This window comes from Alnus glutinosa, chromosome 1 (assembly GCF_958979055.1).
Source record: "Alnus glutinosa chromosome 1, dhAlnGlut1.1, whole genome shotgun sequence".
NCBI classification, from domain to species: Eukaryota; Viridiplantae; Streptophyta; class Magnoliopsida; order Fagales; family Betulaceae; genus Alnus; species Alnus glutinosa.
In genome coordinates, this window is record NC_084886.1 from 584,340 (window position 1) to 710,019 (window position 125,680).

Consider the following 125,680-nt stretch of genomic DNA (forward strand, 5'->3'; position numbering starts at 1 on the left):
AAATTCTTGCAAGAACTGTGTATGCCGGCTGAGATTGAGCCGGGAAGTAGTTTGCAAAATCAGAATCAGTTGGGGAGAGGAATAATGCCGACCGTTTTCTTGTTATACCATAACAAACAAACAAACAAAACATCATTGTTCCATTAAAGGAATCTAATCTAATCTAATCTAATCTAATCTAATATATTTAAGCACAAACCAAGAGAAAGGAAATCCTAGAGTGCCTACAATTGTGGCAAGTGGCGTGAATTTGGATATACAAATATAAGCAAAACGATCAAGCTTAGCAAAACAATTATGTCGCTTACTACACAAAGTAAAGCAAAACAATTAGGATATGCTCCCACTTGTCTAGTCACCTATTCAGGCAATTGGGTATAGCAATTTAGGTAGCTAATTAATGTAGATCTCTATTCTAAACAAATTAGGCAAAGCAGCAATAATTTCTACCATTCAAATAAAGTATTTACGTTTGACTGGTGTGTTTGGTTGGTATATTTTTCAATATTCGAACCAGGTTTTTATTCAAAAACCCGGAACCCGGATCCATGAGGAATAAAACCCGAAAGTCTTTGAATATTGTTTAAATGCAGTTTGGATTTCAAGGTGAAATAATAGAGGAAAAGCGTGGCTTTTGAGGTTTATAGTATTAAATGCTGCTGGCTGTTCATTTTGAGTTTTGTAACATATTTTTTTAAAAAATAAAAATAAAAAATATACTAAACAAAATTAATTTGTTTTTTTTTTTTTAAAGAAAAATAGAAAAATGGGGTGGCCAAAAGCCACCCCTAGAGTGGCCGGCGCCACCTCTGGGGGTGGCTCGCGTCCACCCCAGGGGTCGGGGGGTGGTCGCGCACCACCCCCTCAGCCCTAAGGGTGGCTTTCGGGCCACCCCCGTGGTCGGGGGTGGCCGTGCGGCTACCTCCAGTGGCCGGGGGTGGCTTTCGGGCCACCCCAAGTGGATTTCGGGGTGGCCCGAAAGCCATCCCTGGGGGTTGGGGGTGGTGCGTGGCCACCCCCCCTCCCCAAGGGGTGGCAGCCACCCCAAAAAAACACTGTATTTTTTTTTTCTCAAAAATAAAAATAAAAATAAAAGTTTAGTTTTTTTTAGTTTTTAATTTTAATTTTTTTTACAGTTTTTTTTATTATTAGTTTTGTTGTTTTTTATTTATTTATTGTTAGTTTTAATTATTTTTTGTAGTTTTTTTATTATTAGTTTTAATTAATTTTCAAAAATTTAACACTTATTTTCATAGCACCAATCATTATACACAACTTTTCATACAATCTAATTATTTCCAATCACTTTCTATCATTAAAAAACATTTTTTTTCCAATCTCAAAATTCAACATCCAAACACATTTTTACTACCTCGAAATTCACAAACAAATTCAGAATATTATTCATATTCGAAATATTCAATACCACTGATAGAAAAATAAAAGATCAAAATCTCAAATCTCCTGTTAGAGGATTGTGAGAGCCTCCAATATTTGAGCAAGGAGCCCATTTGTCTGAATAGGTGTTCGGGCAGCCCGGGTACCCTACTCGGACAGAGGCTCACAATTGCACGAATCCCCAACAATCCGGATCCCAATCCAAGAAAGAAATTGAAGAGGTCCACATCTCAAATGTACCTCAAGGAGTGGCTTCGACTACACTTCCCTAGTTCCCCCCTTCCAAAATCGTTGTTTCGGTGTTGCTTTAACTCCTTTGTTGATGATGTCAAGAATGTGCTGAGAGAGAATTGACAGACGCTCTCTCTGATCGATTGGCCAAAAAGTCCTCATTCAATTTGTGAAAATAAAAGAGATAAGTAATAAGAAATGGCTTCTTCTGAGGGTATGACACCAATAACCAAGAGTTATCTGGCTTCTTATTTCCACAAATACCCATTGGCACCAATTTCTCACATCTCTGTTTGGTTTGCGATAACTTTTATGAACAGAACACAAGGTTTCTATCCTTTGTGGTTCTACTGTTACGATTATGAGAAACTCATCAACAATATGACCTAACCTCTCTGAATATTTCTTTCCTATGTGGTTTATTTTGGAGAAAAGTACTTCATTAATAGGAGCAAATGTTGGTTGAATTCTTTTTCGCTTCTGTAAAGACAGAAAGTTGTGGATTTCAAACGGTGGATGTCCATGTCCATTAGTTCAAGGGTACCAGGCATTTGCTGATCAAACAGGTGGGTGTCCAATTGTCCATGCTCTTGAGAGAGAAGCATGACCAAAAGAAGTCGGCAAGGAAGAATAGTTTCTTTTTTTTCTTTTTGGCTTTAGGGCATATAATAATTTAGGGTTATTATATAATAATTGTAATTATGCAACTTCAGAATTTCAATTCTTATCATACAGTTTTGTTACATACATTAATGAGCTTTAGCCTGCATGACTGCCTGTTTCGATAGGATGCATGAATTTCAACTTTTAGGTTTTTTAGATATTTGAAACTGCCAATGAAGTCTTGGCCTTATGATGCAATTTCACCTCCGAAGGCACCACAAAAATTAAGCTTTCGATACCCAGAATTAGATGCATGTTGAAATTTTGAATATTCCACTTGAGAAGCTGTTCACAACGTTACAATGGTAAATGTGTCGAAGGGAAAAAAAGCTTAAAAGAAAAAAAGAATTGTAGAATAAGATACAAATATCACAAACTTAATGATGACAGTAACAAGGTAGAACTCACACACTTCAGTTCATTCAGCAGAGACTAATTTAAAAACTACATCGATCTCCATGACTAAAGCAAGACTTGTCATTACGGTTCAATGTCTTGGGTGATCCCCTCCAAAAACAGATACTGCAGAGCTATGGAATACTTTGCAGTTCTCGTCCTGGCTGAGCTGCCGCCACTCCCCGAGCTGCTGTTGCTTTTCGTCAGAACAAACGATCCTGAGCCATCACCTGCAGCACAAAATCCCAATACAACCATGTAAAAGCATACAATATGGATCCATAAACAACAACAAGAGTGCATATTATCAGAGACAATCAGCTTTCACGACCAAAAATGGTTGTGACATATAAAAGCCAACCTTTAACTGTAAAAATGGCTGGTACCCATCTCTTATAGATGAAGAGCAGCCTCGGGGAGTCTCCGTGGTGTGTGTCTGACAAGAGAAGCTTGCAAGGCCTCGTCTTACTACCATACACAAATCTTGTTAATTCTTGTCACAGAGGAAAATTAAGCAACACAACATAACAATAACGGTCAAATTGGTCACTCACTTCGCATGATTAACTGCGTTGTGACACAAAGCTAGAGTCCGAACCATTGCCAAGTCTCTTCCGCGAGGATTATTATATTTCTCTTGGCAGCTCCTTCGGATTATTATATCAGCGAATCAAAAAAATGATAGTAAAAATTGCTACCAATAGCAAATTTTTAAATTAAACTAAAAAAAAAACTTCTTTTGAGAATTACAAACTAAAATATTTCTATGCACTTCTTGCATGATAGGCAAAATACGTACCTTTCCTCAAACAAGTCTCCAAAATCATCGACAACAACCGCTGCAGGAAATGTATCATGCAGGTGGAATGCAGCAAAGTAATTTTTAATTCCTTCTTCATCCTCCACATATCTTTGAGAACATTAGAATTCTAACCGGTATTAATATTAAGGTTTTGATAATATGATCACTACAGTTCTACCCTTTTTTTCCTTCAATAGGTTTGGTTGCTTACTTCATTTGTATACGCTGAAAAGTATCCGAGGACGGATCGATGCCCTGAAAAATTGAAAATGAAACATGAACAGAGAATTGAAAGCGGGCGTGGGTGTTACATTAGAGAGAAGAATACACAGTAATTAGTTGTTTGTGCGAGAGAAGAAGCACCTGAGACAGATAGGGGGGTTTGCTTTCTAACTTGCGCCGGTTGCATATGAACACCACTTGACGGTTGCTATGCGATGCGGAGTTGAATGCGAACTGGAATAGCAACGAGGTCTTTCCGCTGCAAGTCCACACATAGTTATAGAGAATTCAAAGACATATCATTCAGAGAGATGGATAGCACTTACCAGGAAGGAGGCCCGGATAGAAGCATAATTGGGTCGGATTCGTTGTGGTTGAGGAGGTCCGTCTGCCTCATTGAGAAGAACCTCTCTACCATATTCGTCGAAATTTTGCGCAACTCTGTCGATGATAGTTCATAGTTGTGGTTTGTGGTAGTGTATCTGTGCGTGTGTGTGTACGCGCGCGCTTGGCCCAAATTTTTTAAAGCTCGTGTCTCGACGCCTAAGTCGGAGCCCACCTTGAGCCTAACAAATAATGAGCCACTGAGCCACGCTTTTGGTCAAACGAAGTGGGAAATCCAGGTGGATTCAGTTCAAATCTGGCCCCTTTTGTTTTCATGGAGGCCCATGATAAAATGTTTGTGAGCTTAGAGGGTCGCACTCGCTGCCAAGCATAAGTAAACAACTCATTTTACTATGATGATGAATTAGTGTTTGTCAGTTTTCGTTAAAAAAAAAAAATATATATATATATATATATATATATATATAAATAAATTTAAGAAACATCAAAATATTAGTTAAGTGGGATAGGAATGTAGTATTCAACATTAGAGAAAATTGTATTATTGGTTTATGTAGTTAGCCTAAATTACAAATTACTCTCTCTGATATCAAAATTAATTCAAAATTTGTTAAATCACAAGGACAAAAATGTATTTAACCTTTAAATTTAGGGTTAAATACAAAATTGCCTCATGTGGTTTACAAACTTTATTTTTTTCTCCATGAGCTTTAATCATATATATATATATAGGAATCACTCAGAACATTGCATAATATTGTGACAAGTGGCCTTTTAAAATGCAGCCAAATGTCCTATTTTTGTGTAAAAACAGTTTTATTTTCCTAGAAAATAACTGTATCATATTTTTGTGTAAAAGCAGTTTTTTTTTTCCCCCCCTAAAAAATAACTGTATAGGTAACTATCATTTGTAAACACTTAAATGTAAACATTGCATACATAAAAAAACTGTTACAGATTTTTACCATTTGTTCAATATCCACAGCCTTCTTATTTCTTTCTTCTTATCCACTACTTCTCAAATTTTTCGTGTTCTTTTCATTGAAACTTAGAAAATAACACGGAAAAGACATTTATTTTTATATTATATTACTATTTTTTATCTTTTCCTTTTTTGTTTTTATTTTACGAGTGATGTTCTTTTGTTTTTTTATTAGTGTCCTTCTTTTTTGTTCTAATTTAAACATTATTTTCTTGGTAAATTTTACACTGAATTCTGAAAATGATGGTGAGAAAGAGATTTTCATATCTTCTTTTGTTTTGGTTCTTATTTTTTGTTATAATTTATGTATTATTATTTCTAAAGTATTTCTTTTACGTTATATATGCGAAAGATGGTCGAAAGAAAACATATTTATGTGACAAAACTTATTTTTATACCTATGAATTTAATTGGAACGTAAAAGAGAATGGTAAATAATCCGTTTGTTTGTCTTTATTTTTTGTGACAGATTTTGTCCTTATATTTTGTTTTAATTTTTACATTAATTATTACTTCTGTACTATAAGTATTTTCTCTTATGTTATATATGAGAATGATGATCGAAAGAAAAAATATCTATTTAACATGAATTCTTTCTATACTTATGAATTTCATTGAAAAAAAAAAAGTGTATGGAAAAGACAGTTATTTTTTTGTTAGATTAGTATTAATTTTGATTGGGTTTTGGAAAATGTGTTTGCAGGGTCGTGTTCTAAGAGAATGGTAAATAATTCATTTGTTTATCTTTATTTTTGGTGGTTATGTTATTCAAATTCCTTTTTTTTTCTTTTTTCCTTTTTCTTCTAATTTTTAAATTATTTTAATTTCTTTTCTAAAAGTAGTTTATTTTACGCCGAAAAAATCTCTATTTGATAAGACTTTTTCCTATACTTATGAATTTTATTGGAACCAGAAAAAGTATACGGAAAATGAACTTCTTTTTCTATATATATGTTAGTATTTTTCACTTTCTTTTTTTTTATTTTTTTATTTTTTTTTTATTTTTATAGCTTTTAATTGTTTGTGGTTCTGTTCTTTTGTAAATTTGACAATAAACTCAAGGAAATAATCTTGAGCGAGGCTTACATTGTTTTTGGTACAGAGTATTAACTATATTAATATTATTATTAATTTTCTATAGAACAAAGTATTTTGTAGTAGAGAGGAAGTAGTATTATATATGGTTGGGATATGATGGATTGTTTTGTTGATTGAGTTTTGTTTATGCTGTTGAGTAAAAATATAGGGACATATACGTTAAGCATTTATCCTCTAACTATCTCTTACCCATTTGCATACAATTTTTGTTTTTTATTTTTATTTTCTCTTCTAACTTAAATATTATTTTGTATTCAAATTGATTGTTTTTTCTTTTGAAAATTTTATACTCAATTCATGGAAATGATGGTAACATAGGAGAGATTCCTATCATTATTTTTGATACCAGGTATGACAATCTTTTAGTCTATGCAGTTATTTATTGAGTAGTTTTTTTTTTTTTTTTTGTGTGTAATGTTCGTTGTTTGTTACATACTTAATTGATGGACAACATTTTTTTTTTAAAGGTTTTTTAAATGGATTATAATTTTTTTCCTTATATTTTTTATTTAGATTTTGGTAGCCAATTACTTAATTGAGTGAAGAAAAGAAAATTTGTTACTTATAATCTCTTTAAGACCTTTCAAGTAAATTACAATGAATAAAAATACCGCGTATCGTGCGGGTTATCAGCTAATTTTTATTATAGATGGTACCTCTGATATGGAAAAAGATGAAAATGGTACCTCTGTTCATTTTTCCATCCAAAACTGACGGAAATCCACATCAGCGCCATGTGACACCATTCAAAATGCAACATATGGCCACACTATTTTATTTTTTAATTTTAAGGCTTTTTTCAAATTAAAAAAAGAAAAAATTGTAGGCCACCCCTTTTGGGCCCCAATGGCCAAACCACCTCCATAGGCTACGGTCGAACCACCCCCAAGATTTTTTTTTTTTTTTTTTTGGGGGGGGGGCTATGAGGGTAGTTTGGCCACCCCCAAGGACCAAACCCTCAAAATAAAAATAAAAATTGAGGGTTTGGCCATAGGGGGAAGCCGGCCACCCCCATATGGCCCAAAAAAGTCACCGCTACAAATTTTTATTATTATTTTTTTAAAAAAAAAAAAAAAAAAACCTTAAATTTTTTTTAAAAAATTAGTGTGGCCACGTGTCGCATTTTGAATGGTGCCACGTGGCACGGACGTGGATTTCCGTCAGTTTTGGATGAAAAAATGGACAGAAGTACCATTTATATCTTTTTCCATACCAGATGCACCATCTATGATAAAAATTAAAACTCAAGAGGCAAAAAATAAAGTTTGCAAACTATAGGGATGTGTAGGGTATTTAACCCTTTTTTTTTTTTTTTTTTTTAATACATATAAACTTCATTTAAAATGAAAGGACTAAATTAAAGTAATTGCAGGCCTTCTAAGACCTCAATCGAGTCGATCCTATTCCTATCAACCACAGAGATTTTTGTTTAAATGAATTGGTGCTAGCAGGCCGCAGCATAACCTAGTTCCTTCGTTTCCGCAAAACTAGTTCTTCCGTTCTTGTAATAATAATAGCAAATTAGTAATCATAAAGAAGGTAGACAAGGAGAAGAGATGATGATAAAATAAGATTTGCATATTTAACCTTATCTTTCTATGTGGAAGAAGCTGATGCCCATGTCGCCGGCCATATCCATGGGGCGCCCCCCCCTTCTAGCCGAATCTCAAAAGACTTCTGCCAAAGAACTTTACTGTTTGAACTCCAAGATTTGTGGGTTAAAAAATAAAAAAAGAAGTAAAAAGTAAAAAGAAAGGCAAAAAGGAAAAGAACGAGTAAACAATTTCGGCTCAATTGGTAACGGATCCATTTGCAATACAGTATGCTGAACAATGAGTCGACTGTCCACCCTAGGGAGGCTAGGCAGTGGAACATTTCTTTTTGCTCCCTTTGATTAAAAAGAGAGCAAAAAGAAATACGTTCTAATGATCTCCCTTAATTATCAAGTAAACCTTCGTTCCATATTCTTACCTTATCGCGCAAATTAGCTCTTATTAAAAAAAATAAAAAAATAAAAAAAATAAAAACTGTATTTTTCACTTTTTATCTTTCATAACTTTTATAAATATACACTTAAATTTTAAAAAAGTGTCAATTTATTTATTTATTTTTTTTTGCCAATTTTAACCCTCCGTTAGGAATTTCCGTTAAATTCTGTCAAAATTTTTAAAATACCCTTGTATTTTTTTTTTAAAAAAAAAAAAATTATAAATTTTTCAAAAATTCGACATGAATATTTTTTACAAATTCCGTTAAATCCTAACTAATGCCTGCCTAAATCCTTGAAATTTTGGGTATTTTAGAAATTTTGACACCTCTACGTCAAATCCAAGAAAATTCTAAATGAGAGTTGAAATTAAAAAAAATAAAATAAAATGAAAGAACACTAAATTGACACTTTCTAAAGTTGAATGATATGATTGTAAAAGTGACGAAGGATCAAGAGTGATAAGTGAAACTTTCTTTAAAAAAAGAAAAGAAAATCAAGAGCTGATAAACAATGTCACATCGGCCCAATAAAATGAATGAGTAACAAGGGTATAATATGTAATCTTACTCAATTATCAGGGTTTAAATCATTTGGACAAAACTTTTGGCTTGGATGAGGATTTTTATAGTAATTCTACTTGTACATTAAATGTTTATAAAAAATTAATGTGACTTTTAAAATTATCATCGGGCATGTGATTGATCAAATTGTGATTTTAAAAGTTACTTTATTTTTTTTATAGACACTTAATACACACGTAGAATTACTCGAATTTTCATGATGCCCGAATTTGATTGAAATTTGACTAGCCTAAAAGAGAGGCTGCAAAGCCCGTATGTTCTCAACAGGTGACTATCGCTTAAGCAAAATAGGCTGTAATTTTATTTTATTCTATTTTTCATGTGATTTACTTGCTTTTGGGAATCGAATCCCCTCCCAAAAAAAAAAAAGAGTCAAAAAAAGAAATGGCATACCCGTACGGTGCTTTTATATTTCTTATAATGGACAAACAGAGATGAAAACTAATTGAAAAGTGGGATTATCCTCGTAATCATGGTCGAGAATAAAGCAATGAAGGGATAAAAAAAAGATGTGCAACTGAAACCGATTTTTCTGTTGTGCGCCCAACCCAAGCAGTGGGTAAAGTAGGATGTTCCCAAATCTAGATTCCTCGTTTGGATCATCATGACGGATCACTTGTGCTAGAAGACGAACCCAGTGGACCCATTTAACTTATTCAATGAACCATCTAGCGTGAATACATGGCTCACTGACGCTTGCTTATCGTCTAGTCAGCACCAGCTTTTGGTCATATTAGCTTCAACAACTCCATTATGCTTCGCTACACAATTAATGGTAACCATTAAAAAAAGCTTCATTTTCATATAAAGCGTGAGCTGAGTTCAGTGTTTACATATGCTGAGTATCATTTTTAACAATGCCTAGAAAACAAAAGTATCATTTTCACAAATATTCTTGGGAAATTTAACTTCAAATAGCAGGTTTTCTTGAAAAAAAGGTGTTATGCTCGAGGGCGAAATAATGCTATCTTCATATAGGCAAAAACTATCCTAATCTGAGCAAAGTTTTTTTTTTTTTTTTTTTTTTTTTTTTTTTTATTCCAATCTGGAACTCAATTTATTATGTTGAAATGTATTTTTAGAATATGTAATGTTCACATGCATTTTTTTAATAATAATAAAAAAATACATATATTTTAATAGAGCATGTAAAACTATATCTAAGAATTAGACATTGCATATCAGTTTAATAAAACGAGTTCTTCGACTCGGTTTAGAATAAAATTTTGTCCATACGACTTTATCAACAAGTTTTAATATTTCGTTTGGTAGAATGAGCATTCCATTAGAAAAATAAATAGTTATTACCTTAAATGAAATAAGGTGTAATGAAATAGTTATTCGTACTCATTTTAATTTGGTAACAACACATATGCTATGATTGAAATTGACTCAAAATTACTAAAAAAATTCATATTATTTCTCTCTCTCTCTCTCTCTCTCTCTCTCTCTTTTTGGTTAAATACCTTTAACCCCATGTGGTTTAAAGACTTTATTTTTTGCCCCTATGCTTCATTTCTATCACATATGGTACATTATTTATGATTTATGGCTAAAGATGAAGATGGTACTTTCGTCAATCTTTCATTCAAAAACTTAACAGATTCCCCGTCACTAGTCTTAAAAAATTGATACGTGTCCCAATGCATAGTTAAAAATTAAAAAACTTGGGTGGGGTGGCTACCGGTGGCTTTCAAGACACCCCCGACCCATTGGGGTGGCAGCAAGCCGCCACAAATGGGCTTGTGGCCTGTGGGTGGTGTGCGACCACCTCTGGGGTGGCTTGTAGGCCACCCCCCCTCCCCAAATGTGGCAGCCATACCTCCTAAACCTTTTTTTTTTCTTTTAAATAATATTTTTTAAGTTTTAAATCTTTAATATATTAATTATTTTTTTATTAAGAGTGACATCCGTCCCGTTTTTATTGAGACTGGCGTGACAACCTAATGCACTAGGTAAGTTTATGGACAGAAAACGACTTCAATAAGTAATTTGTAATTTTTACCTACCACAAGGACTTTAAAACTATTTTTTATACCACATGGAGTTATTTGTAAATTAAGCTAACCATATGGACCAATTTTGCATTTTTCTCTTATTTTTATTAGAGGAGTGCTCTAATAAAATAACAAATGAAAGTAAGAGAATAGTATAAAAAAAAAAAAAAAAAAAAAAGATAATTGCACTGTTGGTCCCTGTGGCATGCCATAATTATTTTTCACTCCCTATGGTTTAAAAAGTGCATGGGAGGTCCTTGTGGTATGCAATAATTACAAATCGATCCCTGACGTCAAATTCTGTTAAATTTTGTAACAGATTCCTTCAAATACCACGTCAGCGCCACGTGTCGCCATCTTATTGGCGACACGTGGCGCTGACATGCACATCTTAATAAAATAATATAAATTTATTAAATTATAAATAAATATACTTATTTTTTTTAAAAAAAAAAAAAACAAAAACAAAAAAAGAAAAAAGAAAAAAATGAGGCAAGGGGGTGACAGCCACCCCCAGGCAATGGGGGTGGCCGCGTGCCACCCCCAGTGGCCGCCGGGGGTGGGCCGCCTGGGGTGGCGCGCGGCTACCCTAGTGGCCGGGGGTGGCCATCGGGCCACCCCTAGATCTACTGGCCACCCCCAATGGCCTGGGGGTGGCCGCGCGCCACCCCCGGCGGCCTCTGGGGGTGGCGCGCGGCCACCCCCTTGCCCCGTTTTTTCTTTTTTCTTTTTTTTTTAAAAAAAGTATATTTATTTATATTTTAATAAATTTATATTATTTTATTAAGATGTGCATGTCAGCGACATGTGTCGCTGACATGCACAAGGACCTCCCATGCACTTTTTAAACCATAGGGAGTGAAAAATAATTATGGCATACCACAGGGATCAACGGTGCAATTATCCCTAAAAAAAAACCCATTCAACTAACGGCCAATTTTAAAATAACCCCATAAATTTTTAAGTGTGCTAAAGTGATCCATCAAACTACCAAAATATGCAAAAAAAATGCTATATTTTTTTTATTATATTCCTATAATTCCGTTATTTTCCTTAAAAATAAAATAAAAAATCAATAATTTTTTTTTAACCGAAAAAAAAAAGAAAGAAAGAAGATAAATGCAAAATCAGTTCCCTTAGTTAACCTAAATTATAAATAGCTCCCTAAGGTATAAAAATAATTCAGACGTTAACAAAGTAGGCCAAAATAACAATTTAGTCCGTAGAGTCAAATTCCAACAAAACACTTGACGGATTCCATTAATGTCCATGTTAGCACCAATAAAATGACGACATGTGTCACTCTTAATAGAAGAAGAAGAATAAAAAAATAATAATAAAAAAAAAATGCAAAATTAGTCCATGTGACTTACATAATTTACAATTAATTCTCTGTGATATAAAAATGAACTTAAATGTCCTTATGGTATGCCAAAAATACAAATCACTCAATGCAATCAAATTTCGTTAAAACATTTGATAGATTCCGTTAGTGTGTCACATATAGGGTGGGCAATTTGGGTAAAAACGAGTCGGGGTTGGGTCAACCCAACTGACCAAATTACATAAACATATATAAGGGTCCGTTTGGGTTTGCGATTTCAAAAAGTGCGATTTAAAATAACGATTTTAAAATGTGCGATTTGAAAAAAATGATTTTTAAAAACGCAGTTAAGCGTTTGGCAAAATTGCAGTTTGACTTTTAAAATTGCGAATTTACCTTTAAAATTCTGCGTTTTCAAATCGCAATTTTTAAAAACGCAGTTCCCAAACGATCTATGTTCTGCGGTTTGGTTTAAAATCTCACTTATTGTCTACGAAATTGCAATCCCAAACACACCCTAACACGAACCTGGCCTGATTATTAATTGGGTCAAAACATGTAACTTGAACACGACCCGCTTATTACTCAGGTTGCCCGACACAACCCGATGAACCTGTGCCCACCCCAAAACCCCAATCTGCGTACCCACCCCAGAACAGCAAAACCCCAATTTGCACTGCAGTCATAGGAGAAAACCAAACAACACAATCCGACGAGAGAAGCAATCCAATCTAGCAATCCTTGTGGTTTCCAAACCCATCTCGCACAGGAAACCATGTTCACAGCCAACAAGCGCCAAATCTAGGGCTCCCAAGTTCGCGAACCGAAAACTTGAAAAGACAACACTGAACCTCAGACGGCGTGAACGGTGAACGAGCCGTTGGGGACAATGTCGTTTTGGAGGGCTGGGTGGTGGAGCTCAGCTTCGACTTCAAGAGCTGAACTTCGATGGTCATGGCTGCGTGAACGGTGAACAAGTGAAAATGAAAAGGAAACGAGTGAAAGCTAGGTTTCTTGAAGTTTTTATTTTATTATTATTACTATTATTTTATATATGTAGCCGTGTTATAATCGTGTTGACTCGATTATGACCTGAACCCGATAATCACAAGCCCAAACCCTATATTTTCGTGTCGTGTTCGCGGGTCGGGTAAAAAATTGCCAACCCTAATCACGTCAGTACTAATAAAATGACGACACCTGTTATTGTTAATGACTTGGCTGGGGGTGGTGGTGGGCCACCCTCAGCCAAGTGGTGCCTGTCGAACCATCCCTTGTTTTTTTTTTTTTTGAGGCTTGCTACACAGGGGACGGTCATCCGTACCCTGTGAGCCTTTTTTAATATAAAAATAATTTTTTATTATATATGGGTGATGGGGGACCGATGAGTGTCCCCCATCCAGCATTTTCTTTTTTTTTTTTTCCTTTATTCTTTTAATTAAATTTTTTATTATTTTTAAGGATTTATTTATTTTATTTCCTTAACTCTTTTAGTTTTATATATTTTATTTATTATAGTTGTGAAATAATTCGTTTAGAACTTTTGTACAACTTTAATAACTTATTATTTTTCTCTCATTTTTTTAAAAAAAAAAAAAAAAAAACTAACAATTTAATTTATTTGCTACATGTAGGTTCTAAATATTTAATGGAATCTAGAAACATGTTACATGTACATCTCTTTTCTAAATTAATTATTGGATATGTAGATCCCACATGTAGGACCTACAATGGAACCTACAGTCGACTACAAACCTAATGATTGATTTAAAAAAGAATTGCGTGAGAGAAATATAAGAGATGTAAAAAAATCATTTCTCCATCCAATGGTTATTTTTTTAAAAAAATTATTAGAGTTATACAAAAATTGTACATAAATCGTAATAGTATCATATCATATATTTATATAGTTTAATTTTTTTTTTTTTTTTTTAGCTTTTAATAGAATAAAAATATATTATTTTTGAAATCGACGGTCAGTTGAAAGAGCCTTTTTGTATTTTTCTCTTAAAATAACTTAAAGTAACCGTGTTATCTTCGGGGCATCTACTTCTAATCTAGGCTTTAACCAAGATAAGCGCTGATCTGATCACCTCACAGAAGAACAACGAAAAATTAAAAGTGACAACTATTACTTCTTTTCCACGCAAAGGGGATATTTTATTGGCGGGTGATCTACCAACCAGGTGAATTTATAATCTCCCTCTTCAATTAAATCCCTGTTCCTCTCTCTAATCCTGCCTGTTAATAACAGGACAACTCCTATTCCCGAAATCGGAACTACTTTCCGTTTAGTTGGAGACAAACGTCGTTTCATGCTAGCCAACCGGACCTCGACACCCCATTACCAACACTAACGGGCGTCAAGGCCGGCCGTGAACCATTTGCCGCTTAACTAGAGGACAAAGCGTTCAGAGAAGGTACAGTACCGGTTGCCCACGGCTCGACAATAATTCTGTTTCAGGCTTGAAATAAAAAAAAAAAATTAAAAAATAAAGAAAGAGAGAGAGAGAGAGAGAGAGAGAGAGTCAGTGACACTCGCTCAAGAAAACGAAAAGGGCGTGAATAAAGGTGTGGTGCTCGGACACTGTACGAATAGTAATGGCAGGGAGTAGTAATACCGCAGAGACCGTCGCAGAGGAGTCAGAGAAAAAGGATGGAGATGATGAGAGCCCAAGGAGACCCCCAAAAAGCGGTTCTTCAATCGAGGAGCTGATATTTTGGCAGAGCGACATCTAAGCCTTAGTTTGCCCCTAACCTAGAGTTGGTACACTTCATTATTATTGTTATTTATTAAGGTTTTTTAGAGCGTTGAATGGTGATGATTATCGATCAGTTGCGGAGGAGGAGAATTCCTTGAGAAATGGCGTCTTCGAGTTTTCCAGTGGCCGGTATAGTTTAATCTTTCTAATTCCGAGGGATTTGAATTCAGCGTTTCGTTGAATTCCGGTGTTTATGATTGTAAAGCAAGAGCGTTGAATCAGTGTTTTTTGTGGTGATGGATGGTCTAGATTCTGAGGAGGATGCGCTGTACAAGGAGCTGTGGTATGCATGTGCGGGACCTCTGGTCACGGCCCCTCGCCGAGGGGACCTCGTTTTCTATTTTCCTCAGGGTCACATCGAGCAGGTACTCCACAAATCTCTTCGGATTTTGTGCAATTTCTTTTGCTCATCTCCGATTCACAATTTGGAGCTGCAATGGGTTTCTTTTAATCCTTGTATATATATATATATAGGTTGAGGCGTCGACGAATCAAGTGGTTGAGCAGCAGGTGCCGGCGTATGATCTTCCTGAGAAAATCCTGTGTCGCGTGCTCAATGTTCAGTTAAAGGTAAGAGCTTGCGGTCACATAATCTCATTGCAAGTTCTTCAGAGGCATATTTGATTTTTGTTTGCTGCTTCCAGTCACATAATCTCATTTACTATTTTTTTTTTTTTTTTTTCGATTGGAATTAAAAAATTCAATTGAGGAAGGCTGAACCGGACACCGATGAAGTGTATGCTCAAGTGACTTTGGTTCCTGAACTCAGTGTATGTAATTCTGAAAGTGAATGTTTAAACTTTGAAAGTGAACTAAAAATCGTAAGCAATGGTAATAATAATTTGAATGTGTTTTGAACAGCAAGGAGATAATTCGGTGGAAAAGGGGGCTCAGTCTCCTTCCCCTCCTCGGCCTCGTGTGCATTCCTTTTGTAAGACCCTTACAGCCTCGGATACGAGCACTCATGGTGGTTTCTCAGTATTGAGACGCCACGCTGATGATTGCCTACCTCCACTGGTTAGTTCGACTTTCGTCCTGTGTCTTTATAGCCTATTGCTTGCTTTATTTCTTTTTCATTCGAGTTCTGAGAAATGTTGGCAATTGCTGGTTGGTTCTCTTGCAGGACATGTCCAAGCAACCTCCGACTCAGGAATTGGTTGCCAGGGATTTGCATGGAAATGAGTGGCATTTTCGCCATATTTTTCGAGGTATTATTAAGTTTTATTGGCCACATTTATCGAATTCCCTGGTCAATTTCCATTTTAATGACATTGCTGCTAAAGTTTCCATTGTTGTAAGCTTCGATAATTGTTTAATTTTGTCTATGCACTGTACTTATGAAAGGGTGAAACATGAATATTAAATGCCAGGTCAACCAAGGAGGCATCTCCTTCAAAGTGGTTGGAGTCTTTTCGTCAGCTCGAAAAAGCTTGTTGCTGGGGATGCTTTTATTTTCCTCAGGTTTACTATCATCTTCATTTCAACCCAGTTTCATGATTGTAAATCCCTGTTAAACAAGTTCTTTGGTTCACTAATGACTACTGGTTGCACCATGTTGTAACCATTGGGTATGTGACCTTGTCAATTAGTTAATTTAATCATAAGTCCTTCATGTCTGATCAGTTTTTAGATCATTTTGCTCTCAGAGGTGAAACTGGAGAGCTTCGTGTAGGGGTAAGAAGAGCTATGAGGCATCCCAATAATGTTCCATCTTCTGTCATATCTAGTCACAGTATGCATATTGGTGTTCTGGCAACAGCATGGCATGCTGTTAAAACGGGTACAATGTTCACTGTCTACTACAAACCAAGGTATGTAATTTTTCTTTATTCATTTTTGTGGGGTGGATTCATTTCTTTTACCACTCAAAGAAATGTATTGAAATTGAACTAATGACATGGTAATAAGTTGTTAATGTCTTTGTTTATCCAGATTTTTTAGGATAGATTACATATCCATGAACTATTTCATTTGGTTGTTAAGTATATAAATTACGTCTCAAGAGTTTTACAGAATGGTATTGCATTATTATTTTTTTCTTTTTTCCCCCTTATGATTAACATGCATTTTACCATTAAAACTGACCAATGTTTTCTAAAAATTAGGAATAGGAAAAAAAAAGAAAGAATGGAAAAATCATATTCTACCCCGATAACCAGAGTTCATGTGTCTAGAGCATTACTGCCAACTTCAAAGCGGCCGAAGCAGACAATGAAAATATTGTTGATTGCAGAAATCTTGTCAAAATTAGACATTACAAGTAAACTAATTGTCTGTCTGTATTATGTAACAGTATATGTTTTTCTGGGAATTCTGATATTTTGATATCATCATACATTTTCAGAATATCATGCCCGTGTAAAATATTAATCTTTATACATATTCCTGATCGCAAAAATGTCATGCAAATTGAATCTGTGTATAGTGTAATAGTATTGCAATTTTATTTCGTTCTTGCCATTACTAATTTTTCAATCCATGGCATTCTTGTAAATAATATGTTATAGGACAAGTCCTGCTGAGTTTATTGTTCCCTTTGATAAATATATGGACTCCGTCAAGAACAACTGCCCTATAGGGATGAGGTTCAAAATGAGATTTGAAGGTGAAGAAGCTCCTGAACAAAGGTATGGTTTTTCTTGAACCATGCTTATCATATATATTTTTTTTTTTGAACTTCAAGAATGAAGAAGGGGAAAAACGTGAAATGACAAATTTGCTGACATCCCTGTCTTTGTGGTCTAGGTTCTCAGGCACTGTGATTGGAACCGAGGATACTGATCCTGTAAGGTGGCCTGGATCAAAATGGAGATGCCTGAAGGTACTATACTATGGTGCATAAGCTGTTAAATTACGTAATCTCTTACATGCAAAACCTTGTGTTCTTTTGCAGGTTCGATGGGATGATACTTCTCCTGTTCATCGTCCAGACACAGTTTCCCCTTGGAATATAGAACTCGCTTTGACTCCTACTCTAGATCCCCATCCAGTGTGTCGACCAAAGAGGCCTCGTGTGAGCATGGTACCATCATCTACTGATTCCTTTGTTCCTGCAAGGGAAGGTATAGAACAACTTGCTGACATGCTTCAAACCCCTTCTGTCATCTTATAGTTTGCTTGTAGTTTGTTTAGGCACTAATATAAAGCCCCATCATTTAAATGATTAGGTTTGTCCAAAGCTACTATAAACCCTTTGCCAGAAAAAGCTTTATTAAGGGCTGCACAAGGTCAAACAATCTTGGCCATGAGAGGTTTCTTTGCTGAGAATAATGACTCAGACACCGCACAAAACCCTGCTTCTTTGATTCAATCACAAGGTAAGAATCAAACTGAAACTATTTTTGGTGAAAGAGTGGGACCAGATGACTGGTCCTTACGTGATGTATGAAATTGAAGTATATGAATCCAATTCCAGGTTCTCTGACCCTGCATGAATCCTACGGGTTCAGTTGGCCCTTTATTGATCAAAATCCTGACAGTGCTGATCGATTGAAGAAGCATGTTTTAGATCAGGATCAAAGATCCAATTCCCTTGCGAGTTCGCAGTTGATGATGTATTCCTCGCATAACATGTTGGAGCGCAGCATGAAACTTCCTGCAGCAGCAGTTGAGCAGCATCCAGGAAACAGGTTGTTACCTCTGCTGCCACAAACAAATATTGAAGAAGTAGTGAAATCTAAAAGAGATGGCAGTTGCAAACTCTTTGGAATATCCCTCATTGGTAATCATGTGGCAACAGAAACAACCTCGGTACATGCGAATATTATGCATAGGCCACAAGGGCAAATTGTTCTTTCACCAGGCCAGCTGCAGACTTTGGTGTCTGACCTACCGTTTCAGCAAGTGGAGAGTCCAAAGTGTGCAGAGATAGCAATTAGAGATGATGAATGGGGGAAGCCTTTTCAAGCTTTAGAGCAGCTTTCTAGAAATGTTCAGGGCAGGCTTCAGAGCAGTTCAACCAGAACTTGCATTAAGGTTTTCTCTTATCCATTTAAGTGCCATTAATTTGCAAGCTTAATTTGTCCCTTGAAGCAACAGTGAGTGTGTTGTTTGATATTCAAATATCTCCCTTGCATTTTCCTCTTGCCTTGGAAGAACACTAGAACAACTATAAAAAATCATTTTATTTATCAAAAAAAAAAAAAAATGCAAGCTTAATTTAGATAGTGTTCTCTTTTTGGACAAGTGAATGCAAAATTTCACTTGTGTTTCCATCTAGAATTTGATCATTTTATATCTCTAATGAAACAGGTCCATAAGCAGGGGTTTGCTGTTGGGCGGTCTGTGGACCTTACCAAGTTTGAGGGCTACAATGAATTGATAGCAGAGTTGGATCATATTTTTGAATTTAACGGGGAGTTAACTGCTCCCAACAAGAAGTGGCTGGTGACTTTTACTGATAATGAGGGTGATATGATGCTTGTTGGAGATGATCCTTGGCAGTAAGAACTTGGACTTCTGCCTTTTCTTGGCTTTTCTATTCCCTCCTTTCTTTCTGTCCCTCGATTGTGAAGTTGTTTATCTACTTACCGTATCATCATAAATGTGGAAAAATTGAGCTTTTATAACTTTGTTTTAGTTCCAATCATGTTTCTGTTTCTGGATGAATCAGAGAATTCTGTAGCATGGTCCGTGAGATCTTTGTCTACACTCGCGAGGAGGTACAGAAGATGCGCCCACGACCCTTGAATCCAAAAGGAAATGAAAGCTCACCCGTTCCAGACAAAGAGATGGGTTCAAAATTAGTTGAATGATTGACACACCCTCAGGAGTAGGTCCCAAATACAGGTTTGTTATATTGCCTTTTACATGGTTGTGAATAAGCTTAGATTTTTCAGTCAGACCTTATAGATGGCTGTTCTTCAAAAGCAACTCAAACATTGGAAGTTTGGTTCAGCTCTAAACTCCAAAACTATTTTAATAATCCCATAATATTTCTGATGTTTATTTTTGGGTGGGGAGGGGGTCTCCTTTTTCTGTACATTCTCAATTCAGATACCTGATTATGGGGAATTCAGATGTCAGGTTGCGTTTGTTCAGGTTATGAAGCTGGAAAGTGGGATGTGCTGGCACTATCAGGCAACTTCAAAGCCCTTATCTTTGGCAGTGGCTTTTTCACCTGTTTACTGCTTGGATTTTTGGTTTAATTCCAAATGGTACATAGTCTTTGGTCTTTCATTTTCTGATTATTGGGGGTGAGATAAGGAAAAGTGAAAGTATCTATTTTAAGAAGCTTCAGGAAGCTTTCCACATTCTGAATCCGCTATGTACAGATAATTTGCATGTATACCTCTTCACGTTCAAGTGTAGGCAAGAGCTAAAACGTAGTTTAGATCCTTGTAGTGATCTCTTTGCTGGCATCATCCCTTAATTCTCTTCTGTCTGCTTTAATTTTAAGAATTGTCTTCCTTAGTTCTGTTCCATCTGCTTTGATCTTGACTTTGCTTCCCTCACATTACATTAGTTTTATGACACCTTTATATTATTAACTTCACTGGGGTAAATAATACTTGTGCTGGTAGCATTTTGTCTTGAGAGAATTGATACGATTGGAAAATGGTTTCTGGAGTAGTCTTCTCAATGCAGTTTCTTATTATTCAGTAGTGGTGAGGGAAGAAAAAAAAAATTGAGGAATTGGTCATGGGATAAATGGGGACAAGTGCCATCAATTTTGGAGGCTTATGAAGTTTTTCTTTTTTAACCCTCCACAATTGACTAGATTTAGTGATTGGAGTGTTGCTTTGTGCACTATCAAATTTACTACAATGTCTTACAAACCCGTAGAAGTATCACGTAACGGCCCGTTTAATAACTCCACTCCCCTCCTCTTATGGGTGAAATTTTTTTTTTGAGTGAAAGTAAAATGTAATTGACATGATATAAAGTAGAAAGAATTTCTATGGAAAAGTGAAAAAAAATTTGTGCTGTTGTGGATTTTTTTATTTAAATAATAATAAAAAAATAATAAAAAATTATTGATGTGATATAAAAAGTAAAAAAGGTTAAGAATGTTTTAAAGTTGATGTTTTTTGGGGAGGTGAAAATAAGAGGAAGAAGAAGGGGAGGGGAGGGGAGGGGAGGGGAGGGGAGTTATTAAATAGGGCAACAACGTAAGAGTGTCACAATACTTACCACGTCAAGAAGTGCCTTTAGAGAGGTGAAGGGGTGGTCAATCATCCCACCAAGCTTTAGAGAGAAGTTTGGTATGGTTAAAAAGTATGGAGATTTTAGTAGGGTGGAAGAAAGCTTTTTAAAGCAAAATCCCGAGTTCAATGGTTTAACTTTGGAGATAAAAATTTAAAGTTTTTCTTCAAAGCCGTGAAGCACCACCATAATTGAAGTAGGATTTTCTCAATGTGCAAATAGTACAAACAATATGGGTAACTAAGGCCGAGCCACCCCAAAAGTTCTTGGAGGTGGCACAACTACCGTGGAAGAAAGAGTTAGGGTTGCGTGGTTGATGTGATAGGGTCACCACGTCCACGTCAGTAGTAAATCTATATTACCTAAAAAAACGTGACCAAACATTTCCCTTGAAATTCAAACACGGTTGGATAGATGGCAACGACCAATAGAAATTGTTTGTTGAGAAAACAATGAATCAATGGAAACGAGAATTTACTAGGAAAAATAGTCAATGACTTTCTATTTGGCGAGGCATAGCTGAGCCATTTCCAAATTCACCATCTAGTATTAGTTCAGAGTCTTCAGACAGATCACCACTCTCGAAAAAGGAGTTGTGAAGGGCCTTTACGCATTGTTCAGCTTCACTGTCATTTACTATTAATGAAATATTCACCTGGTTGATAAACCAAAAAAAAAAAAAAGAACTAAAAAAAGTTAGAAAACTGAACAAAATTATATCAGTATTCATGAGAATTATGATAAAGAGACCTTGGATGCCCCTTGTGAGATCATCTGGACATTAACTCCATTGGTTCGAAGAACATGAAATACCTGCCAAAAATGAAGCCACTTATGTGATGTAGAAGGTAAAAAGAGAAAATCTGTTATGCAAATGACCCAATCTAAAAGCCCCAAACTCTCAAAAAATAGAAAAGGATTATGGCTTGGGATAATCTCTATTATACAACACCTTCTCCAGTATCAACGAGGAACGCTGAACATTGCCAATAAGAGAGATGATTGATCTGCGCTGCAGTAGATTCACGACTGCAATTTTCTCAAGCTCCTCCACTACATGGTCAAGTTCCTGATCAGGTAAGACATCAGTGTAACTTGATTTAATACTAAATCAGGCAATCCAACAGGACTCAATTTAGACCAAGGGAGAGAGAGACACAAAGAAAGTTTCAATAGGGCAGGTAATTGCATTGATTGCGTAAGCCGAGAATTGGATTGACCACAGTTCTATGTTGCAATTCAAGAATGAGCTTAGCATGACGATGAACATAAGAAGAGGGATATTTAAAAGATATATTGCTGAAACAAAAATGTTGCCATTTGAACAAGAATGTAGATGTGTTGAATGATGTAAAAAGCCTAAGCTTGATAAAGCTGGTGGCGACATTCATGCTAAACCAGTGGCACCTAATTATCAACATTGACAATTAATTTAGAGTCCACTAATGAATTTGAGTACCCAAAAAAAAACACCAATAACTATAAAATATCATCATAAGAACTGGTCCAAATAAGATATATTAATTAGATACTCAACCAAGTGGCTTTTTTCTGACCTCTATCGTACTAAGCACTGCAACACATCTCATAATTACATATTCAAATAGCCACAAATTCACCGAGAGGTGTGCTTGCTTGGGATAGAAATTCCCAACAATTTTGCTGCTCGAATTGCTAATAATTTGGACAGCAAATGTGAGAGAACTTTCATCGGACCCACCTACCCAAATAGGTCTCGAGCAGCCCACTCACCTATTTACGAGCAGCACACTCACCTATTTACATTTGTTGCCTGGATTGTTGCCCAGATTGCTAAAAATCCGAGCAGCAAATTGATAAAAATCCAGATTCACTTGGATGCACCTCCAATAGGATTGACAGGCAAATTAGTGCGGGACGTCATGTAAACCGCAAAGTAAGATGCAAACTGAGAAAATAAATAATAGAAGGATATACTATCATGCACTTGCCTGCTGAATCAGTTCTCTGCTCCAAAGTTTAGATGGATCTAATGTCAAAGATATACTAACTTCACTCGTAGCAACAACATCCACGGATATGCCCAAATCTTCGAAGATTGAGAACACCTACTTGGAGGAAAACATCAAGCAAATAGCATTTACAACTAGCATCAGCCGTGAAAGCAGCAAGTGACAGAACAAAATCAAATTGAGGAACAATTTCTCACCTTTGCGAGGAAGCCAAATTGACCAAGCATGCAGGTACTAACTATATCCAACATGGTAACATTCTGCTTCAAAACTATGCTGGTCAGCACAGCCTGTAATTCATTTAGGTGAAGAAAATGGTCAGTACTGTTGGATTCCTCCAAAGGTTGGACGACAAAGTTTCAACTGCTACAAACCTTGCTCATATCTCTTGTCTTAGTGATGAGGGTACCAGGAGCTTTAGGGTTGTATGAATTCTTGACCCTAACAGGGATATTTCCCTCTCGGGCTGGTCCCATTGATTGTGGGTGTAGGACCTGCATACAGGGTGTGAATATGAATATTTCCCGTATGCCCTTGCTTTCACCCAAAAAAATAGAGAAAAGAAAAGAAAAGGATAGAGCCTAAGTCTTCTTTTCAGATATCAACATTTTGGTTGTTGAAAAAAGCTAGCTGAGTCCCAATAATATAGTTTCATCAGAAATCCATAAAAGTATAACACGGATATTACTAACTACCAAGTTTGTCCAATGAACAAACCCAAAACAAAAACTGCCTGTAGAGCACTTAGTCACACCTGGTATTTTAGGAACCAAACCAGGAGTTGGAAAAAAAGATGATCATGAATAATGCTATATGTTCACGGATATTACTAACTACCAAGTTTGTCCAATGAACAAACCCAAAACAAAAACTGCCTGCAGAGCACTTAGTCGCACCTGGAATTTTAGGAACCAAACCAGGAGTTGGAAAAAAAGATGATCATGAATAATGCTATATGTACATGTAAAAACTAAATATATATATAGTCCATAACAAATTAATACCCTAGAAGAACCCTTACACATGCACACATGTGTAAAGGATTGATATGTCCTATACATGGACATCAAAGTGAATAACTGAATAAGCAAGGGGGCCTTTCTCTCTCTCTCTCTCTCACATACCCAACTTCTGCACGATATACATACTGGATATTCTCTACAAGATGTGACACTTTAACCCACTGGTCCAGTCCAGCTTTAATCACAGACTATATCTAAACAGCAAGAAGCAATAGAAATCTAACCTGAGCACCAAAGTATGCGAGCTCTGCTGCCTCGTCAAATGTCAAATAAGGTACAGGTTCTGCAAATGGATAGATACTAGGGTCGCAGGTCAAGACACCATCAACATCTTTCCAGACCTGTTAAAATGTTAATTAAGCTGGTATATAAGATTGTTAATATCTGTCAAAACAAGATGTTCATGAAGTTCCCAACTAAAAATGCTATAAAGTTAGATCCAGACAGAAAGTATAGTATGAATACATGCATGAATCATGATTCCACACGTGTGCATATGAGTTCTTGCAGTACATACACTCAGGTTCTTATTCTGACCTGAATTTCCCGCAAGCCTAAGGCTTTGCCAATGGTTGTAGCGGTCAGATCACTACCGCCCCGACCCAAGGTGGTAATTGCACAAGATTTCCAGCCCTACAATAAGAGAAGACATAAAACATGCTCACAAAACCCACTTATACACTGATTTAAGTAAAACTAAAACAATGTTAACTCCTAAGCAGGAAATTTAATGGAGCAGCAGTTCACAAGGACCTTTCCAAGGAAGCCAGTAACAACGGGAATTGCAGGATCATTGATCCAATCACCATGTAATCTCTTGGCAACAGCTGGGTAAGTTGCTTCCAAGATATCCGCATTTGTGAAATCATCCGTGGTTATGAAGCCAATATCAAACGCATCATACTGCAAAAAGAAACATAGTTCGCTACTGCTGAAATTGACGGGTTGGCAAACTAATAATACACAATTGACGAAGAATATTACGTACTTGGTGTGCTTTAATACCAATTTTATTCAGATAAGCCGCAAAGATTCTCGTGGACAGGCACTCTCCAAATGAAACTAAATAGTCTTTCGTGCGGAGAGTTAACTCTTTCATCACAGCTATTCCTTTCAGAAGTTGCTCCAGTTCTTCCAAGTGAGCTATCAAATGTCTCACACACGCCCCCCCCAAAAAAATCCAATTTCCACATTAGGATCAAAATTTTGGGTAGGACACTGACAACAAGTAATTGAATTTCATAAACAAGAAGAAAGACAATTCAAGCACTTAAATTACAGAGTCCTAACCAGAGATAACAGAGCGATCAACTCCAAGTTCATCTACCGTCCTGAACAATCAAACACCACACTTGCTTATCACGCAGAAATAGCTATAGAGCGCCATTTCAATCTTTTATAACATCTAGGAGTAATTTATATTAAGTTCAATAAGAAAAAAAAAAAAAAAAAAAAAAACGAAAGAAACCTAAGATGCAGCTCTTTTACAAAGCTCAACTCTTCTATTTCCGATGCCTTAGAGGCGCCACAACTGACAGCCTTCTCTCCAGCCTTCATCACAAGCATTCAATTCCATAATTATCCCTCTCAATATAACAAAATAAAATCTTCTCTGTGTATGTGAAATACCAGTAAAAGTTTGTTAGTGGTTTTTCCCATAGCAGAGAGAACAACTGCTGGCCGTTCCTCAGGGAAACCGAGAATAAGATCGGCGATCTCTCTCATCCTCTCCGCCGATGCCACCGACGATCCTCCGAACTTCATTACGCACGTGAAAGCCTCCGCAGTTCCATCAGAGAATCGCTCCTCTATCTCATCCTCTCTGAGCACAGCCTCGACCCCTCTTTTTATCATCGCTCTCCTCCTACTATTCTTACAAGAATCTTCAATTGCCGCACATAGCAATCTAGAATGCGAAGCCACTGAATCTGAGAATTTGAGATGCTTCAATGTGATAAGCATATGTTGTGGCCACAATTTTGAGCTCCGTCTCACTCCGTGACATGGAATTTTGACACCGTGTGCGTGCAACGAAGCCGCCATTGTTGTAGAGTGAGGATTTTTACTGATTGTATCGAAGAATTTCGCAGTCTAGGGTTTCCCCGATTCAGAGAGTACAAACGAACACAAATTCAATAGCGAACATGTTGTTGTAGAGGTTTTTGTCTCGATTGTGATCATTGATCAAATGAATGAGAGAGAGAGAGAGAGAGAGAGAGGAAAATAGTAGTAAATTAGTAATAAAGATAGATAACCTGCGATGAGGCGGAGAGCCATTTATTTTTTCGGTAATTTAGTTGTCCGTGGTCCGTGATCGTCTCTGAGACCTCTTCCATTTATTTTCAATCAGTTACCGCCAGAACTGGAGTTGACCGGCCCAAGTTATTGAGTGGGCCCTTTTTTTTTTTTTTTTTTTTTTTTTTTTTTCTTTAATTTTTTTTTTAAAAAAAAAGTAGACATATGTAATTGTCAACGTGCCTTTTAAACTATCATAAACTATCAATCGGTGTCAATGTGCCCCAAAATGACAAAAATATCATTCATAAATGTATAAAAATTCTTAAACTTATATAAAAACAAAACAAAAAACAAAAAATTATTTTAAAAAAAGGAAGAAAAAAAACCATGTATTTGATTTTTTTATTTTTTTTTAGAATTTGTTTTATATAATTTTCAGTTTGGACCACCCCTTGAATTTTCAGTTTTCTCGTTTTTTTTTTATTGTTATTATTATTTTTTTTGTTTAAAAAAAAAATTCTTTCAAAAAATAATCGTTTTTTTCCCCTAATTTATAAGGATATATTTGTTTTATTAAATTTTTTTTAAGTTATTTTTGCCTTTTTGTTAGCTTTAGGCATAGGGAGACATTGATATTTTTTGTTTTTAAAATGAAACAGTACAACTGATTTCATATATATCTGAGTAACTAAGAACAAGAGCGAAAAAGGATCGAACAACTCTTTTGCTCTGTAGCAGTTATTTCCCCTTGAGAGAGCGAAAAGTAAAAATCTTGGTTGTTGAGGAGGAAAGCACTATGCTTCCCTCCTCCCATGGTGTTTTGTCTTTGTATTTTTAGCAATTGGTAAGGTGTTTTATTTCTTAGGGTGACGTTGTTCTCTTGGAGAATAAAGCAGCGTTGTCTCGTCCTTTTCTGGGATGGAGATGTAGTTTTTATGTTTCGTTGTGGTTTTTCTTCAGAGAAGGACACCCAATCTGGGATGAATTGGTTTCACAGTCTTGAGTGAAACGTGTTTGTTCCAATGTGGTCAAGTAGGTAGACGAGAAGTTTGCTGGTAATTGCCAAGCATGGCAGATAGTAGATCAGGTTCTAGGAGATGATGCTGGTGGAATAAACAGTGGCCCCTTACATTGGTTGCACACAGTGGCTTGCAGCGACAGCGGTAGGAGGATCAACCGCTACTAACAGTTGTTGGAGGGCCGGGCTTTGCGCTGGAAAAAAGGGTATCCGTTTTGTTCCATAACTGGCACAGTTATAATTTCCTCGATCCGCACCTGCCGCATGGATACCGCAGGTTTTTATGGAACTGTTTTTTGTGGAGCATGATCATCGATCTTTGTGGCATGCAGTCCCAAGCTTGGACGTACAAGTGGTCTTTTCTAAGGCTATTGATGCGGTTGGTAGCTTACAGGTGGCTTCAACCGTCTGTTTTTAACATAGTTTTGTACGTGTCCATGATTTGGGAAATTCCATTGTAGAGACAACTTGCAATGAGACATTTCAAAGGTGGAGACTTTTCAGGAGATCACCATAGCGACTTTTTCTTATTCTGGTTTTGTTGTTTTGTTTTTCCTATATTTTATTTCAAGCAGCCTGCTCCGTGATTTAAGATCAATCCTGGTATGTAAAAATTATTTTTTAGCTCAGAATATGTGTTCTCTCTTAGATCAAGTAAAGATTTATGTCATGCAGAGACATCATTCTATACTTGTCTACGTAGAATTTGTAGCAGTTGTGGTTTGTAATGGTCTGAGTTTGACTTTACCTGAGTGGAATAAACTCCACTTCTGTGCCTCTGACTTGGTTTATCAGGAAATTTTTGTAATCTGGACATTTGACCGTTTGGTCTCCTTTATATACATTGGAAGGAACTTTGAATCAAAAAAAAAAGAAAAAAAGAAAGAAAGAAAGAACAAGAGCGAAAGAAAACGCTCTACAGAACCACATAATAAATTTCTAAAATTACAATAGTTCGGACACAATCGGAATGCAATCTAACCAAATGCGATCTGAATCATGTTGAACACCTAGTTTAGCTAACACATGTGCTGCCCCATTTCCCCCTGCCTCGTATGAATAACTTTCCAAAAATGAAAGCACCAGAGGACCTCTTTTCTGTCAGCAACAAGTTGCCCATGTAGTTTCCACGTTAAACCAGGTTTATTGATTGCCTGTACCACGATCAACGAGTCCCCTTCCAAGATAATTCTTTGCAGACCCCGATTACGACTAAATTCAGCGGCACGCAAGGCTGCAAAAGATTCCGCCACTACCGGATCCATCAAAGTGTCAACCGATCGAAAAACTTGCAGCTGCCAAAACATGCCCAGTTGATTCTCGCACAATAATACCTATACCTGTTTTTCTTTGTGCCGAATCCAAGGCAACATTTTAGTGTTAACCCAGACTGGTATGTTAGTTAAATACCAGTTGGCAAGTCAGTTAAGATAGTTGGTTAATTGTTAGTTGATTTAGTTGATAATGTTAACAGATTACAGTTTAGTAGTTCATTCTTTTTGTATAAAGATAGAGTCTTGTACAAATTGTTATTCATTCAATACAAGAGAGTTTCTCCTCTGCTTTCTTCTCTGTTTTCTCTGTTCTTCTTCCATATTTGATATGGTATCAGAGCACAATCAACTTCCAGACATGGAAATCCCTAGTTCATCTCTCAATTCTGTTGAATTCTCTGATTCTTTATTTCTACATCATGGAGATAGTCCGAATTCCATCCTCGTTTCTCAACCTCTAATGGGTGAGAATTTCAATTCTTGGAGTCGATCGATATTGATGGCTCTAAGTGCCAAGAACAAACTTTGTTTGATCGATGGTTCACTACCGAAACCTTCGGATTCTTCAACAATTTTCAAGGCTTGGACAAGATGCAACGATATGGTCTTGAGTTGGATCATCAACTCAGTTTCTAAGGAGATTGCAGCAAGTATAATCTACATTTATAACGCTGAAGCTATGTGGAAAGACCTAAAGGAGCGATTTTCTCAAGGCAATGGTCCTCGAATTTTTCAGTTTCAGAAATCAATCGCTGCTATTACTCAAGGATCCAACTCGGTAAGCTCCTACTATACCCAGCTTAAAAGTGTTTGGGATGAGCTTTCAAATTACCGTCCAATTCCTCAGTGTTCTTGCGGACGCTGTATTTGTGGTTGTACCAAAACAATCATGAATTTTCATCATCAAGAATACACTTACCATTTTCTTATGGGTTTAAATGATTCTTTTTCTAATATTCGTGGCCAAATTCTGCTGCTTGAGCCACTTCCCCCAATCAATAAGGTCTTCTCTTGGTCTTGCAAGAAGAGAGACAAAAGGAGTTATCTGCAGGGTTTTTCAATCATCTTAGTTTGGAGAGAGTTCTGCTTTGATGACAAGCAAGGCTCCTTCTCCTTCTCCTTCTGCCAATATTAAGAATGCTAAACAGGCTTTCCGCAAGCCAAAACCAATTTGTAGTCACTGTGGTGTGACCGGGCATACCATTGAGAAATGCTATCGGATTCATGGTTTTCCTCCCGGGTTCAAATTCACTAAAGACAAGTCTGTTGGGACTTCATTTGCAAATCAAGTTCAGACTGTAGATACTTCAAGTTCACCAATGCCATTTTCTCAAGCTCAAGTTCAGCAAATGATGGCATTCATGCATAATATGCAAGCTTCTTCTTCCTCATCTGCCCTTCAAGCAGGTAGTCTTTCAAATACTACCTCTGATCGTTTGATCCCTTCACCTGAAGGTAATTCTTTTTCTTTTGCTCACTGTACCTCATTATACTTAGACCCTAAGCATTCAGTTTTTTCTTCATGCCATACTTCTATTGCTTTTACACCTCATACATGGATAATCGACACTGGAGCCACTGATCATATGATCAATTCCATTTCTTTATTCACTTCCATCACAGCTACTATTTCCACCAAAGTTAAACTGCCCAACGGCCATTTTGCTCTTGCTACTCATATTGGTACTGTCAAAATCTCAGCACATTTAACACTCACTAATGTTTTGTGTGTTCTTTCCTTTTCATTCAATCTTCTCTCAGTTAGCAAGTTAGTCCGTTCCTTTAACTGTTGTTTTCTTTTCTTTGCTAACTACTGCTTCATACAGAATCTAACAACATGAATGACGATTGGAGTGGGTAGAGAAGCAAATGGACTGTTCTACTTGCTGGACAACCCTGATATGTTTTCAAAAGCTGATTCTTCTTGTAAATTTCCTGTTCCCTTTCAATTTTCTGCTACTGTTAAATCTGTATCCACAGACATTTGGAACTATAGGTTGGGACATTTGTCTCCTTCTAGACTTCAATTTTTACATTCTAATAATCAACACATTTCGTGTGATTTGACATCAACTCCTTGTACTATTTGCCCTTTGGCTAAACAGAAACGTTTACCTTTTCCTCATAGTGTTATTGTCTCTACTTCTATTTTTGATCTTATACATTGTGATATATGGGGTCCCTTCTTGGTTGGTTCAAGGAATGGTCATCATTATTTTTTAACTATAGTTGATGACTATAGTCGATTTACATGGATTCGTTTGTTACAATCCAAAGACCAGACCCAAAATCACCTTCAATCTTTCATTAATTTTGTTGAAACTCAGTTCACTTCAAGAATCAAAGTCCTACATTCGGACAATGGTTCAGAATTCAACATGTGTGATTTCTATTCTGCTAAGGGTATTCTACATCAACTTAGTTGTGTAGAATCTCCTCAGCAAAATTCTGTGGTCGAAAGAAAACATCAACATCTTCTTAATGTAGCTCGTTCACTTCGATTTCAAGCTAGTCTTCCTCTTAAATTTTGGGGAGATTGTCTTTTGACAGCTGCTTATCTTATTAATCGTATTCCTACCCCAAATTTGTCCAACATCTCTCCTTTTGAATTACTTCATGGTCTGTCCCCTACATATGATCATCTTCGAGTTTTTGGATGCCTTTGTTATGCATCTACTCTTTCTAGACACCAAACCAAATTTAATCCTAGAGCTAAACCTTGTGTTTTTCTTGGATACCCTTTTCAGCAAAAAGGTTACAAATTATTTGATATTCATAATCATTCTGTTTTTGTTTCACGAGATGTGATTTTTCATGAATCAATCTTTCCTTTTGCTGTTGGTCTTCTTAAAACTTCTTCTGATGGTGTTTTTCTTTTTCCACAATCTGTGTCTTCTGATCATTCTTCTTTTGTTTTACCAAATGTTGTTCCAGATACTTCTTTTCTTAATTTTCCAGATATTTCCTCACAGCCTGCATCTTCATCACAGCCTACAACTCAATCCCAGTCCACAACTCAATCCCAGCCTGTCCAATCTACATCTCAATCCTAGTCAGCACCTCAATCATTGTCTGAAACTCAAATTCAACATGTTCCTAGAAGATCATCTCGCATAAAACAAAAACCAGGTTATCTACAGCAGTACCATTGTCAACTTGCTTCTCAATCTTCTCCATTTTCTGATTTTGTGCAGTTAAATTTAGGTAACTTGTACTCCCTTTCTTCATCTTTTTGTTATGATCATTTGTCTTCTTCTTATAAACCTACTGTTTGCAAGTTTCCTCAACCTATGAACCTCAATTTTTTCACCAAGCCAATAAATTCCAGCATTGTTGTGATGCCATGAATGCTGAAATTGCTGCACTTGAGGATAATCAGACTTGGATTATAACTCCTTTGCCTCCTAATAAAGTTCCAATTGGATGCAAATGGGTTTATAAAGTGAAACTTAAAGCAGATGGGTCTATTGAACGTTATAAAGCCCAGCTCGTTGCCAAAGGTTATACACAATGTGAGGGCTTAGATTATTATGAGACTTTTAGCCCGGTTGCCAAACTCACCACCGTGAGAGTCCTTCTTGCTCTTGCTGCTTCACACGGTTGGATCTTACATCAGCTTGATGTTAATAACGCATTTCTTCATGGTGAACTTAATGAGGAGGTTTACATGAAGTTGCCACCGGGTTATGCTATCAAGGGGGAGAACAAAGTGTGTAAGCTTACTAAATCATTGTATGGTCTTAAACAAGCTTCACGGCAATGGTTTGCCAAATTCTCTACAACTCTACTTAATCATGGTTTTGTTCAGTCAAAATCTGATTACTCGTTGTTTACTTGTTCTCAAGGCAGTACATTTATTGCACTTCTTGTGTATGTGGACGACATTGTAATTGCTAATAATAATGGTGATTCAATTACTCAGCTTATTCAGTTTTTGAATAAACAGTTTAAACTCAAAGATCTTGGTGCTTTGAAATTCTTTCTTGGTTTGGAAATTGCTCGATCATCAAAGGGAATTTCCCTTTGTCAACGAAAGTACACCCTAGAAATTTTGGAGGACAGTGGTTTACTTGCAGCAAAGCCTTCCAAGTTTCCCATGGAAACCAATTTGAAATTGTTTCGGCATAGTGGTGATCTTCTTGCAGATCCTGCTAGCTATCGCAAGCTTGTTGGAAGACTTCTTTACCTTACTATCACTCGCTCGGACATTTCAAATTCAGTCCAGATTCTAAGTCAATTCATGGATACCCCTCGGCAGCCCCACATGGATGCAGCTACTCGAATTCTTCGATATTTGAAATCCTCTCCTGGCCAAGGTTTATTTTATCCATCTACTTCAGTTTCACACTTAAAAGCTTTTTGTGATTCTGATTGGGCTAGATGCCTTGATACTAGAAGATCTATTACTGGATTTTGTGTATTTTTGGGAGATTCTTTGGTTTCATGGAAGCCAAAGAAACAACATACGGTATCTCGATCTTCTGCAGAAGCCGAATACTGTTCTATGGCTGCCATCACTTGTGAGATCACTTGGTTGTTGCACTTGCTTACTGATTTCCAGATTGCTCATTCCCAACCGGCTTTATTGTTTTGTGATAGCCAAGCAGCACTCCATATTGCTGCAAATCTAGTTTTCCACGAGAGAACCAAGCATATAGAACTTGATTGCCACTTGGTCCGAGATAAGATTCAAGAAAATGTCATTCGGATACTTCATGTGAAATCTCTACATCAACTTGCTGATTTGTTTACTAAACCTCTCGGTTCTCATCTATTTCATCATTTATTGTCCAAGGTGAACATTATTAACATTTTTAATGATGTTTCATCTTGAGGGGGAGTTTTAGTGTTAACCTAGACTGGTATGTTAGTTAAATACCAGTTGGCAAGTCAGTTAAGATAGTTGGTTAATTGTTAGTTGATTTAGTTGATAATGTTAACAGGTTACAGTTTAGTAGTTCATTCTTTTTGTATAAAGATAGAGTCTTGTACAGATTGTTATTCATTCAATACAAGAGAGTTTCTCCTCTGCTTTCTTCTCTGTTTTCTCTGTTCTTCTTCCATATTTGATACAACATCCCAGTTTATTTTCAGAAAACCTGAGGAAGGTGCATGGGTGCCACCGAACAACTGCCCTTTGTCCCAAATTTTCTCCGCACACCCCCACACCCCCATTCCTCTCCATTGATGATTTATATTCTGCCAGAAAGAAATAAGCTGCTATAATTAAATCATTAGGATGCTGAAACTCACCCCCATGTACAACAGTACTGTTGAGGCGGAACCATATTCTACGATCCACCTCTACAAGCAATTCCACTTCCTCCGATCCGTTTGGCACCTCTCAACCATGTGTTCTCTACTACCTCTGCAAACGTTGTGCCCCCTACCTAGCTTTTCTGAATTTGTTTTCCACAAGTCCCTCCAAACATCCACAACCGATGGACAGTCCCATAGAACATGTTGAGGCAACTCCTTCTCTGAATTGCAGAAAATACATAAGGGATCAAGAACCATACCTATCTATTGTAAATTATCCTTTGTGGGAAGAATGTTGTGACAAGCCCGCCACAAGAACATCTTTACCGGATTAGGAACCTTCAATCCCCAAATTAGTCTCCACAAATTATGCAAATCCGAGTTATGAGAACTCTCTCCCTTCGATACCTCCTGGCCATATTTACTAAGAGGAATAACAATAATTATTTCAACTTCCTCCTTGTTGAAAATTGAATGGATGAGAGACACATGCAACCATTAAGAACCAGGATCTATAAGAGCACTAACCATTGCATCTCCATAAAGTAACTTCCATGGAGATTGGACTCAGTAAGTCGTTGGTGAGGGCAACCATATATTTGTCCCCCCAAGTATGAACAGAATTACTATTTTCAATCCTCCAAATCAAACCCTCCTTAATGAGATCTTTAGAGGATAAAATACTGCGCCAAGCGAAGGAAGGCCGTCGACCCAGGTTTGCCTCTAAAAATGTATCCCGCCAAAAATATTTTGCCTTTAGAATCCGCCTTGCCAAACTGTCAGGATTATACAGAAGTCGCCAACCCTGCTTAGCTAGCAAAGCAATATTAAAACACTGCAAATCTTTGAAACCCAACCCTCATTAGATTTGGAGAACCCCAACTTTTTCCAACTCATTCAATAGATCTTAGATTGATTCTCGTTTTTTTTTTAATTGTTATTTATTTATTTTTTTTCCGAATTTATAAGGATATATTTGTCTTATTGAAACTTTTTTAAGGTTATCTTAGTCTTTTTGTTGGCTTTAAGTAAACATTATCATTTTTTAGTAGTTTAGGAGAAGATATTGACACAATTGGTAGTTTGAAGAGCACATTGACAATAAAATTGTAGTTTAAAGAGTGTACGTATAATTTTTTTTTTTTTTAAAAAAAAAAAGGTAATTGAGTGCTAATTTTGCGATGCGGAAAGGGAATGGAAGAATCTACAGACCTTAAATCACAATTTTATATATTGTATAATTGATTGTTTTAATATTCTCTTATCAAAACAAGGATCATCTCCATTTAAAGTAAGATAAAAATTATACTTCATATTAGATTTTGTAGCATTTAACGGTTTATATATTTTTTACGTTGTTATGTTATTTAAAAATTTTAAATTGTAATACCATGATCCATATGCACAGATAAATACTATAAAATTTAATTTAAACCATAAAATAATTTCTCTAAATTGAGAGATCTCCTCTCTGATCAATATGGTCATCTGAAAACCGAAGGAAGGAGGATCAGTTTAATAACTTCCATACTTGGTCATTTGTGGGTCGACAAACATCGTGGAAACAACAAAATGTGAAAGCACTAAATTCAAGCCTAGCAACTAGGTTTATTCAGAATAAATTTGATCAGGAAAACTAACTCAAGTTTCCCGTAAATCCTCAAAAGTAAAAAGCCAATCAAATCCTCTTACCTACTACACATTAGCGTGCCAAAGTAAGTTTAATTAGAAGAAAAAAAAAAGAAAAAAAGAAGGTGTTTTGCTTTAAGAGAGATGCTCCTCCTTCCATCTAAACTCTCTTTCTCTGAAAACTCATTCCGCTCAAACACAATGGGAACTTCCTCCTCCTCTTCTCCCTTTTCTCCTCTCTCATCCTCATTTTCTCACTCTGCTAGCGCATCCTTAGAGGCACTTATCTTGTTGGAGTTTTCTCCAGCCCCATTTGTATTTTCTTTGGAGGCACTTTATTAGCTTTTATACATATCAACGTTGTTTTCATGGGTCTCCGCCTTCCTTCACCGTGTCTTTTACCGTGTTTGGTTTGGATCTTGGATCTACGGTTTCAAATCTAGATCTAGGAGTGTACAAACGGAGTGATTATAACCGCTTTAAAACCGCTAAGCGGAGCCACTAAGGAGCATGGGGGCTAGGGGGCCCGGCCCCCCCCAAACCCTAAGGTTCTCCAAAAAAAAAAAAAAAAATCTAAAAAAAAAAATTAAATTTTACCCCTACTTTTTTTATTTTTTATTTTCTAATTTTGGCCCCCCAAGTTGGGGAGGCTAGCTCCGCCCTTGCGCTAAACGCTAACCGCTTTTAAAAGCAATTATAGGACTTGAGAAAAACGGTTAATAACCGCTAACTACTTATATATAAATATTAAAGAGACTTATAGTATTACTCCAACATCAATGAAAGTGATTTCATATGGAGTTCGTTGGGTATCAACCCTGGACATCTTCAACTATTTCAAATCACCCTTATTATCCAAACAAAAAATAAAAAAGAAGAAAATGATATGAGATTATGAGCCATCTCTTTCGTGTTTTTGGGCTTGGTCTTGGTTTCGGACTTGTGGGCTTCACTCAAGTTATTCCGTGTAATTGAATCAACTCACGTGCTCTCTCTTTTCATTACAAGTCCCACACCGAAAGAAGTAATAGAAACCCCACAATACAACCTGTATAAAAAGGAAGCTAGTTGCTCTTGCAGATCACGCAGCCGCGCGGTGAGCACAAAGCGAACTATTCTTTCGCCTTTTACTAAAGAATACCGTGTGCGCGCCGCGAATAGCGGCATACGCCTATTTTTGTTGGGTTTCTTCCTTTGAGAAGAGCCCCCACAAATCAGTCTAAATTTATCTTTGTTGATTGTGGGAGCTGTTTGTTTATTAAGCACAAAAGATCTTAATATTGGAAGGATTAGCCTATAATGATATTGGAAAGTGGTTGTATAACTGTTGGTTATTTATTTAAAAGTTGATAGTTGGTGATTGTAATTGGTAAAATGTAATTTAAGTGGTTAGTGGTTTTAGAAAATGTTGGCTATAATTGTTTGTACACTTTTATCTAAAACGTCCATTTTCATTGGAATTCTCGTCGTTTACTGCATCTGTTGTCACCGGTCGTGACCCCTCAGAAAGCCGATGTACCAGAGCATGACTTGCACGCTCCAGCATGTGTTTCTCATTCGACGACGCCTAGTGGCCACGGTCTTCCTCCCCGCCTTCCCTTGCCTTTGCTATTGGTGGTTTGTGGTAGCCCATGGCTTCCTCTTGTGGAGAGAGGTCTTCCATCGCTGGCACGTGATCTACACGCGTCAGCGTCGACGACTCCTAGCCCTTGTTCCGCCCCTTGTCGTTGTTGCATTGTTTTACCTTTTCTGTATTTCTAGGTGTTTTGCTTTTTGTTAATTCTCTTTATTTCTCTTCTCCATGTTTTTCTTTGTAATTGTATTTGGATTATCTGGACTCTTTATGCACTATTAACCACATTTACCGGTAGCTCAGATTCTTGGCATCCGTACCGAAAATCAACAGGCACGCGTCATCACTCATTGCCTCCGTGTATTTGTTTTCTTAGGTATTTCTTGTTGGGTTGCCTAGTTCTAGTTTGTTGTAATTATTATTATTATTATTTTTTTCTGTTATCTGTAGTTCTTTTTCATGTATCTAGAAAAAAAGAACAAAAAAAAGAAGAGAAGGTGTCCCTTCTAGATTTATTAACCCCTTTTAACTTTCCCACTCCCTTGTTGGACAATAATTATATTGGGTATTGATAGACTAGGTATACACCTGACCAATCCGAATTGTGAAAATAGACTTAAAAGCTTAAAATTAGAGTAAAGATGATAAAGTTTGGGTTGCGTGCCTTAACTAAACCGTGAAAGCCAACGCAGGAGAACATAATAAAGAACATACGACAGGACTCGATCAAAGGAAAAAAATTCAGATAGCCTACCAGTTATGTTAGCCTAACGATTATTTTAAGGATGTTGAAATTGCGGCACTGCGAATAACTATTCTACTTCTACAATTTCAATCCGACTTTACACATTGATTTCAGGCACAATATCTAGCTAAGGCCATGACCCATCAGTAAATACAAAGTCCGATTTGAAATTTGGCTATGATCTAACCTACTTGTGAATGCTATACATAAAGAAAGGTCATATCACCGCTCTATGTACATCCATTCTCATACACTTGTGAGAAAACTAACTCTCCATTTTAGTACCATATCATTTCTTTTGCTAACTTTTAAGTATCACAAACTCCAACAAATTTCTTTATTATCTCAACTCATTTTGCAAGCGCCCATTGATTGAGCTTATCATCCACTATCAAATTGCGCCTATTGCTCCTTTCATCCCTTACCAAATCTTAAGACATGTTTTAAAATTTTGTCATAAAATAACGCAAAGATACGATATATTTACAATCCTTATATAATATTTGTACAATTTCAATAATTTTTTTAAAAAAGAATAAAAAATTTACTGTTGGATATGTAGGATTCGGGGTGCATTTGAGATTGCAATTTCATAGATAAAAAATGCGATTTTAAATCAAATTCCAGAAAATGAACAGTTTGGAAATTGTGTTTTTAAAAAATTGCGATTTGAAAACGCAAAAAATTATTTTTTGAAATCGCAGGCAATTAGGTACTTTTTTGAAAACGTAGTATTTTAAAGGTTAACCCACAATTTTAAAGGTCAAACTACGATTTTAAAAATTATTTTTTCAAATCTCACATTTTGAAATTGCAAATTCAAATGGACCATCACATGTAGGAAAATATATCCAATAATTAATTTCGAAAAAAGTTATACAAAAATTATAAACATATCATATCCTAATAACGTACGGCCAAATTCGAAATGTTCGCCTTCAAAAGTACAATATTATTAAAGATTTATAAAATATTCGACCTAGAACGTGCATGTTATTTTCAGTCTCAACTTCTAGGAAGTGTGGGAACACAATGATCACATTGACATATTGAATTCCTCTCTCCCTACCTCCTGTGTGGACATCATAAAAAATAACTAAATCAAAAAAAAAAAAAAAAACACATTGACATATTGAGGCGACATACGCGCCGTTTGGAAAAGATCGCCTCAACCGAGCACTTCTGTTACGAAATCTCTGAAGAAATGCTACGAAAAGCAATTATTGGGTTATAATCGCAACAGTTGTCGCCTCAACACCAGGCTGGGACTAGGGAGCAAAAACCATTGGGTGCTTGAAGAACTTGGGAAATATCGGAAACAAAGTATTGAGATTTCGTATTTGTTCTGTTCCTCCTCTTGATCTTGTGAAAAATTGGCTTTTGTTAACTTGTGACCTTAGAGCATTTGAAAGCTTCAAAATGTCTTCAATCAATGCCCAAAACCTTTTGCTACCTCCCCGTCATTCTCCAGTAGTAGGCGTAGCTCATGACAAAGTTCGGGCGGCAATAAGATCTACAAGTTTTGATGAAATCCCTTCATGGGTCTCTCTCAAATGCAACTCATCTACGATTAAAAGCCACCGAATCCAACAAGGCCAAGTTGAAAATTTACACTTGATTTCTTTATCAAAACAAGGGAAGCTCAAAGAAGTTGAGGAATTTCTTAAACGCATGGATGAGGCCGGCGTTTCCGTTAGTCCCCACTCGTATAAAAGCCTCTTGGAAACATGTGGCAGGCTGCGAGCTATATCGGATGGCAGATTGATTCACGACCGGTTGCGAATAACGGTGAAGGACCCAACTGGATTTCTTGAGGATTACGTTCTTCGGATGTATTGTGACTGTGGGAGTTTCGTGGACGCACAGAAATTGTTTGATGGAATGCTAGAGAGGAGTTTGGTCTCGTGGACTATAATTATCTCTGCTTACGCGAAGGAGGGGCTTTTGGACAAAGCTGTTCGGTTGTTCTCGCATATGCAGAGGTCAGTATCAGGAATTACACCGATCCCGTCTATCTATATTAGCCTCTTACGGTCCTTGAAAGATTCTTCTCTTTTAGAGCTTGGGAAACAGATACATTCTCATGCGATAAGAAATGGGTTCGGTTCTAATGTTCCGGTTATCACGGCAATTGTCAACATGTATGTTAAGTGTGGTTGGTTAGAGGGTGCCGAGCTTGTTTTTGATCGGATGCTTGAAAAAAATGCTGTGGCTTGGACTGGGTTGATGGTAGGGTACACCCAAGCTGAGAAACTGGAGGATGCCCTGGTATTGTTTGCTAAGATGGTCAAGGAAGGCATTCCCATGGATGAGTTCGTGTTCTCCATAATTCTCAAGGTGTGTGGTGTTCTGGAGTACTTGAACATGGGAAGGCAAATTCATGGTTATAGTGTTAAACTTGGAATGGATTCTAATGTTTCAGTAGGAACTCCTCTTGTGGACCTTTACGTCAAATGTGGGAGTTTTGGATCTGCTTGCCAAGCGTTTGAGAGGATAACTGAACCGAATGATGTTTCATGGAGTTGTATAATCACTGGTTATTGCCAAATTGGTGAATTTGAGGAGTCTCTCAAGATTTTTAAATCTCTAAAGAGTAAAGGCGTGGTTTTAAATTCATTTGTATATACTAGCATTTTCCAAGCCTGCGCTGCACTTGCAGATTTAAATTTGGGTGCTCAAGCTCATGCTGATGCAATAAAAAGAGGGTTAGTTTCCTACCTATATGGAGAGAGTGCTATGATTACTATGTATTCAAGATGTGGGAGATTAGACTATGCGTACCGAGCCTTTGAATCACTAGACAAACCTGATACTGTTGCCTGGACTGCTATAATTTGTGGTTACGCTTATCATGGCAATGCCACTGAAGCTTTAAGGCTTTTCAATAGAATGCGGGACTGTGGTGTAAGACCAAATGCAGTTACATTTATAGGAATTTTAACCGCTTGCAGTCATTCCGGCTTGGTCACAGAGGGCAAGAACTACTTGGATTCGATGAAGGGTGAGTACGGTGTGGACCCAACTGTTGACCATTATGAGTGTATGGTCGATATATACTCTCGTGCCGGGCTACTAGAGGAGGCTCTTGAATTGATAAGGAGCATGGCTTTTGAAGCTGATGCAATGAGTTGGAAAATTTTATTGGGTGGGTGTAGGACCCATCAGAATCTTGAGCTTGGAAAGATTGCAGCAGAAAACCTGCTTCAGCTGGAACCAGACGATCCAGCCACTTATATTGTCATGTTTAACTTATATGCTTCATTTGGGAAATGGGAAGAAGCAGCTCATTTTAGAAGGATGATGGCCGAAAGGAACTTGAGAAAGGAAGTCAGTTGCAGTTGGATTACTGTCAAGGGTGAAGTGCATCGGTTTATTGTAGGTGATAGACACCATCCACAAGCAGAACAGATTTACTCAAAATTAAGGGAGTTCACTTCATCCACTGAGAATGATGAAAATGCCCTTCTAACTGAAGAGGATGTCTCCTCTGTATTGCCTGAACGGAAAGCACAGCTTCTTGACCATAGTGAGAGACTTGCTATAGCATTTGGGCTCATATCCACATCAAGTAACGTTCCAATTCGGGTTTTTAAGAACCTCCGGGCGTGCAAAGACTGTCATGATTTTGCAAAGCAAGTGTCCTTGGCAACGGGACGCCAAATTATTGTGAGAGATTCCAACAGATTCCATCACTTCAAGTTAGGGGAGTGTTCTTGCAATGATTACTGGTGACGTGTAAACTCAATTACTCATATTTTTACATGAAAATACCAAGTCATTTAACTATTTTTGCTATTAAATCCTCACACATTTTTGGGGTTGTATTTATTTCTACAAATTTTTTGACGCCATCGGACAAGAACCAAGTCATCAACCTCATGCATGGATCATCAAACAATTGGTATAGATTCAGCAAAACCAGCAGCGCAAGAGCACAAGGTTTTTCCCTTGATGCGAGTGGTGGGATCTGTGTGCTAGCCGCCGCCGTATTCACGTGCACGCTTGGTCACCATTCAGTGTGTTTCTTGCTCCATTAAGAGGAATCGACACTCGCCTTCGAGTGCGTGACGGAATCAATCGGGTTCACGATATTGTGGGCTAATGCACTTGCGAGTGATTACAGAGATAAACTTAAATATATTTTAGTAGCATTAAAGTACAAGTGGGCAGTGGAAAAGGTAGGGATGCTGAGCTCGTGTCTGTGTGCATGAAGATGTCCAGATTTTGTGTATGATTGCACACCAAGAGAACAATTTCATTGGCAGAGTGACTATCACTCCAATTTACATGTTTGGTAAGTCGCAAATTCAGTTTAATATAAAAATAAAATAAAATAAATAATACAAGTTGTTCATTAAACAAAGGTTTGCTTTTGGTTCATAACCAAACAAAAGAGAGCACCTTTTGCATTTTGAATCGAGGCTTGAAAATTCAGGCTGCTAGATTCTAGAATACATGCTACGACGGAAACAGTGGGCAAGGAAAGAAAAGGTTCTCTGGACATGTGTCGGCATCAAACCAGCCATGGCATATCCATCCCACGTAAGAATATCTCGTGTGTATCCAATAATCGCTATTTAAAAAACAAAACAAAACTTGCAATCCAAATTCGCCCTCTAAAAGGCTAAAACCGAGAAAAAGTGGTGATAGAGATTCTCCAAAATGGATAAGCATTAAGGTGTAATGTGCTCATGCGCAAAGCCATTTGGGTTTTATCTTGTTCGAGCAGATGTTTGGACAATTTGAATACCTAAGCTTCACTTTGTTTAGGTTACTCGAACACCTGTTCGAATAGAGTAAAACATAAATATCATCTCACATAAGAGTAGTGATTCGATTCGTGTTCACGTATTGAGGCATGTGTATAATATATATAGGTCAACCTTAACTAAACTTATTTAATTAAACGGGTCATACCCCTAAATCCTAACTCACTAATTTTGTATTGGATTCGAGTTTGTAGGTTGTATAAAAAATTGTCAACCCTAAATGTTATGTGTCGGGTCATGGTTATGTCGAGGCATCGATATGAGACTATATCGATAAATTATAACCCATCTCATTTAATTAAATGGGTCAAATCGTTCAACCTTAACTTGTTAATTTTGTATCGAGTCTGTGAGTTGTGTAAAAAATTGACAGTCTTAAATGTCGTGTGTTGAGTCTTGGTCATGTCGAGATATGAGTAAGACTATATTGGTTAATTTTAACTTAATCTATTTAATTAAACGGGTCAAACATTTCTCACTAATTTTCGTATTGTGTTCGGATCGTGTTAAGACATTAGTATAAGATTATATTAACTAACTATAATTAATAATTTAATTAAATAAATTAGATCACTCAACACTATCTCTTTAATTTCATTCGGGGTGTGTATAAAATTATCTAACATTTTTTATGTAGACTGTCCAGCACATTACACCCCATCTGAATCGGTTCAAAACCAGAAATTCATATAAAAAATTTACAAAGTATCTCAAAAAGTAGATATTTAGAATATATTTAATGAAGTTGGGATCCACTAAAGTCTAAAGCTGCTTTGGGCCCAATATTTATTTTCCACAAAGAAAAAGCAGATCCCCAGTCCAGTGATTGCGTCATTTATATCCTATAGAGATCAGAATCCAACTGATCGAATTAGAGAAATAGTGTAAATAAATAGACAAAAAAATTGAAAGAAACAAGAGTAAACTTGTGGCGGATGGGGATGGTATTAAGTTGGCGCCAAAGAACAAGCTCGGGTATTTGGTCCTTTCGGAAATTGGGATGGATAAATCTTATCCGCTTCTACGGCTACTGATGTCTCACCTAGTGTGAACTAACTACCCAACCAAGATCCTTTGTCGGTGTCTCTTCCCCTCCTTAAATTCCCTTACCTTTTTTCAGTTCACTCCCTCTCAAACTCGCTCTCTGTCAATATTTTCACGCAATTCTTTTCTGGGTCTCATTTTTGTTCTTTGAATTCTAGCGAAGACATTCTTGTTTCTGTGAAACTTAAGCGGAGTTTTGTTGGGTGCAGTCGTGGCTTTGTTGTGTTCATTTTTTGAAGGTGGGTTTTGCTAATCTCTGCTTCTGTTTCAACATGAACTGGTTCAATTCTACTTATGTCACTCATGCATGTTCTAATTTGGACTTTGTGATCTCTGTTGTCTTGTGATGGTCATTGGAATGTTGTTGTTCTTCTTCTCCTTCATTTTTGTCGTGCTTATGTTGAAGACTTGAAGCGTTCAGACTTGGCTGAATTCTGTATGTGAGTACGTCTGAAATTGTCAGAACAAATCGAATGCACGATTCCTTGATTTTCCTGGAACCCTTTTATGTAATTGTAGCCTGTGACTCAGAGACCCAGAAGCCAATTCCTTTGAAGGTGAACATGGAAATTATCAAATCCAAGCTTGTCTGTTTTTATGTCGACCCAAAACCTGAATTTTCTAAAAGCCTTTAAATTGGGTGTTAGGAACGTCTTGGTTGCTAGATGACAGCCTAAAGATCACATTTACAGAGTCATGTATATGGCTGCTGGTTTCTCTAGGAGCTCTCTGTAGTCTGTATTGCAAATGGCAACTCTATAGGGCAGTTCGGCCCAATGTGTTTCTGCTGATGTTACATATGGAATATTTACCAAAAAAAAAGAAAGGAAGAAAATAGATGGTATTCCATACATATGGAGTATCTCTTCTCATAAAATATTAAGCGTACCTTTTCTTCTTTTTGTTTTGGTTTTTACTAGGCATCCTGTGGATGGAGAGCAAGTCACTTGAATTTGCTATGTTCTGAGTTTGCTTTCTGAGAATTTCGTTTCTTCAAAGTATTTATCTGAGGCCATGGACGTTGGAGAAACTAAATGTTCCAAAGGCTACGGCAAGGCCCCGTGGATATTTAAAGGCAGGCAAGTGTCCAACCCTTTGGTTATTTATTTATTTAAATTCCCATTATCTGGTTGATATTGTTCTTCTTATTTCTTGAACAACAAAAATCAATTTCCTTAATAATCCGGTTTCTTCTCAGTGCCTTGTACCAGCTCCATCTTGTGAAAGCAGAAACTGCTCGAGCTTGCATCCCGAAAGAGTTTAAATTAGTTGAAGCTTTTGGGTACTAATATTTATTACCACTGTTGTTTTTATGTGAGGGCATAACATATATTAGTGGGAGCACTGTATAAATGATGACATAAACCACCTAATAACACCTACACCAGCTAATATGGAAATGGTTGCTCCAACTATTCTTCTCCTGTAAAGGATAGGTGTGATTTCAGACTTTAGGAATTTCATTTTGCATAAGACAAATTCTGAATTTACACTTTGCAGGTACACTCTTGGTGGCTTCTTTCTTGCCAGCTATGATGACAGTCCAGCTGGAGTCTTCGATGAGGTTCTATATTATTATTGCTTTAGGAAGTTGCTGATTCAGTTTTTGAAAATTGAGATCATTAATAAGAGTAATCCTGTGGCAGGAAATGGTAAACTTTCCAATGTTTGCTCCAGGAAAATATGTAAAAGAAAAGAATTTATCTTTAACTTATCAAAAAAGAAAAGAAAGAATTTATCTTTAACTTAATTCATTTAGTCCCTAACATATAACAGTGTGCATATTTTTTTACCAGCTCGTGGTGATTGCGGGGCTTGTATGGAACCGACCAACATCTTGCGCGTATGTTTCCATCCAAATCTTACTTTATAATAAGAAAACATAATTATCATTTCATAGAAGTGATTGACCTTCTTCCTTTTTAGGTAGGCACACCCTATGGCCAAGCACACTGACATCCTAAACCCATGCGTGTCCTAGAATTTGATCTTGGGACCTCAAGTTTGAGTATTATGTTAACTGACACTGAAACCAAAGGCCTTTCACGAAATACACCATTAATTGGTCTGTTAGTGAAGTATCTTGTTGAAAGATTTTCCTAGTCTGGCAGAACAACCCAGAAACAATTGAAATAAGGCTTTCTGCTCACATATAGCACCTGATTTTCTTTTTTAGTTGGCCTGAAAGCTAGCAAAATTTGCTTGACTTTTCCAAATTGAGCTGATTTCTACCACTGAAGGCTGGTTTTTTGAATGTGAGACACTTATATTGGACTACTCAACTTTGCAACTTGAATGTGCCATTGATTCTATATACGTACTAGCAGGGGAATCATTGTCTATACTATGTACAGTCGTGTTTGCCATTGTATGATAGAAACAATTGAAATAAGGCTTTCTGCTCACATATAGCACCTGATTTTCTTTTTAGTTGGCCTGAAAGCTACGCTTAGAGATTTCATCCAATTCATAATTTAACCATGCCTCAGAACAGAATTCAAATTTGTAGCAGAAAAAGTTGGTTGTTTGTACACTATACCATCAGAGGTTGTTTACTTGAAAGTGAGCATTCTTAACTTTGGCTTTTGTCAGCAGATGGGCAGCTAAGGTGCTTGTGAACAGCAATAAGGCTTGTGATCATGGAAGAAAGGTGGGAGCAAGGTTGCAGACTTCTTCTTAGTCCAACTTTAAGATCCTTAAATTTTTTTTATTTTTTTTATAAAAGTAAATTTAGTTTTATTTAAAGGGTAAGACGCCCTTAAGTACACTGAAAGTATATAAAAGGAAACATCTAATTAGGAATAGAAAAACTAATAAGGAAATTAGCAAAGCTAATTGACAGTGGGGACAAAAAAGCCACCGTCCAAAGATACAGCATATGAAAAAACGAAGCTAAAATATCCTCCATGAAACTCTTCAAATCCTCAACCTCCCTTTACAACAATATTGCACTGTTAAGATATTGTAGATGATGTTGGCTGTATACATTCAATGACGTAAAATTTGAAAAGAAATGCTTTCAGAACAATCACATGCTTCTTGAAGCAAAAAAGAAGCATGTTATGGCCCTTCCAGATGGAAATTGATGAATTTCTTTTCTTTTTCTTTTTCTTTTATTAGCCACCTTCTGATATAGGGTAGCACACTCCACAACATTCCCTCCTCCCCTAGTCATGTGGTGACCACAATTTGAGATCATGTTACATAATAGCATGGAAGTTACTTTGACACTAAAAAAGTCACATTCTTTTTTTAATTTCCATCCATAAATCTGTGGTCTTCTTTTGCATTTTTGCCCCCTTGCAGGAAGTAGGGCTTCCAAGTCAGCTTGCCAGGATTTCAAAGGTAGGACCTGGGCCTTGTACTTTGCTATTGCCTTTATGATACTTAAATATTCAAAATTAGAACCTTGGTCCTTTTGTGTAATATTCAAGGTAAATGCATATATGCTTTCCCTGTTATATATGCATATGGGCATTCATAAAAAAAAATCAACAATTAATTTGTATCTTGTACTTAATGCGATGTCTGTTCAAAGCAGAGAATCACAGCAATCACAAGGCAACCAAAGAGTAAAGACATTGGATTTTTAGACGTGATTGGTATGGGTACTACTTTCAGTAGTCGGAGGGATCGTATGAATGTTCAAGAGACCGAAATCAAAGGTCTTGATACAAAAGATACCTGCAATATCAACCTTACAACTATTGGTGAGTTGGTTAAATTGATGTCATTGAGTACTGCTGGCTACTGTAATAGTTAACATTGATCCTTTATCTTTTAGTATAGTATGGCATTTTTTGATAGGAAAACCTTTATATATATATATATATATATATATATATATATATATATATATATATATTTTTTTTTTTTAAAAAAAAAAAAAAAAACCTTCTTGTAATTTTTACACATTTACAATTTGGGGGCTCTGATATTCGAGTTTATTTTCGTAGTTCATTTATGTTCCATATAAGATGGATTACTTCCTAATCTACATCTTTGTAAAGCCCCTTATTTTCTCTTTTACTTTTTCTGTGGCTGCCTAACTTACTTGAATGTGGCATAAAATAGGGAAGTATAATCTGAGAAAAAGTCCATAATTAACATGATCATAGAGGAGAGAGGATGTATCATTGATTGTAATGTGGGGCTTAGACATATTGCTCACCCTCACCTGACATAATTAACAGTCATCACACCAGAACTCACCCTCACCTCCATACTCACCAATGGAATACTACATTTCTTCAAGACCCTTTGATACCTCCATTTCTTTTCTCTATAAATGCTACATGCACTCCCAAATGCACAGTCTCTGACGTGGCAGAAAAAAAATCACCATTAGATTTTGAATTCAATGGTAATTTTCGCTACCACGCCAGAGAGTGTGCACTTGGAATGCATGTATCATTTCTCTTTCCTGATTACCATCTAATGGATTATTTGAAATTTCCAGCTTTTTATAAAATTCATTGTGTATATAGATGGAATTTTGACTTCCCAACCTGGTATCTCTCCTCTTGAAGTTGAGCTACTTCGGCTGGAGTCGTGAGATCTTTCCAGTGGACTATATGAAAACATGGATAGCTAGGCCTCCTGAGGAACTGTATTACGGGCTTCTTAGTTGCTTCCTCATGCTAGCAAGCTTCTATAGTCTTTGTTGGTTCTTTTGGCTTACATATGCTCCACCATGGGCTTGCTTCTGTCCAGCTTTTAGGTTTGTCCGCTTTGTAACCTTTGCCCGGGAAGCAGGCTTAGTTAGGTGGGAAGAAGTTAAACGATCACTATGATTGGACATTGGTCAATCACTCTTTCCTTGCAGTCAGGCAACTGCTTTCTTGTCAGCAATTTCGGCCTCTCCCTGGGACAAGCTTACCTAACCTATTACTTATGTTCTTCCTTTTGTTGGCTAGATGCCTTCTCCTCGTCCTCTGTCTTCCTCATCTAAAACAATGTGTTGCACCTCGAAGGAGATATCACATTCCTTATTTATCTCTTAAAATTATCCTCATTCATACTTGTCAATGATTTTGTCATTATTTTTCTTGGTCACGAGCTTGGTGATGGCAGTGCCTGCATCTAATTACAAGTGGAAGGGGCCAGCCATCAAAATGTCTCTTCCAAGTTATAGGTAAGTTTTGCCAAGGGATTTGTTCTAGGAGTTGTTTCAGAAATTTTAGTTGAGATTTTATTGTAGGTGCCCCTACTTCGTGACAGCTAATATTTTTGTGGTGTGAAATTGCAGCGGCCGAACCAAGCATAATCCCAACCTTCTCAAGTATTCTTGCCAGATTGAGTGCAGGTTCTTTTTTCCCCTTTGATCTCCAAGTCACTCTTTTGTGCTCGTCATGCATCACTATGTTAAGTTAATATTCATGTCTTATATGAAAAACCCACCAAAATTAACTCAAAACTAATTTTTGGTTGAATAAGTTACTATTCATGATTTTGATATAAATGCTTGCATATTGTGGTTGCTTCCTGACTAATGTCTGATATAGGGTGCGAGCAGTGCAGCCAGCTGAAGTATCAAGACTACTTCCTAAACTCAATAATGACACAGAAGGCGGTTATTCAGTACAACGTAGTTACAATGTCGTGGAGTCTACATCTGAGGAACACATAGATAATGGAGAAAACATCAGCATGTCTGTCATGTTGTCAAAACCCATATTGGCTTTGGAGTTCAGTTGTTTGAAAATGAAGGTCGAAGCTCCCATTGTAGTTTCCCCTTGCTCTACAAATTCTTAGGAGCGTAAGTATTGCAGAAATTCTTTCATAGTGCTGTAGTACTGTACAAGAATATGAATGAATGAAGTTCATTTCCCTAAATTGCCTCCACACCCCCTTTTTCTTTTTCTTTTTTTTTTTTTTTTTTTTTTTTTTTTTTTTAACGTTAAGAAGAAATTACATTAAATTAGGGCTGGGCAACCCATAACGTAAAAAAAACATTAAAACCTATGAATGAAAGTACGCGGAGGCAATGCTTCCGAAGATGCGGGCCTATTGAGCCTTGACACGGATGCCAAGAACCTAGGCCACCAGTAAAGGTGGTAAAGGATGGATGCAGAATCCGGAGGATCCAAACACCACTTGGGTAACCATTACAGAGATCACAACAGAAAATCCTAAGTAACAAAAAAATACAACAAACTGCTCAGAAATACAAAAGAACAAAAAAAATCACAACAACAACAACACAATAGCAGCATCTAAACGGCGGTGGGGTGTGGGCTGGGAGTCCCTTGAGATGGCGCGTGAAGTACACACGCCTACTGCGGAGGACCTCTCTCCATCGGCTAACACCACGAATGGCTCGAGACCACCAACAGCAGAGGCGGGGGAAGGGGGAAGCCGGTTCAGTCCCTGTACGCAACGGCGCGTGCATACCACGCTCCGGTTTGCGGGAGACCGGTGGAACCGCTTCTGATGTCGATGGAGTCGGAGGGTGGCGGCGAAACTGATGGAGAGGCGCGTGCCTTGTAAATCGAGGTGGAGGATCGTAGATCGGGAATCAAAAATTCTAATCCAAGAACCTAACCAAAAGACACAGTGAGCACGATGGATGGTGGAAAAGACCGGTAGATGAGGTGTTGAGGAGCAGAAAAGCAAGAAACATAAGGCAAAAACAAGATCCAGCAAGAGAAAGGCTAGAGCATGTTTGTGCATGATAAAGGCTTCTCTAGAGGAAGAAGCAAGAGCCACAACGGAGGCGGCGGCATAGGGGGATAAGGGGGGAAAAGGAAGAGGGGAAAAAGTAAAGGGAGAGAAAAGGGAGGGAAGCTGGCGATGGGATTTTTCGGGGGTTCAGGGGAAGGGGAAACAGGAGAGAGAAGAGAGCGTTTTTCAAATTGCCTCCACTTTTTATTTTCAAGTGTTTTTTGCATAGTAGGAATGTGACGACAGCTTCTAGCAATATTGATTTTATGAAAATTCACCTTCTCAACGAGGGAACATTTCAACATTCTAGTTTATCTTAAATTATCTTGTAATGGTCATATTATTTTGCACTGATCAGTTATTTAAATTTGTGATACAAACTACTAAAAATGACCCCAAAAAAAAAAAAAAAAACTTCCTTTCCCTTTTACTTGAGATCTTTACAAAATTCTTCCACATTCCACAGCATGGACAAATCCAAGGATCCAACAAACAAATAAATGCAGTTTTCACACTCATATGATTTACCTTTTGCAATCAAACACTACTTACAAACTTGATCCGGTATCTGATACAAGAATCAGAATGCTTCTGGAAGAGGCCGGCCTTGTAAAAATGATTTGAACAGCACAAGTGATCTCTCAGGCTGAGAGAATGGGGCTTCGTGGGATGCTCCTCTAATGGTGGCAAATGAAAGAATATTACCATAAACTTGAGTCCAACCACCGACCTGAAGGTAAAAGACAATGAGAATCTGTTTAGAACAGCAACTTCTTAGTAGTAACAATTGGTAGTTATTGAGGTAAATTAGTCTTCAAAAAGATTCACCTGCTGCCCTTCAAACCATACTCTGTAAGGCACAGAGGTTTTCAGTCCTAATTCCTCTGCTAGTCCATGAACTAACTTTCGACTTCCAGTCAAAGGGATGACAGAATCTTGATCTCCACTGTCATTTGAAAATTTATTATGTAATCAACTACAATAATCTTCAAGATAAGTCTTTTCATTCATTTATCCAACTTGGAGATTGTTAAATGACTTAAGGTTAGATGCATTTACCTATAAACCAAGACTGGGATTCCTGCCTTAACGAGTTTTCCCACAATTGATATTGTTGGTATCTCCAAGTCGAGCATCGTATAATCGAGGATTCTGCAGTGGACATAGAGGAAGAGAAGTCATTAAAGAAACCGATAAAAGAAATCACTGCCCCGGACAGTCCAGGATTTAAAAGAAAAAGAATGTGTACAACTTCTAGACTTCATTTTTCTTCCAGACATAGTCTTGCATATAGGCTAATATTGCTTCTTGTTCTGTCAAATTGTTTTTTTCTTGCTTACAATCGAGGAAGGCACTTTTTTTCCCGCCAAGTGTTGGTTTTCTTCTTATAAAAACAAGTCCTCATGAAAATTCAGCAATCTTGAAAGCTAACACACTACACCACTTGACCCACTGCTTTAATTAATCATTGACTTTATCAACGTGCAAATTCCTATCTGAGAACAAGACACTACAAAGTTAATATAAGTATAGCGCAAGATCAACAAATTGATATTCTCTTGCACTTTTCTATATTTAAACGGTATCTCGTTACTTTCAAATTAGCACAAGGTGCATTAATTTGATTTCGGTTGGAAGAGAATTACTTGCTGCAAACAACCCATTGGCGAACTCCTACAAGACGTGCATGAAGAGCTATCTGCACATCTCTCCTGTTTAGATAATTAACTGTTTCATCTTCCACACAGACATCTATTGTCTCGGCAACTTGCTGGGACAAAGAAAATCAGAATGAGTTATTTGTTCTCGATCATATAGTAACACAATTTGAAAATGGAATCCGAAATGGAGTGGATGGAAAAGCTAACAAGTGATAGATGTACTCACCTGGGGACTAAGGTGCTTGGACTGTGAGAAGACAGATGATATACAGACATCAAGGGTAACATCATACTTGTCCACAAATCTACTGGTTTCTTTACTCACTTGGCTCATCACCCTTGAACAAATAGGAGAAACATTTCCTCTGTAATATTCGTTCACATATCGCGAATAGTTGCAAACAGAAGTGAACAATTTATATGTTGAGTCTGATATCAATCCATGGGACCAGAAGAACTCAGCCCTTGAATTTAAGTCTGTGGCGAATTCTAAAACTGGATTACCCAGCTGCAATTAGAGTAAAGACATGTTTCAGAACAATAATTTCATTGGCAAACTGAAAGTCCCTGAAAGACTGAGTGGGCTCATCTGTTTAAAGAACCATGTTGCAAAAGATCAACATTCAGTTTGGTGTGAGTAGGATTTTTAAGAGAAAAGATTGAAATTTTGGGAATATGCTTACAGCAATGCCTTTCAAATTGAATAATTTCTCCTTGTTGAATTGAAGCATGAGCTCTGCTAGTTGAGGAACATAATGACCTGGATATAGGTAGGAAAAGAAAAAAGACACTCAGTTTCTACCCCTCGTTATCTGGTTTCACTGAGAATGCGGCATAAAATCTTGTGAGCAACAAAAGAATACCGGCATAGCTTTCCCCTGTAATGAACAAACTTCTGTTCCTATATAGTGGGAATCTCTCATACCATCTTTGCAAGAACACCAGATTGTCCCTGGCTATAAACAACAAAGACGAAGATATAAAGTTTCAGAAATCAAAGGTAGCCAGTAAGGATAACCTTTAGTCAACTCAGAAAGAAGAATAAAACAAAACACAAACTGTAAGCATTGAACATGGCATAACTGTAAAGCGAAACAACACAGTGCTACACTATTATGATATTATCTAGTGAGCCTCTTTGTCGAAAAGAATTTTTTTAGCTAAGTCCTTTTCTGTAGACAGAAATCAAAAGAGTTCCGAGGGAATATGAATGATAACCCAAAAAATAGAAAAGGGACTTCAAAAAAAAAAAAAAAAAAAAATAGAAAAGGGAAGAAAAAGGAAAAGGAAAAGGAAAAAGAAAAAGAAGTTGACTTGAATCTTCGGTATAGAAATTCTGTTTCTTCATCAATTATGAATTTTTTTTTGTAAACATGCTTATCTTTCTTCTCTTACAAGTTTCTACAAGGAAAACTGGGGAAGAAATTCAAGAAATTAGGAAAAAAAAAAAGGCTGATTGAAAGTTTCACTTTTAAGAACAATCAAATTGATGAAACATGCCTGTGATCTTGTCATTTACAGCCTCATAAGAGGAGGTATCAGTCGCATAAGAGAACCCAACTCCAATTGGTGACTCCAAATACAACATGTTTGCTTCTGCAAAAATCAGTGAGCATATATGCTTAAGAATCAGAATAGCACTTCACCCAGTAATGCAAACAACAAACTCAGAAGAAACGTCTAAAAAATCAGGGAGCATATATGCTTAAGAATCAGAATAGTAATGCAAACAACAAACTCAGAAGAAACGTCTAATGCAAATCACTGGATTTACTTACCTCTATTCCAGCTATATTGGTTCCTCACCAGCACCTCCCCACTAGGCCTGAAGGGCCCATTTTCAGAAAATGCCCCAACTCCTAAAGAAGAACAACCAGGCCCTGCGAACAAAATACCAGACATTCAAAATCCAAACAGGCCTAATGTCTCTCTTTGTTGCAAGGAAAGTTACGTTGGTGAGGGAGAAATTGGGACCTCCATTTAGCCAGAGAACAAGCGGCTTGGAAGCAGGATCCACTTCTGCTTCAGCAAAGTAGTAAAACAAAGCTTTCTGTTTTTTATCATCAACGGTCACATAACCCGAATACTGTGGGAACCCGACTTGGGGTTGACCCGGTAACCGGATAATTCTGTCAACCTCAGAGGGAAATGATTCTGCTTCTCTGAGAAAATATAGCTGAAGCAAAACTACAGCCATTGCCGTGGTTTGCCATGGTACAGAAAGCATGGCTGAACCCAGAGAGCAAAGCACCTTGAGAGAGTTTGAGTATGAGAGAATTCAAAACGGGTTTAAGATGTCGCCCAGTGGGGGGCATTATATAAAGAGAGGAGGTCGAGTTTTTTTTTTTTTTCTTCTTTTTTCTTTTCTTTTCTTTTCTTTTTGTAATTATTATTATTATTTGAACTTTTGTCCCTTCGAAAGAATTGGACCTGAAACATGAAAGTGATGTAAGAGAGTCGCTCAGATGACAGTGTGAGTCGGGTCCCCCCTCTCTGTGTGTGGGGTGTAATGTGATATGTGGGCATGATTTGGGCTTTGTCAGCAAATGGGTGTGAGCTGTTCCTGCAAATGGAAGGACAGAATGTGTTTTCAAGTCATGAAGTCAATGAGAGCTGCCCATATTTGGGTCTCCCTGCCCCGGTAAGTATTCGGGTAAAATTAATATTATTCAGTAAAACTCTTAAATGTTAAATAACTGAGATAATGTGATCATAAAAATTAATTTTTTAATTTTTACTTACTGTTACTTCATTAAATTATATTACAGATATGTACTAATCATCTAAATAGCATTACTCAACATATGTATGCGTGAACAAGATGAGACCCGAATGCTATGATCCGCCAATTGCCATCGAATTTGGGTTGAATGGATCCAAGTTGGACGTTAAGTGGGCTACTTTTTTTTCTTTTTTCGGGTTAGACCAAGGAGTAAAGCCAAAAAAACATAAGTATTGATGTACTAGCCACCTCAGTTAGAAACTGTGGTAGGAATAGGGATATACAGTGAAGACTGTTGCACGTAAAGGAGCTTTGCAGATTTCTTTCTGATTTTTTCTCGTCAAATGGGTGAATGTGTCAATGAGGATAATAATTATATCTCTAAGGAAAAGAGTCAGAAAAATGCTTTTATTTGAGGAAAAGTATGGCAGAATCATGGCTTACGACGGCTAAAGAAGCAAAGCCTACGTTCTTTTTGGTTTTCCCAGAACAATTTTGGCTTCAGTGACTCAGTACACAGCATATCCACACAAGTACAAATCCAAATCTTTTGTTTCTCGGCACTTTCTTTCTCAACCAACACATACTTTCAAGTCTTTCTTCTTTCTTCTGCAACATAATAGAGCCTTGTGTGGACAAATTGTACGCTTCAGTGAAGTATGAACAGTCTTTGGGACGTACGTATTAACTTAACAAAAAAAAAGAAAAGAAAAAGAAAGTCCTAATATCTAATTAAAAAAATCAACAAAAAATAAATATAATAAGGAAAAAATGCTTTCCAAATTCCTAATATATTCTTCTTGGAACAAAGAGAAGTCTGTTATACCATACATGAAATGAGTGTTGACTTGCTCAAAAGAATGGCATAATATTAATAAAAAAAAATCAATGGTTAATTTTTACCGTTACGTTAATCTATTTATATGACAGTCGTATAATAATCTGCTAAATAATATTTTTATTTTCTTAATTATATCTTTGTAGTTCATAACTTTTTTAGAGTTTAGAGAGGTTTAAAGGGTCAAGAAAAAACAAAAATAAATAAAAATTACAATGTTTATAATTAAAAGAAGGAAAGAAAAAAAAGAAAAGAAAGGTAAAAGGGCGAAAAGTGTGGTTGAAAGAGAATGGAAAGAGATATGTTAGCTGCATAACAATTTTGCACAACAACTAATATGTCCAACATTTTTATTTTTTTTATATAAAAAAAAAAAATTAAACACATCAGCATTGTTGTGTAAGAGTTGTGCAAATAACATATCTCGAATGAGAAACGCAAGCATATATATAATAAACAAGAAGCAGTTACAACATTAAATTGAAAGAAATGGACAGTTTTCCTGAAATTATAAATTAATTCAACCAGAATTTTCAAGTTTTAGGAATTAAGAATGTTAAAGGTACCCTTATTAATATATGTGCTTTTAAGAGACGATTTGCCTTGTTGGTAATTTTATCTTATAAATTCACATGGCATTCTACCTGAGTGACATGTGGTCGACACCGTATGGGTGAAAAGATTATGCAACAAGATTTAACGGATAAATTTAGTTGTTTACGTACGAGGTGCTTAGTGCAATAACTAATGTGGTAAGCCCCACTTCAACTTGCATGTAAGGAATTTGCACTAACGATACTCCTTACTAATTGTGAAGAGTGAAATTAATTATTCATGAGAATCCAATAAAATAAAATTTAATAGCACACGCAATTAAGACATAAGAGGATAATTATGCTCTTAAATTAACCAAAAATTATACTAATTATATTATATATGCACCATCTTAGTAATTAACAATTTTGGTGTGGAAAGCTAGCAAATGATGATTGTGATATGCTGTAGAAAGCAATTCTCTTTGCTGCAGTAGTGAAATGAAATCTTAAGTACTATTTACTTTGTTTGACTTGTCTAATATGCCTTTTGTTTTATCTCATTTCTGAAGATTCTTTGCCTCACGCTCAAGCACCTTCACAAGTCTCTCTCTCTCTCTCTCTCTCTAAATTAAAGAGGAAGTGGACTGATAGCAGAAAGCATTTTGAGAGAAGAGCTTTTTCATTATTATCCCCTCACTTTATCACCTAACATGGGCTTACACATAAGAAACTTTTCATCATTTAGCCATCAGGGTATAAAAGTCGGTTGCGTAAACTTGGAGATTTACATAACCAATTAACCATAGTAAGCATTTTTCAGGCTCCCTCTTAATTTTGCAGTTATATGTTCTAAGTTTCTTTTCACATAATTTTTATTATTATGGCCTCAATGCCTGTGACCATCTCTCTCACTTGAAACCCAAACGATCGATAACTCTGCCATGTCGCACTAACGCATTAGGTGCAAGGGAAATGGAAGTAAAATAGGAGTGTGGCTAGCATTTCCCTTCACCCTATCAGGTGCAATACGAATTATGTGAAAAAGAAATTATTGTTAGTGTAAGTACTTTATTGTATTTGGGCCACTCATTGCTTGATTCTCGGTCTGTTATCAAATTCAATACCTTTACCTTCTGTAGAGTTCTTTCTTATCAAAGACGCACTTTTTAAACTGCTGACTCATTCAATTGATTAAAAAAATGTCAATCATATCAAATAAACAGCATTTTCATCCAACCATTATCATGTTTTATTAACATAGAATTAGATAATGATGACGTGAGAGCCAGGCTCTCAGCCTTAAAACTAAAAAGAAGAAAAAAAGACTGTCCCTTATTCTTGTTTCTCTCTCTCAAATCTGCTACATTACATATATATATATATATATATACGACAAACCAGTCTGTTATTCCATGTTCTGTTTTCTTGGCAACAAGGTAAGATCTCATTCTATCAAGAAACGTGCAAGCAGTTTCAAAAATGAAAATTTCCAATTCTGCAATATTATTATTAGCTAGATGCCGTTTGCCTTTGCTTCGATTTTTTACCATATTGTACAGTCTACTTCTTGTTTGTATTTGTATCAAAACATGATGAACTACTTGTTTGTAGCGTTTGGGTTACTTTTGAGTAAAAAAGAAAGAGAGAAAGCAAGAGTTGGGAAATGTGCTAGGAAGGAAGCATGAAGCTTATGCAATCTTTTCAGGACTCTTGAAATGGAAGCAAAGTTTCCCTTTTATCTTTTCTGCAACTTTTTTTTCTCCTACTCAAAGAGTCCTTTGATGATGATTCCATTTTTATTGCATATACAAGGAGGGTAAAGCTAGATGACTTTTTAAATTAAAAATAATACGATATCATTCATATTTTAATTGCGATTATATTAAATCCTTGAATCATGGTTTTGATTGCCTGACCTAAAAACATGGTCTCGAATGAATTCAATGTGAAACAAAAAATGAAAGAAAATTCATGCATGCTGGTACGATTGAGCCTCTTCTTTTTTCTAGAAAATTTTTTGTGAATTAATTTATGATTTCATCCGTTTATGGTAATGTTTTTTGGTTCATCATTTTTATGACTCGAAAGTACAGGGAACTTTGGTAAGACTCGAAGAAACTTGACAAATTAAAGAAATGAAAACGTTGAAAACAAGAAGATGGCGGAAAATTCAACAAGCAAAATAATTATGAATTTGAAAGGAGGAGAACTCTAGTTGACCAATCAGACTGCATGTCTGGGCTAATGTGAATCAGTGAATGGGAAAGAAGAAAAGAAAGATATTTCTTGAAAATGGATTGGAATTTGGAACCTGCTAAAAAGGACGCTCTCTCTCTCTCTCTCTCTCTCTCTCTCTCTCTCTCTCTCTCTCTCTCTCTCTCTGATAGAGTTGATGATGGGGTCAACAGGGGAATGATTTCCACTTGAGAATGTTGGAAAAACATTTTTATTCGTGGGTGGTTGCATTCCTGCGTTGATTTTTTACCAAAGCTAGACCAACCATTTTGTAAAGACAAAAGGCAACACCTACAAAAAGCTACCACACACACACATGACACACCCACCCAGCATTTTCATATTGGAACCCACTCCACCACGTTGCGTTTGCCTTTGTCTTTCTGGCCGGAGCCCATCTCAACTAACTTCCATACAAACTTTCACAACTGGAAGAAGATGTTAAAAGTATATATTTTTCTTTTTTATGAAAAGAGGATGTTAAAGTAGATTAATTTGGAAGAGTTGCACTTAAGAAGATAATAAAAAGATAATCCGATATCATCATTTCAACGTAATTATTATGAGCAAAGATTAGAAAAAGTAAAGAAACACCTTGATGTATGGTTATCTTATCTCCTTGTTTCAAGATGCTCTGCCTCGCATGAATTAGAATTTAGAGGTCTTCTATTGGATGAAGAAAGAATTATTGTAACAAGTGTGCATTTTGTTTAACATCTTGTCACATGGCCCCCTTTTTTCAGTTGTTCAATCATCGGAGGCACCACATCCTGCCATCAAGGCCGCCCCAGGGACGGACCCAAGGGAGGGGCTAGGAAATCTTTTTCTTTTTTGTTCTCGGGATCTTTTCTTTTAAAACTTTATTATGATGGTCACTTTCAAAAAAAAAAAAAAAAAATTCAATGCAATGCAACCCCTCTAGACTCTAGAGTCTAGACCGGGGCAAAACTATAGTTTTTAAGCTGATGGGTCTATCTCATAAAAAATTGAAAAAAGTTTAAAGATATTTTTTATTCTTCTTTTATAATTTGGGGGTATTTTCAAAATTTTGGGGGCCTAGTGCTCCCAACCTAAATGTTGATTCCTCACCTGCCTCTACTCTCTAGAGTTAAATTCTTAGTTTCATCCTGAATATATAGTTCTTTTCTCGTCCTTTTGGTTAAAAAAAAAAAAAAAAAAACTATGAGATCGGATTTGTTTAGATTCATTTTCTATTTTATTGACCCTTTTTTAGGGTGTTTGTCGGAGTTCCCCCACACTGTTCGTTTGTGGTTTTATTTTATTTTGTAACAGTCAAGTAGTTTAAAAAATAATGTGTATTTGGTTGAACATCTGGCCAAATGGGGGCCAAATAGTACATGCTGCCACTAAACACAGAGTAAAAAACTATAAGATAAGCGGATTAGGTCAAAATAACCTTTAGAATTTTGATGTCTCGCTCTTCTTGGTTCTTCCCCATGCGCAACCTTTTCACCAAAAGAATGATTTTCTCTGTCCCTGTGGTGTCCACCGAGAAGGACAGGGGGCCGGTATTATATACAACTGCACAATGCACATGCCCATCAGGGCCTCAGGCACAAGAAAACCTCTCAGTAGTCCTGGGCTATACTTTTTGGTATGCTTATATATGGGTCTCCTATATATTTTAGTTAACACAACCTGCAGCGCGTGCTAAGTGCATAGACTGCGTCCCAAAGAGAGAGAAAAAGGCGTGTTCAATGATTCCGAGCTTCCAACGTCCAATTTACAACGCTCCATCAGAGAGGTGACAAAACGAATTTTCAGAATCATGCTCTTTTTCTCTCTAAAGCCGCTTAAGGGCTGTACGAGGGTAGGTTGTCTTTTATGTTGTTATTTTCAGCATAACAACAAATATATATATATATATATATATATATATATATATATAACTGTACATCAATCATCAAGATTTTTAATCTCAAATTGGCTTAAATTAAACTCTTAATATCTTAGGTCTTCCCTCTTATTTGAGTTTTTTTTTTTCTAAGCCCAAGTCCAACTCACATGCACAACTCTAATTCTGGTGAAGAAGATATTGATTCTTAGTTAGCTTGTTAAAATGGGTCACTTATTTTCGGGTCATGATTGGGCCCATAGGCGCCCACTTGTGTGGCCCAATATTTTTGTTTCTGGGACCATGGTCCAACTTACACCTGCGCAACTATTCACGAGAAGTAGACGAAGCCATCACAAAAGCAGACCTGCCCCCCCACACATGACGTGACACACGTAAGCCCATATTATCAGTGGTAGCCACTTATTTAGCTCTACTTTTCGAAACCCATGTGCATTTTATAACAAAGAAACAAATATCCGTTAGAGAATTGGAATCCAAAAGTTTCCATCAAAATGTACAAGGAGACCCAACAGAAACTTGCTAAAAGGACAACTACAAACCAGCGCATGCACTCTACAACACAAGCCAGTACTAGTTTCTTTCGTTTCTTTCGTTTCTTTTCTTTCCTCACCAAACAGACCAAAAAGAAAAAAAAAACCCCACCAAGTGTTCCTCTAACAATTACAAAACAGAGTTAATAAATAGGGATAAATACAAATAAGCCTCTTAAACTACCAACTATTTTAAAAAAGCAACATAAATTGATATGTTTGACACTTGGATACATCAAAGTATCAAACAACCATTTTTTGGCAAATAAATCACTCCATTAAGGTTTGAAGTTAGGTTGGACTTGCACATGACCGTGTTCATTGGGTGAAATAAGGGCAAAATCACCTCCCACTTTTGTGTTCATTTTTTTAAGGAAAGTGTTTTGAGGGCAATATCAGTTTTTTATGGGCGAAATAAGGGCAAAATGAAAAGATTTTGGTAAAAGTTGTCTTTCATCCAACCTAACAGTCAACCCTAACGAAGAGGCTTAATTTAATATTATTTCAGTCACTCATGTCGGTTTGTAGAGCTTTTTTGTATTTATTCTTAATAAATATGTTATTTCTAAAAACGCAATTAAACGTTCGGTAAAATAACGGTTGAACTCTAAAATGTTACACTTTCCATAATTTTGTTTAAATGAACACAATCCCTTTCCCGACACTACATATTACTCGACCCGTTTTTGCAATTGCCAGATTTGCTGGCAGAGAAGAGAACGCAAAAATAACAATCTAGAACACATAACATCTTACAATTTCAGTTCTCAAATTATGTGAGTTCAGATCTTGTAGTGCTTTCATGTAGATACAAGGGTATAATTTCTTCCAAACTAAAATAAAATCTAACAAAAATGAATTAAGGAAAAAAAGAAAAGAAAAAAGAAGCCAAAAACAAAAAAGAAACCAAAGCATATAACTATATAAGCCCGTGGTTGTTTGTCAAGCAGTACTCTTCAATCATGCAGCAGCTTTCCGTGCAATCAAAGTGGAAGAATCCTGGTCAATTTCTTTCCTAGATGCTTCCCAAAGTCGATGCTCAATCCCCAATTTCCTAAGTTCCATGAGACCTTGCTCAACTGAAATGCAATATTCAGATCAGCGATAATTCAAGAGCAGCAGTTGGCAGCTCAATCTAAAAGAATGAAGTAAAATTACCATCAACAGCATCATGTGAAGTTGGCGAATTCCCACTGCGGTTAATCCAAAACTGAAGCCGTTCTTTCGCGATATCCTCCTCTATTCGATGAGCTTTGGCTCTTCTCCAGAAATATGTAAGCCATGCCTGTGCAAATGGAATGTGGAAAATACCAGATTCAGCATTTTAAAAATATCTGATTGATCTGTGAAATCTGTTCTATAAAAGTAACAGCAAAAAGTACTACGCATTTGAAGATTACTGAAAGGAGATCATTTAAATCCTTAAACAGTGGTCAACACATCTCAAGGACTTCACAAAGGCGGTGAAAAAGAAAGAAAACAAGAAGAAATTAAAAGAAATGCAAGAGATAACCCCAAAAGTCACACTCAACAAAACCCCCTCCAACATTGTTCTGAAAAATTGCAAATAGCATTTAGGACTGGAAGCTGATCTGAGAGTTAATTGGAAATACTGATATTGACTTAAAATTTTGACCAGAAACAAAAGTTAATGGCATCATGATTTCGAGGCAGAGCAAAGTCGGTTCTAACAACAATTAAACCAAAGGCTGATAAGAACAAAGCAAGAAAAAATCGAAGTGCTGGCCAAAATACATTTTTTTTTTTTTATAAGTGCTGGCCAAAATACTAGGAATACATATTGCAATAGTGATATAGAGTCAAATAGCATGATTGGTATAAAAACGAAGTTAATCAAGGGAAAAAAGGAAAAAGAAAAAAGAAAACAAAAATCCAGACCTCCTTGAAAAGAACATCCTCAGACTCCTCTGCGCTTAGTTCTGCAAGAAAAAATTGATCTCAATATCATGTGCTCATATGACAATTTCATGATGCGACCATGCATCAAAGACTAACAAATTTAAAACCAACCAACAAATCAAATTAGAATGAAACAATGATTACAGATATATGTACTTTTAGGGCATCAGCTTTCAGTGACTGCAAATTTCATCACAATTAATTTGATTCGATAATTATGGTAGTATCTTGATTCTCTCAAGTGACTAATTGATGATTAGTATTTTGGCAATAAAAATCTTTTGAATAAGTGCTATTATGTCCACCATCATCAATTGATGATAGAGGTAGTTTTTCTCAATTCAGCATGAGGGTTAATATTCAAAGGCAAAATGAAGGGAAGCCCCAAATATGACTTACCAAATGCCTCCATAAACTTCGGATCGCTTGGTGATTTAATATCTGGAAACATTAGAGGGAAAAGTAAGTACATTTCAGTGAACTGAGATTTTACTAAAGAAAGCGTGATTTGTGGAATCAGGACAAGCTAACTGAAATCAGAGACTGCTTGTAGAGTGTCATGTAATCATCACTCACCTGAAATAGATAGTCGAGCAGAATTTGGCCGACGTTGTTGGGCCAGTGACAGCACAATGGCTTCCTCAACCTTGAAAATGGGCAACCATTAAAATATGTTAATTTATATAGTAGCAGCTAACCAAGCGAGAAGCACCAAAGCAGTAAACTCAATGAATATCAAAGATAACTAATGCATTTCAGATTTGGTGTTGAATTTGAGAATTGAACCGCTTTTCTTCTTAATTAAACAAGTCGAATAATTTTTTAGAAGAGAACCTTCAAGGAAGCAAGCTCTTTCAATCCCATTTCAACTGAAAGCATGCTCTCGATATTTCCTTCTCCAGTTAAAAAATCATTGAAGTCCTGAACTTTGTTCCTCTTCTCAGGATCATCATCACCTGCTAAACAAAATGGAACAACAGTGAGAACAAGTCACCACTTCCAACACAATAAAAACGACTACAATCCTCACCCCAGCATAAAAGGAAAATAACTGCAAGAGCCAATTAGGGTTTACTAGCCTTTTCCCCAACCTCCCTCCTTGGCCTTTTGTCCTGCAGAAAGGACAACCTCAAATGGAAGAGGTGCTAAGGAAGACCAATGTTCATACTTTGACATTGCAATATCCGCACAGATTCCTACAAATCATGAAAGATGTTATATAAGATAGGGATTCAGATGTGATAATGAACTGTATATGCATCCACCTGTTCAAGCAAAAACATATTAAAACCAGATAATGAGTATGCACATTTGCTGTTATGAACCTAATAGAAGTGGGGGAAGGGTAAAAAGGAAAAAAGGGCTTCTGGAATTTATAAAGATTTTAGAACTTCACCACATGTTCTAAATTAGTACGCATAACTCTTGAGTATTCGAATTATGTCATAAAACAAAGATCTTTAAAGTCATAAGAGAATTATTTCCCTCTGTGATGAATGAAGACATAACATATTCCATGGATTACCATATTTTGCAGCTAAGCCCCAGTAGCGAGCAAGCCAACACCTCTTCAGAACAACTTCTTCCTGAAACATGTAAAATAAAAGATTCTTAAATCTCCAAATGACAACTAAAAGGCTCCTTACAACTATGCAACGACATACCATCTCTTTCTGAGTCAGTATCATTCTTTGTGTCATTGATCGAAGAGCATTTACTTCAGATTCAGCTCCATGAAGCTGTTGCATAACAGCTGCAGCCTCATCTTTCGCATTCTGATTCAAGCAACAAATAAAAGCTAAGACTTCAGATGTAGCAGTAGCAGTAGCAGCAGCAGCAGCAGAAGCTCCTCAGAAACTACGGATTCTTAAAGAACACAAATAGGTTGCATATGAAAGGCATGCTAGCATACTTACCGCCACTTCATTTTGAAGTAAACCAATTTCCTTATCTACTCCAGCCTTGGGCTTTTTTGCATCTTTAAGTGCAGCCTGTGAAATAAAAAGGTCCCATCAGAGGAGTATTTCTCTTAAGGAAAAACTTTAACCATGCTCTAATGTCTGATGGGATAACAGTCCATTCTGTTCATTGTCAACTGAACAGGTATACGTTGTTACAGCTCAAATCAAGGTAGAACATTCACAAAGTGGAAAAGTCACACCTAATGTTTACCATTAACAGACTTGAAATCAAGTACATTTCAAGTTTCACTTATTACCTCTTTTTGACGCAACGCAGCTTCCTTTCTGCAGATTAACAATGTAGGATGTTATTACATTTACATTAAGAAGTAAATAAGGCATCACATGAAGCTTGTCAAGACTTGAATTCACCTGCTCAAGAGTTTAGCTTCCAAAGATACACCTTCTCCAAGAGCAGCAACCTGCAGACTTGTAATCAAGCAGCAAAGTTTAGACATTGAATTAGCAGAATATATCATATCTTCAAATAGGATATTGTGAAAAAGAGTTTTAGACTTCAAATCACCTAACGCTCAAATATTTTAAAAAGAAAAAGATCAATATAAACCAAGGCAACTTTAGGGTGTAAAATAAATTTTCGCAAGGCAACTTTAGCATGCAGGCAAAATCATCCATCCTGGTGGGTGGTGTCAGTTGGCTTAATGAGTACATGTCTTTTGTCGTTGATCAAAGAGGACTTGGTCGAATCCTGCCTATACCAAGGGAGAATGGGTTTGACAGAAGGGAGAGGACTAGCACCCATTGTGTAACTCACAAATACAAGTCTTTGGTGAACCAAAGAAAGAAAAAACAACGAATCAATATTTACCAATGATTTACCAGTAAAATGTATTCAGGAAATTCCCTGATTTCTTCTTTTTCTTTAAAAATATTCTTGAACAAAAAAACGGTTATGGTTCTCCCGAATGTTTTATTGTATTTACTGATAATAATAGCTGCTAAACAAATAGAATTATCTATTGTTTGAATTAAGAGAAAGGGAAAGAGCTATCATGTGGGGAAGGGCTGAATAAATTGAGAATCTAATTGGGTCAAATGTCAAAAACTCAATAAGCTTACACATTACATGATATAATTTTTTCAAGCTCTTCCTATGTTACAACTTACAATACAAAATTTTGCCAAGCTCTATCCCTGGGACCTGTTAGGAATGCACAAAGCAGGGAAGCCTCAACCATGTAAGAGCACCCATACAAGATAGATTCTACATATTGGAAACCAAGTACACTCTGACATTATGCCGTACAGCATGAAAACAAAACAATTACCTGTTTCTCAAGCTCCTTAACTCTGGCCTCTGCTTCGTCACATCTATCTTCCTCAAGCCTGAGCTGTACATCAAATTCCAAAACATAGTTAACTACTGGTAAGTGAAACAAAATGTATAGATAAGGAAATCACTTTGTTGGGCAAAGGCAAGAAGAAAATATTGCACCTTTTCATGAATGTTCTCATTCTCTTCTTGCAGAATATCAAGCTGTAAGGTGAGAAGTGGTTAATTTCAAGACAAGCTCCTCGGCAGTGAAAAAACATTTTTCTATGTATTTTTTTGATAAGTAATAATAGTCTTATTGAAAGCGTAAGGCGCCCCTTAGTACACTGGACGTATACAAAAGGAAACACCTAACTAGAAAGAGAAAAACGAACAATAAAATCAGCATAGCTGACTGAAATAGGGTACAAAAAGGCCATCGACCAATTATACAAAGTAAGCAAAAAAGACTCTAACACCTCCTCCAGGGAACCCTCCAAGTTTTCAAAACACCTTCGATTCCTTTCTTTCCACACGCACCAAAAAATGCAAGTAGGAACCATCTTCCAAATTGTAGCACTCAGAGGTCTCCCCGACTTCCACCAGCCTGCCAATAGGTCTATCACTCTTCTAGGCATTACCCAAGAAATGCCAAACCGAGAGAATATGTTATTCCACAGAGTTGACGCCACGTCGCAATGTAGAAGAATGTGATCCACAGATTCCCCGTCTCTCTTACATAAACAGCATCTGTCTACAATGATCAAATGCCTCTTCCTAAGATTATCCACAGTAAGGATCTTTCCTAGTGCAGCAGACCAAGTAAAAAAGGCTGCCCTTGGAGGTGCCTGAGTCCGCCACACACACTTCCAAGGGAACCAAGAATCACCAGAGCAAGTCAAAGATCTGAAAAAAGACTTGACCTTGAATAAACCTTTCTTGGAAGCCACCCACCAAAGTCTGTCTGCCCGATCTCTGTTCACTTTGGTTGCATGTAAGACCTGGAAAAAAGAAGCAAACACATCCACTTCCCAATCATGCGCCTCTCTGACAAAGCTCACGTTCCACTGAGTTGAACCGCCCAAAACTTCCACATTGTCTGCCACTGACGCATCCTTCACCCGAGCAATACCAAATAAATCAGGAAAGACTTCTTTCAAAACCGAGTCTCCGCACCACAAGTCATGCCAAAATCTAATCCTTTCCCCGTCCCCCACCTCAAATCTGGTAAAACCGGAGAAGGTCTCCCACCCTTTCCTTATGTTCTTCCACAACCCCACTCCAAAAGCCCCTACAAGCTCCCGGGAGCACCAACCACCCCACATGCTACCAAACTTGGAATCTATCACACCTCTCCACCAAGCATCTCTTTCCAACCCAAATCGCCATAACCATTTCCCTAACAAAGCTCGATTGAACATCACCAAATTTCTTATACCCAAACCTCCTTCTGAAATAGGAGTACAGACCTTCGCCCAATTCACCAAATGAAATTTAACCTCTTCACCCAACCCTCCCCATAGAAAGTCTCGATGCAATTTTTCGATCCGAGCCGCAACACTCCCCGGAATAGGGAATAAAGACATATAATAGGTAGGAAGATTGGAAAGGGTGCTCTTAATAAGAGTAACTCTGCCACCCTTGGAAAGATATAACCTTTTCCAACTAGCCAACCGCTTTTCTATCTTCTCAATAACTCCGTCCCATATACGTGTGGACTTATAGGAAGCCCCTAAATGTAAAAAACATTTTTCTATGTATCTAAATAATATACTCACAACACATATTCAGTTTACATAACAAGCACACATGCGCAAACAAATAAAGGTAAATTAATGTAGTTGACATACTTCATCACGAAGTGCAGAAGCCTCACGTTGATCTCCAAAATCTTTTGATTTAAATTGTCCCATATCCGATGAGAATCTGCAATTCAAGCCATTAACTATCTCCAACTTATCATAAATTATATGGAATTCACTAAACAGTTACAGAATCTGAAACAAACATTAATTCCACACCAGTAGGTCTCAATATCTAGATACAAATATACATTATACATCCATAATAGAGCCACCAATATAGTATTCATCACTGAAATGAGGAGGTACATTACATGTAAAACTAAAACTGGATTCACAAGCAAGATGATGGCTTCCTGAATTTGTAGGCAAACTAATTTTATTTATATTTTTACATATGTTATGGAACTTCAAAGTTGATGAGTCCCCTTTTTCCAAACTAAGAGCATGATCACTAACAACGATTAAACAAATGAGAATCATCAATATTGCACAACATTTTCTTTTTTGGTCATTAAGAATAAAATTACTAGATAGTCAAAATTTATCCAACCATTCTATACAATTTATCCATATGTAATTTTTTTTACGCAAAAACATATTTCCTTTTTTTTTTCTCGGTTATTTTAAATATAATGATGCAAAATTGTCCACCTCTTATTGCTTTGCATAATTGCAGCAGGAGGCTCTATTGATGGCAGAGAGACCGCAGTTCTCAATGGTGCAATATTTGGGGGTACCAATGGCACCGCCGCACGAGTTGACATCGATGGCCTTCCCGTTGAAGTCGAGCGAACCGACAGAGTTTCCTCTACAAAGTTCTGAGCCAACTAATTAAAAATATGAAAAAAGAAAAAGAAAAAAAAGAAACAATTAGCCTTTCTACTATAGTAAAGCCCAAGCCTTCCCTCAAATATCATTTTCATATACAGCAACATCTAAGCCAACTCATTCGCTCATAAATAAATCTCAGAACTTCCCTAATTCAGCTTATAAAAGTAAACAATCAAAGCTAATCGTCGACTCCATAATACGATAGTTATAGGGGATATCTCTGAGTGAAAACCCCCGGGAGTAACCCAAACTCAATGCAGTGAAAATTTTCGTACTCACTCAAAAAAAAAACAGGAAAAAATAAACGCAATGTAGCGCGAAATCTGAAATCTACAGCTCATGTAAGATCAACGTTGCTCTGCATCGAGCTCGAACCCGATCTCGTCGCACGCTAAACAACCGGAATGTGGGGGGGTTCGAAATTACCGCAGGTGAAGGAGATCTGTTGGTCCTGATGGGCGGAACCTCAGGGTTTTTGGCAGTGGTGGTGGTGGTGGTTTTGAGGCCGGTCCTTGAGAGAGAGAAAGGCGGAGGAGCACTGTAACGGAACCCTAGGTCGTCTCCGTCTTCTTCGTCGTCGTCGTCGTCGGCAGTCTGGGAGGCCATGACCTGGGCGAGGCGCTGAGCCGCGGCTTTGGCAGCGAAGTTCTGGTTGCGCTTGACGGTCGAGAAGGCGGTGGCGGAGGAGGAGCGCACGTGTGGCGCACGCGACGGGGACATGGCTGGTGAGGACGGGTTGGTGCCTGTAGTGCTGGATTCGCTGCTCCATTGGCGGGCGTAGAGCGGGCTGTCGGTTCGCTTCCGGTCCATGGTGAATGCGCGCGCGTGAGCTTTATAAGCCGAAAAAGAATGAAAATGCCGGCTCTCAGTGGTTGCCTAGATCTTCGTGTATTGTAGCTAGCAAAGAGAGTAGAGCTGTAGAGAGACCACTGTGACAGTATGACTGTCTATGTTCCGGAGAGAGAAAGGCGGAGATTTTCTTGGAAGTATACGTGTAATCCACTAATTTGTGGTTTGGTGAACCGGGGAAGTGTTTAAATAGTGTGGTGCTGTGAATGGTGAGCGACAAGTGTGCTGGTTTAAGGTGAACAGCTCTAAGAATCCCACTAATCAGCGTAAGAAGGGAATGACACTCCTTCATCAAAGGAAGTGATTGATGCATAACTTAATGATAGTTGTAAATCACCTCTACAATAAATGTACAACACCTCTTTATATGGGGTAAGCCCTATACATTGTGGAGTCCACCCCATGTGAAGGGGTGTTGTACATTTGGTGTACAGGAATCACTTTCCTAACTTATATCGTTCTATAACTAAAGAGAAAAGCTAGAAATGCACCGTTCATTCTCTTTTTTTTCTTCTTTTTTTTTTAAAAAAAAATTAATTAATTTTAAGAAAAAAATTGTCTCTAATGTCACATCAGAAACAACTTTTTTCTTAAAACTAATTTTTTTATTATAAAAGAAGGATGAAAGAGGATGAATAGTGCATGTGTAACATCCCTCATAAATAAAAGACATGAGACTCATGCATATAAATTTTACATATTAATTTTATTTAATGTATATTAAAATTGTAAAATAATTGTACAAGAGTTATAATTTTATCATTTTTCTCCATCAAATGTGATGTCTAAATTACTATTAATTTAAACAATAAATCTTAGAGTAAAATTTGTTGTGACAGATAAATCTTGCTTTTTTATATTTGTTATCCGAATTCATGGTTATTCAAACTGATAGCTGAAAATCAAAATCAGCATATTATCACCGAGTTGTTATATAGATATTAGATAACAGAACAGTTACATAAAATGCTCAGGTCCGTATTTATCAGATTGTTGCTGTTCAAATAAGAAGAAAAAAAAAAACAGTTGAGAAGACTCATTGAGTGTAATCACTACTACTCTAAAAAGTGGTATTCTTAATTATTTGATGATCTAGTTGGTTGTTTAGATATTAATATGAAAATAGAAACATTTCACTTTTGTCATTTTGTCCGAATAAAGTGCTTGGGTCCATTAAGGAAATGATCTATAAAGTAAGGAATAAAAATGCCGTCGGGACTTCAACTAGTGGCAGATATCAGCTCTCCTTTTTATTTTTTTTCTTATTTTTTTTTTTTTTTTTTTTTTTTTTTTTTTTTTTGGTTATATCGATAAGATCAGCTCTCCAGTCAACATGCTATTTTGGTGCATGCACTAGATATTTTGTGGTGGATCATGTCGACAAAATCTCCCAAAATTTGCATCACATTGAGCCGCAGACGTGCTCACGTTCGGAATTTCGGTAGTGCATTCAACGTGTCTCTAGGAAGAACGATCATTGGTCTATACATTTAGAGGGGGTAATATACACTAACAGAGATTTTTTGTAGTCATCAGTCTGTACACGAATAGAGATTTCTTGTAATTAGTTGTACCAATTGTAGGTTCGTTTGGATAATTAATTGAGAGAGAATTTCCATTGAGTTTATGTGTCTAAGCGTTGTCCGAATACGTAAATTTTATTGGAACTCTTTTTTATTATGAATTAGGCACGCTGCAATTCATTAATAAATTACAGTTAATTTCGATCCAATAAATACAAGATAAAGATTTTCTGTACTAAAACTTTTTAAATTAGGTACAATTTAGACACTATTGTAGCTAGGTATTATAATCCCAACCATTACCATATGAAAATTATGTAGACCCTTGTTAATTAATCCCTTGTAAGGAACAAATAGACACTCTATTTTATATATATATATAAGCGAAAACCCACCAAAAGATTCAATGTCATGTTGTCATATTACGATGCATGAATAAGAAACATCAAATAGTTCAATACCACAAAAATAAGATTATGATCCTTTGTTCGAATTTACAAAAATTTAAGCAAGTATTTGTGAAAAATTACTAATGAGACCTACCTAATCAAATAAAAAAATGGGTAATCCAACCATTTTTCCGGTCAAGTGGGTCTCGTAAATAGTCTCACACAATTATATTTTCAAATTCTCTCAAATTCAGAGAAACTTTTGGAAAATATCCTAATCCGGAAAACAAAAGTTATCCAATGAATTATCATAGAAATAGCCCCATCAGTCTTGGTGCTTGAGATTTGTTATGCTGCATGACAACCTATATATGGCTCGCTAGACAACTCCTTAAGGCTTAAAGCTCTGTTCTCGTCCATTAGCCTCTTGATCTGAGAAAACACTTCCTTAATTAATGGCTTCTCTCTTCTCATCATTTCTCCTTATCAACTCAGCCTGCTGGCGCAGATTATCCTCCATGGACCATCAGCTTTGTGACCTCTAACTGCAAATCGTCCCACATTTTCTTCCTCTCTAAATCAGGCATTCGAAAGTCGTTCCTATGCGTACGTATCGCCATCAGACTCCATTAATTATCTTCTCCTTCTCCACGCTCAAGTAAAAGTTGGGGGTTTCAGCTTCTTCAAAACCAGCATATTCTGCACCTGGTTGAGGATGGGAAATGGATGCCTCCAAATCCAATTCTATATCTCCAGAGTTTCCTTTGTCACATACAGTTTCGGATGCGTTGCATGACTCGTCTATAGGGACGACCCATCGGAGAAAATGGTCTCGGAATGGCTAGAATCGATGCAGATTTCAGCTGGTCATACTTTTCAGCTAGCAAACGGTACGACTTATGTAAGTCTTCCACCATTTTTATGAGCTCAGGTCTACTCTTGTAGAACATCTCCGCTCTCTTCGCAAATGAAACTCCATCATCTTCTATAATACTTAACATGAGTTTGGTCTTCTTTTCCAAATCTGCAATGGTATCTCAGGCTTTGAAATTAGTACTCAGTTCTTCCTTTAAGATATAGACACGTGCAAGACTTCAGCATGCATACGTTACTTATATATACTGAATGAACTGGAGTTCGAGATGTCAATTAATTTATAAATACACAAACAAATAAAAAAGCATGTCATAAGTTTCCAATATCTTGCTTGAAATAGAAGAATTTGTATGTAGTGGATCAATCTTTTTTTTTTTTTTTTTGAAGGAAAGATAAACTTTTATTAAAAACAAACAACATTACAACATCATACACCACGAAGGTGAACATAATCAGACACCCTAAAGGTGTACATACATCTTTAATCAATACTGACAGTTGCTACTAAAAAAACCCAGCCAACAAAATGATGCCTCTACGTTGACATATACTTTTACTTGAACAGGGAGTCGGTCACACATTCTGGGCGACTGCCAAAGACTAAGTTTATATGCGCACAAAGCAAACTGTCTAAGGAAACATAAACAACAAACAACACAGGAAAAGCTCAACAGAGAAGCTGTCTGCAGGAGTAGCCGCCGCCAGAGACAAACCCATCAACCCTCAAATGCCAAAAGCTTCCGAGCACCACCAGAACCACCAACCACGACGAAAAACTCGGGTTGTAGCCATCACGCGCAGCCCAATCTGAAATCCACACAGGCGCGTGAAGACCATGTGCCGACTGCCGAGAGACCGCACAACCGTGGGGAGCGGCTGGAGCACCAGAAACTGACGGCGATCAAGGCTGAAGGGCGCGTGTCCAACAGAAGATGACGGAAACTTGTAGATCTAGCCTCCAAAATCTGACAGTGAACAAACACGAACCACGATCTTCGCCATCGACACGCCATGGACGACAAGTTCCCGCCGGCACCTTCACCATAGAACTCTCCTGCCTTTACAAACTAAAAACAGAAAAACTAAACACCCACCGGATTCACACCGGAGAAACTAAACATCCACAACCCAAATGGTTGGGAGACTCAAAACTTCAACAAAAAACCAACTAACCAAAAAAAACAGGGAGGAGGGAGGCGTGGATGTTTAGTTTTTCCCTCCCCCCAAAACAAAGCAAAACTGACGGTTCTCTCTCTCACTAGAATACGGGAGCTTCTCTCTCTATTTCCAATCTTACCCTTGAACTAAACTATTTGCCTCTAAATAGTTTGAAATAGAAGAATTTACTCTGAACATTTACATCACACTCTCTAAACTACGTGCTCTTTATTTACTCCATTTAAATATTATTCTTTATTTCTTTTATTTTTTTGAATAACTTCACTTAAGGGTACCGAACTATTGCCTTATTTGACTTAAGGGTACTGAATTTTAAAACGTCTCAAACAAGGGTATCCAATTTTCAAAATGTCTCAATTACAGGCAGGTACTCCATTAGGATTTATCGTTAAATCCTGTCAAAATTCTCAAAATATACTTCTGTTTATTTTATTTTTTTCAAAAAAAATTATAAAAATTTCAAAGATTCAAACATGGGTATTTTTGCAAATTCCGTTAAATTCTGACCAACACATAAATCTTAGCAAATTTTTTTTCTTTTTTTTTTTCCTAAAAAAAGATATCGATATTTTGAAAATTTTAGCAGGATTTACTAGCAAATCCTAATGGAGTACTACATGTAATTGAGACGTTTGAAAAATTAGATACCATAATTTAAGATGTTTTGAAGTTCAGTACCCTTAAGTTAAATAGACTGATACTTCGATACCCTTAATTAAAGTTATCCCTTTATTTTTTCTTTACAACCAATTCAAATCCATTTGAGAGTTTGGGGCTTGGTCGAGTGCTAGGGTACTCCACAAATAGCATTTTGCAAAAACGTTTACACACAGGAAAGAATAAAATTCTCTTTACATGTTGATTGCAAACAAACTAGCTGAAGATCAAGATGGATAATGCACAATTTTTTTTTTTACATTAATGAAAAGTATCCGTCCTCACCAGAAGAATGAAAGCCAATGGTTATATAATTTGTTCTAATTGTTTAAATATACAGGTGATTAGAAAGTCAACTTTATTTATTCAAACCCAAATATTTCTTGAAAAAAAAAAATATCCAATACTTTTTACCTATCATCCAGCTGTGGAATTTCCATAATTATTTACTTTCAGTTTTATTAACGATCAAACCTATTGGAAGGAAAACCAATAACAATATTGATTATGTTGGTTAACCACCATAAGCTCCTGTAATTTTTTCTGTTCTCTATCCTGACTAAACCTTTGAACCAAAAGCCATGGGAAGCTCACTTCCCCTCCCCAATCTCTTCCTTTTTTCCTTCTTCTCCCCCCTTACTTCCCATGCTTCCGCCTCTGATGAGGCCCTAATCTTGCTGAAGCTTGCCCCAGCCTTATCTTTTATTATCTACCTCTCAACACAAATCTCTTGGATCTCCTTCACTAATTACCATGCTACCCATCGTGTTCATGGCTGAATTTTGTGTGGATTAAAGGTCGAAGTTTTTAAACTTAGATCTACAATCCTCCACCAGATCAAGGCCTACACGCTCCTCCCCATCGTGACCGCTGTCGTCCTCCGGTCTTGTCGACACCATCCGCTTCGCCTCCGATCCATTCCTCACTAGAGCGTGGCTTGCGCACGCCAGCAACTTTTCCACGTTTGCTGGCGCGTGCTAGCCTTGCTTCCTCTCTTCGCCTTCATCCGCCTTCGTCGTTGGTGGTCACTGGTCGACTTTGACGTTTCCGACCATGGAGAGGCCTTCCTGTGTTGGCTCATGGACTACATGCGCCATCACAGTAGGCTCCCATCCCTGACGATCTACTGTGTTGTGGTTTTTTGTTTTTTTTTGTTTTTGTTGATTTCCCACACTGTTATGGGTGGTTTTTTGTTTTTGTTTTGTGGTTTGGGTTATAGCATCGTTGGCAGATTTCCTACAACTAGATCGGATTGGTGTGCCTCCTCCCGCTCATGGCCATGGATCCACCGGTATCTTGAAGTTTTTAGATCTGATGTTTTTCAACTTAGATCTACCAACTTCAGGAAGTCTCTCCACCTCACGCTCCACACCATCGGATTCCCGGCTTTTTCCCCTTCAACCCAACGTCAGCCCTTTCGTCGCCCGACACTCTCGCACTGGAGTGTGCAACCCACGCCCCAGATCTGGATGTCGTGCGTGCTGATTCTCCCTGTTACCCACCTCCTGTGCCAATCTTTAGTTGTGGTTATCCACCACCGTTGCTTTGTGATTAGTTTACTCTTTTTGTTTTTCCTTTCCTGTAATTTTTTTCCTGGGTTCTGATCTCTCTTGGAGGCCCATTCACTGGATATTTTGTTCTGATATTTGTGGTGACAGTTCTCTTTCATATCGAAATTAGAACCCGCCCACCCCTCTCAAAGGGGTTGTTTTGGACCGGGTTGAAGGCCTCTGCACGAGTTATGCCCCTGTTCACCATTGATTTGATCTTTAATTCGCCATGCGTGGACTAAGTCTTGGCTTTGTTCAACATAGACAGAGGCGGAACCCTTTTAGTTCTTTTGAAACTGAAAACTCACAATTCCCTCCTTGGTTACCATCTTACCTCTCACTTTGGCACTAATTTTTGAGATTTGGATTTATTGTTGGGGAGTCCACCCCTTGCTTTTATGTTTGTAACCTATCTCGTTGAATGAAATTCGTACTTACAAAAAAAAAAAAAAAAAAAACTATTGGAAGGAGTTTCTATTTAACAACCACAAATCTGAAATGAAATTCCTCTGCTTGGTCCCAATAACTATTAAAAGATGAAGGATCCTTCCGCATGGACCTTTTTGTTGCCTTCAATTTTGGTGAGAAAGTTTTGAAAGATTTGGAAGCGTATTGAATGACGGAATCATGTGTGTTCCTTTTATGACGATCAACGTATTTCCTTTTGAGAAATGATTCTTATACAACTCTTGACATAATTTTTGTATAACTTTAAAAACTTGTTTTAAACTAACCATTAGATTTATTTTCTTACAAATAAGTCTTACACATCTAATGATTAATTTTTTAAAAAAATTGTTAGAGTTGTACGAAAGTTGTAAATGTATCGTATCTCATTTCCTTTTAAGAAATTATTGTTATACAATTCTTCTTCTTTTTTTCTTTTCTTTTATTCTTCTTCTTCTTCTTTTTTTTTTTTTTTAAAAAAAAAAAAAAATTTATAGATGATTGTTATACAACTCTTGACACAACTCTTGTACAACTCTAATAATTTTTTTAAAACTAATCATTGGATCTATTTTTCTACATGTAGGTTCTACATATCAAATGTTGATTTTGAAAAAAAAAGTTGTTGAAATTGTACAAGAGTTGTATAAAAGTTGTAAACATATTATATCTCATTCCCTTTTAGAGCATATCCAGTAATAATAGTAAAAGTAACTATTGAAAAAGCACAACTATTTACTTTAACTACTGTTTTTTCTATATTATCTTTAACAGATTATCTATTCTACTCTTTATTTTCTTTAAATATAATTTTGTGTAAAAGATAGTGTGAAAGAAAGAATGAGAGAGAGCGTAAAAGAAGGAAAGAGAGAGAGAAAAGATAATAAAAACTGTTTATAGGTTCTTATGCCTAATTTACTACTCACACTAGTAGAAAAAATTATATTCTACCTATGCAGTTGTAGGCGAAAAATAATTCATAATAATCAAATTTAATTATTATAAGCCATTTACCTATTCCATTGATGGAGATGCTCTTATGGTTGTCAGATTTGAAAGCGACCCCCAACATCGATCGCAAATTCTCAGCAGCTCCTCACGATTATAACTAGGACATGGCAAAGTAAGACCCCATCAACCGTGTGGAGTGGCCCTAAAATATACCAGCAAACCGGTGGGGCATTTTCTATTTATGGTGGTCCTCTCGACAGGTCTGTACTAAAAATTCAATAATGACTGCCAGCACGTCCATTTCTTGGCCGCAAAATTCCACACGGAAAATCACTTACGAAGACATATTTGGCCATGTTGAAATAGCTCCGAAAGAAATTTCAGTTTTCATTATCTTTCACGTGATAAAACATACTTCCATTCTCATGTTTATTTATTTATTTTTTTTGGATGAATTCTCTTCTTGTTTTCGAGATATCAAAAGATCATTTCAGTGTATTGTTTTCGAAATATGCTTGTTGAAATCAATTTACCACTTTCCCCAAACTCACATTTTCTTGTCTAAGTGAGAAGCCTAAACCATTAGATTACAAATAAAAAGAAAGGGCTGCGGATCAAAGGAATGAAATTAAAAAATATATATCCGTTTAAGGCAAGCCAAATTGATTCCTTGGGATGCCAGAATTCACTCTTCTTTTTTTGTACACAAAGGAGGCTAAAGCAAGGCCCTTTCGTCTTTTCCCTTCCAGTCTGTCTCTTCGTGCTTCAACATCTATGTGACTTTTCCCCTACTATAGTAGTATTTTAAAGCAACTCCAGTAGGTCGGTTACTCTTTCATACTGTTTTTATCTTATCATTCATTTTACATTTTGGATCTCCCAACCTTTACAATCACCTTTCATGTTCCCATGAGGCTTATGCATTGACTCAGCACTTGTCAAGGCCTCAAGGGCAAATCTGTGTCCAAAATCTTGCCGCAGTGGGGAAAGTTTAGTCACAGCCAACCCCATTCATCTTGGTCAACTACCACACGACTCGATGCTATCTTCCCCTAAAAATGTAACCCACTAAATAATGAAAAAGTTTGACTCTAGCAGTCTGATATAATCTTATGTATTCCTTGACTGAACTCCTCGGCAAATTGGCGGGTATTAGAAGGGAAATTGCCGCCGCCAGCTATAATGGATGGATAACATGAATCAAAACTATGCCAAGTATTCTCAGGTCTAGCCTGATTCTACCCAGCATGACCTCATGATCCATCCACAACTTCAATGCGATTCTTGATTTTATATTTATCAGGTTTAAGTTTACCATCGGGGGGTTAGGGAGAAGATTGTTTATGGTTTAATGGCAAAATCTCGCTCATTTGCCCTCCGGTAAAGCAAAGCCGATGCTTCCACCCTGTTTTTACACCAAAGGCAAGGGCAAAAGGGAAAGGGAACGGGGGAGCAGAAAGGATGTCAATTAAAAAAAAAAAAAAAAGAGCGAGAGGAACTTCAAAAAAAATAAAGATTATTCCCCGACTCGGAGAAAGTTTGCTTACCAGCCTGGATATACAACAAATCGTCCTGTAGAAAGAGCCCAATTCACCTGTTCATAGCAATAGATACCATGCCTCAGCTTTTAACGCACATCCCCCCAAAAAAGAGTTATTTTTTCTTTTTTCCCTTTTTTGGGCAAAGCAAGTTTCAAAGTGTAAAATTTCACGCAGATGGGAAGGACTAGAAGCATGCAGATCCCCAAGGTTTTCTATATTTAAAAAAATACGGTTTTCTATATTTAAAAAAATTAAGTGATGAAAGGTCTCAACAAGAGGTTTAAATAAGCAGAGAAATTAGCAACAATTACCTTATCAGTCCCAAGAGAATTTGCAACTACATGTGTAACCTGTTCATCTATTTGATTGGTGCATACAGCACCAAACTGTTCCGCTGTCTGCCACAATGGATGTAGGTGAGGATTGGCTTCGCCAACCGGAAACACCCTGCTAAACACAATACGACAGCCAGCCAAAATCTTCCGCTGTTCCGCAGCTAGTATATTTCTAACATCAACTTCATCTAATGAATCATGGGAGAAAAAGTTTTGATGTAGTCTCTCAATAACCTACATGAGACAGTTAACAATGATAATCAAGAGTGGTTAGTTATTTGCAAATTCTCTAGCTAGTTAAACTATAGCCTCACCGCCAAAGAGGATGCAAGAGTTCCATCTTCTGGTCTCTCATCATGATCAATCTCAAGCAGAGAAGGACCTAGAAGCCCAAATTGGCGTCTACTACAGGGAAAGTATGTATACCTGCAATACGTCAATGCATTAGTATAGTGATAAAAGTCCCAAGCATAAAATCACTTCATAAATCGCACATTCTATCTTAAGTACAGGTAACTTACCTTTCTACAACTATCAAGTTCAGCTTGTTATGCGGCCAAACCCTCACAGAATCATCTACAATTACCACGCCTGATTCCATACCCAGAACCCCTTCCAGATCCTTATTTTTTGGAACCCTCTCATCACCATCGAAGAGATCCCCATCATCACCCCTAGAGATAACTCGTCCTGCAAACAGAACCCCTTTCGGATCAAGCACTTTTGCCATCTCTGTAGCATACAGCTTGTTCCCCATGGTGTACAGATGCAGCTCAAACAGCTGACTAGCCTAAAATGCAAACAGAAAATTCATTGAGTGCTTCAAATTCAACTCAAACACCAACTGATTATTTAAGCCCAAATGATTAATAAATCAAACTTACCTTCTCCAAAAAATTCCAAATACCAGGCCTTAGTTTGGTCCACATTCCCATATGAGGAAAGCGGAAGAGGTGTCTCTGTGATTTTTCACGATCTTGTTCCTCTTTCTTTCTCAATATCTCATCATGAACTGGATCTACTTCCACAAACTGAAAAAGGTGGATCAAATTATAAGAAATTTTATGATATAAACATTATTCTCCAAGGATTGGCTACCAAGAAAAGAAGGGAAGAAAAAAAAATAAACATAAATAAGCTGTTACCTTAGCTGAATTAAGAAGCGTGTGATCAAGATCCAAGACAAGGCAGAGCTTGTGTGCCTCAAACATTTTCTTCTGTTCTTCTATCCTCCTAGCCCTCTCTCTCTGTATTGCAGCTTTTTGCTGGTCATCATATCCTTCAAATAACTGCTCAACATCCCCCCAAGCATTTTGTGAGCGACAGGCAATTGCTGCACCTACTTCAGGTGCTGAACTAGTCCCAGACTGCTGCTCCTCAGAATTTGAGCCAGCAGCTTTCTTATCCACTTTGTCTGACTTAACCTGTACTACTTCAGAGGATATATTCTGAGAAATTATTGGTAGGGTTGAAGATGCTTGGGAAACAGACAAGATATTAGCAATATTTTTCAGATTCTTTGTGAACTGCCGAGCAATGTCAGGTACTGTGACTGATTGAGAAGGCACTGACTTTGTATCTGCCTGACCCTCTTGCTTTTGCGCATTCAGATTATCCTTACTTCCCTGGGTGCTTGATGTAGGGGGTAAAATATTTTTGAGCTGCTCATTTCCCAAGCTTGGACCCTTCTGAAGTGCATTGCCATGGAGGATACGGCGGGGATCACGAGGTTTCATGCGAATCTTTCCCAAGTCCTCCTGCATGCTCTGCATTAAGCAAGCATAACGTCATGCTCAGAAGAAGCATGCATTGTAGTAATCATAAATTATTAAATGGTCTAATTTTACTTGGTTAATCAGAGGGGATGACTCAATAAGACTATACCTAACTTTTCTGGATAAGTGAATGGGAAGTATATCTTACTGAAATTCATCTCTTTTTCATAAAGTCAACTATATTTGCCATAATATTGATCAAGCAACCAATTAAAACATTAAAGAAAAGCAATTTTAAGATATAAAAAAAGAATACTAACAAAAGTGAAATTAAAATCTCTCCTAAAAGTTAGCAACCATATTGCAATGTAACTTACAACAAGGGAAAACAGAAGAGGAATATTGAAGTTGCATTCAAACAAAAAGATAAGCCATTGAACCACCACAAAGAACAAATTGTGACTTAAAAAGGCACATGCTTAGCACATAAATATTTTCTGCATTTATAAGAAGTAGAAAATAGATGAATAAACTGCTCACCATGGGAGCTATTTGTGAAGGAATCTGAAGTGTAACTGCTGGTTTCGGGAAAAGCCCTGAGGCCTTTGATGGAGCAACATTCACCAAGGGCACTGCTCCCAGTATTGAGTTTGAGTTTGGTGGTAGCGTACTTTTCGTAGGATCAGCAGATTTTTGCTGGGCTTCTGCTACGAGACTCTGTTGTTGCCTCATCTTAAGTATATTTATCAGCATAGTTGGATTCACAGCAATATCTTTCAATAAAGCAGGCAACGAGGCTACAGTACTAGTACCTGTCACTGACACCTGCTCATTTCCACTAATTGTCGCACTGGCATTAACACAACTACTACCAGGAATATTTACAACATTAGCCATTTTTATGGAATCGGTTTCTGCATTCTCCATCAACTGGTTCCTCTGAATTAACTGAGGTCCAACTATACCAGTGTCCTCCAACCAGCCACCGCTTCCAGACACGGTTCTCACATCCCTAATGACTCCAGAATATTCCAAACCATTCCTTAGCCTTTTTAGTGCAGGACCTTCCAAACTAGGCTCCTCAACAGTTTTTTGCTTTCTTGAACTTGCCGTTCCAATGGGTTCTACTTTAGGTGCATTATGCATGATAGAGAAGGGGCGCTGGTTAAGATCTAAACCATTCACATCAGAACTGGCTAACCGAAGCCTAGGGTCTCTACTCTTTGCTGAAGCTTTCACCGGTGTATTAGACGAAGTTATAGCTGCAACACTTTTAACAGTAATGGGTCCTTGAATGCTAGAAATGTCCATAGAGGGAGCAATTGGTCGCCCAATAACGGGTGGATTTATATTTCTTAAATTAACAATAGTCGAAGAACTAGACACCTCGCTACTAGTGTCACCATCCCCATCGTCACATTCTTCTGAAGGGGTCGGGCTAGGAAGTCTGTCACTTGTAAAGAATGAATTCCGACCAAACTTTTGTTGATAGGTCGAAACAGCTTTGAGGGCATCGGTTTCATATATATGCAATTTCGAATCTTCAGTGTCATGTGGCACTTTAGCTATGGGCAACACCGATTTAGCTATCCCATCTCCAACAGCCATTACTTTGTGTACAGGGAAACGTGATGGTGCTTCCCGAGTGGGTGAGGGGAGACTGTCTGCATCATGATCCTTGTGAAGGTCTAACAGCGGGAGTAGTACTCCTCTACCCTTAAAGCTAGATACTGCTGGTTTTGAGACTTCAGATAACACATTTAAGCTATTATGAACCAAAGATCCAACAGCCAAAGAATCTGAAGATAAGTTATTAGAAGTCAATTCACGGCCAGTGTTTTTGGGTGAAGTATCAGAATCCTTATTATGCACCCCATCAAGGGCTGGTATTTCTTTCTCTTTATCACCATCTCTAGCACTCCACAAAAGATCAACAGAATCCAAAGAGGGCTTCATGGCCTCTATCTGTGAAAACAGACACCAACTTTAGTTTCCATAACATCAACAATTTTCCTAAACCTAAAAACAAGGTGAGGGGCAGAAAATCTTCCTAAACTAAGTTACATAGAACCGCACCTCTTTCATCAGCTCAGAGGAGAACAGAGGGGGATCACAGTTCTTGACATCAGAAATTAAACTGTTAAAAAACGCAACAAAGAAGATAGCTAAACAGCTGAAAGCACCAGAATTTTCACAGCAATAAAAGAATAAACATCAAAGAACAATAAAAACCTCAACATGTAGTCTCTATTCTGTTCCTTTTGATTATTGTTCATGGAGCAGAACACCTGCAATCGAACAACAATTGAACCTCGACAATGTTTAAAAACCAGCATCTTTAAAATGATCAAGAATACTTTAAAAATTCAAATTTAAAGCAAATCCTTAGTGATAATTAAAAATGTAGCAAGTTCCAAAAAACCAGGGTGCCTTACAGAATTGACTGCTTGAATTGCAGTGAACGACAATTGAACAAGAGCCTCCTTTGTGGGAACATTAAATTCCAAGAACACTACCCGCAACCTCTCCAAAGTGTTGCGCACTCGGGAACAAATTTCCCCAAACGATCTACAACAAATAAATCAATGTAAAAAATCAATCCCAAAAAAGAAACCAATTTCCAAAACCCCCCAAGTAAGGTGTTTTCAATTGGGTAATTCACCATCGCACTCTAAATCCAGTACCAACCAAAAATTTCACTTACTTCTCTGCTTCTATCACAGTCACACTTTTTAGAGCTTCCCGAATCGAATTCACTCTCTCCTTCGAATCAATCTCAGAGCTCTCAACTCTCACTCCCTCATTACTCAAAACCGCTTCTTCTATAAATCCTTCGGCTTGGGCCACCTTTTCGACCGGCTCCGAGTCCAAATCAATCTCCCCTTCCTCCAATTCACCTTCCTCCTTCTCCACATCCATCTCTTCCCCACTATCATCATCAATAACAACTTCATCAACCACCTTTGGATTCGCATTCGGCGAAGCCAACGATCGCTTCGACTTCTCCTCGGGCCCAACCTCCTCCTTCTCCACCACGAAAAACTCATTCAGAGGCTTGTTCTGCACGGCCTGTGCCCACGCCAGGTTATACAAGCTCGAAGCATAGCCGCGCGAGACCTGGTACTTGTACAGATCCTGCATCGTCCAAACCCTAGCTCCGGCCTTCGGTTTCGCCGACACATTATTCGTCGTCGCCGTCATCGTCGTCGTCGGCATCGTAGCACTCTCCTGCTTCTTAAAATCCTCCTCACTGATCTCCTCCACCGAAGCCGTATCAGAAATTTCACCTTCTTCCACATCTTCAACCTTAGTCCCATCCTTCCCCATCTCACCTAGGGTTTCTTCAATTCCCGCACAATTATTCCACTCGCAACAATTCGATCCAGCAACGACCATATATTACAAAATCTTATTCAAAATTCAAACACCAATACTTCGGAGATCCGATCTTCTCCGCACGGATCTTACAAATTACACAAAATTAAATTAGGGTTTTTTGTTCTATTTCTCAAGATCTGAATTAGATTGAAATTATGATCGCGTTTTAGAAAAAAATTTCTAAGAGAATTTGATGTCAGATCTAATTTTGAGAAGTCTGAGACGTGAATTTTTAGATTATTCACTTCGGATCGAGAAAAAATATATATATATAAAATAAAGAAAGAAGAGAGAGGTCATAGAAAGAGATTATGATGATGATGAGAGAGAGAGAGTGGACGTGAGGGTAGTAGGTTTACAGGGACGAGGTAAATCTAAGACACGGCAGACATTGAATCTGGGCCGAACACGTCAGCAATCCGGAAAAGAACGGTTTTTGTGACCGTAATACCTCATGCCCCACTTGGAAATTTATTGTTCTTCTAGTTTCATTGAATTTTATTAGTCAAAATAGTCCTTCTTTTTATTTTTATTTTTTTTATAGTAATTTACATTTTTAAGGCGCTCCAACAGTTTTATTATTTTAATTATTGAGTATCACTATTTTTTTTTTAAAATAATCTTTGTCAAAAGAGAACCTGTGTGTAATGCATGAGAGAAGAATAAAAAAAAAATTATAAGAATTTTTTATTATTTTTGTAAGTGAAAAGTGTCTTATTATTATTATTTTTTTTTTTTACATGTTCATACAAGAAGGGAAAGGGGAATCGAACTAGTAATCTCCTCCACTTCATAAGGCGTGATCTCCTAATCGATTGAACTAACCTTTAAAGACCTTATTATTGTTAGTGTGTACTATTTACTTATTAAAAAAATTTCACAAAATTGGTAAGGCGTCTAGAAATTTATTTTGAATTATTTCAACAAATTGGTTCATTAAAATAGCCAAAAAATAATTAAAAAACTATTTTAATGAGTTTACTTAAAAAAAAAAAAAAAAAGGCTCTAATTTATATGGATATAGTTGCGAGACATTGGCCTTGTTTGGCAAACCACAAAAAATTTTCACTTTTTATATCACATCAATAGATTTTTATTATTATTCAAATAAAAAAATTAACTACAATACAATTTTTTTTTTGAAAATACTTGGATACCCATTCTCATTGGGATCTCACTTCTATCACACCCTTGCGTATGTGGACTAATGATGTAAGAGATAGTAGAAAGCGTGTAGTAAGACCTTGATTTTTTTAACAACTTTTCTATACAAATTCATTTTACTTTATATCACATATACAACTTTTTACTAACTTCAAAATTAATAACTCATTATCATGTAATTATATACACAAGAAAAATGAGTCTTGCACAACAGTTGTACAAGGTTTTAAAGATATGGGTGGATCCTATAAGGTGAGATTCACCACATAAATTCCACGTGAAACCCATCTCATATATGTAAAACGATACACAACAATTACACAATTATTATGAATCAATCGCTCATTTAATACCTTTATAGACAATACTTTGCCAACCAATGCCATTATTATGGGTCAATGGCATGTGCTACTGCGTAGGCTCGGGTTCGGATCTTTGCTTCCCGGAGAGAAGGACAACATGGCAGTAAAAAAATTTCCAAAAGGGACACGTATTTGAAATTTGAACATAATATAAAATTTGTTTCAACGGCCACCTTATTAGAATTCCTACTCAAAATGCTTTGTACTGGCATTTACAATTTGACGTCAGATTATATTTATATATTTTTTACAACTTAATAACATTTTTTAATCTCTAACATTCTATTTTCTTTCAATAATAAAAAAAAAAAAATTGAAGAATAATATATTAAACAGAATAGTAAAATGAAATAGTTAAAATAGAGAATAAGATATAGAAAAGTGAATAGCTAAAAAGAAAAAAAAAAAATGATTTTTTAACTAAATAAAAAGAAAATTTATTGAGTCAATGGGAATACTCCAATCATATATTATCATGTATCTGTAAATTAAAAAAGATTTGTAAACTTAAACAATTACCTAATTTGAATTTGTTGGTAAGATTTCACCATTTTAAAGTAAACGACTTGTTGTGGGGGGTAGAAAAAGCAAAAGCAGTGATGTGTACCCTATTGTCCCATATGAAAAGGAAAAGCTAAAATTAAATTTTAAATTTATTGTTATGCGCTTTTATTATCCTGAACAAACAAAATGGAAATACAAAATATACCATTAACAGTTGACTTTTTACTGTGGTGGTGGCGTGGTGCAACATTCCGTCACCATTTCTCAAATGCGACTACATGCAAGGACTACCATCACCGTTACGGCGTTACTACCCGCGAGGATCACAGTTGCTCTCGCCACCAACAATACATTAACACCACCATTGGACATTTGGACCGTTGACTCCCACGTGAGAATCCAATCCTAGACGAACTAAAATTTTAGGTAAGAGAATCTATATAAATAATTTTTTATTTTTTATTTTTTTAAAAAAAGGTGAGTGAGATGCCAAAACAAAAGATTTTTAAAGGAATAATCAAATTTAATTTTAAGGGGTTTAGCTCATAAAAAAAAATTTAAAATTTTGGTAGAGGCTACTACCCCAAATCCATGGCGGCTCCAATCCAATCTATTTAACTTAAAATGTAAAAAAATTATTTCATATAATTGATGTACTTGTGTAAAAATGTAAATGTTACTGTATTAATTTAAAATGACGTAGCATCACGTACACCATTAGACGCAATAAAACAAAATCTTTACAGTGAAATAAATCATTTTGAGTTTAATTGAAATGTAAAGGATCCAAACCAAGAGAAAAAAAAATATTAAGTTTCTAATCACGGGCAAGAAAAAGTTTTTAAAAAAATGAAAAATTTTAAGGTCAAACTGTAATTTTATCGATGCTTAATTGCAATTTTAAAAATTTATTTTTTCAAATCTCATATTTTAAAAATCATTATTGTTTAGACGCACACTTTGAAACTGCAAAACCAATTTAAGAACCGGTTCATCTGACACAGTAGCTAAATTCATCGAAATTAATGTAGTCAAGAATCAAGATCGAAAACAACCATTAAAATCAAAACATCAAAACCATTCAGAGGAAAGAAAGCAAAATAGACCAAATTCCTGAACATGATACTGCCTCAATAGTAACAAAACTGTTACATCCCAACCAACCAGCTCTTTCTCTAAGCTTCAGGCTTTCTTCTGGACAAGCTTCTCTATCAAATCAGCAGCTTCTTGGACTGTTGTTATATTCTGAGAGCTTTCCTCCTCAACACTGATCCCAAATTCTTCCTCCAAACCCATTACTATTTCCACCTGCATTCGCAGTATTGCTAACCATCATAATCATGTTGATTGAAATGAAACATATCAATTCAAGGTCAAAGCAAAAACTAAAGCACTGAATTGAGGTGTACCGTATCAAGAGAATCCGCACCGAGGGCAGCAAACTTGGACTCTGGGGTGAGCTCGGTCTCATCAGATAATGCCAGTTGTTTCTTTACTATCTCACAAACCTTTTGCACTGTCTCGGGCTTGGCCTGACACATTCATAAATTATAAAATTAATCTATGTTATAATATTAATTAAATGATTAAATCAATTATTTTTTATTAGTTCAAGTTTTAAAAATAATTAATAGTTTAACATGGTATTAAAGTAAAAGTCATGAGTTTAAATTTTCTCTTCGTCATTTCATTTTAATTAAATAATTTACGTATTGGACCTCACTTATTGAAGAAGAGTATGAATCCACGTGTGAGAAGAAAGTGTTAAGAATATCAATTAAACAATTAAATCAATTATTTCTTATTAGCTTAACCTTTTAACATAAGTAGTGATTTAGCCCTCCATCTCCAATAACTCACTTATCAAAATTAAAAGAATGCATATGCGTGTAAAAGGGGAAAGTGAAGTACCGCAGAGCAAACAGTGAAGCGCTTTGTCCTTAAAGAAGGGAAGACATTCTTTGTCCAGCCTGCTGTAACCATCTTCAGAGTTGAAGTCCCTCCAGTAACCTGCACATGCAGCATCTTAATTCTTAGGCATCAAGATTTACTTATTATTTGCATAATTTACATCTCGTTATTTATTCATTAAAACTCCATATTTGATTTGAAGAGCTTGATTAGGGTTTTCTAGAGTAATTGGGAGCAGAGTTTTTAAAATCCTCGTCATTATGCCTAGTTAAATTGGTTGTGATTTTATCGCCTCACCTCTAAGTTAATTTTTCAGTAATTCATTTAATTAAATCTGTTTAGAATATTTTTGTTGAATTTTTGAAATTAGAATTTAATTCTTGTTTGGTGCACGAATTTCAAGGGTTGATTATTTAGAAAAAGTTGAATAAAATATGATTTTTTTTTTTTTTAAAGTCGAATAAAATATAATTTATTTTTGAAAAAAACAAAATCAGAATCAAATTCATTTTTTAGAATTCTGTTACCAAACACACCATAATAGAACTCTACCGCTAAAAAGTACAAAGTAGGGTGTAAACTAATTATCCTAAAAGTTTAAACCAATAAAATAAATAAATAAATTTAATTATTTGACTAATACTTAAACACTCTCATTCTGTGTGAGCTCAAACACCCTAGAGCTCATTCTAGTGTTTTTCTAGAGTCCTTCTATACTGACATGACACCACTATAACTTGATTTATCTCTCCTGGCATTAGCCACAAGGGAGAGTAACGATAAAGAAAAAACGCTAGCCACATTTGCGCTATCACCCCAAAATGACTAATCAATTTAAATTTTTTCTAGAATTCCTTATAAAGCTCAGTTTTACCTAGTAACTAGGCAATGTGAGACTCAGCACCTATGAGTATTTTTATAAACCATTTATTCTATGTGAGCTATTCATCTCTTTCTCATATTGGACCGAAGTGTTACAACAGACCTATGAAATATTTTTGTAATAGTGAAATATAGAATCAAGATTTTTTTTTTTTTTTTTGTATTTTTTTGTATTTTTTTTAAAAAAAAATATGTAGATTCAAGGTTTTAACTCATTTAATTAATCATTTTCCAAGTATTTAGTCGTAAACCTTAAAAATGTGTCAAAAGGGAATGAATATATAATTAAAAATCGGATTATCCAACAATATAAGTTATACAATCCAATCAAAATGTGTCAAACGGGAATGACTATCAGTTACTATGCTCACTGTACGCCATTTTGAATCAGAAGAATAAGAATTGTTGAGAAACTAAATGGTCGCAATTAACTATGGCGCTATGGCGCTAATAATATACAACTACACTCCATGCCCAGCCTCCTATTTCAAACAAACGGTCCTCTCGCCAACCGATGGTTCTCTCATTCAGCAACTGTCACAAGTCAGAAACTCAAACACCTTTGGTAACAAATTAACAACTAAATCTGTACCCACTGACTACTTTCCCAGGTTTTTCAGCAATGGTCCTCCGCCGTTAGGATTAGTAAACAAGAAATCAATCCCCAAATAGGAGAGAGAGAGAGAGGAGAGAAAAAGAAACATGTGAAAGTAAACCAGATTTAGCTTCTTCATTTCAACCTATAACAGAAAGAAGCTTTGGGCATCTTAGGGAACAAACTAATAAGCAGTAATACCACAAAAACAAAAACAAAATCTAAACCAAGTCAACACCAGCAGCACCAAGAAGCGAACCAGATCTGAGATTTACACATAACGAGTATATTGGAACTGAATGAGTAAAACTAACTTGCCTGATTATTCTTGAAGCAGGGCTTCAGGGAAACTCCGAAGGTAGCAGAAGTAGCGGACACAGTGGCCATTGGAGCTCTCTAGCTGCGGAAACGTGAGGTTACGGGGACGAGAGGGTAGATAGACAGTAAGAGAGAGAGAGAGAGAGAGAGAGACGGGCGGCTTGTGAGCAATGTTGGCAAGTGGCGTAAACAAACAAAGAGGCACTTAAAAGGGAAAAGAGACGGAGGCTAAAAGACTCTGGTCTGAAGAATCTGTAGTCTTTTACCCTTTGGATTGGGTTATGAGGGATTTTGTTGTCGCTGTGGGACAAGCGTCTAACCTTTCAGAGCGCACCACATCCAACAGGGAATCTGGGATGACCCCACTTGGCTGGTTTCCTTGATGAATTTACAGCGTGGAAATAACGTTTCCTACTTAAAATATGAGATGTGTTATTAGCCTATAACATATATTAGGGTTAAATAAATATTTGGTATATATATATATATATATATATGATTTAAAAACTTTATTTTTTAATATTTCAATTTCAATTCGCATAATAGACAATACTTAAGTGTTGGAAAAAGATAGATTTGGTACTCTATTTATTTTTCCGTCCAATATTTATCGGTCTGTCACGTGTCAAACTTATACGTGGCACAATATAAAAAAATGAATAATAAAAATCTTTAAAAAATAATTAAAAAATTAAAGTTAATAAAACTTTAAAAAATAAAAATAAAAATAAAAATATTAAAAACTTTAAAAAAAAAATTATAAAAAAAATGGGTTGCTTAACCACCCCTTTGGCTGGCTACCTCTGATGGCCAAAACGCTCAATTTTTATTTTTATTTTCTTTTTTCTCTTTGGCCATAGGGATGGTCGGACCATCCCATGCCGGCCAAAGAGGTGGCTCAGCCACCCATTTTTTTATAATTTTTTAAAATAACGCTTTCCATTGACTTGGACGATGACTAATTTATAAAACTCCCGTGGTATTCACGGGGAGAAAACGTGTTGAAGATTAATGAAGATTTTTTCAACTTCTTGTTTCCTACGTTAAGAACTACAAATCTTCATTATTACGAAAACACTACACAATTTCTACTTCTTCTAATCTATCTTATCACGATCTTCATCTTCAGATACTTCTGTTCCAATAATTAATACAACATAAATTAAATGAACCAAGACGACTGACTGAAATAATTAAGAACGCAGATATTTTGTTAACATGTCAAAACCTAACATGGTGAATGCATGGTCTGCGCGTATTGGTGTAGTACTAACTGCTTAATTAGTATACCAATTAAGGAAAAAATAATAATCAAAACTAAGAATTTCTGTTCTGAATAGATTTGAAGTAAAAGAAAAATGCTAGAACATTTATTATAGTCCTTCTTGGATTTTTCTGTGGTGACATGACACATTTTTTTTTTTATAATAAAAACAGTAAAGAAAAATCAAGTTTTAATTTTTCTTTTATTAAAAATCACTATAATTTTGGACAAGTATCTCTCTATTTCAAGTGGCATCATACAACCATTTTATATTTTATTATATTATATTTAACCGTGTATATATTTAAATGACATAGAATCATATTCATTACGTGACATTATTTACACTATTAGATCTACAAAATAAAATCTTGGCCATAAAAATGACTTTTCTCAAATTTGACTTTAAATTGAGAAAATCGTATTCCTATAATTTTATCATGTGGATTTTCTTTTTGAAAAATGCTAGTCGTGCGTACAATTTACATACAGCTAACTTGCGCGAACACTCCTAATAGCTTATGTATTTTTCAATCTAGAATAGCTAATCAAAATCTATTTTATTTAGTTTAACTAATGAGTTTTAAAATACATTATACATCCAATTATTTATTCTTAACTCTATATTATTTTTTTATTATTTTTCATTATAGTATTTTTTTTTCCACGTGGGTCCCACTTGATAACTTCACTACTTTACCTTAGATCTCCACTATAAAGGAAGAAAAAAAAAAAAAAAAAGAAAAAAAAAGGTGCAATGGTGGAGGGAAAAAGGAAAAAAAACAAAGCTAAAAAGGTGGAGATAAAGAATAAAAAAAAAAAAAAATAGATAAGTGAATAGTATAACTCTACTTGTAGAGTTGCACAATTTATGAAATTAAGAAAATCTATTCTAAAGTTAGAATACATAAGCCGATGGAGACTTTTTTTAGCACTTTTGTTATCTATTATAGCTTAAAGTTGTACATAGATAATCCATTGGGAGTACTCTATCGGCTTATATATTCCAACTCTAGAGTAAATTTTTCTTAATTCCAAAAATTGTGCAACTCTACAAGTAGAGTTATACTATTCACTTATCTATTTTTTTTTTATTCTTTATTTCCACATTTTCCGTTTTATTTTTTTCCAATGGATTATCTATTTGCAACTTTAAGCTAGAATAGATAACAAAAATGCTAAAAAGAAACTCAATCGGCTTATGTATTTCAACTCTATAATAGATTTTTCTTAATTTCATAAATTGTGTAACTCTACAAGTAGAGTTATACTATTCACTTATCTTTTTTTTTTTTTTTTTTTTATTCTTTATCTCCACCTTTTAGTTTTGTATTTTTTCTTTTTCCCTACCACTCCACGTTCTTCCTTTTTTTTCTTCCTTTATATTGAAGATCTAAAGGAAAGTGTGTAAAGTAGTGGAGTTATCAAGCGGGACCCACGTGGAAAAAAAAATACTATAACGAAAAAAATTAATGAAAAAGAATAAAAGAATAATATAGAATTAAGAATAGATAATCGGATGTATAATGCATTTTAAAACTCATTAGCTAAACTAGATAAAATGAATTTTGATTAACTATTCTAGATTAAAATATATATAAGTTATTGGAAGTGTTCTAATATGGTTGCTACGTATGATAGCATTACTATTTCTTTTTTGGGTGGGTCAACTAGTGGGAAACAAATAAAACGGCTTGAGTTTCAAATCTTGGGGAGCCTTTTCTCCCGTCGTTGAAAATAAAACTTCATCAAAGAGAAAAACGTTTAAAGCATGTTATCCGACAGACCCCCATTTTCTTCCTTCAATACAAACACCGACCACACGCAAAAGACGCTTCCTATCATGCCTCAAAGCTCGTTGAGTCCGCACCATGTCTAGTAAGTTTATGAGTTAACCTTGTTCCCACTTCTTCTTACCGGTTTAAAGCCGATAACATCCGACTGGCCCAACTTGAAAGAGCGAACTCATTACGTTCAATGCCTAGTGAAATTGCTACTTCATACGCCTCTAGCCTCTTCCCCCATACGACCGTGTATCATTGTGAAACCAAATGCGTCCACAGATCATAAGGATTGGTTTGATTATGTTCGATGAAACTGGAGAATGGTAACAAAGCCAGATGCCAAATACTCTTTTATCATCATCGATCTTGGAAATTCTTGGCTGCGAGCTGATTTCTATGCCTGGTCGTAAAGTATGAATGATTACCAAAAGAGAGAACTGCAAAGCCAGCATGATTAAATAAATGGCATCTCACCTCTTAACTCAATCCCAACACGTACCAAGAGAGAGAACACAGCATAAGTGACTCAAAACTCTTTTTCATTTGGTTATGGGTCGTGTTAATATTATTTGAGTTAAAAAAATTCTTCACGTAGAAAATTGGTTTTGGTTAGGAGGGTAAATAGTGTCAAAAACAATCCTTGCAAATGTATGTCGAACCTCCTTCAAGCTCCCCAATGCCAAAGACTCGTAGTCAATCTTTTTCCCCCGTTTGGGGACAGATCCCCTTTCCATACCCCTTCTGACACATTCAAAAATCTTGGATACCCTCAGCGACAATGCCCATGGGATAAAAACCTGTGTATTAAGACAAAAGATGATTATATGGTACCCACAAAAATAAAAGACGAGAAGAAAGCTAAATCCCTAGGTACATGATTTTTCATATACGAGAAAATGTCGATGGAACTGTGGGGCTACAAATTAGCTTCTTTAATAATCTTGCCAAGAGTCTAATCAACGCCAAAACGAATATTTCTTGAAGTATACAAGTCAATTACATAGTTACTCTCCAAAGCCATGAAGCAAAATTCTAGACAAGAGGAATGAGGTTACTTGTTATGTGAGCCCATTTATGAGGCTTTTCCCCAGCTTGTACAGGTTCTTCCCCACCTTTCCTTCTTTTTACTAGGTAATGGCATTGATTAAGAAAAGAAATAGGTTGCTTATTGCACCTCAAAAGTATGCTTTGTGTACACCAAATCAAGCCAGCAGTACAAAGTAAACATACAGACTACAGAGTATTATTTAAAACAGAAGTTTGGCATCCATATCAGAGAACTCAAATGACGCAAACATAAAGGTTGGTCAAGCCCACGCCTGAAGGCCAGGCCACCGTCCACATCCCATACCTTCTAAAAAGATCCAGGTCGTAATATAGGCACGTAATCAAATGGGACACATAACTGCTTTGGAAAATCTTTAATTATTATCCGTTTCTTATTCTCAACAACAGCAATTAGCAAAGCTTAACTGTAAGAAAAAAGTCCTCACCAGATCTGAGCATGGAGCTTGTGGGTATTTGGACATTGCTTGCGAAACATAATACTGATCTCTCATCTTGCATAATACAGTTTTGACTGATGCTGCAAGATCAATAACCTGGTCTACCAATGCAGTATCAAAGTTTAGATCTTCAGGTTCTAATAATTCATCAAAGCTTGGGCCATGTGGTTGGGAGATCTTCTTTGCAATTTCTACAGCTTCGAACAACGATCCACCACTGTGGACAGCAATGCTAAATGCAGCAACAACCAACGGATCACGAGGCTGGTCAACCAGAGCTTCATGAAATGCTATGATAGCAATCCTACATTCATAAGCCCATAATTAGCTTTCAAGGGGTCCCAAATTCCTCAAATATACAGATAAACATCATGTATGACTAAAGAGAGCCAAATATTAACTGTTGTCCACCCCCCACAAAAATTATAGTTTTAAATCCCCCAAATGTCAACTCAGCCTAATCTTTGGTCCAATTAATATGGGGTTGACTACATGACTCTTGGTTCACAATTTTACAACATCTAGGGTGTTCTCTCGCCAAAATCAAGTTCTAACTCATCTCAACCTCACAAGGACTGCCTAACACTTCTACAAGACCAAATTGAATGACATGGAGTTGTGGATAAATGTACTAGAAACTGCAATAGAACTCTCACAGGCACATAGTTACCTTCATTTCTAGATAAATGGCTTGAATATAAGACAAAGTTTCACTATTTTAACAATTTGCGTTTACTAATGGTGCCATGCAGTTGGTGGAGTGGCAAACTTGGTCACTCTAACCACCATTAAAAGTCTATATTGCAACTAACTAGACCACAACAACATACAAGACCAACTTTAATCAAACAGTGCAATAATGAAATAATTATCTGAATGGAAACCAGCGACTAAAATTCTTTCTGAATGCAACCATACAAGGTTGCAAAATAACATGATTCAGCACACCAACAATAAATTTCACACAGAGTAACTACTTCGCATTTCTGGCAACCAATTTGGCAGTATTCATTGGCGTCAACTGCTGAAAAAGTTCTCACCATAAGCTACAATGGCATGGCCGATTAGGTGCCAGAAGTTTATCAAGGTTGGAGAACAAAGACTGCACAAGATCAAACCAAGAGGCAATCATGTTAATAATGATGTAAAAGAGGGCCTCTAATAAGAACAGTCCATTCAGGAAAAAATGACAGAGGTAGACACAGCATGAGGATATGTATCATCTAAAGATTCTCAGACATTCGGTATTATGCAGAATGAGTTAGGAAAACGAAGTTGATGCCCGATATTATATTGCAACTCGATTTTGCAATGCACCAAATGAAAGGTTCAGTAGTTGCTTATAGATAGGTGCATAGGTGCTCCTATGTGCACTTACAAGAAGCATGTTAGATCTCTCATCACGTCTCCGAAAACCTTGGGAAGCAAAATAAGATGCCTGGATGATGCAACTAATTAGAAGATCTTCATAAAAAAAAAAAGATTAAAAAAACTATTGTTTGAAGTAATATCAACCTATAGACAAAATCCTTACTTGGATGGGCAGAAGTATCTCTAAGAGTCCAAATCTCCATAATAACCTCAAGGAAGCTTCTGCAGACCCAAACGCCAGCATATAATTCATCTCCATAAGGATCCTTCCCTACAGCATTTGGAAACGGAGAGAAGATGAGCCTGAAGTATCAATACAACCATACGCTAAGTACCAGAAACTAAGATACATTGTTTTTCTCTCACTAGGACTAAGATACCTTATCAAGTCGTAACACTGAGCAAGATAATTCTCTTACAGAAAGACTTATCTCTCTAGTGAAACGAAATCCTAAACGGGCTGAAATTCTGACCGCACGTAAAATGCGAGCTGTCGAATTAGTGGCAAACAGAGTAAGATGACAATTTTTAGTTGATAAAAGACCAATATGCTATGCAGAGTACTGACGCTGAAAACTTTGAAGCTTTCAAACTAAAGTCTTAAATAGAAAACATATGCTCACCACAGTCCTCCACAAAAGAAAGATTTGCAGGTAAAACAGTGCGCACCTACAAATAAAATTTTGAAGAGATGAGCAATGTAGGGAGTTTAAGTTGATTAAAAAGTTTTGGCACTTTAACCACAATAAAATACATGCACACTTTAGCTTTTCTAATATCTTCCATCCCTCCTGTATAATCGTACACTATCTTTGCATATGGATCAAACATCAACCTGCAATGATAAAGGAAAGTGTTAGCAATATATATAAAACAGAAATAGTGGTAATAACAAAATATATTGAAGAAAACCCAAATCACTTTATAAATTAATTTATGCCATGACATCCACTCACAAATACATACCCATTAATGGTAAAGTCCCGCTGTAAGCAATTCCTCCAGCGAACATAATCACGCCCATTGCAGCCAGAAGGTTTACTGAAATACTTAGTGAACTTCCAACTAGAATTATTTACAGAGGTGCTAAAACTCGAAACCTGTATCATGAGACAGTCCCATTTACTATAAGAAAGATAAGAAATTAGTTAAAAAGATAGCACACTAGCTTAATTAAGTCATAATTACAACTTAATCGAGCGCCTTTACAAGACAATCAATGCCCAGAAATTTTCAGCTATATAACTTTGTAGACATACCTCCACAACGGTATCAATGGCATGAACATGGCATATGGGAAATCGTTTCCCAACAATTTCACATTGTGCAAACGTTTTACGGACCTGCAAATAGTTGAGGAACTTGGTGAACTAGCACGCAAATTAGCATCCAAACTATGAAGTTCATTTATAATACAAAATAAATAACTGGATTTTTTAAGTAATCATGATATCCAGATATGGTCAGTTTCCACACTGACAAAACATTGCATGGAATTCAAACTGAGAATTCTTCAGAACCCTTCCTGATATCTTGTGGGGATTCCATCATTGAGGATGGTGACAGATTTTAACTTATTAATGCAAGGATCTGGGCATTGTGGACCCATTTTGGGTTTACAAGTACAATCAATAGCATATGGAACTTTTAGGTTAGATTATGTCCAAAAAATGTGAGGGTGTCCACATTCTCTATTCATCATCCAAATATACCATTTTCCCTATTCTTTCAAAAACAATTGCATTAACGATGTGGTCTTGGGTAACCACCTTTGTAGCCTTGACTTACAGCACAAGCAAGATGCTTTTCTATCATCACCTATTCCAACCTTAAAGCAAGTGTTAGATACTGAAAAGATAACACAATTGCATAAGCAATAGCATGATCCTTATATTCCCATGTATTAGATACAGGATGATAGTTGATCAGTCAGGAAGTTGATATGCTCAATTCCTACATAAGAATTGAAACTTTTTGAATAAAAAATTGCAAGTCAAGATTTTCTATATAGCAATTCATTTTCTTTTCTAGCTATAGCTGTAATGATATTCGAAGGATGTCCTTACTTCCAAGGGACATTAATGCCTTTGGACCACTTTTCTATAGCTGACGAGATGGGTTAGAACCTAGTCTCTTGGGGGGGGGGGGGGGGGGGGGGGCGCTAAAATTTTAAAATTCCCTCTAATTTATTTGTTTTTCATGAGATATACCCTTAAAAATTAGTTTTTTACTCCCCAGAAAGTTCATTTTCTTTAGTTTTGCTCCCCCCAACCCCCCAACAAAAAAAGAAAAAAAAAAAAAACCTAAAATTCTAGTTCTGCGGCTGCTGATGCTGTTACTTCTGCTAAAAATGGGAAATAAGCAATACCTCAAAGCTTGGTTACTCAAAGTTTACGAACTATCAAGTGGAAAACAGCAGGGCATTTGTTTAATAAGAATAAAAACCAATATATAGTGTCTTTATTACCTTATGCATGTATGTAAAACTAAGACTGCTATTAACTGGGGTATAACGACCACATATGCCCCACATTTTACTCAAATGAAGCTTAACATAAGACACCTAAAAAGATCACAAATATAGATAGAGAAAACCTCCTTAAGTTCAGCTGAAGTAATGACATCAAAGTCTTTTGGAGTTCTCTTTAGGATAAGATCTCGTACACAACCTCCAACAAGGTAGACCTCATACCCTGCAAGGTTAACAAAATAATCAACTAAGGACAGCCGCAGAAAACAAATAATGCAGTTGAAACAATGGAAAGGAAAACAAAACTTTAAATAGAAACATGCAATGTACATATTGTACCAATTTGCATTTCATAAATGCTCCTAATTCCAAATCAAAAGCATACAAGTGTTTGCCAAGCAATAGCAACCTTTTTTAGCTTCAAAGCCATAAAATAAAAGAGGCAGTACAAGCATCTTTCAATGAGCATATAGGAGTATTGCTTTAAGCTTGACTTTGAATAATTTTAACTAAGCACAATATATGTTTCAGCGCAGCAATCTCTCTTCTTTTAACATTTGTTACGGTCACCCCAATCCATCATACTCTACCGTGAGCACTTGGAAGGGCAGCAATAGGAGCGAAAGTGGCGTGGGATCATATTAGAAGTTGCTCTATGATGCAAATTAACTGGAGCACAAGTATAAAGAATCCAAGCTTAATGCACAAGATAAGACAAAGAATCTAAGTTTAGTAGATAAAGAAACTACATAAACCTTTTTTCCTTAGCCCATTCAGTACCATCCGCGTCGGCTTCGATATCATCCATGTCTCTATCCCAAGTTCTTCAGAATTCAACTTCTTCCATTCATGTCCCTTACTATTTCTCCCAACTACTTCTATCACCACACAAATTCAAGGCGTTCAGTTGTGACACATTACTGAGACTAAAACACAATAAACGTTCTTATCAATTACTACAAAATTAAATTTCGAAATACAAAAAAAAAAAAAAAAAAAAAAAAAAAGAAGTATCTAGCATAAAATTATCACCTCCTCCATGTTTAGCAACCGGTTCAGCAACTGATTCAACCGCCGCAACAGAACCGATGTGCCGTACCTGCGAGTGAACAAAGCCGTAGCTCAACTCTCAAGCTGAATATTCAAATCCACCAAATTGACCACATCCAAAGGCGTTTGATTGCATCGAAAATTTAGTCAACGGGGAAAAAAAATTATAGTTTCATCATTAAAAAAAAAAAAAAAAAAAAAAAACAGTATAAAAAAAATATATAATCAACATTTGATTTTCTTTGTTTATACAAATATGCAAATGTTAATACATGGTTCACATAGGAAAAAAAAATGGACAAACCTTTCGGGCACAGAAAGCCAGAGGGCGAGGAAGTATGAGGTGGTTCCTCCATACAAGTCCAAGGGCCGGGAACGCCATTGATAATCGGAGGGAGGGGATTCACCATGTCATTACAGAAAAATTCAAGTGCTTAAAGATGGATATATATAAAATGAGCTTGATACATTAGGGTTCCGAAAGTTGATATCAGATATGGTAATAGCGGGAAAATTGTTCTTTGGTATGTGGAAGCAAGAAGAGAATCAGAGGGTAGATAGAGAAAGGCCTCTGATTTCTTTTGTTCGAGTGTTTGAGGAGATATTCTCTCAGGATAATCAGCTACCGCGCTAGCATGCACTATCGGTCTATCACTGCAATATGAATTGGGCTTATAGATATTTTATGAGCCCATAACTAGCAAAGAAACGCCTGATTTTGGGCTTAAGCCTGAACCTTTATTTGGGCCTAGCGTAGTCGGCCTTTGAACACCAAATGATCCTATCATGTAACTTTTTGTTTTTCACAAAAAGCCTCTAAACCTTAGAGAATCCTAAAGATAAACCCTTTCTAAACAATATGTAAAAACATAATGGTTCTTAAGATTTAAATTAAAAGTTCGAAATACCCTTAATGATTCCAAAGGGGTCAAATTTTTAGGAGGAGAGGTTGAAGATATCTCTAACAAATAAAATCCGAAAAAAAATAAATAAATATTGCTGGATCAAACTAATTTGAACTTACTTTCTTTATCATTGTTCGAGAGAGAGAGAGAGAGAGAGAGAGAGAGAGAGAGAGAGAGAGAGAGAGAGAGAGAGAGAGAGAGAGAGAGAGAGAGAGAGAGAGAGAGAGAGTGTGTGTGTGTCTGAGAGGCTTTTTAGAGAGCTTATCATCTCTCTTTCAACCTTGTGATTTCCTTCTTCTAGTAGCTACCTTAACTCATTCCTCTTAATTTTGCATCATTTTCTCTTTCTTTTCTTTCCTTTTTTTGTTTTTTGGTTCCTTCTTTTTGTTCTTTGTTGTTTGCATATTGGAGGCCATATTTGTTGCGTTTCCCTACCCCCCATGCATGTGCACCTCACGGGCCACCTAGGCGCACATGTGTTGCACATGTTACTGTCTCCACTGCTTCGTTTGGACTCATACGATATACAGGTTCAATTACAGATCCAGATGTAGTAACTACCAAGCATTTTTCGCCCGATACCTCCCTCACAAGTTACCGCGGTGGTGCTCTTCTTCAACAGCTTAAATCCAACCACTACCGGTGCTTTACTCTATGTTTTGGCTTTATAGCAATGAACTTTTATTGTTATTACGGTCTATAATGATAATAATTGCTAAATCAAACAACCAGTGCAACAACCCCTGGTGCAACAAGCACCAACTTATTTGCATCAAGCTTTTGAGGATTTTTTTTTTTTCAATTCTATTTATTTTGATGGACAAAAGTCAAGATCTTTTAGGGAACGAATTTATATTCCAATAGTGCATAATCATGTGTTGTCTCAAACAGTTCTACCTTTAGACTGTTCTTTCAAACCGTCATTTGAGGCGGCCTCTTCATTAGTTAGGTTGCGTTTGAGATTGCGATTTCGTAAAGAAAAAATGCGATTTTAAACCAATTCGCAGAAAATGAACCGTTTGGAAACTGCGTTTTTAAAAAGTTGAGATTTGAAAACGCAGAAAAGTGCTTATTCAAATCGCAGCCAATGTGGTGCTTTTTTGAAAACGCAGTATTTTAAAAGGCTAATCTGTGATTTTAAAGGCCAAATTACAATTTTGCCAAACGTTTAACTGAGTTTTTAAAAATCACTTTTTTCAAATCCCACATTTTAAAATCGCTATTTTGAAATCGCACTTTTTTAAATCGCAAATCAAAACAACCCTTAGTGTGCCAAATAAGGCAGTGTGTCAAACCATTTATATGGTCCATTCTCAGGAAAATTTAAGTTTTTTCTACAGTGTTTTGGTTGAACGAGGATCTTTGTTATATTGTCTCACGACTCTCACCCATGATCTTTTGTATTTTTTTATTTAATGTTCTCCTCCCCTTTTATTCTCCCATTGTGATTGATTATTAAAAAATAATAATAATAATAATTTGAACTATTCTAGAATGGGCCAATAAACATTGTTGGTACAGTTTCCGGTACGGTGACGTGTTGCCTTGTGATTCGTTGCCTTCCTTAATCTTCGTTCTCCTCGTAATCTGCAAAATAATAAACGGCTCGTCGGACTATGGGGGTGCCGACCGGGCCCCCACTCCGATGCCTAAGTCAGTTAAAACTAATTTTCTGGAAAATATATGTAATCTCAAAAGCTCAGAGAATCTGCTTCATTTTTTAATACCTGGCGTAGTAGTCTTATTTATAGGCTCACAGTTCACAGTTATAAAACTGTTAGAGTGCTTGGAACATAATCTAATTAGGAGTCTGAGTCCTAGATCACATAGTCTTGAATCTTATCTTTCTAATTAGGAGTCTGAGTCCTAGATCACATAGTTTTGAGTCTTATCTTCATAGAATTCAAATTGGGTAGTAGAGTCCAAACTGGATATGACACTCTCTTTAGCTAATGTCATTCTATTAGGTACCTTATCCCATATTGGATGGGATAGAAGTCTATCTTGATATATTTTGAATATCCGTCTTTTTGGAGATAACGAATGGTCTTGTACTTGGGTCTGATCTGGCCGGGCCAACCCGATGGGCTCGGCCCCCGATACTACCTTAGGCCCACATGTCTTTGGTGTTAATTATTTCTCCAACAGTTACCCCCTAATTCTCTTATTTGAATTTAGAATGTAAGAGAATTAAATACCTCAATTTCTGAATCTGAATCTTCCATAATCTGTATCTGACAATTGCCGCCTCTTTCAAAGTAATTATGACGAATAATGCCTCGAATCTCTGGAAGTATTGGAATTCCTGCTCCTTGTCGATCTAGAACTGCTGTCAGAGTTCTAATTGGACTCTGATCCTTTATTAGACTTCTAATCTGATATCTTCTTAGACTTTTGATCTGATCATTCTTCTTATCTGATTGGATCATAAGTCCTATCCCAATTCTACCAGGGATAACTGATACCTGATTTCCCTAAAGTAGTTGCTAAATGTTTATCTCCTCTTTGGATCGGGTTGAGTGGATCCAACTTGTGATCTGTCATAGTACTAATAGCAACTTCTCATAGATATCTTCTTCATAAATGCCTCTACATAATATTGTCGGTCGGGCCAAATTTGTAAAAATGATCTCCTACTCTCGGTAGGAGATGGATCGGACTGATGTAGTTGATTTCACCAAGATTGTGGTGAAATGCCACTCTGAGAGAACACTTTGCGTACGACTTTCCTGAGATCAAGGTTTTGTCTGACAAAAATGGTAAACCGTTGAAGAAAAGGCTTAACATACCCGAAGCTTCTTCATCGGTAGCGCTTCGTAGACCGCTTCCACAAAAATCTCTCTTGGGGGCTTCGGAGGCCCAAACTAGCGCTGAGGCTTTGGTTGTCCGAGACTTATAACGACTAGGGGCTTTTGGTGGCCCGAGGTTTTGTGCTTGGCGTACTGAATCTTCTAATCTGAATACCATCTAGCTTGGTCTCACATGTGAATATCTTTATTTTCGAACTTTGTAATGTCTGAATTCTTTGTTATGAAAAAACTTTCCATGACAAATCAATTCTCACTTATCCTCTAATAATTTGAACAAACAATCGGTTTGTGTAAGTTAACTCCGAGGAGGGTAAGAAAAATCTTTTGTTTCAAAAATCTTTTTGTTTTGAACTCCGTGACTAGGAGAGAAAAAATCTTTTGTTTTAACCTTCGTGACTAGGAGAGAAAAATCTTACTTTGAGTTATCCTCCTTAACTTAAACAAACAATCGGTTTGTGTAAGTTATGACCGAGGAGGATATGAAAAAATCTTTTAGAAGCGATGAACTTACTTGGTTATTTTTTGTAGAGGTGATATCCCCGTATGGTTTGTTATAGGGGTTGTCTCCCCGTATCTTTGTTCGAGTTGCTCCTGAGAGATCTTAATTTGAGAGTTTGGTGTAGCTTCGGTGATTTTCCCTTTGTAGAAGCTTTAACTTTGTTGAGCTACCCCCCATAGCTTTAGTCCACGACCGCGGGCTAAGTCGTTCGAGGCGGATAGTCAAGTCCTCTTGGTATCTTGATGATTTTTTAAAGAGGTTTTATCCTCATACCTTCCTGAAGCTTTTCATTCCTGAAACTTTTTCATTCTGAAGCTTTGTCATCCTAAAGCTTTGTCGTCCTAAAGCTTTGTCGTTCTGAAACTTTATCTCCCTGAACCTTTTCCTTCCTGAAGATCTGTCTTTCTAAACCTTTACCTTCCTGTTTGTTTTCCTGAAGCTTTATCATCCTGAAACCTTTCTGAGCTACCCCACATAACTTTAGTCTGCGACAGCAGGTTAAGTCGTTCGAGGTGGGTAGTCAGGTCGCTGAGCTTTACCTTTCTTTTCGAAAATCTTTATAACCTGTAAAAGACTTTATATATATTACTGAAATGAAATCATAACTTGAAATCTTTACCTTTTAATTTCTTTATCTCTGAATGCTCCAATCTTTTAACGTCTGGAGACCTCCAACCGAGAGGTTTTCTTGTCTTGGTGTCCTTTCCATAACCATTTCGGGTCGTCCGAGGAAAGGACTCGGGCCGATTCTATCTTGGATGTTCTTGTCCTTCCGAAAACCTGCAATCCTGCCGTTGTATCCTTTGTTGGACTAACCGTTAGGTTTTTCTTGCTCTCGGTGTTGGATAAACCGAGAGACTTTTTATTTTTCTGCTCTCGGTGTTGGACTGACCGAGAGGCTTTTCCTGCTCTCGGTGTTGGACTGACCGAGAGGCTTTTCCTGCTCTCGGTGTTGGACTGACCGAGAGGCTTTTCCTGCTCTCGGTGTTGGACTGACCGAGAGGCTTTTCCTGCTCTCGGTGTTGACTGACCGAGAGACTTTTCCTGCTCTCGGTGTTGGACTGACCGAGAGACTTTTCCTACTCTCGGTGTTGGACTGACCGAGAGACTTTTCCTGCTCTTGGTGTTGACTGACCGAGAGACTTTTCCTGCTCTCGGTGTTGACTGACCGAGAGACTTTCCTGCTCTCGGTTTTGGACTAACCGAGAGACTTTTCCTTGTTTTCTCTGCAAGGTTGTCTCCTTAGCTCTCGATGTTGGACTGACCGAAAGACTTTCCTTGTTTAATTTGTTGTAGGGGTTGTCTCCCCGTATCTTTTCTGCAAAAAGGGTTAACGAAGCACTGCATATCCTAAAACAAAATAGCAGAATGCACAGTAGCACCATATATTCTTTTTATCCGTCGGGATGATTTTGTGATCCTTTCACTCACGACAGGAGTGAAGCCTCAACACATGAGTCTATTTTATCAAAATATATATATATTTCGGCAAAGCGTACAAGTGCATTCATATATATATTTTTTCCTGGTTGGTAAAAACCAACATTTATCCATAAATCATGTTTGTAAAAGAAGAGTATGAATTTATCTGGTGAATTCGATGAAGATGAACCGTCTTACTTGGAGTTCCTTATCTTGCACGCCACTCGATATGGGGCTCTTTGGGAGAGTTCCTCAAGCTGGACCTCCGGTTCGGACTGGTTCCTCGGCATGTGACTGTGCACTTCGGAGGATGGCAAATTTGGAGGGGTCCTCAAAGTGTGCTATTTGGAACTAGGAGCTCGGGCATAGTCTCCATGGGATAGTACCCTCGGAATAATACTCTCGGTATGTGTCATCTCGGTACATACTTTTCGCCTCGGTAGAATACCCTCGGATCAAACTTCTCGGATTATACTTTCTTCTCGGTATATCACCTCGGATCTAACTTTTCGCCTCGGTAAAACACCTCGGATCTAACTTTTCCCTCGGTATATCACCTCGAATCTAACTTTTCGCCTCGGTAGAATACCCTCGGATCAAACTTCTCGGATTATACTTTCTTCTCGGTATATCACCTTGGATCTAACTTTTCGCCTCGGTAAAACACCTCGGATCTAACTTTTCCCTCGGTATATCACCTCGAATCTAACTTTTCGCCTCGGTAGAATACCCTCGGATCAAACTTCTCGAATTATACTTTCTTCTCGGTATATCACCTCGGATCTAACTTTTCGCCTCGGTAAAACACCTCGGATCTAACTTTTCCCTCGGTATATCACCTCGAATCTAACTTTTCGCCTCGGTAAAACACCTCGGATCTAACTTTTCCCCTCAATAAATCACCTCGGATCTAACTTTTCACCTCGGTAGAACACCTCGGAGTATTTTTTTTTCTCTCAATAAATCACCTCGGATCTAACTTTCAGCCTCAATAAATCACCTCGGATCTAACTTTCAGCCTCAATAAATCACCTCGGATCTAACTTCTCGGAGTATACTAACCTCTATACATACTCCCTTTTTCTCCTTCTTTTTCCTTTCTCTTTCTTCTTCTTCTTCTTCTTCTTCTTCTTCTTGTTGTTCTTCTTCTTCTTTTTCTTTTTTTTTTTTTTTTTTTGTATCTAGAATTCATGTGCTGAACACTTGGAACATTACCAAACAAGACCGGTTTAACTGGCTTTTGAACAGAAGTACGACCGAACTGGCAAGTCATGCCTCGGTCATTTGGCAGTGACCCGAGCTCTTGGCACGTGATTGTTTATTTGATTCGGGTCCTCCTTGACAGCGCTGTGTTTCCACAATCCACACTTTGAAATTCTGTTTGTGTCCACAGCACCGTGTCTCCATCTTCTTCCTCTGAGCTGAACAAGTCATCAGAAACGACCCATGCAAAGACCCAGATACCAAAAACGACACCACGCTCCTCGACGTCACACCTACCAGACCCGAACTCGACGTGGTGCTCTGCATACGAGAGGGCTTCGAGAAGGAGGCTTCTGGAACTCTTTGGAGTGTCCGGATGCATCTCTAGGTCTTCTCTTTTTTCTCTCTTTTTATGGTCTCTCGGACCCACTTCTGAATTTTGGCTCGGGCATAAGATTCTAGACTGAGCCCAGAGATTCTGGGAGTTTCGAAAACGACCCACCTGGTGCTGACCGAGGAGTCGTTGTCTTAGGATTGGCAGCACTGGGCGGCCACGCTGTTGCACTCTAAATTTGATCATGGCGAGGTTCTGGTTAATGAATCGGTATCTCCTGGGTTTAGATCGGGCGATGAACGTGTGGGCTTTTCCTCACGATCGCCTTGAAGCACAGCCAGGTTTGTGCGCTAGATTCTTCTGTAGAAATTCAATTCTAGTATCTCCAATCATTAAATCCGATTATAGTCGAGCCTCTTGCCAATACCACCATGCAAACCTTTTACGAGAAAGGCCTGGGCTACGATCTGTTCGTCCTCGACAACCATGGCTCGGTAGCTAGGAAAGTCTTGGCTGTGATCTGGTTCCGCTATGAGCTATGGAAAATCATGCAGTGATACTCCAATCTCCTCACTGGCGCTGTGGTTTCGGATCTGGCTTTAGATTCCGGCGGGTCGCGGTCAAGGTCCGGTCTACTGGCCACCGTCCGGGTTTTTCACGCTCCTGCTCCGTGTTCAGTCCGACTCGTCATACATGAGGATCCGTGGAAATCGTCCTCTGTTAGAGGTTCTGGGTCTCATCGATCACCATCCGCTAGAAACTGAAGATTGAGGCTGTACATCGTTTAGCCAGTGAAGGCCATTGTCGATTCGGCGTGATGACAGATCCTCCACCAACTGATTCGGCACACCGCAGCAAGGCCAGATCGTGATGTTCTCCGGCGGCAGAAGGGGAAGAGCCAACTAGCCGAGGGTTCTTCCATTCTCTGGGGAAGAAATCAGAACCAGATCGGGTTGGACATACCCGTTGGTTTGTTTTTCTTTTTGGACCGACCGGTTTGGGCTTTTTGAACCAGGCTTGCTAAACCCAAACTTTGCTAAACCCAAACTCTCCTTTCTTCTTCTCTGTATAGAATGTATGTGCTGCAAAGAAGAATTTTGATATTTTTTATTTTTATTTTTTTATTTTTGGGACCATGAGTCCACGACCACATATTGGATGAAGGAGGACATCGAGGCCGCGGTACTTTCCGGAGCGCTCTGAGAACATGGAGACGCCGATGCCCACAGCGGGCTCTTGATGGTTTCGGAGTCGTTGCTAGTGGTAGTGGATCTAGAGCTGGACCTTTGCGGTGGCAGATCCTTCTTCACGCATCACCAGCGAGGGTCTGAACTTGAATTGAGATGAGCCGAGGGTCTCCATCTGGTCTTCTCCTCTTTGGTGGCGATCCGGAGAAGAAGCCAGGATTTGGATCTGGTTGGCTTCTCCTTTTTGGGCCGACTCTTCTCATCTTACCTTTTCAGGCCATTCTCTTCAAGGTTTTGAGATTTTTGTGGATTTTTTATATTTTTGTTGTTGTTTCAGAAATAAGCTGGATCCATCATCACCGAGAAAATCACTGAATTTGTGCGAACACAAATTTGAGACTGTACACCCGTGTAACACATCTACCAGATTCCGATATAGGATTTCAAACTTGATTTGATCGCGTAGTCACCGTTGCGGATTTATTTATTTATTTTGCAAGAAACGATTCGTCGCTTCCCACAGACGGCGCCAAACTGTTGGTACAGTTTCCGGTACGGTGACGTGTTGCCTTGTGATTCGTTGCCTTCCTTAATCTTCGTTCTCCTCGTAATCTGCAAAATAATAAACGACTCGTCGGACTATGGGGGTGCCGACCGGGCCCCCACTCCGATGCCTAAGTCAGTTAAAACTAATTTTCTGGAAAATATATGTAATCTCAAAAGCTCAGAGAATCTGCTTCCTTTTTTAATACCTGGCGTAGTAGTCTTATTTATAGGCTCACAGTTCACAGTTATAAAACTGCTAGAGTGCTTGGAACATAATCTAATTAGGAGTCTGAGTCCTAGATCACATAGTCTTGAATCTTATCTTTCTAATTAGGAGTCTGAGTCCTAGATCACATAGTTTTGAATCTTATCTTCATAGAATTCAAATTGGGTAGTAGAGTCCAAACTGGATATGACACTCTCTTTAGCTAATGTCATTCTATTAGGTACCTTATCCCATATTGGATGGGATAGAAGTCTATCTTGATATATTTTGAATATCCGTCTTTTTGGAGATAACGAATGGTCTTGTACTTGGGTCTGATCTGGCCGGGCCAACCCGATGGGCTCGGCCCCCGATACTACCTTAGGCCCACATGTCTTTGGTGTTAATTATTTCTCCAACAAACATAAAGCCCACTTTTTAAAAATTATCTAATTTGAATTGTTCATAAGAAATTTTCGATAAAAAGGTCCCTTATGTGTTTTTTTTTTTTTTTTTTGGTGCGTTTGTATTACTGTATTGGTAATGTAAGAAGAGAATAACTCATGGCCTCATGGGAGCTCACACCAAGGAAACATAGAGACCAAGCACTTCCTTACGTCATTTTAGTATTTCACTTCCTCCCCCAATCAATTCGTTACCCCAATTGTATCACGAATGCTTCGGCAAGAGAGCGGTAAAATGCAAGAGCAGCAACAAAATTTGGGAATGTCTTGTGTGATTTGTTTTGAATATTATTTTAAATAATATTTTAATTTTTCTTAAAAATAAATTAGATTTTATTTAATTTTTTAAAATTTTATTTTACAAAGTTAAACATCGTAATTTGCACAGTAAATTTGAATAATATTAAGATTCAACATCCAAATCCCGTCAATGACTTGAGCAAAGAAAAATAAAAGTTTTAGACATGTATTTATTTATTATTAATATTACTACTATTATTTATTTATTTTTTTTTTTACAATTTATTGATACGTATAAGTATGTAATTAGAGAATATTATTGTTTTAAGTGATTTATATGACTCTCACCACTTACTTACACGTGTTAGCAAATTGTTAAAAAAATTATAAATATAGCATTACTCTTTCAACAAAACTCACATCTTTTTCTCTTTCGTACTTGTCTCGTACTTACACATGCTGATTGCGAGATCTGGTTATTGCGTACGTAAGTGCAATCCCTTTTATCTGGGCCGTTTATTTTTAAAAGAATTGTCTAGATCAAAACGACACATTAAAGAGGGAAAGATTGCAGCTATAAGTTTGGTGTGGAAGCCACCGGAGTGGCTAAACCTTGTCACCCCAATGACAACTCTAGCTTACATGGGCGGAACTACCCATATGCTTTTGATCAGCTCCTCCTTCAGCTTGATCAGCATGTTGCATTTGAAAATGATCCACGGTGGCTCGTCTTGAATCACAGTGTACTTAAGAGGAATTTTGCTTAATTTCTTTTCTTTTCTTTGGATCACAGACCATTGTGGGTTTGAAAATCATAAATACAGTTTTCTCATCCATGGTTATGTGGCTAACAGGTTACTCAAGAGGTGACTCGTGACCGGTGACCTCAATGTAGAAAGAGGGAGAAACGTAAGGTAAAGCTGAGAAACAGAGAAAGTATACTTGATGCTTAAGAAACGCGGAGGAGAAGAGGATGAATTGTGATGTAATTAAACAAACAGAAGAAAGTTCTTGAAGAAGCCCCGACAGGCTATGTTCATCTCAGAGCAAGGAGTGGTGAAGCAATAGATAGTCACAGCCTAGCCTGGCTGAAAGGGTACGTAACGTAGCCACTCCAAAAACCACCCATTGAAACTAAAATACTAAGCAGAAAGCAAGAATTACGTACTTATTCTATCTATAATTAGTTATTTTCTTTTGGAAATGGATTTTCAGGTAAGACAGAAAATTAGTGAGAGATAGAATGCATCTTTTGCAATCTCTTGTTCCTGGCTGTGACAAGGTGACATTCCGATGATTCAGCTATATATTTGCTTTCTTTTCTTTCTTTCTTTCTTCCTTTATTTTTTTTTTTTTAAAAAAAAATATATATATATATATTTTACCCCCAAAAGTTTGACTACTTTTTTGCTGTACGTTGCCTCCAAAATTTAAAAAGTTGCAATATATTCTAACAAAGTTTTTTGAATTTTTCAATATAAGCACTTTGTTAGCCATTTTTGTATTTTTTTTACGAAAAAATGGCTCACACCGCACGTGCATTTTTTGATACAAAATTTCTAAAATTGTCCCATATACACACGTTAATTTCTAAAATGCCTTCATTTTTTTAAAAAAAAAAAAAACACAAGAAAGAAACAGAAAAAAGGGGTGGCTTGGGCCACCCCCATTCCGGCCAGATGGTGGTGGCTACTACCACCCTTCTTTTTATTTATTTATTTATTTTTTTTTTCTACTATTTCTTTTCTTATTTTCTTTTTAAAAATAGGGATATTTAGGTCTTTCTAGAACTTCTGATAAAGAAGACAAAAATAATTAACAAAGTTTTTACATTGAAAATTTTGAAAATTTTGTTAAGGTCCATTCACATTTTTTAAATATTGGAAACAAAAGTTAAAAAGTAGTCAAACTTTGGAAGTAAAATATATAAATTATTTTTCCTTTTTTTTTTTTTTTTTTTTAAGTTACTCTCAAGCCCACGTGGTTGACTGTAATAGACAAATGCAAGCTTTTAAATTAAATGTGTCTTGATATACATGGATCCCATACTTAAAGTGTCTTGATGTAAGATTGATTTAGGATAATGTAATGTAAGAATAACACATCTCATTTAATAATGAGATGTATTATTCCTACATTACATTATCCTACGTCAAGGCACATTGGGTATGAGATCCACGTATATGAGACACCTATATAAGACCCACATGCATGAGCTTAATTCACTCCCTATGGCCTCGTTTGGTTCGCGGAATGTCTATTCCATTAGGAAAATGAATAACTATTTCTGAGAATAGATGAAGGTGGAATGGAATAACTATTCATATTCTTTTGTTTAGTTGTAATTGTGGAATAGAACATTACATATGTATTCTTTTGTTTGGTATAGTGCAATACATTGGTGAATAGAATCATATTATAATCAAATTTTCTAAAACACCCTTATAACACAAATATAATTTATATTCTTAATGACATTTTTTTTTCTTTATTTTAGAAATATAAACAGTCATACTATGACTTTTTTTTTTTTTTTTTTAATTTCAGAGTTCATGGCTTTTTTTTTTTTTTTTTTTTTTTTTTTTTTTTTCTTTTCATATAAAATTACGCTACAAAATGATTTATAAGAAAAAAAACACATACACACACACACACACACACACATAATCATCATATCATCATCATAAAAAAATAAAAGGAAAAAAATAGATCATCTGCAAAGCTCTTTTTATTTTATTTGTTTTCCTACAACAAACATTCGTTCTTTTGCTTACAAAGTAAAATAATTTATAAGAAAAAAAAAAAACATAATCATTATATCACCATCATAAAAAAAAAATAGATCATCTGCAAAGCCCTTTTTATTTTATTATTTTTTATTTGTTTTCCAGTAACAAACATCCGTTCTTTGCTTACAAATTTTTTTCCAAGACTCTGCAAGGCAATTGGAGTCCCCCCCAATATCAAGAGGTACTCGTTTTACAACGTCTAAGTGCATTCTGTAGGCTACATCACAGGAAAAAAAGAATGTAACCCACATCAAATTAAGTTGGGTTGACAAACAGAGAGAGGATGAGAATATAATTGCAGAATAATTGCAAAGATGGAGAGAGATACTGATGGTGCATTTAAATGTTGAATTTTTGAAATCAGAATTAAATTTTTATTCTGTTTGCAAATTTTGAAGTTTGATTTTTTAGAAAAAGTTGAATAAAATATGATTTGTTTATAAAAAATTGAATAAAATATGATTTATTTTTTAAAAAGTTAAATAAAATATGATTTATTTTCTAGAAAAGTAGAATCAGAATTATATTTTATTTTCAAAATTTCGTATCCGAACACACCATGAGTTGAGAAATAGAGAGAGAGATAAGAGACTTGGGTGTTGAGAGGGTTGGGGCTTTTGGGCAAAACATGAATTTTATTTATTCCCACAATAAATGAATAGGTATTCCACTCTTTTTTGAGTGGAATACCTATTCCTCTTCGTAAGGGAATAGTTATTCCGTGGAAATAACTATTCCCTTAAATAATATAGAACCAAACAAAGGAATAGGTATTCTATAGGAATAACTATTCATTTCCATGGGTCTAATTCGTAAACCAAACGAGACCTATGTATTTTGGTATAAAATTAATATAGAGTAATGTGATATAGAGAAATCATTTTCCTTATTAAATATGTTCAATCCATGCATACAGAGTCGAGTAGAGGCGTAGAGGTAATAATATAGCCAAAGAAACGGCTTAAATATAACTTCAGGTTCGTTAATATTTTCAACCACTAATCATTATCATCATCCTCCTCAGTTTCTTGCAGCAAAGCTTGCTTTTGTTAATCCCACGTTCAATGACCTTGAAGTGTACTTTTTAAATTAAAGCACACTTGCATCAGAGGTAGCCCATCTGTCTCTCTTTCATGCTGAGCTTGTTAATTTTCCACTTCATCCAGCTCCACCCAGCTCTCGTCCTTCTTTACTTGTCACATTTCAAGTAAATATTTTTAAAGAATAATCACGAATTTATAAAGCTAAAAGTACTGTTGAAATTTGTGTAAGAATATAAAGAGACACATAATACCGGAAACATGAGAGAGAAAAGAGACACTACAAAAAATTTGACATTTCGCCACGAAGCTACAGTAACCGGTACTGTAGCCATGTGGCGATTTTGCTGCATGGTAGATTACCCACATCGTTATTTTGCCACGGGGATAATTCACTACGTAGCGAAATCTTTTATGTAGGTAATTAGCCATGTGTATTTATTCACGTCACCAATTAGCCACGTGGCAAATAAGCTAGATAGCTAAAATATTCATATTTTTTTAGGAATTGAAATTTTTTCAATTTTTTTTTTTTTTTGAAGATTTGAAATTTTAGCCACGTGTTTTATTGGTCACGTCGCCAATTAGCCACGTGGCAAATATGTCATATGGCTAAAATATTCATATTTTTTCTAATTTTTTCAGGAATTAAAATTTTTTCATTTTTTTTTTAAATTTAAAATTTTAGCCACGTATTTCATTGGCCACATGGCAAATAAACCATGTTGCTATTTGTTATTCGGAGAGAAGGGACATAATGGGGGGAGTTCTTCTAAAATTCGAAATTGAAGTTTCTTTCCTTTTTTTTTTTAAAAAAAAAAAAAAAATTTTAAGCTTCCTTTTACTTCTTAAAAAGTCGTGTCATGCCTCTCAAACTCTTTCTCTCAACATGAACAAGTATGACCACTTTAAATTTTGCCTTTATTTATTTCTTACATCTCTCTCTCTCTCTCTCTCTCTCTCTCTCTCTCTCTCTCTCTCAATATTGCATCAAAAAAAAAAACTCTCTTCTTCTTAGTCTCCCTTTGTCTCACTCTCTTTTCTTTGTGTGTGTGTGTGTGTTTTTTTTTTCAAAAGATGATGACTCACCCACCGGCCGCACGACTTAGTCGCCACCACCCGGAGAAGCTCGTTTGCGTTGTCGGTGACGGAGATTTAGGCGTTGAGCTCTACTCCAGACCCGATCTCATCGGTGACCCAAGGAAGATCGGGTTCGATCTTCCACTTTTTCTTCCTTTTTGAACTCTCTTGAAACTCTGTGTTGGTCGGATGTTAATTTTGGATTGAATTTCATGGGGGAGGAAGGGGAACGGAAATTGTTTTTGTTTGTTATTTTTTTTTTGGGTTTAATCTCTATGCCGGTTATTGTTTTTTGTCGCCAAGGAACAGAAATCTGCTCCAGACGTCGACGAGGAAGGAAAATCCACTCCGAATCTCGCCGGATCTTGATGACGTCGTCGACGACGAGTTGGACCCAAAGATCGGGCACGGATCTCGCCGGATACGCTGGCCCTCGCTAGAGATCCGGTGAGATATAGTGATATACCTACGTATACGTATATCGTATACGATCGATATTGGAAAAAAAAAAAGACAAAAAAGAAAGAAAGAAAGAATTAAAAAGAAGAAGAAGAAAAAAAAGAGAACATAAATATTTCTGTCCTTTTTTCTTCTTCTAAAAAAATTCTAGTTTTTGGCAACGTGGGTTAGGGGTAGGTTGCTAAAAATACTTATTTTTCTTTCATTTTATTTTAAAAAATAAAATAAAAATGCATTTAGCCATGTGGGTGTCCCACGTGGCTAAATAACCACGTATGTGAAAAGCCACATCACTAACTGACATTTAGCAACAACTGGATTAACTGCGCAGAACTCATGTGGTTAATTCCACGTGGCGAACCGTTAGCCACGTGGATGGCCATATTCATGTGGCTAACTGTAGGTGGCGAAATGTCAAATTTTTTGTAATGGGACAGATTTTACGTGGTTCGGTCTATGACTTACATCCACAGGGTAAGACCCAAAATAGTACATTGTGCTCTTATTAACTTAATTGTTTACAATACAAAGGTCTATATTTATAGGGTTTAGAGTAAATACTAATATGGTAATCAAATCATGGTGAATTGAATACAATTCACTGTAAATAGAGAATATTTTTTTTTCGTATATTCTAACATTCCCCCTCAAACTCAAGGTGAAAAATTCTAAAATCTTGAGTTTGAAATTAGAAGCCAGATTTAAATGCAGCTGAAGTCAATGGTTGGATCAAAACAGTGCCGGCGATAAAGGCTAAAAGTGACGGTCGGAGAACGGAGACTAGCCGTTAATCCTGTGAGGGGCCAAGCCGCAACTGATAATGATGGTCGGAGAACAGAAATTAGCTGTGAATCCTGCAAAGGGCCAAACCACATTATGCCAAAAGGCTGAAGAAGACGGCTGGAAAACGGAGAATGTTCTTTAATCCCATGAGGGGCCAAACCGCAACTTACAATGATGGTCGGAAACAGAAATTAGTCGTTAATCCTATGAAGGGCCTAACCATATTATGCCGAGTTTTGCCAATGAATTGAGCCATAGATCATAACAAAATAGGCAAAAAAAAAAATATCCAAAAGAGGAGTTATCTTTTTTTTTTTTTTTTGAATTCACCGGAAAAGTGGTCGGAGAGTGGCGGCAGGTGGCGGAGGACGGCGGCTGTTGGTGGGCGGCAGTAGATGGTGGTGGCTGTTGGTGACAATGAATGCTTGGTCCTTGAATTGGGCTGAGATTGGATTGCAAAAATGCTGAAAAGAACTCCAAGCAGCAACTACCGTCACAAGAAAGAGCACCCAAAAAATCACCGGAAGAACGCCGAAAAAGCTTCTACAGGCCACAGGTCTGTAGCTCTGATACCATGTTGAAATTTGTGTATGAATCTAAAGAGCAGAGAATAGTGGAAGCATGAGAGAGAAAATAGACAGATTTTACGTGGTTTGGTCTATGACCTATGTCCACAGGATAAAGTCCAAAGGGCTACCTTGTGCTCTTATTAACTTAATTGTCTATAATACAAATGTCCATATTTATAGGGTTTAGAGTAAACACTAATATAGTAATCAAATCATAATAATTTAATTACAATTCAGCGTAAATAAATAATATTACAATATCAACCAAATATAAAAAAATTATAAATTTTTCCGTATATTCCAACGAGAACGACTAATGTTGATAACAAATCACTTATAGGATGATGGAAATCTGTTGTACGTGGGAAATGAACGACGAGAGTGATGAAGTTGCATGTTGAGCAGATCGGATTAGAGAGCCTGTGTGCGCTTTTTCTAGTGGCAATATATGAACAACTGTTATAAGCACATCAATTCTCAGTCTTGTTTACAAATTTAATACAGTAATGCTAAAAAGCTTCATGTAATCTCGAGTTCTAAGTTGCAGGAAACGCTTAAGAAAGAAGACGCCTATTCTGGCAAAATCGACGTTGCGTCTTAATTTCTATCAGTTCGGCAGTTCCAGTCTTCCAGATGTTGAGCCATATCAGGCTCTTGAGCTGTTGTTGTCCATCTTGATTTTACATCCAGTGGTTTGACTGGTAATTTGAAGATTATCCTATTAAAACTAACGTGTAAAATATCATGGAAAAGTCACTCCATTAGTGGATAATTCCTCACCGCTCATGTGGTTTTCCCTTTTCAAGATATGTTAGGTGGACAATAATGCTAAGGGATATGATATTTTGTAATCTCAACATATAATTTTTTTGACTGTTTTACCCACGTGGTAAGGTGATCTCCTAGTTAGCTTTATGATTTTTTTTATTTTATTTTTTTTTTCTTGAAAAAAAAAAAAAAATCAGGCCTGTAAAAGTAAAAGTTGTCACGTGGGCAAAGATGGTCATGAGTTGTGTCTTGGAGTGACAATGTATCATTTCTCCAATGTTAATGTATCGAGTATTTTCATTTTTTTTTTTTTCTAAAAAAAATGCTTAACACATCAAGATGATTGTGTAATTATTATATAAGAGTTGTGCAAATAACATATATCTTTAGCAAAAAGAGCTCTCTCTCTTTCTGTCTCTTCTTTCCATAGCTCTCTCTTCTTCCCTATGTTTCCAACACGGAACCTGTTTTGGCCGGGGGGTGGGGCGGAGGTTTCAAGCCTCCCTACCCTCGGCTCTGGCCTCCCCCTTAGCCTGTTTGGGCTAAGGTGGTTTTTTGTTCTCCCTTGGGTTCTCCTAGGGAGGTTAGAATCTCACAGTCACTAGGATTATGAAATTTTTTGTCCCCCCTTGGCGTAGATCTGGTTGTGGGTGTCTCCTCCTAGTCCTTTTGGGCTATGGAGAGTTATTTTTTATTGTTTCTTTGGTTTCTGACAGGAAAGCTTGAACGTGAGGTGCTGAAGGGGGAGGGGCCATCCCGTGCCTGTGAACGGCGAAAACTTTGCCCGTGTGTTCAAAAGTCATATTTCTTGGCAGCCAGATCTGTGGTGTCTTCTGGTGGACACGCGCCCTTCAGTCTTGTTCACCGTCGTCTTCTGGTGCTATAGCTGCTTGCTACGGCGGTGTGAAAACTTGGTGATCAGTATGTGGCCATCACGCGCCTAGGTGGATTTCTCTGTTTGGGTCGCACGTGATGGCCACAATTCGTATTTTTGGCCGTGTCTGGTGGCGATCGGAAGCCTCTAGTGGACATCTGTTGTAGGGTGTTTTCCGGCTGCGACGCTTGTGCTACACGCGCCGTCTCCGGTGGTAGTTTTTTCTTCCGGGTGACAGCTTTGTGTTGGATTTTTCCTGTATTGTATTTGTTTGTTTGTATATTCTTGCTTGTGTTTACAGTCTACCGTTTGGTAGTTGCTTTAAACCAGGTTTTGTGGGTAGAGATTCTTTATCTCTAGTTCACTTCGATTGTCTTAGAGCTTTGTTTCTCGCCTTTGGGCATTATGATTGCATTTCCTGCTCTTGTTCCTGTATTGTTTTTCTCTGTTTGTATAACCCCTTTAGGGAGTATTCCTTAAAAATTGAAGAAGAAGACACTGTGTTAAAAAAAAAAAAAAAAAAATCTCTTTTTTCCATTCCCCATGAAAGGCCATTGGATTCGACATCAAGGTGGGTGGGCCCTTGCCAATTCAACGAAGGATGAGGAATTAGCAAAAAAAAAAAAAAAAAAAAACAACCGTACGCCCACCGTGGGGCTCGAACCCACGACCACAAGGTTAAGAGCCTTGCGCTCTACCAACTGAGCTAGACGGGCTTTGTTGCTATCATAGCAATTTTTACATTTAAGATTTAAAACTAAAACCCATGTAAAAACATTCATACGAATTACAAAAGATGCATAAAGGCTACATTCCAGTTAAAGCTTGTCGCTGGTCGGATAGGAAGTAGTCAGGTAGATAGTACTGTTGATGCCATTTAACTTGCCATTAGATTTTCATTCGAAGAGATTAGCAAAATCCAGCAAGTCAGAGATGGTGGATGGCTCGGGCTGTGGATTCTCTGGGTGCGCTTCACTGGAGAAAGCGATGGTGTAGTCATTCATGTCGGGGGTTCCACAATAAATCGGAAAACCATATTCATCCACAGTGTCAACTGGTATGTGTGCATTCACTGTGCTATCTGTTGTATTATACAAAACTTGCTGGTTGCCATCCGTAAGATTAGCTGTATAGAAGACCAGGTTAGTGGTGAAGAACTAGTTTTTTTTTTTCAAAAAAAAAAAAGTTTCCACATAGAGGATAAAGCACTCACATAGTTGGTGGTTCGGATTCCCTAATAAAGCAGACGGGTCAAGCTGTGGATTGTCTTGGTTCAGTCCACTGTAGAAGGCAATGGAGTCTGGATCGTCTGGGTTCTGTTTACTGTAGTCATTGGATGGATCAATCTGTGGGATTTCTGGGTTCTGTCCACTGTAGAAGGCAACGGAGTGGTCACTCATGTTGGTGGTTCCATAATAAATCGGGGAACCATATTCATCCATAGCCGGCAAGTTTGCATTCACGGTGTTATCTGTGGCAATGTTGTAGTAGTCATTCATGTCGGTGGTTCCGTAATAAAGCGGCGAACCATATTCATTCATAGCCGGCAAGCTTGCATTCACGGTGTTATCTGTGGCAATGCTGTAGTGATTCATGTTGGTGGTTCCATAATAAAGCCACGAATTACCATATTCATCCACAGGGGGAAAGTTTGTGTTCACGGTGTTATTTGTTGTATGAGACAGAAATTGCACGACGCCATTTTTACCAGCACCGATGAGCTGAAGATTGAATGTATAGAATGCCAAGTTAGAGGTAAGAACTCATTTCGAAATAATGTATGGTTTTCCAAAATTATAGTACTCACATAGTTGCCAGACTGATAATCTTGGAACACCGTAATGGAGTCTCCAACGACTAATTTATGCATCTTGATGAAATCCCCTGGGAGATATATATCAATCACACTTCCATATTTAGGTCAACGAAATTAATTTCCACAGAACAGAGTAATATATGTATAAGAGAGAGTGAAAGTTAAGGTCATGGCACTCTAGTACTAGACGTTTCTTACTCGTGTCATCGAATATGTACATGCGACTGTGATTATTGGCCCAAAACCTGTGGGAAAAAAAAATGGAGGTTTCGAATCTATAAATAAAACAAGCAAGAAGTTATATATTGAAATATATATATATATATATATATATATATATATATATATATATATATATATATATATATATTGAAGGGTTTGAAAAGGAAGGTTTTTGCCAGTTTTTTATTGCAGTGTACGTGCTGGAAAAGGTGGAGGGGATTGTGTAATAAAATTGTCTTATTGTATTGCAATAGGGTTATTGGACGGCTAAGAATTCTTAGTAATTAGCAATCTGAGTAAGTAATTGTTGTGGATTACCATCCATATCCTAATGCACAGGCTAGGATCTAAATCCAGAAAAGATGTACCATATATATCTCGAACCTGAATTTGAAGTTCCAAATTTGCCGGCTGTACATATCAACCAACTGCATATGGACTCCTTCTGATCTTCCATCCAGTGTAGGGAGATACATTTCAGCTTCAATCTAAAAAAAAGAAAAAGAAAAGAAGAGAAACAAGTCATGATGATATCTGAGCAACAAGCTAGTGCTCATAAATTCATAATACCCTACTTTCTTAATTTGAGATAAGAGTCAACTGAGCAATGACATATATGTGCTGGCCGGTTAATTACCTTAAGGCATTAAAGGTCGCGCTATTTTGGAAATCATACCTGGTCTCAAGGACTGAACTAGAAAATTGATTTTAGGAGCGTTATATTAATTGTAGTAAAATTTTCTTAAAGGCTCAAAGATGAAATACAATACCTAAAATGTGATTTTTTAACAAATTTATGCTAAAAAAATGGTTTAATTTTGACAAACTTTTTTTTGCTAGGGGGGCCATAGCCCCCATCAGCCCAAATTTATTTTTATTTTTATTATTATTATTATGTGCAAATCGATATCAAACATGTCCAGCAATATATACCAAATTAAAGATAATTAAGAAGCAAACCTTTGGAATCACAATGCGTCCAGCTGAACTCACATCACTTTTCCTCAATTGCTTCTCGAAGAGAAACCTCAGCATTGATGGATCGATTAGCTGGAACATAGGAGTTTCATGTTTAACGCACACAAATCCAGCAACAAAAGAATATTTCGAAGGCAAAAAGAATAATCAAACAGAAACTAAAACAATTAATTATTCTAATTAATGGGCACCATATTTACATGCATCTCAACTTACTGTTAAGTTTTTATCATGCCAATTACCTCTGTCAAACCTGAAAACTATACTTATAACCTTGATAACGTACAGCTTAATTCTCTTGAGTATATAATAAATATTGCAAGAGTGGAATTAAGTCTTCTCATTGCATACAGAAGCGGCGCCTGAAATGGTTATTGTAAGAGTAAACAACTTACGTACGTACGTACCCATTGTGCAACGTACGTACTGAAGATCATCAATAATCAAATCTCTCCAGTAACTAATTAATGATAGAGAATCAACTCAAAAACCAAAGTACAGTCCATATATATAGACTATTATATTATCCTGATAAACGATTACATGCTTTACAAAAGAATATTGAATAATGTTAGTAAATTTTAGTCAGAATAGATATTCATTCCATGCAAAAAGAAAGGGGTGGGGGCACAATTTTTCTTTATCGATTAGTTGGAAAGGTGCCAAGATGAATCTCCCTCGATCTTAGTAGTACTGCAAAACAATATGGTAATTCTTTATTTGGCAAAATCAAAAAACACCCTTTGCTGATTAAAATCTGGTAGGCAAGTAATCCTAACCTTTAATTTTAGATGTCAATCCATTAGTGTTAATTTGAGCTTGGTATTCTTGACTTGTTTAAATTAATACAATCACTTTATCATTGTCAAAATAAAAAGTGGAGGGGGGAGAGCGGGCGGGGGAATTGGCATATATGGACAACTAATAAAGCGTCATTTTCTTAGCCGTATAAGATTAACTAATTTCATAGTTTTATTGGACTCGATCCGTTGTAAAAAATAGATCTAAATCGTTATCTCTTAATTATTGTTACGGGCAACTCATCCATACTACCCTGTGACCACCTCATTGAGGGGTGAGGGTGCCTTGCAAACCTCATCCGCGAGGGTTGGGTATGTTGCCACGGAACCAGTACCCCGCCATCCTCCACGTACAGCCACCACCTTCCTTTTTTTTTTTTTTTTAATTATTATTTTTGTTTTTGTTTTTGTTTTTGTTTTAGAAGATCATATGTTGATGTAGTGTACGTATGACAGTGTTTTATAGGTCTTACTTGGCTTTTTGTACATATATATTACAAGAATTCCTTTAGTTGTTTAAATGATATATTGACGGAATGACCGTTTTGATAAAAGTGAAAAACGTGTGGATCAAATTTGTCACTTTTTAAAACTCAATGAATTTTTGATAAAGTAAAATCACATGGACTAAATTGATAATCTTTAAGATAATTTGAACACATCTTACATGGAAAATTAATATATATATATATATATATATATATATAAGACCAAAAGTAATCATAGCTAAACTCAAAACTATAGAAAAAAAAAAAATAAAAATCCTTCGTAGCTAGGTTCCATTATTGCACAAATTTGTGTGAGAGCGATGCATTTGCAAATAATATACAGTTTAGATTTGAAATTATATATATGGTCTAGCTACCAGCTCAGCCGGGAGATATAAAGTTCTTAAAATATGCATGAATATATTATTTTGCAAAAGCACACTTCCAACTGGCCAATGCTTTTTTCATTATATATATATATATCCAGCGTAAGAGCATAAACCAAACACTTATTTATATAGAAGCCAGAGTGAATAAAATCTGTTCAAATATATACATTAATTAGTTTATCTTCCTTAAAAACCTCATGAAATTAAAGATCGATATAGCATGCATACATGCCTATGATCCTAACCTTAGATCGATAAACAGACTCTTGAGATTTGCTTTATTTGGCTAGAGATTTGAAGATAATATATAACGTACCACTCTTTTAAACATTAAAAAGAAGAAGAAGAAGAAGAATATAGTTAGTAAATGTTGTGGTGAAAAGTACTACCATGATCATGACATTTTTTTACTCAATAGGCAAAAGGTACAAAAATATATTAAGTTATATTGAAGTTAATTAGTGTTAAAGGAGGAATTTATACCATAAAAGAATATTATAAAAATGAACCTCAAAGCTCAAATGGTATTAACACATAAAACTAAATTTCCTATAAATGAGGAATTCTATAATAAGTGCATTCACAAAAAGAATAATTTTGTTGCTACCATTTCAGATGTCAATCCATTTTTAATTTGCAAGTCTATGTATCCAATTATAGCAACTTGGCATAATGTAGGATAGATTTTTTCAATTTTCAAGTGAAATGGAGATAATCTATTTTACGATCAAGATTTTTTGTTATTGTTATTGTTGTATTTATTAGTGTAGATGATAACACGTCATTTAAAATTGACAAGATCACTTTATCTTTGGAAAGAAGGAAAAGATTTAGAGAAAGTTAACACGAAAACGACAAAGTAATTTTAAGTGTCATTTCTTTACTCGTGTTCATGAGAGATTTTTGAATCATAATTTGTCAGAAGCCGCCGTCAAATTAAAATAGATTGAAATCGTTATCGTTTAATTGACACGGGGCTTAAGATAATTTGTGAAAATTTGAACTTACCTTACGCGCCAAATTAATGTAAGACAAAAAGGGATTTTGGCTAAATTATATACCAGAAAATATCAATAGATTTTAGATTTGAAATGAAATATAATATATATACCAGCTCAGGTGGAAAGCAATCTTGAAAAAAAATCATGAATGGTCAGACCCTGCAAATTTACATCTCTAATTGGAGTCCTTTAATTTCAGTATAAATAAATACAGAATAAGAATATGAACCCAACAGTACCCGGCCATTAACATAGAAGCTTAATTAAGAGTGAAGAAAACTGTTTAAACAGACAAATTACTTTATCTTCCTTAGATAAACAGGCAATCTAGCATATTTACAAGCATATATATATATATATATATATATATATATATATATATATATATATGCGTAACGCTCCTGAGATCTGCTTTCTTTGGCTGGAGATTTAAACATTTTAAGTTCTTTTTTAGACATAAAAATTAAAAAGTTTAGATTAGCATATATATAGCTAGCAAATATAGTGGGTGAAAAGTACCATAAACGTTATTTACATAATAGGGAAAAGATAATATACTATGGTTGTGTTTGTTTCAATGTAAAAAAAATTCTTAAAAATATTTATTTTCCCATGAAAATTCATTGAGTGGCTTTTTTAAAAAGAAGGAGACTGGTAATATTTAAGTAAAAGAGCAACAAGAAAGACAGTGGAAAATATATATATAGACAGAAAAAAGGAGGCTAGCTATAAGAAACCAAGTATTATATGTAAAACTCAGGTTATAAATATTAAACCACCGAGGTCTGTTGAAGCTCGCATAGAGATCAGATGTCAGGAAAAATAAAACAAAAACGATACAAGCAAAGTTAGAATGTTGAAGCATGCAGTTGTATAAGCATCATAGAGAACAAAACTCTCCCTTCAAAAAAAAAAAAGAAAAAGAAAAAACAAGAGAACAAAACTCACTCGGGGCAACGGCGCCGGAAGAGAAGGCAGGGCCGACGCTATAGGTGGCCTCACTATGGTACGCCTCAGGAATTGCCTACGGTGCTGCCTCCTCTTAGCCGCAGCGAGGCTTGAAATATTACTACCGAGTTGATGATCAGGAGCTGGATAGTTCGGAACCAACTCATGATCATTGTCAGGTGTGTCTCCCCGCAATGCCGCAACAGCCTCAACACTCGCGGGTTCTAAGCCAGCCATTGAAACACGCACAAGGGAGGAAAAAGAAGTAGCCTAGGTAGCTAGCTAAGGTCTCTTTCAAGTGACGGTTACACTCGCATGTAGTCTCTCTGACGGTCAGGTACTCTTTTATGCAGAAGATCGAAGAAAGTACACATATTTGGCTGATTTTGCGTGTGTGCGCGCGCGCGAGAGAGAGTGGGGGTTAGTACTGTACGCGCAGAGTGTCTCAATGACTGACGCTCGGCAATCACGAAACGTGGGGTTCCGGATTGATGTATGCGGTTGTGCTAGTTTGTTCGTATCTTCCTCTAGAGTTAGGATTTGTGTTTTTAATGCTAGCGGAAGAAGAGGAATTAGTGGGAGTTAAAGGGGTTTTGGACTTACATTACACTAGAGAAGAAGAGATAGGAAGCTAGCTAGCACGGACAGATGGACGGAGTGGTTGAACTATCTATGCACAGGTGTTGTAATACCTCCGCTTGCTTTGACACGATATCAATAATGGTTCAGCGCTGTGTGGTACGCGCGCATCAGAGTTCTCGTCCAATGGCCCAAGGGAAGGGATAGACGAAGACGAAGGAAACGGATTTACAGCACTTGCTTGTCGGGATTGCAGCCTGTCCGACTCCAACCCCTAGATGAGACTCATGAGAGAGTGTTTTGACGACACTCACCAGCTAGCCCAAAGCTTGTTTGAACAGTAAATTAGGATGCTATACAATTTCTTTGATTACGGGATTGAGGCAATTTTTTACATTAATTTAAACGCTTTGAGCATAATGTTCAAAGTTGTTACAGGTTATAGTTGAGACATGAATATATTTTTATTATGTTTTTATTTTTTATATTAATTGTAAAAAAGTTTTGATCAAAAAATTGTTTTTAATTTTATGAAGAAACTATAAGCGTCTTTACAAAAGTGAAAAGAAATAAAAATAAAAATAAAAATAAACAAAAGCATTTTCGGAGAAAAATCTTTATGACCGCCTCGATAACATGCATGTAACGATTTTAATAAATGTCATTTTTCAAGGGTTTAGATGTAAAGAAATCGACTATTACCGTAATTTAATTAAGAATCTACAATTTCTTTAAAATTGTAAGAGATCCTAATTTGAATGTCGAGGCATAAGAGCAGGCTAATTAAGGTGTAGGGGCACACCTGCTGCGTGGGGCACCAAGGCTCCCAACCTCCTATTGCTCTTAAATCTAGATTCTCAACAATTACTTCCTTGATTGCTGGCAATTTGTGCAAAAAATTATCCTATTCATATTCACTTACAACTTATGTCATACCGGCTGATATGATGTGTTTTAAGTAATTTACAATGTAAAAAAAAAAAAAAAAAAAAAAAAAAAAAAAAAAATAAAAAGTGCAAGCCACTTAAAACACATCATGTCAGCCTTGTCAAGTAGGGTGACATTAGTGAAATAAATGAGTATGAAGTGTAGCGTTATTCTTGGGCAAATAATTGTGAAATTCTATGAACAGATTTCAAGCAAGTGGGTTTTATTACTTCACATCCTCCTAAAATATATGTGGCGTAGTTCCACGGTACTAAGAAACATATGCTTTAAAAGGATGAGAGGGAGATGTAAAGGGCATATAGCATTATTCGAGGGACAATTCCTAGGTATATTTTTTTTTTTGAGGAAATTACTAGGTATCTTAATTCCTTATTCCTTTTCCGAATTTTAGGAAATTAGGACAAAAAATTTCA

At 36.7% G+C, this 125,680-nt stretch overlaps 10 protein-coding genes and 2 non-coding genes across 21 annotated transcripts; 4 read left to right on the top strand and 8 right to left on the bottom strand.

The window, feature by feature from the left end:
* Positions 1-2,537: 2,537 nt before the first annotated feature.
* LOC133858656 (uncharacterized) lies at positions 2,538-4,193 on the bottom strand. Its single transcript, XM_062294130.1, has 7 exons — positions 4,039-4,193; positions 3,854-3,971; positions 3,702-3,745; positions 3,488-3,598; positions 3,243-3,335; positions 3,050-3,156; positions 2,538-2,918 (listed from the first exon to the last, which is right to left on the bottom strand). Exons 1-7 carry the CDS (start codon positions 4,128-4,130, stop codon positions 2,773-2,775), a joined length of 711 nt encoding a protein of 236 aa, XP_062150114.1. The 5' UTR covers positions 4,131-4,193; the 3' UTR covers positions 2,538-2,772.
* A 10,339-nt stretch (positions 4,194-14,532) lies between these two features.
* Positions 14,533-20,154, top strand: LOC133863858 (auxin response factor 2A-like). The gene is made up of 16 exons (XM_062299982.1): positions 14,533-14,920; positions 15,041-15,156; positions 15,266-15,361; positions 15,505-15,561; positions 15,653-15,808; positions 15,915-15,999; positions 16,162-16,252; positions 16,438-16,602; positions 17,299-17,418; positions 17,537-17,612; positions 17,685-17,853; positions 17,959-18,108; positions 18,207-18,766; positions 19,043-19,233; positions 19,404-19,579; positions 19,810-20,154. Exons 1-15 carry the CDS (start codon positions 14,893-14,895, stop codon positions 19,543-19,545), a joined length of 2,202 nt encoding a protein of 733 aa, XP_062155966.1. The 5' UTR covers positions 14,533-14,892; the 3' UTR covers positions 19,546-19,579; positions 19,810-20,154.
* A 1,164-nt stretch (positions 20,155-21,318) lies between these two features.
* On the bottom strand, positions 21,319-26,248 carry LOC133863867 (aspartokinase 2, chloroplastic). 2 transcript variants are annotated; one of them, XM_062299993.1, is made up of 13 exons: positions 25,578-26,248; positions 25,417-25,499; positions 25,239-25,279; positions 24,937-25,091; positions 24,702-24,851; positions 24,486-24,581; positions 24,173-24,289; positions 23,301-23,420; positions 23,124-23,216; positions 22,906-23,022; positions 21,888-22,004; positions 21,686-21,748; positions 21,319-21,590 (listed from the first exon to the last, which is right to left on the bottom strand). In XM_062299993.1, the coding sequence occupies exons 1-13, from the start codon at positions 25,989-25,991 to the stop codon at positions 21,426-21,428; spliced, it is 1,731 nt and encodes a 576-aa protein (XP_062155977.1). In that variant the 5' UTR covers positions 25,992-26,248; the 3' UTR covers positions 21,319-21,425. The 2 variants fall into 2 exon arrangements, 1 of the variants encoding a protein (XP_062155977.1); XR_009899453.1 differs by lacking the exon at positions 21,319-21,590 and having other exon boundaries at positions 21,684-21,748; positions 21,888-21,988.
* Positions 26,249-36,453: 10,205 nt separating this feature from the next.
* LOC133858971 (U5 spliceosomal RNA) lies at positions 36,454-36,571 on the top strand. The gene has a single exon (XR_009898641.1). It is a non-coding gene; the product is annotated as a U5 spliceosomal RNA (small nuclear RNA).
* A 2,204-nt stretch (positions 36,572-38,775) lies between these two features.
* LOC133863880 (pentatricopeptide repeat-containing protein At5g13270, chloroplastic) lies at positions 38,776-41,484 on the top strand. The gene has a single exon (XM_062300009.1). The coding sequence runs from the start codon at positions 39,104-39,106 to the stop codon at positions 41,414-41,416; it is 2,313 nt and encodes a 770-aa protein (XP_062155993.1). The 5' UTR covers positions 38,776-39,103; the 3' UTR covers positions 41,417-41,484.
* A 1,862-nt stretch (positions 41,485-43,346) lies between these two features.
* Positions 43,347-49,332, top strand: LOC133863900 (protein NEOXANTHIN-DEFICIENT 1). 4 transcript variants are annotated; one of them, XM_062300066.1, is made up of 13 exons: positions 43,347-43,529; positions 43,661-43,736; positions 43,904-44,054; positions 44,418-44,576; positions 44,696-44,779; positions 44,998-45,061; positions 45,294-45,340; positions 46,093-46,147; positions 46,804-46,842; positions 47,039-47,207; positions 48,571-48,631; positions 48,746-48,802; positions 49,002-49,332. In XM_062300066.1, exons 4-13 carry the CDS (start codon positions 44,512-44,514, stop codon positions 49,249-49,251), a joined length of 891 nt encoding a protein of 296 aa, XP_062156050.1. In that variant the 5' UTR covers positions 43,347-43,529; positions 43,661-43,736; positions 43,904-44,054; positions 44,418-44,511; the 3' UTR covers positions 49,252-49,332. The 4 variants fall into 4 exon arrangements, with proteins under 4 accessions (XP_062156050.1, XP_062156034.1, XP_062156043.1 ...); XM_062300050.1 differs by lacking the exon at positions 43,904-44,054 and having other exon boundaries at positions 43,656-43,736; XM_062300059.1 differs by lacking the exon at positions 43,904-44,054.
* A 1,231-nt stretch (positions 49,333-50,563) lies between these two features.
* LOC133863886 (serine carboxypeptidase-like 45) lies at positions 50,564-54,124 on the bottom strand. Of its 2 annotated transcripts, none has more exons than XM_062300021.1 (10): positions 53,796-54,124; positions 53,600-53,701; positions 53,322-53,417; positions 52,685-52,777; positions 52,505-52,581; positions 52,048-52,329; positions 51,807-51,931; positions 51,220-51,312; positions 50,989-51,106; positions 50,564-50,890 (listed from the first exon to the last, which is right to left on the bottom strand). In XM_062300021.1, the coding sequence occupies exons 1-10, from the start codon at positions 54,046-54,048 to the stop codon at positions 50,741-50,743; spliced, it is 1,389 nt and encodes a 462-aa protein (XP_062156005.1). In that variant the 5' UTR covers positions 54,049-54,124; the 3' UTR covers positions 50,564-50,740. The 2 variants fall into 2 exon arrangements, with proteins under 2 accessions (XP_062156005.1, XP_062156014.1); XM_062300030.1 differs by having other exon boundaries at positions 52,685-52,773; positions 53,318-53,417.
* A 7,187-nt stretch (positions 54,125-61,311) lies between these two features.
* Positions 61,312-69,428, bottom strand: LOC133863924 (coiled-coil domain-containing protein SCD2). Its single transcript, XM_062300079.1, has 17 exons — positions 68,778-69,428; positions 68,172-68,347; positions 67,566-67,641; positions 65,899-65,940; positions 65,732-65,794; positions 64,815-64,864; positions 64,700-64,727; positions 64,398-64,472; positions 64,146-64,256; positions 64,007-64,067; positions 63,561-63,677; positions 63,316-63,437; positions 63,058-63,127; positions 62,881-62,922; positions 62,461-62,501; positions 61,720-61,846; positions 61,312-61,640 (listed from the first exon to the last, which is right to left on the bottom strand). Exons 1-17 carry the CDS (start codon positions 69,159-69,161, stop codon positions 61,522-61,524), a joined length of 1,704 nt encoding a protein of 567 aa, XP_062156063.1. The 5' UTR covers positions 69,162-69,428; the 3' UTR covers positions 61,312-61,521.
* A 7,952-nt stretch (positions 69,429-77,380) lies between these two features.
* On the bottom strand, positions 77,381-84,044 carry LOC133863931 (RNA polymerase II C-terminal domain phosphatase-like 3). The gene is made up of 12 exons (XM_062300093.1): positions 83,068-84,044; positions 82,799-82,931; positions 82,596-82,651; positions 82,440-82,500; positions 80,904-82,328; positions 79,794-80,414; positions 79,533-79,679; positions 79,170-79,438; positions 78,963-79,074; positions 78,625-78,882; positions 78,320-78,366; positions 77,381-78,177 (listed from the first exon to the last, which is right to left on the bottom strand). The coding sequence occupies exons 1-12, from the start codon at positions 83,757-83,759 to the stop codon at positions 78,114-78,116; spliced, it is 3,885 nt and encodes a 1,294-aa protein (XP_062156077.1). The 5' UTR covers positions 83,760-84,044; the 3' UTR covers positions 77,381-78,113.
* A 2,767-nt stretch (positions 84,045-86,811) lies between these two features.
* Positions 86,812-89,738, bottom strand: LOC133863967 (acyl carrier protein 1, chloroplastic-like). The gene is made up of 4 exons (XM_062300144.1): positions 89,478-89,738; positions 87,683-87,781; positions 87,181-87,303; positions 86,812-87,079 (listed from the first exon to the last, which is right to left on the bottom strand). Exons 1-4 carry the CDS (start codon positions 89,544-89,546, stop codon positions 86,954-86,956), a joined length of 417 nt encoding a protein of 138 aa, XP_062156128.1. The 5' UTR covers positions 89,547-89,738; the 3' UTR covers positions 86,812-86,953.
* Positions 89,739-92,284: 2,546 nt separating this feature from the next.
* Positions 92,285-99,549, bottom strand: LOC133863939 (uncharacterized). 5 transcript variants are annotated; one of them, XR_009899454.1, is made up of 15 exons: positions 99,226-99,549; positions 98,904-98,970; positions 98,627-98,749; positions 97,997-98,094; positions 96,661-96,744; positions 96,368-96,501; positions 96,164-96,236; positions 96,025-96,070; positions 95,782-95,891; positions 95,565-95,672; positions 95,409-95,468; positions 95,071-95,132; positions 94,019-94,334; positions 93,000-93,322; positions 92,285-92,925 (listed from the first exon to the last, which is right to left on the bottom strand). XR_009899454.1 is itself a non-coding variant. In XM_062300124.1 (15 exons), the coding sequence occupies exons 1-15, from the start codon at positions 99,301-99,303 to the stop codon at positions 92,920-92,922; spliced, it is 1,503 nt and encodes a 500-aa protein (XP_062156108.1). In that variant the 5' UTR covers positions 99,304-99,549; the 3' UTR covers positions 92,285-92,919. The 5 variants fall into 5 exon arrangements, 4 of the variants coding, with proteins under 4 accessions (XP_062156108.1, XP_062156099.1, XP_062156089.1 ...); XM_062300124.1 differs by having other exon boundaries at positions 93,185-93,322; XM_062300115.1 differs by lacking the exon at positions 92,285-92,925 and having other exon boundaries at positions 92,958-93,322; positions 98,627-98,746.
* Positions 99,550-117,741: 18,192 nt separating this feature from the next.
* Positions 117,742-117,814, bottom strand: TRNAK-CUU (transfer RNA lysine (anticodon CUU)). Its single transcript has one exon. It is a non-coding gene; the product is annotated as a tRNA-Lys (tRNA).
* Positions 117,815-125,680: the final 7,866 nt, after the last annotated feature.

Excerpts from the sequence above, each read along its gene's own strand:
- LOC133858656 (XM_062294130.1), bottom strand. The coding sequence starts at position 4,130 with ATGGTAGAGAGGTTCTTCTCAATGAGGCAGACGGACCTCCTCAACCAC. Across the intron at positions 3,746-3,853 it reads AACCCCCCTATCTGTCTCAG|GGCATCGATCCGTCCTCGGA; the intron begins GTGCTTCTTCTC and ends TCAATTTTTCAG. Across the intron at positions 3,157-3,242 it reads AACGCAGTTAATCATGCGAA|TAAGACGAGGCCTTGCAAGC; the intron begins GTGAGTGACCAA and ends TGTGTATGGTAG.
- LOC133863858 (XM_062299982.1), top strand. The coding sequence starts at position 14,893 with ATGGCGTCTTCGAGTTTTCCAGTGGCCG. Across the intron at positions 16,603-17,298 it reads ACTGTCTACTACAAACCAAG|GACAAGTCCTGCTGAGTTTA; the intron begins GTATGTAATTTT and ends AATATGTTATAG. Across the intron at positions 18,109-18,206 it reads TTCTTTGATTCAATCACAAG|GTTCTCTGACCCTGCATGAA; the intron begins GTAAGAATCAAA and ends ATCCAATTCCAG.
- LOC133863867 (XM_062299993.1), bottom strand. The coding sequence starts at position 25,991 with ATGGCGGCTTCGTTGCACGCACACGGTGTCAAAATTCCATGTCACGGA. Across the intron at positions 25,500-25,577 it reads CCACTAACAAACTTTTACTG|GCTGGAGAGAAGGCTGTCAG; the intron begins GTATTTCACATA and ends CTTGTGATGAAG. Across the intron at positions 23,023-23,123 it reads AATTTGGCTTCCTCGCAAAG|GTGTTCTCAATCTTCGAAGA; the intron begins GTGAGAAATTGT and ends TCCTCCAAGTAG.
- LOC133863880 (XM_062300009.1), top strand. The coding sequence starts at position 39,104 with ATGTCTTCAATCAATGCCCAAAACCTTTTGCTACCTCCCCGTCATTCT.
- LOC133863900 (XM_062300042.1), top strand. The coding sequence starts at position 44,512 with ATGGACGTTGGAGAAACTAAATGTTCCAAAGGCTACGGCAAGGCCCCG. Across the intron at positions 44,577-44,695 it reads CCGTGGATATTTAAAGGCAG|TGCCTTGTACCAGCTCCATC; the intron begins GCAAGTGTCCAA and ends GTTTCTTCTCAG. Across the intron at positions 47,208-48,570 it reads TATCAACCTTACAACTATTG|TGCCTGCATCTAATTACAAG; the intron begins GTGAGTTGGTTA and ends TGGTGATGGCAG.
- LOC133863886 (XM_062300021.1), bottom strand. The coding sequence starts at position 54,048 with ATGCTTTCTGTACCATGGCAAACCACGGCAATGGCTGTAGTTTTGCTT. Across the intron at positions 52,330-52,504 it reads TCAATTTGAAAGGCATTGCT|CTGGGTAATCCAGTTTTAGA; the intron begins GTAAGCATATTC and ends CTCTAATTGCAG. Across the intron at positions 51,107-51,219 it reads ATCCCAGTCTTGGTTTATAG|TGGAGATCAAGATTCTGTCA; the intron begins GTAAATGCATCT and ends TTCAAATGACAG.
- LOC133863924 (XM_062300079.1), bottom strand. The coding sequence starts at position 69,161 with ATGGACCGGAAGCGAACCGACAGCCCGCTCTACGCCCGCCAATGGAGC. Across the intron at positions 64,865-65,731 it reads TTAAGGAGCTTGAGAAACAG|GTTGCTGCTCTTGGAGAAGG; the intron begins GTAATTGTTTTG and ends ACAAGTCTGCAG. Across the intron at positions 64,728-64,814 it reads GAAGCTAAACTCTTGAGCAG|AAAGGAAGCTGCGTTGCGTC; the intron begins GTGAATTCAAGT and ends GTTAATCTGCAG.
- LOC133863931 (XM_062300093.1), bottom strand. The coding sequence starts at position 83,759 with ATGGTCGTTGCTGGATCGAATTGTTGCGAGTGGAATAATTGTGCGGGA. Across the intron at positions 82,329-82,439 it reads CCTCTGAGCTGATGAAAGAG|ATAGAGGCCATGAAGCCCTC; the intron begins GTGCGGTTCTAT and ends CTGTTTTCACAG. Across the intron at positions 79,680-79,793 it reads CGCTTCTTAATTCAGCTAAG|TTTGTGGAAGTAGATCCAGT; the intron begins GTAACAGCTTAT and ends CACCTTTTTCAG.
- LOC133863967 (XM_062300144.1), bottom strand. The coding sequence starts at position 89,546 with ATGGCCACTGTGTCCGCTACTTCTGCTACCTTCGGAGTTTCCCTGAAG. Across the intron at positions 87,304-87,682 it reads GCTTCACTGTTTGCTCTGCG|GCCAAGCCCGAGACAGTGCA; the intron begins GTACTTCACTTT and ends TGAATGTGTCAG. Across the intron at positions 87,080-87,180 it reads GTGCGGATTCTCTTGATACG|GTGGAAATAGTAATGGGTTT; the intron begins GTACACCTCAAT and ends CTGCGAATGCAG.
- LOC133863939 (XM_062300105.1), bottom strand. The coding sequence starts at position 99,303 with ATGGCGTTCCCGGCCCTTGGACTTGTATGGAGGAACCACCTCATACTT. Across the intron at positions 96,502-96,660 it reads CCATTGATACCGTTGTGGAG|GTTTCGAGTTTTAGCACCTC; the intron begins GTATGTCTACAA and ends CTCATGATACAG. Across the intron at positions 96,237-96,367 it reads CGGGACTTTACCATTAATGG|GTTGATGTTTGATCCATATG; the intron begins GTATGTATTTGT and ends TTATCATTGCAG.